Below are 144,179 nucleotides of genomic sequence, written 5' to 3'. Positions count from 1 at the left end.
GGTTAACGTCTCTTTTGGCTTATTCTTAAATTTTGGTAAATATTTATTTTTGCTAAAGGATAATTAATTGAGCCTACGTAATTTTATTAATTGGATAAGATTTAATAAGTGAAATTGTAGTTTTTATAACAGTTTGGAAGGTTTATTTAGGATCACATATTCTGATTATTTCAGAATTCGATCTTAAACTAATTATTTTAATTTTTTTTTATCTCTGTTTCCCTACATTATCACATATCTTGATTATTTTGAGATCTGGTTCTTTATAATTAAGGGGTCATATTAAGATCAAGTTGTTTAAGGGTGGTTAAAAGGCCTGGATTAATTTTGTTACCCTATTGTTGTTCATTTTGATTTGCTATGCAGACTCAATAAATTTATGAAACTTAAATTCTGTGTTTTGTTCGTCAATTGCTGAAATTGATGTCCGAATGAGATAGTCATTGATTACAAAAATGTAATGCTCACGGGTAGCTGTAATATATCGCTAACCTATAAAGCTTTACTGTAGCGCAGCAGCATTGTAAGATATTTAAAATTACGCAAAAATTTATAAACAAAGTCAATACCAGTCGGATCTTTGCAGAACTCCTGAATTCATTCAATTAAATAATCAAGATTTATTCAAGATAATAATATTAAATTTATTCAATAACACAACATATGTAATACTATAATTATAATTACACTCTCACACTCATTCATACCTTAATTACACATATAATTAATAAATTAAAAATCATTAAATAATGTATCACCAGAACCTTTATTTAAAATTAAAACCTCCCAAAAATATAAGGGTGGGCATATTCCTATAACTTACTTATCAATAAATCTCAAAAGAAAAATATTACTAAAGAAAATAATTTCCCAAAGATCGCCAAAAACAATTAAATAAATCTGCTTGTTCAAAATTAATTCTCAATCAAAAATACTTTAAAATCTTAATCAATTTCAATCAAATTAAAAATCTAAGAATTTCCGTAAAATTTACTAAATCAATAAAAATCACGGAAATAACAACTCGCAGTTAAATCACCGCATAGTTGATATTCCGATCATATAAATAAATAAAAATATTAATTCCTAAGTCAAATAAAAAATAAATTGGAACGACTTAACTACCAACTGCTCTCTAATAATCAAGGAGTCGGAAGTGATGAACAGACGATAAATCTCGATATTTATACCAATCAGCAAACGATCAAAACATTCAGCGGCAAAAATCAATAATTGATCATGTGATCAAAATAGTGATATGTGATATGATAACTTAAAAAAAGTCGCTTTTGGACTAGCGCCACCTAACGTGTGATATTGGAAATCACACTTCTTTATCGATAAATTTATAATTTCAACAACTTCCATTCACAATATACAACGTAACATAAAAATCAATCACAATCAAAACATTAAGTATAAAATATACCAAACAACTTTCAATCAATAGTTTTAACAATACACAATGTTAACTCAAGAATTAACATCATTTAATTATCAATACTCAAGCGTAAGTTTATCGACTATATAGACATCGAGCTAAACCGGAAGCGAGCAGACAGGGAAAACATGTAGCTGCTCATAAACATATACACGCAATTTTCCGGCCATATAACAAACGTAACATTATTTTACATAGATAAGACTTAGCAATAACATAGGGACAACTAAATAATATCATCCTTATCAACAATCAAGATGAAATAAAATGTAAAAACAAATTCGTGCACAGTCCGAATTTCCTCGACATTGTTTACACATGCTACCACTCGTATTCTAAACTTCTTTATTATATCATAACACAAAAATATTACGTAAAAACAAATTGCTTACATTTAACTATTTAGTATCAAGCTCTGGGTGTATGAATACTGTATCAACCCGCTCCAAATCACCACAATGTACAAAAACATATTACAGTCATTGACTCTATTTCATAGAAATATCAACCCGCTCCAAGCTCATACAAAATAGCGAAACATTACAGTCATTGACTCAGTATAGTTCATTGAACACTGTCATAGATGAAACAAAAAGTTAGACTGTGTCATCAAACGTTATTGTCATGAAATAAAAAGTAGAAGGGGGGGGGGTACATCATTACACTGTCCTCCTTTTAAAATGTTCATGTCCCCATGAACTTAACAATATATCTCCACCTTATATCTAAATAATATAAACACACTGACAACACATAAAGACACTACTGTACACTCACTCAAAAGACAAAGACAATATAAATAGACATCACATCATTCACAAAATGCTGAAAATAATTAATCACATCTATGCATCCATATATTCATCATAACAACTGAGAAAAATATTCATAAATTAGGAATAATGAATCAATACTATGACAACAAATATACTAACAGACTCTCAAAATAATATCACAGACAATACAAATAACTGGACAAAATATTGTCAAATAAAATCAATAACATTGGCCGACCCAACAACAAAAGTCTCGTCCGAGAGAAAATATAATATACATGCAATCCTGCTAACAAAAAATATCAAGTCAAATGAGGTTCTATACAAGGGTTAAAATATGGACAATATAACAGGATATATCTCATAACCAGAACCTTTCGGTGATTTACCGTCGTTAATTGCACCTATGCGGGGTCAGTCGTCACTGAAAACCCGACTTTATACTAATTTTATTACATAAGAAAAACTAGTAAAAACTCTTGACACAGAATTAAAATAAAAGTCTGTAAATCCTGATGTAACAATAAACGACCATAATTTAAACACACCAAATATCAGTGACAATAAGTAAGTTAAAACATTTCTCCACACTTCGTAATCAGTAAAATGTATGTAATTATACATGAGAAGGTTCTACCAAACAATAAACATGCCTACATCTAAACAGGGGAATAGTCATCAATATATACACAGAGGCAACAGCAGAAGCAATATATCATATTTCAAACAATACAGCAAAGATGACATACTTGAAGACACCTGGTTCAATCTTCATCTTAATGAAGATATATATAATATGCACAACATCTAAAGTCCTCCCCCCAACCCACAAAACTACACAAATATTTATACCTCTACGGTTTTGAAAATATGCCCCACTTTCTTACCAAAAGTTAAAATAAGGTTTTAGGGTATCAATCTTTAAAAACTCAACAAACAATAACTAAATACGGTATAGCAGCAAAAAAGGAAGTTGTAACAAAATAAGGTCTATATTGATGCAAATAACTGTTCTATATCATATCACATAGCACACAAAGCACAACACAAAATGACATGGCACATCATCACAATCACAGTCAATTATTGTAGGAAACACATGCACTCTTGGAACACAGCAGATGATCCCTTGTAGGCTTGAAGATGTGGCATTCTCTATCTGGTTAAGCTTTGAGGTCAGGAGGGAACACAATATTGAATCGTGTAGGTTGCATCTCATGTCTGTCTAGATTTTCTTGTCGATTGAGAAACTCTTTTACAGTTTACTTTTGAGTTTGATATGATGAGCACAGCAAATATCATTTTACAGCAAATATCATTTTATTCATAAGGGGAAACCTTTGCTTTTGGGTATCCTGTTACTGAGGTGTAGAATGGATCCCCATAACTCGTTAGTCCTCACATTATTACAGCTGGGGAATTCACTGACAGGTGTAAATCAGAAACTCAGGAATACTTCTTTCAAATTTGTGAAGTCCTCCTCTGCCACAAGATTGGGAAATCTTGCAATGTCCGTGATTAATGATGGTGGGAGATCGCCCCTGTTCCTTGGATTCAGTAGAGAAAGTCCGCACACAACTGATGGATCTCTAAAAGGATCTTGGCCAGCATCTTTGTAGTGACAGAGATGTAGAACTTCCGCAGAGACACGATAAATCACTTAAGTGCAAATGCTGCTGAACAATTGGAAATGATGTTGTCTTGGAGTTAGTTCTGGTTGTCTTCAAATGGCACAGAAGTGAGACTCTGGCTAGTTTGGATGACATTGGCCCGTACAAACTTCCGCAGGAATTTTGCAGCAACACATTCATCTCAGCAAGAGATGCACAATTGTTGACTCATCTGTCTGGAACATGGTGTTGAAAGTGTAAAGGGACTGCATGATGAACCTCAAGAAATGGAAGCAAAGCCTCATTATCACATGGTCCTTTAGGAAGGCATCACACTTCATTTGGCTGTATTTTTCACGTCGTTATGGGAGGTAAAGTAGGATCGAAGTGCTGTGATCAAGGAGGCGATTTACACACTTCTCCAAGCTCAGCTATCTCGTTGAGGAATGCTTGATGAACTTGCTGGGTTCTGTGTCGATAAAGTCTACTGATCTTGCAGGGTTCTTTGTCGGTATAGGTCAAGAAATACTTATGCTTCTTCTTCAGGTTCGAACTATGGTGAAAATGGAAGAAGAAGAAGACAACAAAATGGAAGGGATAGGGTCTTGATTCCAGCAATAACACACAGGTTTGCTAGTTTGCTAGGTGGCTGACACATACAAAGTCAAACACAGACAGCATCGTCTCCTTGATTCTGGACACAACGGAGTTGTGTTTCCTGTCGTGATGCTGCAGTTGTCAGACACGAATCCAACCAAATTTGACCAAGGAATGTTTGTTATTCTCAAAGAAAATTTTTTGGAGATGATCGAAGAACTCGATGCAATTCCAATGATGCAAATTTGCCTGGCCAGGTTTGCAGATGCTGTACCACGTCCTGGTACAAAAAATGTAATTATAAAGAGATGAGGCCTTCACAATCTGGATTGTCTTGGGCTTTCCACGAGAGATCTTGCTGTCCGGGAATACAAGTATAGACTTGCAGAGCTTGGTGAAGCAGTCGGCGACATGGAACGACAAACTGTTTTGTTCTTTATCAGATTTACAAAACCCTGGCACAGGTAGCGTACATGTAATTAAATCGAATCACATATCCCAATATATCTACACACGCGATACACACGATACAGGTAAACAGCCATGGCGGTCATAATCCCGCATTTGATTAGTTAGAGTAGACAAGCAGCGGGGGATTCAAGATGAAAATCGGAACTTCCTGTCGTAAAATGGTTTTTGTTTTTTTTAAAATGGGATTTCGGGGTATTTTGTCAATCCGGATCGCGATTTTTAACGATGTCAAATCAGAAGAATCCAGAAAAAATCGAGATTGTTGGCATGTATGCAAAATTATATTTTCAATGCATAATCAGGTCCAGTACAATCACTAAAATAAGCTACGTAGCTAAATTTACCTACTTAGGTATTTAAACTTACCGGTAGTAGCTTTATTCAACTACTTTGTAAACATCCGCCCGGGCTTTTCGATTTTTCGCGGAAAAACAGAGAGGCGCAATATGGTATGTAGGAAGACTTTGAATTTATACCTTCGCTTAATCAATAATGCTTAGACTTTGTTTCAAAAATGCTGCAAATTTGTAAGGTGATGAGTTTAATGTATGTATCATACGTACTTACCGTTGAAACTGCCATTATTTTGTTAAAGATATCTTAAACGCATGCATAGAATGGATAAACACTTAACTGACCAGAATTAACCCTCCATGCCAAGCATCCATGCAGGAAATTGATGTTTAAAACTACATGCCGGAGGCGGAGGAGGTGGGAATATCATCAATCGGGACAAAATCTATGGAAGCACAGAAAGATCTTTAATTTTAATTAGCACAGAAGTGTTATATCTATAGTTTGCGAGCTGAAATATTTAATAGTTTTATTTTAAATAAAAATAGAGCATTGCATTATATTTTGCCACTTTAAATTGGTTTTTTTTAATACATAATATTATTTAATTATAACATTTCTAAATTAAGGTGGGGGGGGGGGGGGGGGTGTTGCTTTTATAATTTTAAAAATAATTTATGCTTATTGGATAGGAAAGCAAAAACACTGTTTTGATGAAATAAAGCTGAACAGGGGGAAAACATCAAAGGACAACCAAAACGTGGAAAACCACGGAGCGGCCCAGTAAACATTAAGTATATTGAGGATTGGGAGAAGAGAAAGCAGGCCCTTTACCAAAGAAACAAGAATATAATTCCTGGGTCCCCCGCCGGTCAAGCAGTATACTAGTATCGAGTCTATCGACCAAGGCTGATTTAGGAACTTGACCAAGGTATTAGTGGTGCAAACATTTGGTATAAATTTAATGAAAATCCGTCAAAATGTGTAGGCATGAGAGCGCTTACAAAAAAGTGTGACGGACGGACGCACGCCCGGCATTTCTATGTCCCCGCTCCGCGTTGCGGCGGGGGACAAACAGACCATTTTTAACAAAGTTTGTATTTTCAAAATTCACTTTTTTATGTAAACCACGTATGTCACCTTCTTCATTTACTTCACTATCATCTTCATCAAGTTGCCGGCTCTGAATGTGCTCTCTAATGCTCAACAAGTCTTTGTAAAACTTGAGGAGAAGAGCCTTCTTCTCATTTTTTTTGTGGATATTTTATAAACAGTATTTTGTATATCCGAGTGTCTATCGTGTATTTTACAGCTGCATTTGTATGTTGTACGCATTTTTCTACAATAAAACAATTTTACTATAAGTTAAAATTGAAATATCTTGAATGGTGTTAGATACCTTCATTAATTCTATTGTCACCCATTCTGATTGAATTCTTACACCAAACGCGTGCCATACAATTCGGATCTCATCATTTTCATCCATTCCGCTTCATCATTTACTTACCGCAATCAACTTCCGCATTGCACTGCAGTCATCATTGGATCAAGGATTGCTGTCACACAAACTTGGTGTGTGGATTATTCTTTACAAGGCCAGTAGAAACCCGCAAACACACGAAAGGGGACTTCTTCGCACGGTAATCTTCATCAATATTGATGATTACAGCTAAACGCAGCACTTTTACAAGGGCTTTTTTGTTGTGATAAGCAATCACTTTCCCGCCACTATGACCGACACCTTTTTTTCGTGCGACTTTTTATATTTAGATTTTTATTTATTAAAATCATATCAGGTAGGTTAATAAAGCTACTACCGGTAGGTTTAAATACCTCAGTAGGTAAATTTAGCTACGTAGCTTATTAAAGTGATTGTACTGGACCTGATAATGTTCCTGAAGAAGTATATATGTTTAGTAAAATGTTCCTCAATATTTTATTACAACTAGTGACTCTCTTTCTTTACAGGAATAAATTTAATTTTGACAAATGTTATACAATATAACATAACACAACATCCTTACCAACAGGTGATCCAGATTTGAACGAGGCGAGAAAAGGCAGCCATATTGGAATTTTGTTTTTGGACACTGGTTAGAGACTTTACAGATTACTTTTCGAATGTAAACGTAAAGTTGTTAAAAGTAGAATTTGACATAAATCCAGAAGAGAGGAATGAGAAAATTGCGTGGACAGGGCTCTAGGAGCCGTGAATGCAGCACTTGATCGGGATTGGGAGCGGTGTGCGGAATGACCGAACAGTTTGTATAGTTTGCGGTTTTAAAGTAAGTCCACTTAAAGTGTCGCTCATTTGTTGTTTTTTAGCAGTCAAGCAATCTCTATTATAGGTCCTAAATGTAACAGAGGATTCGTTTTTATGTCCCGACTTGTGCATGATATGCCTTCGAAACCCGCATCATCCATGCCTTCGATCGCTGTTGCTCGCAAACAATGGGCTTTGTAAGATTTGCTGCTCTTTGCATTTTTGGAAATATCAGACAAGAAGTGGCTAAACTGATATTACCTAACTGGGACGTTACTGAACCATACATCCTCTTCTCCGGATGACGACATTGCTTTTTTACACAATGACTTCAAGGTATCACACCGGTATTTGTTCTCACTATATAACACTATGTACAGAGGGAAACAATTCTTAAAAAACAGTTTGTATTTCTCATGACAAAATATCTGGAGGAAATGTTGTTATTTATCTCATTAACTAACACCATAAAAAGGGCAAGCGATACGGCATTTCTCAAAATATCTAGCACCAAACATGCAGCAGATGTTTTCTGTTTGTATGTAAATAGACTGCACACTCCCCAGTAAGGTGCTGCATTTGTGCTGAAAGAATAGTCCCTGTGAAAAAATATCATCATCTAACAAAATACATGAAATATCCTTCTCAGTGGTACAACAATTTTTAAAACTGAGTAAAGAAAAACGTAAAAGGAAAAAAATAATTCTTAAGTATATACATGTATGGAACAACAATTGACTACTAAGTTCATTTTGATCGGTCGATTACCGGTGTGATACCTGAAGAGACTGATCGCATTAGGGTCCGTTTTCGAAAGAAACAGCTTAAGATGAATTGACTGAACATTTTTGGCCGAAATCAGGAATTGCGTACATTCGTTTTTCTTTTGGGTCATCAGATGTCTATTCCACCCTGCCTTCTTTTTGTGCTGTGGAAAATGTTGCATATTCATGACCATTCTCATCAGTTTTAAAGACAAAGGAGTTTGGATTAAGCTGCTCATAGAATTCCGAGGCCTTTTGAGATAAACTTAATCGACAAGAGAAACCATATTTTAAAACGCAATGCTTTTCATAAAAGTAAGTAGAGATTTTCTATAAATCTGCAGTGTTTATGATTTCTTAATGCTTTGTTGGTCTTGCAAGACCTTCTTGAAGATTTTTTTTCTTCAGTTTACCATCAAGAATGCCATTGGAACTTCTGAATTCTTTCCCTGAATTATATCAATATCCCTCCCTAGATCTTGCAGGTGTCGGTTAATTGCAGAGCGGATAGATTTGTAGGACTTTTGTGATACTCTGATGCTTGTTCAGACATCTGATCGACCCTTTTTCGCTTGGTTTTGGAGCTGCTTCAGCGTATTATTTTCCTAGCTTGCTAGCTAAGTTGGAAATCTGTTAGCTCACCAATGTTTCTTCGCTCCATTCTACAAAAAGGGAAATCTAAATATTAAAACCACACAAATATATCATCATAAACTTAGATAGATTAATAGTGAAGCGCTGTGAAAAGAAAGCTTTGGGTGCAATTATCATTCTCTCCTACACTGGTCTTGTTTTTAATGATTTTTTTCAAAAATACAAGTGCATTTTTTCATTCTTACATACCTTGAAAAATCCCCCCCCCCCCATTTTGTGCTGCTTTTTAAGGTAGAAATTGAATGTTTTCTGTCTTCATGTTGTTTCATTCCATTTCTGAGACATTTTTAAATCTTACTTCTCGAGTTTGGAAAGATAGGAGCCGAAAAATTGTGTTCTTTCCTATTTCAAAAAGCATTGTTAAGTTCCTGTGCTGCTTCATCTGTTGATGTGGAGACAGGCAAGTTCACTGTCAGGGATGAACATTTCCAATCAATTTCTTCTGTTTCTCCATGATTTTCCAAATGAGGAACAAAAGTATACATTAAATTAAAATCTTACATTTTTACTGTTTACAGAATAGCAGACACTTCATGCCTAATAACATCTATACACATACACCCATGTTATTGTTCTATGCATCATTTTTAATTCATTGTTTGAATTTATTTTTAAAAAAAATTAAACTTTTAAATTATATGATAGAAATTTATATTATTCAAATAAAAAGAAATAATAAATTTATTCATATACTATTTATTCACATTGGTTTACACATGTGCTTGTGCACATATATGATTTACATGTATAAAAAAAAAAAAAAAAAAAAAAGTATTTCCGGCTAAATGTTGTCAAAGGGGTGTGTCCACATACCAAGTTATGTAAAGTGTGTATCAGAAAATCAGGATGATAGAGAAATATATGAAGACAAATTTATTACTGTAGCACTAAAAACAAGTGTTTGGGGATCATACATAATGTGGTTCATGGTGTGGATATTTGCAGAATCCATGGAAGTACAAGCCTAAATATCTCCCTTACAGCGGGTACCTTTGTGATGAAAATTGAAAACTTGACTTATGTATTGCTGATGCTGATAATTTAAGCCATCTGGGCTAATCCTCAGGCTAATGAGAGGCTCAACAATGCTGTTTCCAGCAAGGCTCCAATTTCTACTCGGGATCAGAAGGCAGTGACTACATGTACCGAGTTGGAGCAGCTATTTGCACTAAAAAAACATTGGCTATGTGACTGGTGAAAGTTAAGTATAAAGATAAAATAAGTAAAATCAAAATAACAAGTCCTTTTAGATTCAGTTTTTAAGAAAGTTATTGATTTGTAAGGTCTTTATCATGGACATATATTTATTCCGGGTGAGAAACTGTGATGTTATCCTTTAGAAAATGAAAAAAAATATATTCAAAAGAATATGACCGAAAAAGGGAAAAGGCAGGAGTAAGAGAAAGCACGATATAGTGTAAAAAGAGAAGGGAAAAAGGAGCAGCAAAGTAATCACCAGAAAACGTGTGAAGTAAGAGAGGTATAATCGTATGAGACAGCAGTTGATATGAATATTAACATATGCTCTGATGTTATTTGTGAAATACCTCCACCGTAAACTGAACAAGCGTGCAAAGAATTGATACCTTGAGTGGAATATGCTTATCTGCCATTTTATCTTGAAATACAGGACTTGGCGTGTTTTAAAATAAGTTTTTTTTTATTATATCATAATTTTTTTTTATTATATAAAATATGTTATGTATTATATTATATAATGCTTAATATATTCATAGATTTCAATAAACAAAATTTTATTTTTTGGACTGTTTACTACAGGCAATTATTGTGAAACTACTCAGTTTGAAGCAGCCTACATAAATGACGAACAATAGGCCTTAACGGTCACCTGATAACCATAGCCCATACACAAAATTGTCAAGGAGTCTCTTAAATGCATTTAATCGAGTTTCATTATGAAGTAGAAGATTATAATATTAAAATGCCATCCACCTTCCTAGCTACCTGAAAACTTTCGAAAAGGACTCTTCATTCTATAGTTTAAGCAAAAGACATAGAGCTCGTGACAGAGTGTATGACATACTACAGAAAAGGTGCACAGATTCCATTCAAGTTCTTTATCCCAGGTATGTTAACTTCTAAAATAGGTTTCATGTTTACTACTTGATATTAAAATATAAACAAGTCTACTTGTTTATTTGAAAAAAAATAAAAAGCTGTTTTTGTTTGGAATGAACATATATACTTGCATAACTATTTTGATCATGCAACTTCTTAATCACATTATATTTTATGATTAATTACTAAATATGAACAAGAAAGATAACTCCATTATGAAGAAACAAGGGAAAATAACTCCATTAACTATTATAATCCTCCTCCCTGAACTTTTTTCAAATGCTTTCACAATATCTTATCGATAACGTTGATGGACAGCTTCATTATTTTTCTTTTCTAAACATATGAATTAACTCATTTCTTAAATTGAAATCCCTAAGCAGAATAATATAATGAGACAAATACATATCCCCCTCCCAGCCATAACCCTTGCCTAATATGTAGGTGACATGAAATATAATTAAAGATGACGGGTAATTTTTTTTTCTAAATATGCAGTTAGTTTTTATTCTGTGTTCTGTGTCTGTAGAGAAGAAGATTTTTAAACATTATATGCATTAACACTATATGGCCATATTGCCTCCCGCCCAACCCTTACGACCTGAACCCCTGGCCCAGGAACCATAAATTTTACAATTAAGGTAGAGAGGATTGACGACGTCATAATCATGCATTAAGTTTTTTCCCATATGTGTGGGAGTAAAGAAGATTTTCTACGATTTGATACATTTTCACTATATGGCTGAATTGGCCAAGCCCTAGGGCCTATAGCCCTGTCCCAGGGGTCATGAATTTCACAGTTTAAGTAGAGGAGTCCGTGGACATCATAACCATGCACTCAGTATTATTCAAATATATATGGAAGAAGGAAAGAAGATTTTCTAGGATTTAATACATTTTCACTATATGGCTAAATTGGCCCCGCCTAGGGCCTGAACCCCTGACCCAGGACCTATGAATTTCGCAATTTTGGTAGAGGAGTCCGTGGACATAAATCTATATCGGAGAAAAAAATGAAGATTTTTCTAAAATTTAATACATTTTCACTATATGCCTAAATTAGCCCCGCCCTAGGGCCCATGAATTTCCCAATTTTGTGGATATCATAACCATACTCAGTTTTATTCAAATATATATGGAAGAAGAAAAGATTTTCCTAAAATTTAATACATTTTCACACTATGGCCAAAGTGGCTCCACCCTAGAGCCTGGCCCAAGGGCCATGAATTTCACAATTTTGGCAGAGGGCTTCATGGAGATCATAACCATGCATTAAGTTTTTTCCTCACATGTGTGGGAGTAGAAAAGATTTTTGAAAATATGGATTTCTTGCATATTTCACAATTTAGACCCTTCTTACCATAGAGATGCCAAAGTGGTAACAATTGTAGAAGTTAAAAATGTAAAATTGTTAACGGACGAAGACCAATTGCATTAGGTCCCCTGAGTGAGCCAATATCTCATGCCTTCTAAAAGGACTTCAACCAGTTCGATTGCTCTGACTGGCCTTACTGTCGCTGGAAGCGTTATGTACAAGGAAGGTGAAAATGTTCCATCAATATACACATATGAAAGACTAAGCCACGTTTTACAGTGGCTGTCTTCAATTCATAAACCTGTAGTGTTAGTGGTTCATAGTTCTAGATTTGATTCTAACGCTTTTTGTCAGGCTTTGTTTGCAAATTACCTTAATGTTGAAGTATATTGATTCACTTTTTAGAAAACAAATGCCTGGACTTTGCTCATTCAACCAAACTGACTTAGTGTTTCTCAGATGACATTTTACTTTAGTGGCACAGTTTTTTATTTGAATCATACATTATCATGAAATGGTGCAAAACTCCCTACTTTGCTTAGTAAACAATAAAGTGATTTCCAAAGTGATAATGACACGCAAAGCTTAGTTAGGACTCCCTTTTGTCATTTATAGGGACTTTGAGAATCAAGAGTTACAAACAATGAAACAAGAGGCCCAGGGGCCACATTGCTAACCTGAGCAACAAAAGCGTTAACTGATCAAATTAGCATGACAGTCTTAAAATCAAAATATCTTGACAAGCAAGTACAGTAGATCTTGCTCAAAAACTAACAAACATCTGTCGGTTTTTACCCATCAAGTACCAGGCTACACTGTTTTTTCCTTGTAAGAGAAGATGGTCGGGGCATAATTGGCATCATCTGGGTCATCACTATATGCCATTCAAACTCAAAATGCTCTAAACAAATGCAGGAATACTCATTATGTGCAAAAAAAAAAAATTCTGTTGATTGCCCTAATGAAGGCACGACGCTTTCTAACATCTTTGGGAATCTGTAAAGATTGAAGGAATATAAACATGTTATACTGTTGCTATCCTTTTTCGTCCGGCGTCATACGTTAACGGTTTTACATTTTTAGTTCTTCTAAAAAACTACAAAACTGATTGTTACCATTTTTGGTGTGAGGCATCTCTATGGTAAGAGGAAACTAAATTGTGAAATTCATGGCTCTACCACCCCCGGGACGCCACATGTGGGACCAAATATGAAAAAAAACAAATTTTCAAAACTCTTCTCTACTCCCACACATGTGAGGAAAAAACTGGTTGCATAGTTATGATGTCTATGAAGCCCTCTACTAAAATTGTGAAATTCATGGCCCCTGGGTCAGGGGTTCTGGCTCTAGGGTGGGGTCAATCAATATGGCCATATAGTAAAAATGTATTAAAATTTAGAAAATCTTTTTCTCTAGTACCATATATATTTGTTAAAAACTAAATGCATGATTATGATGTTCATGAAGCCCTCTACCTAAATTGTGAAATTCATGACCCTTGGGTCAGGGGTTCAGGCTCTATGGTGGGGCCAATGTGGCCATATAGTTAAAATGAATTAAATCTTGGAAAATCTTCTTCTCTACTCCCATATATATTTGTTTAAAACTAAATGCACGATTGTGATGTCCATGAGGCCCTCTACCAAAATTGTGGAATTCATTACCCCTGTATCAGGGGTATAGGCTCTAGGAAGGGTACAAATATGGCCATATAGTTAAAATGTATTAAATCTTCTCTACTCCAATATACATGTGTTAAAAACTAAATGCCTGGTTATGATGACCATGAGACCTTCTATTAAAAGTATAAAATTCATGACCCCTGGGTCAGGGCTTCAGGCTCTAGGGTTGGGCCAATATGGCCATATAGTTAAAATGTATTAAATCTTCTCTTCTCCCATATACATATTTGTTAAAAACTAAATGCCTGGTTATAATGTCCATAGTGAAATTCATCACCCCTTTATTAGGGGTTCAGATTCTAGGGTGAGGCCAATATGGCCATATAGTAAAAATGTTTTAAATCTTGAAAAATCTTTTTCTCTACTCCCACACATGTGGGCAAAAAACTGAATACATGGTTATGATGTCCACTAACTCCTCTATCTAAATTGTGAAATTCATTGCCCCTGGGTCAGGGGTTCAGGACACGGGGGGTGGGGGCAATATAGTGTTAATGCATATAATGTTTCAAGAATTTTTTCTCTATTCTCACACATCTGTATAAAAAACTGACTTACAATTATGTTAACCAGGAAGTCCTCTACTGATATTTTAATTTTCATGTCCCCTAGAGTATGAGTTTTGACTGTAGGGCAGGGCCAAAATTGATGTACATAGGTGTTATTGCATATAATGTTAAAACATTATCTTCTTTACTCCCACACACCTGAAAGGAAAACTGAATTAATGATTTTGTAGAACCAGATCTTTAAATTTTTTTTTGCAAAATTATAGGTTTCACAGTTCTTTTTGAAAGATTTCAGCCGGTCGTCCTTATAAATTTATAATTTTCCTACTCCAGTATGAAACCTAATTAATTTAATGCATATATGAGACTCCTCGACAAGTTTGTGTATGGGTTAGATGCTACTCAGGTGACCGTTAAGGCCAATTGGCATCTTGTTACAAATAGCGCACATCAGTAGTTAGGGTTATAAGTTGTGCAAACAATGACTTGAAGAATCTTTTTTCTACATTTTTAAAACATGACAAACAATAAAATTCATTTGAAAAAAATGTAAACTCTGTTTAACGGGAATTTGCTCTTCAAATATTAAAATCATAGAGCAAACTTTTTTAATCTTTTTCTCAATGAATACAATAAGAAACATGGTTAGTCAAACTATGAAATTAAGTGTTCACGAAATTAAAGTGTTATGTAGTTGCCGTGATTTGATACTATATTTAAGTTGAACAGTCTAAAAAGTATGATCGAAGCTTTGGGAGTAAAAAAACCCCCATAATTATACCCCCGCTCCGAAGGAGAGGGGGTATACTGTTTTACCCTTGTGTGTCTGTCTGTCCGTCCGTCTGTCTGTCTGTCTGTCTGTCCGTCTGTCTGTCCGTCCGTAACAAAAATTTCTGTCGCATTTATCTCAGCAACTATTTATTACAGATGCTTGAAATTTTAACACAGTGTTTGTTAAGGCATGCCATATCGTGGGATATATTTTTGTACCAATCGGACGTCAACTTCCTGTTAAATGACGACTTTGCTTATTTTTTAACCAAAATTTTCAAACAAATTTTCGTCAAAGATTTCTCAGCAACTGTTTATCGCAGATGCTTGAAATTTTTACACAGTATTTGTATAGGCATGCTATATCGTGGGATGTATTTTTGTACCAATCAAACGTCAACTTCCTGTTAAATGACGACTTCGTTTATTTTTGCCAAAATTTTCAAACAAATTTCCGTCAAAGAATTCTCAGCAGCTATTTATCGCAGATGCTTGAAATTTTAATACACTATTTGTTTAGGCATGCCATATTGTGGAATATTTTTTTATCAATCGGACGTCAACTTCCTGTTAAATGACGACTTTGCTTATTTTTTAACCAAAATTTTCAAACAAATTTTCGTCAAAGATTTCTCAGCAACTGTTTATCGCAGATGCTTGAAATTTTAACACAGTGTTTGTTAAGGCATGCCATATCGTGGGATATATTTTTGTACCAATCGGACGTCAACTTCCTGTTAAATGACGACTTTGCTTATTTTTTAACCAAAATTTTCAAACAAATTTTCGTCAAAGATTTCTCAGCAACTGTTTATCGCAGATGCTTGAAATTTTTACACAGTATTTGTATAGGCATGCTATATCGTGGGATGTATTTTTGTACCAATCAAACGTCAACTTCCTGTTAAATGACGACTTCGTTTATTTTTAGCCAAAATTTTCAAACAAATTTTCGTCAAAGATTTCTCAGCAGCTAGTTTTCGCAGATGCTTGAAATTTTAACACAGTATTTGTTTTGGCATGCCATATCGTGGGATATATTTTTGTATCTATCAGACGTCAACATCCTGTTAAATAATGACTTTGTTTATTTTTTGCCAAAATTTTCAAACAAATTTTCGTCAAAGATTTCTCAGCAGCTATTTATCGGAGATGCTTGAAATTTTTACACAGTGTTTGTTAAGGCATGCCATATTGTGGGATATATTTTTGTACCAATCGGACGTCATCTTCCTGTTGAATGAGTACTTTGTTTATTTTAGCCAAAATTTTCAAACAAATTTTCGTCAAAGATTTCTCAGCAGCTGTTTATCGCAGATGCTTGAAATTTTAACACACTATTTGTTTAGGCATGCCATATTGTTGGATATATTTCTGTACCAATCGGATGCCAGCTTTCTGTTAAATGTCGACTTTGCTTATTTTGCATATTCACATCAGAGCGGGGGTATCACTAGTGAGCATTGGCTCACAGCTATCTTGTTTCTCTTAAAATAGCGAAATCAAAAGAAATTATAGCCAAAGACATATAGTAAGTCCCTGTTATGACTGGAATTGCCTATACATTGTAGGGTTCGCTTCGTCGGTCGTTTTAAAGAATATCAATGAAAAAATACCATAAACATACCTGAAAAAAATGGAGGCCTTTCTTCTTTTCTTTCGAGTCATCCCGATGTGTGCACTGAACAACACAACTAGCACGCACCATTACGATTGTTATGATTAAAGCGAAAGAAGAGCGGTTTCAGTAAAAAGAAAGCAACCCCGCAGTTATCGTGAAATGGATTTTATTTGGATCCATTCTGATAGTTACGACAAAATCGATCCCTCTAGCAGGAAATACGTTTTTAGTTTTTCTGGAGGAGGGCGTCTTCTATTTGACTGCGTCGACCTTCGTCTTTTTTTGAAACTCTGAGGTTTCAAAATGTAAAGGCATTTTTATTCTTTCCTTGTAGTCTTCGACGTAAGTCATATGAAAGTCATAATCAGAATCTGTAATGTTGATAATTCATAAAAGGCGGATCATGATTCAAATCACTTTAGTAATGATAACTTTGTTCACTATCTGTTTATTGTAAAATATAATTGAAACTATTATACTAAACAATGCATTGTATGACACTTTTTAATTTATTGGCTATCAAGATCACGCAGTGTATTTTTATTTTTATTTACAGTGAAACGTCTAAAACTTTCTTGGGAGTCAGTAACATGTAACAAGTAACAGTCGCATGTTATTAATTGCACTCTAGCCACGCAAATTCTTTAATGATCCAATTACAAGGTCCTAAATTCAATGCTTTAACAAAATTAAATTGCCACGCAGACCGTTAACTAATTTTACACTTACACTGCTCAAATAAAAATACGTCTGCTCTAATCGGCTGTAGAAGTGAGATTCCCCATAGAAAACCCACCCTCGGAATACATATAATCTCAGATCAACCGAGGCATCGGAGCCTCACCGGATAATCACCGGTCATTATAATAAAACAATAAATACATCTTTATTATTCATGTAAATAACTTAATACACAATATAGAATTCATCTTCAATGAATACACATCATATATACAAAGATAATTTAAATAGTAAAGTGTGACCTAAGGTCATATGAATACATTAAACATTACTTCTGGTGCAACAATGGCGACTTAGAAGTAGAGTTAGTACAACACATGTTTTATAAATATTAAACTTGATAAAACAACGTCTGAATTTGTCAATGTAAGTTAAACATTTTAAAGTAAAAGTACAATGTATATCACTAATAAATAATATGGATACAATCCATAAATAACAAATTCAACCCTGTAAATATATAAACAACAAACACGTGTGAGGTACAGGGGTCGTATCAACATTCAAAAATACCACTGATCAGCTGATTCATGGAGAAAGGAAAAAACAAAATAACAAATACATATTCAAAATACTGTAACAAACAATATTTCATCTCTATATAATACTTTGGCTCCATTTAAGTTTTTTATGTCCTCATGAAACAATAAATGCAATAAACAGACACAATGATATGCATTTTCTATTTCTTCAGACTAAATCATAAATCAATACACACAGAAATGCACATACGGTTACGTGGATATGAATATATTTAGCAAATCACCTTACCATATCATAAATATACTTTACATCTTCATTTATATTGACCTAAACACTAAATAATATCAATCTTTTTTTAAAACTTCATTTACTAGTATATTGACCTAAACACTAAATAATATCAATCTTTTAACATTTAGAAGAATGTTTACTGTATCAGAATACCTCCTGGGTGTTTTTTATTTGATTGGACATATAATGTGATATTTTTAGCTGGCCCAGTTAATGAACTGAACTGCTGAAACTGTTTTATATTAAATTTGTAGGTACTCTGCTAGTGTATTGGTTGATTTGACAGCACATGAAGAACCCAGTGGATCAGGAAATATGTCCAAAGAGACCCAAACCTTTTCACAGTCCTTAGTTTCTCAGACATGATTTTTTTCCGCTTTAAAGCGGAAATCCGCTATCCGGATTTATAATTTCCGCTCCAATTTTTCGATTCCGCTTTTTAATAGTAATCCGGATTTTTTTTCCGTAATTGATTTGAGTTTTACTATTATCTTAAAACTTCCTATATTTGTATGTGTTCTGTTTGTTCATTCGTTGAATAATTGTCTCCCAGTTGACTTTATCCAATCACGAGTCCGTTTACAGTGCCATACAGACTATTAAATATAGACTTAGTACCGATGGAAAAATCAGCTATTCAGTTTTTTCAGAAGATGGATTATATGCATGAAACTGTGGACAAAATGCGTTGCAAAAATATGTACAGTTCTAAGAAGGAATATAAAGCTGATCTAGATAAGAAAAAGGATGAAAAGCTTTTGAAACAGAGACAGATATTCGTGTTAAAAATAATCAATCTAAGAGAAAGGCAAAAGAATTGATTGTACATGCAGCCAAAAAAGCAAGACTGGGACATTGTCAAAACGTTAAAAAAAAGAACTTCAGTGTTTTTTGTTGTAATTTAGTTCTGCAAAGAAGGACTTTAAGTAGACATTTCCATGTTGATTTTATCCATTTAAAATTAAATTTGGTGCTTCTAAAATTCAGTTCTTCAGGGGTTTTTAATCCTTCGGCCCCCTGGATCAGGGGCGCTGCCCCTTGAAACCCCGCTGGGGGAGGACCCCCAGACCCCCCTTCAGCTTTTTTTGTTTTTCTTTGGAATCATGTCTGGTTTCTGTTGGAATAGATACCAACCTACCGTAGATAATGATTGAGTCCATTCAACATTCTAATGAGTTGATGATGTTTTACACAGGACTGACAGTAACACTTTTTTCGCAGTAGTTAATTCGCTAATGGAACAAGGAGCGGACAAGCTGTCAACAGAGGTTTTGGGAACAACGAATAACAGTAAATTAGGTCGTAAAAGAAAACTGAGAAGGGTAGATGAATTTTTGTTAGTGATGATGAGACTTAGATTAGGATTACTGTTGAAAGATCTTGAATTCCGTTTTAAACTGTCTTCAAGTGCTGTGTCAAAAATTTTCAATACCTGGATACTCTTTATGTATGAGTGCATGCAATCTCTAGTTTTTTTGCAGGAGCTTGACGTTTTGAAGCTACATGTTCCTAAATGTTTCACAAATTTTTCAGACACACGTGTAGTTTTAGACTGCACTGAGATTTTCATTCAAAGTCCATCTTCTTTAGAAAACAAGTCCCTGACTTTTTCTAATCACAAATCACACAACACATTCAAAGCATTGGATGGAGTTAGTATGACAGGGGTTGTTGTTTTTATTTCAAAACTCTGGCCAGGATCAGCGTCTGATGTTGAAATTACTAGAAATTCTGGTTTGATAAATTTTCTTCAGAAAGGAGATGCAGTCATGGTTGACAAAGGTTTTATTCATATATCTAATTATTTGAAATGTAAAGGTGTTAAACTTTACTGTCCGCCTTAGCTTTTAAATCAAAACTCCAGTTTAGTAGGGGTGAAGTAGAAACTACTCGTAGAATAGCTTCTGCAAGAATTCATGTAGAACGCAAGATGAAACAGATAAAGAATTTCAGAATTTTACAGGGTATTATGCCTTTAGCACTAAGTGACTTTGCTCACCAAATATTCTTTGTGTGTGCTGCTCTTACCAACCTTCTACCACCCCTGGTGTCTGAATAAATTACTGGAACTTTCTCTTTGAACAATGAACATGAACTGTTTTATGAAAAAATCAAATGAATTGTTTTACTTTGATTTTACTTCTTAATCTTACTTTAATATGATCAGTATCACGTGTATATTTTACATATGCCGGTACATGTACCCATTTACCTGGTGTATGATACATGTTAATTCATACATATACCAGTATGTTGTACATTTGTATAAAAATATTTTTTTTAATTTTTGATTGATCAACTAAAAGCTGAACACTACTCATAAAAGGCATTGTTTGCCATATTTTTCTCTTTCTCGTCACTATCCCTACAATTAACCCCTTGCATAAGTCCATACCTCTTTAAACAGTTTAGGGTTCTTTGCTGCGCATGTCTCACCTGTGTGGACAAACATTTTGCATTGCCATGTTATTCTATCAAGATGAAATAATCAAATTTTATGAACTTATTTTAAGCCAGGGGAAAAGTAATATTAAATATACAGGTTTTATAACACTGTGCTTGTATTTACTTATGAGTAGTGTTCAGCTTTAACAATTTTATACATTTAAAAGTATGGTATATATCTTAAGTATTAACTAATATTTACAGAAATACAATGAATAATGTATATGCATTTCATATCTGATGTAATACAGATCTTTAAACAATTTATACAAAGAAAACAAGTGCACTAAAACTGTAAACTCTCTCATCACCAGTTTTTAAAGTTTCACTCATGCTTTGTCATTAAGGATGAAAACATGGTTGACCAATGTCAATATTGTCAAATGACACATGATATTAAATACAGGAAATAAAACATTGGATACATGCATAGACTATGATTTATCATTTTACACAAAATGTTGCAATTCAAAGGCTCATAAAATTTGGTCTTAGTTTTTCAATTTTGGAAAGAGCTTTCCAATATAGAACTTCTTTAGCTTAATGCGTAATGATTCCCAAAAATAGTTATCAAATTGGATGGGAATGACAAAAGAGTCTTTGATTGTACAAATAACAAAGTCACACCTCTCCATTTGACATACACCCATTTGACCCTGTACCTGGGTATACTATTTATGACTTTTCTTTAACTGAATTGCATTGGTATCGCCAATATAACAACAAAATGTTTTATCTTTGCACGCTTCTAAAATAGTACACTGTCTCCATTTAAAAGGACACTTTACTTCCAAAATATATTTATGAGTTTCAAACTTTACTATGCCATCAGGGCTTGCACCTAAGTAAGAGCAATGTGGATACAAAACCAGCCCTATATCTTCAACAATGACATTCTGTTTTCTCTTCAATTTCATGTAAGCTTTGTACATTTTTTTAGCAATGGGTTTTGCTTAATCCCCCAATGCACAGCACTATTTTCTAAAGGTTTACCCTGACCCAAAATCTTGAAAAAGTTGATGTCTACAGTTGTGAAATATTCCTATTGAAAACAAGCATTCTGAGAGTATTGCATAAGCAATACACGTCCCCTATCGGTTTGTATTATTTTATGAAAGCTTCGACGCATACATCTATTTCAAAACTATTATAAACGAGATGTTATGCTTTAATCAGAGATAAATGAACAGAAATCAAACTACATAGTTGATATAGAAAATAAACAAAAAATGGCTTAAATAATACTCTTTATTTTATCTCCAGTAATTTCGCCAAGTCCATTAAGTATTTGCTGGTAGAAATTTGTGAAAACAATGCACTGTAATGCAGAATATCATTTCTTACCGTCTTCTGTTCCCTGAATCAACAGACTAACCCGATAGCGAACCCGATTGTAATAATACAAAAAAAAACCCCGTCGATTAAATTTACAACACAATGCTTGACACAATTTTACAGATTGAACTTATTTGTTTGTTAGAAACTATAAAAGGAATGGTACAAGTAAATCACGATATTATTACTGACTACATACTTTCCTCGTTTATTCAATACACACCAAACCCGATAACGAACCCGAACATTAAAAAAATGGCATATAAATATTAATTTTCTCGAAAATATGTCAACCAGACGTTAAAAAATTGTAAACTTGATCTGTAGTTTGACATTTTGAAGCTGTTCAGCAAATTTCATATTATTCCTCAAATGCATAAAGAAAAAAGTGTGGAAAACTGAAGTGGGACAGACAGACAGACGGACAGACAGACGGACGGACGCAGAGGAAAGCTATAGTCCCCTCCGGTGAAACCGGTAGGGGACTAATAACAATACATTTATTTTACTTTAAATCTGTCCTTAAGAATGTAAACAATAATCAAGTTAAATCATCTGAAATGATTCCTGGCTCTAATATTTTTGTCATATATTTTGCAAATAGTTCAAAATTATGTATATAATTACTTGTCTGTTCCAGTTGGAAGAACAATCCCTGTTGACTGAAAAATAAGCCTGACATGTTCCTCGTTCAACAGTCGTTCATGTTTCTGAGCATTTGTATGAGACGATTAACAGATGAGAATTTTACAGTGGACTGCTCTTTGGCGATTATAGTAACGATTTTAAGTTCACTTAAGTGGTTTCCACATATGAAAATTTCATTTAAATTATGAACATTCTCAAAATCCTGCAAAATGCATCCTAAATCTGAGAGATACACACTTAAAAGAGGTCTTGAAATTTCCTTGATGCTCAGAACAGTAGAACTACATGTACATGGACTTTTCACAAGGAATTTGGGAAAATGATTTGGCAGAAGACAGTTTGTTGACATTAATATTTGTTTACATTTTTAAACAATTAATTTAACATATTTATAGGTAGCTTCCCCGTCATGTTTTTTAAGTTTTGGTTAAAGAAAGAGTGAAATATTTTATTTCTGTATTTGCTTTAATTTGGGCATGCCGCATTTCTTCACAGCATTGCAGCCAAATCATCAATGTTTAACAAAAAATCAACTTTGGTCAGTGTTTCCTTGGCAACTAATGAGCAGTTGGGCTGGTCAACACAATGTTTTTTACAAGACCAACATGTTCTACATTTTACTACATTTTCATTAAAATTGGTGACTATGCGTGCCGAAAATGTTTAAATGCTTACAGAGAATGGCTCTTAAGTCTTTCCGAGACGTAACAATGTCTTGTTTAAGAGAATCTTAGCTAGTGCATTCAGAGAAAGACTCATCAGACTAAGAAAAAAATTGGCAAATCATAGGAAAATTACTATCCAAATGCAGAGAAATTAACTCATGAATTTTCAAATTTGTTTTCATGACAGTGTGTTTAATTTTGAGCTTTAAACAGTCTGAACGAATAGTTTTTACAATATTTTCAATATCTGGTTTGAATATCAACAGAATCTTGTGTTATTGGCAAAGATCCATTAGCAGAAAATCATTTTACCAATTTTAAAATAATTTTTAATAAAATTGGTTGGAAATTTATGTGTCTCTTCTGTGACAAGCATTTCCATTATCATGACAACTGATGAATTATGATATATCAAAACAAAAGAATGCCCTTGTGATATAAAAAATGCAAAGTTTTGATTAGATCAGAAGTGAAATTTTCCACCCTCGGCTGTGGCTAAGTAACATGCAGATTTATTGATTGTTAGCAATTGAAATTAGTATGAGGAGATTAAAATATCATTATACCTTCAGTATAAAATAATGAGAGTAGATGAACAATCAGTAAATAATTTGTCAATACAATTATCGTCAAACTTACAGGCTCAGTACCGAGCTTGTACACTGCAGATCACGAGTTTGAATCCGCCTGGGACTTTTGTTTATTATTTTCTAAATTTCATCCAAATGACATTTAATTTTATTTCCACCTACATATATATAGTTCAATATGCTATATTTCCGTATCAAGTATTGCTGATTGGATAATCTATTCGAAGATGTAAACTCTACTGAGCCACCTTAATTGTTTAAATATATAATTAAGTGTTAGATTAAGACAGACACATTTAATTTAATAAAGGGAAACATTTAAGTATTGAATCCTTATTTTTTGAAAGATATAGTCTCATAACTGCAACGGTGTGTGCATACAAATTGAATAACGCGCGTTACATTCTTGTCTTGTACGCAAATGCGAATTATACCTCAAAATTATTGTATTATCCTATGGGTAAGTTCAAATTAATGGAAGAGCCACAGTAACAGCCACAAGCGTGATCTTTGATTTTCGCTTGTGACGCTGTATTTAGCAGCGTTCAACGTTTGTGACGTCTCAATTAAAACTCGTGATTTAACCTTTTAGTACCCTGTCTGTGTTATGGTGCTATATCTGCGGTAGCTTTACATGCAAAATATACGTGGAATATAAATATTGAGTCTTGTTCAAGTTTATAATGGCAATATGCAATACCACCAAGCCAATTAGAGTTAGAACCAATAATTGTACAAAGATACTAGTCAAAATACTAGAAATAAAAAGGAAGTATAATTCAATTATTTGTGTCATACAAAGTAAGGTAAATGCAGTCACAAATTTTATCATGTACAAACAAAGAATTGGGTAAAAAATGATCGCAGTTGCAAAGGTTGCTGCACACACTGCGACATTTGCATTTCTTGCAATTGCAAACTTTGTAACTATCACCAATGCAAATGATTTTCTCCTTTATGTTATCAAAATCACTAGTCTTCATTCCATGCAGATAAAAAATTATCAGTACTAATAAACGGACATATGAGTTGAGTTTTATGATGTTTTTCATTTCTTCTGACATTTGGATACACTTCATTTGAACCCATAACATACTGCGTGTCAAACTTTGCCGTCCCTTGCACATCGTCCAACTTCTTGTCAGTAACTAAAACATGAAGTGGGCAGCCCCCATTCGTCTACAATATCATGGTGGTATAGGACACCTCCATATTATGACATTTTGTTGATCCAAATAAACAATAAAATGAAGTGTTATTATAAAAGTAGTTTCTTTCCCCATATTGTATCCTAACAGCATAGCGCAGTGGATTAGAGGGTGTACTACAAATCTGTAAGTCATGAGTTCGAATCCCGCTCGGGGTTTTAATTACAATTTTAACCTCTCCAAATACTTTTAAAAGCTATTATTAGTTAAATATTGTAAAATTTGAAAATTCTAAACCAGTGAAAGTTTTCAACAATAATGTACTTTAATTTTCATTAATATTGACAGATGCCCCATGCCACCTTAATCCTCATTCCAAAAGCAACTGTAGAAATTACATTTTCCCGAAGGCTTTAAAAATTCAGTAAATATTCTTTCTTTGCTCTCTTCGTCACAGTCAGCATTCGCATAATACATTTCTACTCTTCTGTTCTCCAGGTATGGTATTAATTCTATGCAAAAAAACCTGTCTTTAAGTGATGATATTAATCACAAGTACATGTTATAACGTGTTAATTGATCTAACTTTTTCGTTGACTGTGATTTCCCCTTTTTGTGTTCTAAAATCCAATTCAACTCTTCTTAAAATGTTTCTGTTGAATTCGTCATGTTCAAGAAAATATTTGGCCTATAAAGGAGGAGAAATTTTAAGCTTTGAATTATTATAACAATTTTACATTGTGATAAAATTAAAAAGAACAAGAGGCCCAGGGACCACATCGCTCACCTGAGCAACAATTGCCTTATTCTGATTAAATTAGCATTACGGTATCAAAATATCTTGACAACTAAGTACAGTAGATTTTGCTTTAAAAAAATTGAAAATCTGCCAATTTTTATCCACCTCTTTTTTTTTTGGTAAATACCAGCCCCTTTTGTTGTTGTACCTGTAAGAAGATTTTTCTCTATTCCTATATCCCCCCCCCCCTCCATTTCGTGGCCCCACTTTTCTCTAGGGAAACATGGTTTCATCAAACTTAAATCTGCATAACCTGTGCTTTCACACTAAGTACTGAGTTTTGGACCGAAAACTTTCCCAGAATATTTTTAAAGATTTTCTCCATATAATCCTATGTAAAAATTAAACCGCCATCACGGCCCCGCCTTACCACTAGGGACTGTGATTTTTTAAAGATTTTTAAAGATTTTCTCTATATATTTCTATGTAAAAATTCATCCCCCATTGTGGCCCCACCCTACCCCATACACTATGATTTGAACAAACTTGAATCTACACTACCCGAGGATGCTTCCATTTTAATTTGAACTTTTCTGGCCTAATAGTTTTTGAGAAGAAAATTTTTAAAGAATTTCTCTATATATTCCTATGTAAAACTTGATCCCCCTATTGTAGCCCCACCCTACCCACAGGGACCATGATTTGAACAAATTTGAATCTACTCTACCTGAGGATGCTTCCATTTTAATTTGATCTTTCCTGGCCTAATAGTTTTTTAGAAGAAGATTTTTAAAGATTTTCTCTATATATTCCTATGTAAAACTTGATCCTCCTCTTGTGGCCCCTCCCTACCCCCGGGGACCATGATTTGAACAAACTTGAATCTACACTACCTGAGGATGCCTCCATACAAGTTTAAGCTTTTCAAGCCGAATAGTTTTTGAGAAGAAGATTTTTGAAAAATACCAACAAATTTTCAATAATTCTCAATTATCTCCCCTTTAAAGAGGGCGTGGCCCTTTATTTGAACAAACTTGAATCCCCTTTACCTAGTGGTGCTTTGTGACAAATTTGGTTGAAATCTGCTCAGTGGTTCTTGAGAAGAAGATGAAAATGTGAAAAGTTTACAACGACGACGACGACAACGACAGACAATGGACAAATTGTGATCAGAAAAGCTCATTTGAACCTTTGGCCCAGGTGAGCTAAAAATGATACCTACCCGGCAGGACTGCAACAACTTTCGCGATGTCTGTTTCAAAGCCAAGGGTCATGTAAATATGCTCTTGGATATTTCTTGTTGCGGTTGCTGTAAGTACCAATGTACAGATATAGTCCAATCCACTTTGCAAAAGTTGTTCCTCTTTGCGGGGTCAACCCAAAGGTCAAAAGGGAAAAAACAACTTTTCCCTTCTTTATGCAACCAAATACTTTGGCGTCCTGTGAAGAAACCTCTTGGAATTCAATTTATACCTTCGATGTGTGGGTTACCCCATCTTGGGGCAATCAAAATTCACAGCGGCAACAGATTTCTAATGTCAAATGACGAAGTTACAACACTCTAAACTACAAAGGCTACTAGGCTACTGTGAGAAATACATGTATATGGGTTTCCCCGAACGATGGCGGCCAAGGGACATAACATTTGTAAAGTGTGGATTGGTCTATTGATAACAATCTTTAATCCTGCCATATTCTGATAAGCTGGTCTAAATTTTCTGAATTAATTATATATAATTGTATACATATACAATCACCTTTGACTTGAGTGGTGTCCGTAAGAGCAACAGAACTGACACCATGCTGTTCTAAAAAAATCAACCTGGTCTCTCATTAAGGCTTTTAATGGTGAAATAATAGGCGCTGTGTGGCTTAGTGCTCCGCCCTTCAACTAAAACAAATGAACAGTATATTAAAATGTAGTCTATTTATTATATAAATATATTATGTAACAAGGAACGTAGTATCCAATTATATATCCAGTCAGTTACATCCATCATAATATATAATTTTTCTAAATACAATATACAAATGCTTTTAAAACAAACAATGATGCGGTTGTGAATCACTCCCGCACTTGCACCATTACAGAGATCCTATGGAGTTGTAGCCCCCCCCCCCCCCCCCCCCAAAAAAAAAGAAAACAAAAAACAAACAAACAAAACAAAAAAAAAGAAGAAGAAAAGAAATCGGGAGAGGGCTACATTATTGGAGCTAAGACAAGCATAAAAAGAAACGTTTGCATTTAATATATAAGCCTCGTTCTGCGTGTATAGAATGCATCATACCTCGATGACAGATTTACAAGAACGAGACTATTTGAAATCCATACTACTGCCACTTGGGTTCTATTTAGTCCCTTGCCGGTTTCACCGTAGGGAACTATAACTTTCCTCTGCGTCCGTCGGTTCGAGTGTCCGTCTGTCTGTCCGTCCCACTTTTTTCTTTATGCGTTTGAGGAAAAATATGAAACTTGCTGAACAGCTTTAAAATGTCAACAACAGATCAAGTTTACAATTATTTTTTAAATTCCAAGTTTTTAATGATCGGGTTCGGTGTGTATTGAATAAACGAGGCCAGTATGTGGTCAATAATAATATCGTGCGTTACGTGTACCATTACTTTCTATCATTTCTAACAAACAAATAAGTTCTGTAAAATAGTGTCAAGTATGATGTTGTAAATTTAATCGGCAGTGGTTTTTTGGTATTACAATCGGGTAAAATGTATTACAATCGTGTTGTTACCGGGTTGGGCTGTTTAACTGTTTGGTTTGATTCGGGTACAGAAGACGGTAAGAAATGATATTGTGCATAACACTGCATTGTTTTCACAAATTACTACCAGCGAATACCTAATGGACTTGGCGAAAATACAGGAGATAAAATTAAGAGAATTATTTAACCCAATTTGTATTTAATTTCGATATCAACTATATAGTTTGAATTTCCTCTGTTTTTTTATCTCTTATTAAAACATAACATCTCGTTTATTATGATTTTAAAATAGTTGTATGTTTCGAAATTTACATAGAATAATACAAATCGGTAGGGGGTATGTATTACTTATGCAATACTCTCAGAATTCTTGTTTTCTTTTTACAACGGTCATTAAGTTTGTTCGAAAACTCTTAAAATTTATATAATTATGTCAATTTTTTAGTATTCAAATCTGAATACTTCTATGGTATGAGTCCTCTCTTTTTTTCTTTTAAAGCAATTGAAATGTTTTGTTTTCATTTTCTATTTTACAAAGTATAAACCTAAGAACACGAAATAAGTCCATTTCATGTGTGGCGTGTATGTTTAGTTCATAAATGTGTAATTGCAAACATCAAAGTTTTATGCCATAGCGAGCTCTTTCATTATTGGATGATGTAAAAGTTCTTGAATATTAAATCTGTTTGCATAAGTTGACTAAACATGTTCTCAGAGTCGAAACAAGTATTTATATGACAACTAAACGTACCCGTATGACTATTTCTTGCATGTTTTCTATCATAAACGCAATGGAAATGCTTCCACGTCGCATGCTGTCTATTCGATATTTTTTTTTCATCAGAGTTATCTTTCTTAGATCTCACATCTTTTGATGAAGTAAAGCACCGCTTTCAAATTGGACGACAAAATTGTAATTTTACTTTAACCAAGCCTGTTGTCCTTCCCGATGTAATTTATTTTAAACAAATGAAATAAACGAGATGAGTAAATATTCATACGTTTTGTTTGTCATAATAAATTTGATAAAAAGGAACACTATTTTTAAAAAAAATCACGAAAATTATTTACAGGTTTGTTATCAATATATTTTATTTTGAAGCTAAAATTTCAGTTTCAGATTAAAAAAAAAGAAAGAAAAGAAAGAAAACCACCGACATAGAAATTGCAGCTTACATACATATATGTTTGTACAGTGCTTTTAAAATGATGGATTGTGAGAAAAATGTGATTTTTTATATTGATAATTATCGTTCAAATCAATTTCATTACACAAATCTTCTTGTAATATTTGTAGCAGAGTTAATTTTTCATTTATCATCGTTATACAAAAAAAAACCCAAATGCGACTTTATAATTTCATTATCGTTACGATGCATTTTATTGAATTAAATGATATGATTTCTATTAAGACTGTTTTTTAAGATAAAATAATAATTATTGCAGTCAATCAAAACATAACGACGCATGTGATTTTTCCATAATTACATGTCCATCGTGATTTATAAAATATAAAATCTGAATTCAAATATCGGTGACAATGGCCGAATCGGGAGGGGGGGGGGGGGGGTTGTAAAAATATTTATATTTTTTTGTATTATTTTTGCGGTTGAAACTGACCGTCAAAATACAGGTACATGTACATGCAGTGCTTAATTATGCACTAAACGTTAAAATAAAACAAATGTAGATACTTTTTAAAACGCAATTATGGTATTTTTAACGGTGGTTTTAACAGTATTTCTACTCATAAATTGTACAAAGTGAAGAATCCATGTCATAAAAATTGTAATTTATTTTTTAAAGATTTTCTGAAGAACTCAGACTATTTCTTTTATTTTTTTATATCTTGATTAAAAACAAAAAAACAGTTATCCCCCTTATTTAAGTGCCGAAAGCAATTGTTTTTATTACTGTTTGTAAATAGATGAAATAAACTTGTATAATGGATGGTAAACATAAAAATATCAAGCATTCTAGTAGAAAAAGTGTTAATTCTCGAGGTATGTTAAGTGTCAGACAACTGTTTTGAATCGCTATCAGCTGTGAATTTGCATTTCTTCGATGGAGAGAAAACAAATTTTGCTAATTTTTATTACTAATTTCTAGCAGCGAAAAAAGTGAGAAAAGTTTCGCGGAATTTGAATAGTTAGAATTTCTCTCATTCTTCTCCTAAAGTACAGTCATTAGCGTTTCGGTTTAACGTTCTAAGACAGTTTATTTACTGAATACGTTGTATTTTCTCTTTTAAGATATTTGATCTGAAAATTCCACCTGATTTAAATTAAGGTGGCTGGTCACAGCTATATATTTTTTTTCACCATGATTTCATAAACAAGAGATTGATACCCATTTTCATTTATTTAATATGACTTTTTTTTGGTATTTTGAGAAATTGGAATTGTTTAATCATTCTCAGTAATTTTTAATGCCATTTATTCAATAGGCACCAAAACTAAGAAAAAAGTTCAATGTCATGCATGTTTCGCATGATCGTAATATTTATGAACATATACAATCATTAGCGGTGCCATTTTCGTAAACTATAAAGTATCTTCCGCTAGAGCTAAGTGGGAACAAAAAAGAACATTGTTAATAAAACTGAAGTTGCATCGTAAAACTGTACATGTAAATTGTATAACGAAGCCCTGTCGTTTCTTTTAGTCGCAGAAATAATAAGCTTCTTTTACCAAGAAATCCTATTCTATAGAAGATAATGAAGACGGTAGCATTTGACTCGGCTATTGTAATTTAGAAGTAATAAATCTTTAAAATCATACCTGGAGGACTTTTATTCTTTTATTTTGTCTCCAGCAGACGAGGCGAAGCACGATAAAGCAATTAGTATTCACTAATGGCCAAACAATTTGTAGAGAAGGAACTCGTTAATAAAGTAAAAAACTTGTCTCGTTATTTTATTGCAATACTATTTTTACCAATTATTGTGTATATTGAACAACGAATACAGCTTCAGATGAATATAGCTTCGGATGATGTTTTATTTTCTCTATCAACTGGTATAGTTTATCTATAATCCGGTTTTTTTCCCAGAAAGTATGAGATTGTGAATTTTAGAAAATAGATGGATCACGATTTATCGTTCGAATTTAGGTTTTTCCTGATTTTTTTTTTCATGTCTGACGTAACATCCTGTAAAGAGAACAAACATTTTAAACCTACCTAAGAATAAATGTATATAATATTTGATGATTTAAAAAAAAAAAAAATTAAAGAAACTATATTATATAAGCTGTGTATACTTTCTTCATCCTGAAAATTAGCTTAATAGGTTTCACGTGTTTTTTATTTTTGGTACAGGTGCAAATTCATATTGAAAATGCATCATGGAAAGCGTAATATTAAATAAAAATGTGTCTTTCCTTCCTAAATGGATTCTGAAAATACTCACAATAATTTATTTCTATCGAAGCAAGCTCACAGAAAACCACATGCTTTATTTTGTTATTTTTATAATGTTAAAGATTGTAAAGATAAGTTTTATTACAGGATACATGTATATTGCAGTTTCCTCAAATCTGGATTTTTGAAATAAATCAGCCAGAAAAGCAACACACATAAAATTGTTCTTCTTCTTTTTTTCTTCTTTTTTTTTTTTTACTAAATCCATTGATAAATTACCAAATTGCTTCTCTATATAGTTTTTTGCAGCTAAACCAACAGTCTTCTCGAGTTTTGCTGATTTATTGGTCTGAAGTATTTTGCTCCTGGCCGTGCGACTCAAGTATTCTTCCGCTGGACAGGATAGTTCCGATCAATTATCCTTAAATGGTCACTCAACTGTACTAAATGAGCTCTCGTGCAAAAGGATTCATGAAATCTGAACTTTTCTAGTACAGTGTTTGCTTTTCCCAATGATTCGATCTACATGTATAAGAGGTTTCATTTTCCAAAATAAACTTGTTCAAGAGAGGAGAAGAAGGTTGTATTATGATTTTATATATTTATCTATTTACACAGATGACACTTAATCGAAATGTACAATTATTCGAATTAATTGCACCGATAATAAACCTAACTTAAAGTTAGTTAATTCGACGAGATTCGTGCATCGGCATTAGCATTGACCACAGTTACTACATACACATATATCATTAAATAAGGAATAATTTTATCAAATTATTTTTAAAAGAAAAATAATAATCTAAGATTTTTAAGTTTAAGTTTACATTAACTTCAGGTTAATAAACTTTAAGAAAATCGCGTTATGTACTGATACAAAATGATTTTTGGACATGCAGTTATGCATGATTTTTTTTTTCTTTGATATATTCATAAATAGCAAAGTTATTGAAATCTACAGTAAGAAAAAAGGACAGTTTATAACAATTAGCAGAGCGTGCATGCGACTGATATTTTTTTGTCCTTTGAAGAATTAAATGCAATCGATACATGTCATTTCGAGCGTGCTTACAAAATAACCTGTGATTGACAACCTCAGAATTCCGGAAATTTCTAGTCCGCCCATATCCGCAGGGAATCTTCGAAAAATAAACACTTTTTAACAGGTATATTTACCTTGCAAGAATTAAGAATGTCCTCCCAGAGTGCGTTGAATCCTCTTGTGAGGGAAGAGAAAGGTTAAGACCTCTTTTTTTTGGTTAGAAGAATTTTCATGAATTGCTCGCAAAAAATATTAAGGAGGTTGAGCAAGTTAATGGAAATGAAAGTGTTGCGTATGAAAGATGGAGTTTTAATAACCGTTTGCCCCGATTCCAAAATCAAAATTCCTATTGCGAAAGTTCTGTTGTAAAATTAATACAGCATGTCTATTTCAGAGTTGCTCTTGTCCCAAAGCCGGTACAAAAATGTTTTTACAAGAACTATTTACGCTTTTTACGTAATATTTCAAACATGGGTAAAAATAGGAAAAACTTATAATTTTTTCTTGTGAATTTAGTGCCATTTTTACATGTCACATGAGCTCTAACATTCTTGAATCTTTGATAATATTGTTTTAGTTACACTTAAAAGTTTTCCAGAGATGTTTTCTTCTGGAATTCAAACTTTCGCGATGGAAATATTTATAAAATTCGGATAGAATTGTCAGTATTATAAAAACCCATTGGTATTTTATGAAAGAATGTAATTAAAACTTTCCTTTTTGTCAATTGAAAACAAGTACTTCCTGAATATACAGAAAACTAAGAAAAAATAATATACATTTAAATGTATGAAAGTCACTTGCAGAACGTCTATCAGCAGTTTTTTATAGGCATACGCTCAAAACTGGGATTTTTTGTTCTAATATAAAGATCATAGTTGGTTAGATATAGCTTGAGCATTTTGCAGACATACCATCAATATACATGTTTATTAAAAAAGGGACAAAGACAGGAATATGTTTTTGGGCTATAATTGAACACTATAATTATAACTATTACTATTATACTTTTATTGCTTCAGTTGTACTCGTATTTGTTGTCGAAATAATTTTTTTTTACCAAACTCTAAAATTACTTTAGAACAAAATTCTTTGAAGAATATTGCGGGTCATTTTTTTCCGTCTTTTCCATGTTTTTCAAATCTTCGGGGAAAATCCATACATAAATTCCAATCGGAAAAAGTTCATACCAAAATCACTTGTCGACGTATGAGTTGAATATATGTAAATATATTGGGTTTCCAAGATAGATGCGATTGGGACTTCTTGGTGTTTTTCGACATGCAATGCTCATATCAAATCACCAGACTAAAGAAATCAAATTCAAAATCACGCGGAGGGCGAACAGTGGGAAAACGAATGAAAATAGAACTGAAGTTCTTGAATGGCATTTGTATACAAGAAGCACTGAGAAGCCACACAATAGTCAATCCGCTTGGACACAGAAAACGAGGGGTGGCGAAGTTAGGTCAAGAGGGCTCGGGGATTTTCTAAATGAAAAAAAGAAATGCCAAAGCGAAATAGCTCAGACTAAATCAAAAGAAGGGCTCCATTAAGACGATTCGATTGGGTCTTGAAAGTGTGAAAAGTCCACTTGCCAATAGCCCTCGGCATATTTGTTTTGACACCTTCATTGGGAAAGTTTTAATGTTTCTGGATGGGACTTCTAATTGATCGGTATCCGATTTCACACCGACTACATTGATGCCCATGTAACGTATTTATCCGAGATAATCATGTCGAAAGGTGACAAAGGGGATAGCTCGGCGAAAGCCCATAAAAGAAGAGAAATCAAGTACATGGCTCGCAAAAGTAGTACATACCACGGAATGAAGAAAAATAATTAAGAATTCTTGAACTGAAGAAATCCAGCTCAGTTCAAATAAAGATTTAGAGAAAGAAACGAGAGGAAGGGATTGAAATCAAATAAAAAATTCCAAATTATCATAATTATATAACATATAACTTATATAATAATTAAAAAGTTTGAAACTTAATTTAAAAGGAATATATCAATATGAAATATGTTTATTCACCAATCAAGGGTCCTCGAGGGCATTTGCATTTAAAAAGAGTAATATAATGAATTAAAATCATTTAAAATAATATATGTGTAGTTTCTTTTAAGTAATCCTAAGGCCAAAAAAAGTACCTCCACCGAGATTCGATAGATAGAAAACATCTTTTAGCATCTATATTAAACTTTTTCTCAACCATAAAACATCATTTTTATGCAGGTATATAAAAGTTTTAAAAGTTGTGAAACATAAATGTCATGATCTGTGCAAAAGAGGCCAAAATATACGTGGAGTCTTTACAATAAATCAATGCTCCTAGCTGTCAAATTTGAAGCTTTCAAAGTAACATGGGATCTGATAATGATAAGTCTAGAGGAGTGCTTCAGATCACAATTTGACAGAACTCTCCGAAGGGTCATAACTGTCTCCCGAAATCGCGTTTATCTCTCGCGCAAACGAGATGTCATGATGATCTGTATCAAATCAGCGCGCACACAAAAAAATACAATTTATGAAGAAACGATGATATAAGTGGTAAGCAATACTCTTAATACCATGTTAAATACCGCCAACTCTCGCATGAAGAAAGGCTATGAAAATACACCGACTGCCCTTCAGTCTTCAGGCAAGCCGACGACTGTGAAAGTGACATTAAAGCTAAATGTTTATGAATTTATCTTCCTAGAAAAGGTCAGTGCGAAAATATTTTGTGATGTAATGAGGAAAAGAACACTTATAGTTTTCCTTTCTGATCGTGCTATCACATCGGTCTGTCGGAATCCCTTATGAAAGATTGGAGATATTCAGTGCAAAAGAATTACAACACAAGAAATCAAATGCTGTTCAAATGCCCTATATTTCTGTTCTTCATGATCGAGTTTGATTTATCAGGGGTTTTTTTTAAATAATGACACGCAAGCCAAGATTTTAAAATAGTTTTTAACGCCCCCTCTTTTACTACACGTTGCACCTTCTTCCTATATTAGTTCGAATTTTATGAAAATAGAGAGAAATTAAACATTCAAAATGCATATCGATCGACCATTTTTTTTAAAAATTTAACAACTATTTGCTTTTAATAAATATCTTTAGGCTAGAACATAGTGCTTTGTAGCATTTTGGGGGGGGCAAAAGGTTGGCTTAAAACACCAAAATTGTATCAATAAGATTTTGAAATCATCCAAACTTTGTAACATATTGTCAGACATTTATCTAATTTTTTGTTTGCAGAATGTTTTCAAGTAAACAGATCCTTCTGACTTTGTGTACAATAAAATTTAATTCAAGTAACAGTAGATACTGGTTTATTGGGGTTAAAACCAATTTCTGGGGTTCTAGTTCTCCGTCATGTATTTTGATGTCTTATTGAACGATCAACACAACCAAACTGGAAAGTTCACGCTTGCTTCATCTGCAAAAGAAAGTGGAGACCATTTTTTCTCGGTGGCAACAAGATGGCTGGCTGCACGACAAAACGCTTGATACTACAGATAGTGTCAACATAAAATAAAGACTTTCAATGGGCGAGATAGCAAAGAGAGAGAACTTAATGAAGTTTAAAACTGTAGTTGATCTTGGAGAAAAAAAAATTCTTGATGGTTTGCGCAATGTCGTCTCCAGAAACAGAATCGTCAATAATTATTTTAGATATGCGCAAATCATGATGACCTAAGATTCCGAAAAATGAAATAAATTCTGCTCTCAGACTGGTTACCACAACAAGCGTTGTTTTCATTCACATACGTTTCACAAAAAAATCATTTTAAATGTTTTAAATGTTTGTCAACTATCGCAAAAAAAAACCAATATTGCAAGCTGGTTCATATATTTTCATGATTATATTAACAATAAATTGTTGTACGAATAAAAGAGATGCAAAAATAGTGTCATGCATGCGTCTGTAATATGTTCACCATCTGCCCAGCAAATGTCGACTTATCTTGAAGCTAAGTGGTTGCCTAATGATCATTTGACTCAAAGTGACCCGGTCCAAAAGGGGCTAAATTTCTCAAATCGAATAGAAACGTAAAATTAATTGTATGATATAGATGTGAAATGAACGTGACTGAACTTCTTTCTGGGTAATAGAATACAGTTGAAGCTGAATAAAGTCGAGCCAGTACGTGTAATTACCTTGTCTCCGACGTCTGTGTACATGCTAATTTCTATACCGAGCCCGATGTATTTATTGCATCGAATGCGGGGGATCCCTATTGATAGATTTGATATCAAGCCTAATTTACACGAGACTAGTCAAAAGAGTTTGATTAAGGTCTTAAAGTAATTTTAGAGACTTTTCGTTTGACAGATTTGCAAGATCGCTAATTTGTGAACGATAAATTTTGAAATAGGTCGTGTTTAAACTTTTTAATCTTCCACGATTTAACTCATTGACATGCTATCACGATACAACATATGCACTCTCTATTTCATATCTATCTACTATATCCAAGTATGTAATGTATTATAATAATATATCCATGTATGTAATGCATTTTATGATATTTTTTCTGTTTAAACTTTTGATAAGTAATCACAGATGTTATTCACCTCAGGATTCTTGATTATTTTTCAGTCGTCTGCATGTTTGTCTGTCTGTTTCTCAGCCATGCGTAACGGCAAACACACATGCTCCTCTTGCAGTAGAGGAATGCCACAAAAATTCATCTGTCAGCAGTTCCAATATAACAACATTTAGAAAATTGATTCGCTTAAGTAGGTTACTGTGCCAAATGCAAAATATATAATATGCAACCTGCAAACATGAATAGCCGAATCGCGTATAAATTTTTATGCATTGGTTTGGATCTGATATGAATAATATGTGAAACAGATCAAGTACATTACCAGTGACGTCTGTGATATGGTTTATTGTTTTTTTAGACTACTGATATGTGTAATTACTCGAAATAAGATAAAATTCCTTTATTTTCCAAATTTCCCGAAAAATCATGGAACCACAAACTCTGATCTCAACCCTTTAACTCTGGTCGACATGTTAGCCTCGGACTAACAATTCGGGGTATAATCGCGTGGTGCATCCATCTTATGTTACCCAGAATGCCCTATAATGACAGGCCGTGTCACTCGGAATACCCTCTAATGATAGACCTCCGTTGACAACTTACAGATTTACTATACTTGATCTTAGCCTCTATATAGTAAACACGGCGTCACCTACCGGTGGGATTCAACCTTTAAAACGTAACACCTGCTAATTTCTAGTTTCACATGTGTCATATAAAATATGTATATACAGTCATGTATAATGATTGAAGATCATGTCTCATCATTTTTTGGTTTTTTAACATATCTTGTTTTTTGCCCATGCAGACAAATTATCACGGAGGCAATAAGGCAATGGTGATACATGTAGTTCATCACATAGGAATTATATCAACGTGTTTAGCATGCTGATTTTCTTTCAACATTTTTAAACACGCTTATGCATATGGTTTTCAGTGGTCTGCTCCTGACACTGGACAATGTACAAGCTTTGAACATGTCATGGATGAAAAAACAAAACAGAAAGAGCATGCGCAAATGCATTAAAGGATCAATTAATTTGTAAAAACAATGCACCAAACAAAAAATTACTTTCATACCAAAACTTCAAAAACGTGTGTCCTTTACAAATAATTGTCATGTACACATTTTGATTTCCGATTATATAACGTTTTGAAAACTTAGGGACACTTGCAAAGAAGTAATACCAATCTATATAGACACAAAAACTCAAAATATAAATCAGCTGAGAAGTAATACTCATCTATCTATATGTTTGTTTGTTTGCTTTAATACAAAACGGCGTTTATTGTTTTTACATGCACTCAAGATACAGTGTACCTATTCTCCCTTGACAGAGACGAGGCTTCGTCTGTGAACTTACGTTCATGACTGTATGAACGTTTGTAAGTGGAAGTCAACGGACAACCAGCAAATTAAAGGTTCGCACTAAAAAAAACGGACCCCTGGCGGGACGAATGATAGATCACATGTTTCTAATTCAAAGACTTTCGAAATCGTGGAAATGTCTACCATTATCTTACTTACACCCAGTGAAGACTTAATTGACAAACACTTTTGTAGCTTCGTACGAAACCTCCGTAAGTATCAGAGAATATTGTTTTACTCAGGGTAGGGTCGCTCGTTACGCTATTAAAACTCGTTCTCTTTCCTAGTTTTACTCACGATTTATTTTTAGGAATATGTCTTTATTTTGGGAAAATTCACGACTCCTCGGGATTGACATAATTTGCGTGTTTCTGCAATTATTTATCACAAAGAAAGATCTGAGGAATCCACTCTGGGCAGGTAAAGTGGTCTCAGAATATTGCCTTTTTCTTAAGTGCCTCTGTAGAGGTAATTTGTAAGAAAACACTTGCGAATTTTTGCATTTACTGCAGATACATTACGGGTTATTTACACCAAATAATTGACTTCTGTCGTGCATGCCGAAAACAAATTCTATGACAAAGAACACGTAGTAATGAATTTATAATTATATTAATATTTCATTTATATTAACAACTTACGATGGTCCCTTTTTTCTCTCGTATGCACATTTTAAAAAAAGAAATTATTAATAGAAAAATTGGCGATATCCTTAAGCGTTACCCTTGAAATACTTAATTCTATCTAAAGCTAACATTGTATTAGATGTAGTATCTTTTCGCAATATTTATTATAATAAAATACTGGTGTCAATATATGTTTAATACGAAAGCCAATTTGTTCAATAGATTTCTGTTGTTCAACTAAATATAACAAGGCTATGATTGATATAAAAAAATCATTCCTTTGTGTTTTTTTAATTTCTTTTTAATATTATTGTTGATTCTGTTTACATATATATATATATATATATTTACAAAGTAATTTTTTGATATTCAAATAAAATTAATTGCAACTTAAAATAAGTAAAAAATTGAAAGATCTATTTTTGGTAATGTGTCAATTCATAGATGAAGTTCTGCCGGAAATATGAAAACTCATTGTGAATGCTGTACTGTATTACATGTACATTTGTTCTTATGAGATTTATTTACAATATCATTAAATTAATTATATGACAGGAAAGGATTACCATATAGCCAAGTTATTCTTTTGAATTGGCGTGAATGAAGCATTACAGATCACGAAAATACACATTTAAATAGATCGATGCCATTTGCTCAGCCTACGCGAACAAAATCGGTCACATTATATAATTATATACCCGGAAATAACATGAAAAGATAATATTTGTCAGAACGATCTAAATATGACAAAAATATAGATAAAAATTAATAAGTATAGCGCCCCACACAAAGAATTAACTATGATATACACCATTAAGGATTAGTTTTATAAAGTTTTTTGTCCTCTTGAATAACAGAGGCCATCATCGAATCGCCATCTATAAGATTTTAACTTCCGGTCCGGACAAATAATATCAATATTGGAAGCCAGGAGGCAAAACCTTTCAGCCGTGTAACATATAAGCATTTGGAATTGGATTATTTTGACAGTTGTGTGAGTGTAATAAGGTAGAACTAATTATATTCCTTCATTTGAAGGATAGTTTTCAAGTTAGAACATCTTTGAAATCTAGAATACCCAAGAAGATGACATTCATCAAGAATTACTTAAAAGGAGATATATTCCATAATAGAGCATTTCATCTTGAAAGTGTTTTAAAATGCCATCAAGGAGAGGTATGCGATAGCATTTTTTATCCAAAGAGTCGTTTCCTTTCCTTTATTACAAAACTAAATTACGATAGAACCAAGTCTGTTGAACGTTTTCCCCATCTTTTAGACCGAATGCAATTTTCATTCTTAAATTTACTTTAATCCAAACCATTCATCTTGTGAGGTTTGAAGAAAAATAATTCCAGCTGCTAACTTAACTTAAAGGGATAGATTTTTGAACCCATACACATTTTGTAAACTTTAGAGTTAAAAAGTTTTGTAAATAATTGAAACAGTATTTAGAACCATTTTAACCAAAGCTTGGACTTTGGGTAGTTGTGTTAAACAGCATTATGACGTAGACCTGTCTATTTCATTGCTAGCCGCTCAGCCACGGTTCTCTGAAATCATCAAAATTTGTCTGGCGTTTGAGCTAAGACTACGCAATTGGTGCATATTTCGCTTGAAACCGCGTCATTTTTAACTTGTTTTGACGCAAGAAATAGACAGCAACGACCTACTGAAAGTCCAAGGTCTTGTTAAAATGGTTCTATGTATACAGTCATGTGCTTGAATATAATAAAAATGACGTCACGTCGTTTATTCAAACTGACGTGAAATAAAATCCTTCATCAATTTACCCATGCATAAGTTTTGTATACACATTTACTGATTTTCATTTTACTTAGTACCAAGTACGCATGGTTATAAAGAACACGTGTTTACATGTACGTACAATGCACAAATTAAAAAAAAGTATTTGAAGTGCATGTGTTTTCAAACAATATATGTACTTATATGTGTTTACAATGTATGTGCTGTATTATTATAGACGCTCAAAATACGGACATTGACTTGAAGTCCACAAATGTTAACTCATACAACTGTCATGTTGTAAATTTTGAATTTACAGGGTGGCAGTAAATACAAAATTTACAACATGACAAATTTGTTATGTTGTAAATTTTATAATTTACTGCCACCCGGTAAATTCAAAACTTTTAACATCACACAACTGTGGTTTTTCTCTAATATTCGTGGACTTAAATGCTCATGGATTTAATGAAAAGATACGTCACTTCGTGGACAATTATATATACCATAAATACTATGTGTTATTAGAACATTGGACTTCAACAAACATTTAGTTTCATGAATCTACTTAACAACGAAATCCATGAAAATCTAGAACTGACTCTCTCTCTCTCTCTCTCTCTCTCTCTCTCTCTCTCTCTCTCTCTCTCTCCTCTCTCTCTCTCCTCTCTCTCTCTCTCTCTCTAAAAGACCGCTTAATGGGTTTTTTCGCATTATACCAACTGTAAAGAGAGGCTTTGCAGATAAATCCGTTTAACGTGCAAGGCTACAAGAGTATTCGATTGTCAACACTTGCGTAATTGAGTTTTTTGTAGTGGCGGTATAGGCTAATTGCAGGCAAGTTATGAACAAATACTTCAGACAATCATTAGAGGCGTTGTTTATACATATAAATTTCCTATGCAAACGACTCGCCAACACTGCAAATCGAATGCATTTGAAATCCCCGAATCACTGCTAACTATTACACAAATGGTGAGAGTACATATCTCGTCGATGGTTAAGGGTTTTTTTTGTTCCAGGTAATTCGGTGGTTTGTTTTGAATCAATTTATAAATGAATCAGCTGAGTATTAATTGGAAAGGTTGCGTCTAGACCTGGTTGCGCAATGATATTCTATACCAAACCTGTTTGTTTGCAAAAAGTGCACCGAACTTTTTTTTCTTTTCTTTTTTTTTTTTTTGCATCAGACGATTGTCTAATAGACTGTCGGTTTGTGTCTTTCTGCTCGTTTACAGAGATAATCTAAAAGCTTTCGACGATATTTTCTTCTCTAGATGCCGGGATAAACCTTGCCAATTGCATTTATTTTACCATTCCTGACACTGTGACATTTAGCATTAGAACAAGGATGTAACAAGACATGGAAAAAGCGCCACAAAATGTGTCGGCTTGGATGTAAATTGAACACAAAGCAGAAATATACCACAGAACACATCACACACTTGTTTTGAATCAAAATGTCCTACTAATACGTCGCGTCCCAGTAGAAAGGGAGGGGTTGTCAAGTTAATGTTTAGTGACCTTCCGTTTATCCATTTACTGAGCATATGTGATCTTGTAAAAGAGAACAATATTGCTGCATATACGAGTAGAAGTCAACATAATTTTCCTGATTTAAAAAAAACGTGGATTTCTGGTTCTTCGAACGACCCTAAATCTTTTTTTATCTCCACGAGACTCGAAAAGTAATGGATTCGATTTTTACTTTTAAAATCTAAAGAAATTGATTCGAGTTTTACATTTAAAGATATATTACTTCCTATAACACGTTTAAGACTTAAGAGAACGCTAAGTTAAAACAAATCTTTTTTTCAGTGTACTCGGGAAGTTTCTTTAAAGGGGAGGGGGGTGGAAGGGGGGGGGGGGATGATTATGACTGGTCAGTTTTGAAAATATCAGTAATATATTTGAAATACCTACCGATTCAAAGGTTTTTCTTTGGTTTTATTTTTTTATTTTTTTTTGGGGGGGGGGGTATTGAAAAATATTTGAACATGTGAAGAAGATATTTCTGTAATTCAACATTAATGTAACATCCTGTTCAAGTTGTGAGATTACATTTACCATTTCGTCATATCCTTTTAATTTCAACAATTTATCAGTAGATATAGAGAACTGGACATTGGTTAAAAGGTAACAGTGTAAAATTAGAAACCCTCTCTATACTGATATTCGGCATTATCTTTGGGTACTAGTATTTACTATGATTTTATAATTGTTAATTTTGCAAAAATATCATAAAACGCGATCCTCAGTGTATGCTATGATTGTTATGAATTCGCATATCTTTAATATAATTGATAAAAACCTTGAAAGAGTCACTGGCAATTCATTTGCGTGTATTTTCCCGTTGAAGCAAGTAAAAGTCATTTATCCATACATCAGTACTTCATAAAAGTGTCTTTGATGACTTGGGGGGGGGGTGTTAAAATGGAACGTGCCCTGAGTTGAAGTGAACCAAGAAATCTCATATCAATATTATTTGATTTACTAGAAGTTTTCTCAAAGGCCATGTAAAATGAGGTTTCATAATCCATCTTTGCAAAATCCTATCATTAATGCAACGATTTCCTAGGTTGTTTTTTTTTTGGTGTTTCGATTTAATTTCAATCTATATCAATTTCTTGAATAATGACCTTATTCTTATGTATTTGTTTAATTTCATCGCAAGTAAACTTCAACTCTATTTCACCAAAGTTCATTGCGTTATAAAATCATTACATGTGTATGCTTCGTTGAGATCGGAAAAAATGACACAAAAAAATATTTCATTGATGAATAAAAAGCCCTAAACGTAAAAGTATTGATTATTTAATTGAAACTTGAGAGGATGCATAAATTATGTATTTTGTAACATGCATGAAACTTTCAAAGAACTCAAATTTCTAATTGTACGTGCTAATTTGAATTTAAAACATAAATATAATTCATAGCTAGATTTGTCTGGAAAAAAAATCATACATGAAGCTAAGCAATTATCACTTAATTGCAGGAGGTCTGTTCAGAAAGACCGTTAATGAGGATAACATCTAAAACAAACTTGATTGATAAAATATAGATCCTTATAATTTCAAGTATTAGAAACGTTGGAGCGATCCTAAACATATATCCATGTACATTTATTAGCATGTATAACATTTCTTAAGTAGTTTTCTGTTCTTCATATGTGCCGATGCTTTATCATATTCATTCGGAATATATTTGTTTAGAGAGAAAGTGTTCTAAATCAATATGGCACTAGTGTAGTTACATGATATTAGTATGGATCATCCAAGCCCTCATTTCTGTTATCTTTATATATCACGTTTTGTTTAGCGAACTGCTCTAATATTTTGCAGTTTTGTCTATACTTAACATCTTATTGTTTTGTTCTGAATTTTTTTGAAAAAAAAAACGTTTGCCATGATTGAAGAGAAACACAACACAGATGTGAAAGCAGGAGGCCAATACCCTTTGAATGAAGTGGAACGGGCATCATTATTCTGTCAATTGGTAACCGGTATTTATTGTCATATCATATAAATATATAGACTCTCTTCTCTGCAGAGAATACAAAGAATCTCAATCATTTATCTTACAGAAAGACTTTTTATCATCCATGAAACATATATACGTCAAGAATTCTAGATGAATATTTTTTTTTCAGAAGACTTTCATAAAGAGAGAGAGAGAGTTGTAAGAACAACAAGGCTGTTTGGAATCTGGCTTAAAATATTAAGTTACATTATTTTCCTAATTAAACGACTTCCAAAACGTTGTTATATTGAAACTGTCTGTATTATCGAGATCACTGAAAGCGCACCACTAAAATCAACAATTAACACCTATTATTCTTCAAGTATCAATATTACGGAATGGCTAATGACCCGAAAGTCCGGAATGAATTAGTCTGACACTCCCTATAAACCCTTACCCTCCGAAGTCATCTTAGATATATCTCCTCTTGCAAGAAAGGAGTAATTTATAACGACACGCATATGATATATATCTATCTCTGTTTACTGAACTTACTATCACTTTTTAAATGCATATAATTATGAATATGAATTTTCGAATAGTGATTTTATCAGCGTCAAAATATTTTTTAAGTGCTCATTGGGTTGAAAAGTTTCAATTTACAAAGACATTGTTGAATAAAATCTCGTACATCAAATTATTAAATACAATTTGTTATGTATTTGATACTTATCGGCGTATTCAGGTAGCTGGGGTGTCTGGCCACTTTATTTCATTTATATTATTTTTAAAGGTGGATTTTCTGAATATCCGATTACAATATCACATAAATTATGAAAAACGTCAACCGACCGAAGGCAAAAAGTCGGAAACAAGATTTTTATAAACGCCTGAAAACATGTTGGTTTTCTATTCAAAACATAATGTAACTGGATGGAAGTCATCTCCATGTAAAGTTGATAGTACAACGTGTGCTTTTTTATCGGTTATAATCTACAGAATTCCTAAAATAAAACGTTTTATGACGAACCTTTGAAAAAAAAAGACATAATAAGCTCAAGACCACATGGCATGTCACACGTTGTGAAGTATTTTACAAGTATGTAGGTGGATTATACTTCTAACAAACACTTGGTTAATATACCATGCCCTGAAAATATACAGTTTCCATTCATGATTTTTTGTTGTAGAGATAAATATGCAACTGTAGATCAAACGGGTGCGTTCCATGTGGTCGGTGATAAGAAGACCTGAAAGGCTATTCGAACGCACCCCAGGTGTCTTCCCTCGCAGTTTTATATGGACCTTACATCCATATTGTTAATCTTCTGAGTGTTGGAAATGTCTTGTTCAGTACATGCCAGTATTACAAGACCAAACGCAACGAAAATCAGAAAGATAAAATGTTTCATGCCTGTCAAAATCAGGTTATTTGTCCTTGTAACCAGATATCTTACGCATGCTTTTTTCTTAAAGAAGAAAATCGGTAATTCTAAAAATTCCATTTAGATATCAATATGATAAAACTTGAAACGTAGACTTTCTTGAAGTGTAAACCTCTTCAATTCCTAGAACTGAATCGAATTCGCTATTAGGTCGATAAAATCGTATGTTGTACTTTATTTTCACAATTGGAATCTCAGGAAGATAGATCAGCGCATTTCAGAATTTTGGGAGAAAGCATCAGACCGATCCTTTATTCATTTTTATGCATATAATGGGAAGTTTATCAGATGAAGTTACAAGTATCATAATTGTATTTTTGTTTTGTTTTTGTGTGATAACCGCATTATTAGCCATTTCCATGTTTAGACCGCAGTTTCAGCGTGAGTAACAACCTTCAAGAATAGAAAATCATTCATAACCACACAGGACTACCAGAACGATAACAATATTAAATGAAATTTATTTTGGTTCATGTGTTGAAGAATCATTCAAGAAATGACGGGTAGTAATAATAGCATCTTAATTAAAATACATTTAATTACAAGTAATGAAAACAATAATTACAACAGATAAGTAACGGATATAAATAAATACATCGGATGACGTCATTTGACCATTTTACTGACCACAAGGAGTATTTCATTTCATCTAAATTGCAGTTAAAATCTGCAACTCTGTCATGAAATAGACACCACAACATAATAATATTTACAACAAGCCTTGTTCCAGCACACTATTAATTTTTTTTCTTGATAATAATTGTAGTCATATTTCATGTTTAATGCAATTTCATCATCAATATTGCAGATGAAATATAAAGAGAACCACGTAAGAAAAAAAACTGGATTGTGCGTCATCTCGCTCTTTTGATAACAGATACCAAAAATGAAAATTCTTAGAAATCCTGCACAGAACATTCGGTATACCATCATTTGAAACATGTTTATCCATCGATAATTACCAGACACTGTAATAAAATATAAAAAAAACCAAAAAAACTGTACAACACGTGAAATTTAACGACTTTGGCAAAATATACAACTTTGATAAATCCACACAATGCATTCTGCTTGCAACCACCTCCTTTTATATAATAGGCCGTTCTCTGAGAGTCACCAATTTGGCGTGTCTCTAAGAAATAGTTCAGCCAATATATGAAAGAGATCCGATGCTGGGATTCACGTGAAATCAAAGGCAGATTTCAAAAATTTTCTGTCACTTTGATATTCAATTCACACAATATGTTTTTTCGCCAGATCTTACGTGAGTTCGCCAGATCTCGAACGATTTCGCCAGATCACGCGTAGCTTTCTTTAGGGGATGTTTTGTGTGTGTTTGGCATTGTCACGTATGCCAGACATCCTCTCAGAAAGATCACTGCATGTCTTTTTACTTAAATGCAATTGCCGATTAGTGGAAAGGATATTCAGTCTTATTGTCTCTTTGATTGCAACACCCAACCAAGTACTCTACTTTTGTTCAATAAAAAAATCTTTGGTTTGGTTTTATTTTTCTATTCACAACCATTTCGATGAAAATCATCGTGAAAAGTCACTATGTTCTTCTCCTTCGATCGGAACTATTACACTTTCCTCTTCTCTCTTTCCTCATGTATGATTTTATTTTCTTGTGCCACCGGTCGCGGTGCCTAATCACAACTGTACTGTTATCTGCAATATATCCGGGCTTTCTGTAGGTGCTGCGCAGACGACCGACAAGGAAATATCGTCTGCCTAGCCGCAGTTTCGGACATTTACATTTCACATGGCGTTTGGGAACCCAGAGGAATGTTTCACCCCGCTTCTGATGGGAACTGCGTTTGTATATACTGATGACGTTTATGGTATACTTCATCCACTCTCCCTCGGTCTTGCGGGACAAAATATTGGCCTGGATTGCTAAAATAGAAAATAAGAACCACTGAGATAACTTTATTAAAAACTTCTGAAGGTTTGCGTTTTGCCTACGGTAAAGTTCGTCCGATTTTTCTTCACTCCAGAATTTACCTCATAATGACACTGATGGATTGGTTTAAACAGATACAATTGAATTACTTGTCTCACATACCATAATCTCTTCGACAGAATTTTCGGAGATTTAGTCTTCGCTGCTTCTTTTTGCATTTTTGGGGTCTACATTCTGAAAAATCAAAGATCTTCGTGTACAAAATGTGCAAATTTCACATAAAAGTTTTGAAAAAATCAAAATACATGTATGAATTTTAAGGCATCACACATGTACATAGCATATTAGTTGTAATGATTAACTTAAGTAAAGTACGCAGTTCTTAATAGGGTCAGATCGTTAAAAATTGTAGGCGAATATGGGTCTTTGATGTTACATTGTATGGCTAAATATACGGTCAACTAGGTAAATCCGCACGTGTCGTTTTGCAATTTGTACTTCGATATAAATGATGCTGCAAGGCTTGCGGGTGATCGGAAGTCGTTTGCAGACGACACCGGATATTATGACTTCGTTTTTGTATCAGAAGACAGACATAAAACCCAATCAGGTGGACTTTAATATTCCGGGGGATGCACAAATCTCAAATTAAAAATACGCCACGAAGCCGATTTTCTTTTATGTGGATTTGCAATCAGCAAAAATCGTGTCATTGGTTTCGAAAATACAAACCGCATCTTGAAAATTTATTACATTTTAAAGGAGCTTTTGAAGGACCTGTTACGTAGATCGATTGTAGTCACTGCTTGTGAGGTTGAAGTGTAGATCTGAACATCATGTTCAAGCTATATTCTATCAAATTACAGAGAGTACATGAGACAGACTTCTCTCTGATTTCATAACCCTTTTCTGTTATAATGTCGTAAAATTAATCCCACCGCATCTGATGATATTGAATTTCAGTATCATAATTTTAAAATTAATACACCCGTTTAGCATAGTGTACCGGTTTGGTAAAAGAAAATTTGCCAAAATTCCATAGAAAAGCGTCGTAGCAAATCTTCTTTCCCATGTGATCGTTATCAGTGGTGTAGACATATTCATTAATTTAACGGTGTTACTAAGTTTAATAGAAAAGTGAAGCAACGAAAAAAAAATCATATATGATGCAAAACAAACATTTAAAATGATAGAAGACACGCTGTTAATAAATGCTGATAGGAAACTGTTTTTGGTTAATTGAAGAGCAGGTGGGTGTTTGGTCGGATGTGGGGACTAATTATGGATTTTTCAAAACAACCTATCCGATTTCCGGAATAACCAAGCATGCCATGGAATTCGTATAAATTCGAAAATAAAAACTTTAATAGCTGAAATAGTAGCGTAACGAAAGCACGTGATCAAACCACGATATCACACCAGAGTACATTGTAATGTTATTACATATCAATGTATAAATACATTTTATGTAAGGCCTCAAAGCAAGGTTACATTTTATGAAATATACATGTCATATTTTTTTTGCTTAAGGTACAGATAAAAATATGAAATATGATTAAAAATGTTAACTTACTTATGCCTGGCGGTGGTGTTGTTGGTCGTTCTGAAAAAATTAAAAAAAATCAAAAGCTGTTAATATTTGGTATATGTAATACTAGTCAACAGCATACAAACATGTTCATACAGCAAACACCATGGCGCTATAATGATTTTATAAAAGATATACCAAGTTAAATGTTCATATCTTCATGTATTTGGATTAATCATTTACACGTGAGTCGATAGATTATTGGCATTATCAAAGATTGGTCTTGAATCTAACTAAAATTTGTTGGTAAAATTCACGTTATCATCCCAAACACACTCAGAATTCTATGGAGTGTTAGTTGCTTCAGCTGTTAAAAACCTCTCCAAAACGAAATTAAACGTGTGGCAATTTGTTTTTCGAGTGTTGGGAGTAGGAAAAACGATTAGAGACCCTCAGTCGGGAAACGGATTTCCAATCTATCAACACATGGCACGAACTTTGGGAGAGAATTTGCATCCGAAATCGTACATTGTCTTTCTTCAAGAAAATATTTAAAAGTCATATTTGTAAAAAAAATTTCGAAATGCAATATTATACAAAAATGATATTTTTCTGTTACAAAACTCAAATAAATTATAACATTCTACAGAAAACAAATCGAATACGACATTGAACACCAAGAAGCACAGTAGCCAAGAAGCAAGCCGATTTTGCCGGATTTTTTTTCTTGCAATACATAGTATCGATAATGCACACAGATGAAAAAATATTTGATACACAAATTGCCATTACGCAGTGCAAAATACAAGTCCTATGTTGAATCTAAGACACTGGATGTTCGCTTACAAAGGAAGCAGTTCTTTTATTATATTTCAAAGAGAAAAAAGATTCAACCGGAAGTAACCCAAAGACAAAAGGGGGAAGAATCTACATGAGGACGAGCACCAATCAAAACAATTGTGAAATTGACATGCAGTGATTAATTTTGTTTCGTTGTGACAGGGAGAGAGAGAGAGAGGGGGGTTAATGATATTTTTCCTGTGTTGAAAATTTGCAAGAACATGCCGTGTTTAGCACTAACCACACCCGTTTGCTTCATACATAAAAAAACATCACATATCAGTGCCTCAGAGAACGTGCTGTTTATCCATCTCCAGAAAATGGAGCATACTAATGGATTCTGGTCATGCTTATGTAGTCTTGCCTTACGCCATTATACGATATTCTACAGACATATCTGCCTACTCATTAATTACCCATATCTTACTACTCTATTCATGCCAGATTGAGAATGAAAGAAGCCCCGACATATTATTTCCAGTGCGTATTTTACATTTTTGAAAGCAATTTATCGTGAGAAAAAGTATTTAGCCAGATGTCAAAAGAAGTGTCTTGACTACGCATGCGCAAAATGTCTGAATCACTAACTAGTTGGAGCGCCATCTGTGGTAGAATTTATAAATGGTGGTGCTGTCGTCGTGGCAACTGAAAACGAAAATAATATGATCGAGATTTCTTCTTTAGTCACTTTGAAACGATATACTGACAAATGATTGGTCTGTAAATAAAATTCGATCATGAGTTTTGGTATAAGATGTAAATACATGAAAAGTTAAATCACAACCACAGAGGTTACATACAAAGAAATTTAATTAGGAGCGTTCCTCAATGATTCCAAATTAATTAATATTTTTATAGTTAATGATGGTAGTTAATCCCAAATAAACAAGTCAAATATATTTTAAACCATGAAATAAAAAAAATACAAACAAAATATGTATAGTAATGACAGTAAACTTGAGGAGACTTGACAACTTTTTAGCATCAACATAAAAACTAAAGTACAAGTAAAATTTTCCATAACGTGAGGCGAAAGCCAAGATCAAACCATAGAAAGATTTACTAATGAGTGTAATATATAATATATAGAAAGTCTAGATGTCACAGACAAATTCCTCCTTTCACAGAATCAAAAAATCAGATCTAGAAAAACAACGGAGAGAAAATGATGGATGTAAATACTTACTAATGCAAGGCTGTATTAATGAAGCCGTTTGGTCGTAGTCACTATGGCAACGGTTGCAAGTTCTTCCAATGACGCCATCTTTGCAAGGGCATTGACCAGTTGTTTGGTTACAGATTCTTCCAAGAGCTCCGACGGGGTGGCATTTGCAGGCTGCAGAATACATGAAAAATACAAGATCTTTCATGAAATGCATTACAAGTAGTTTGAGACATTTCAAATGCATGTGTACATTTGTAATCAGTTAAAGAATCAATAGAATGAAATACATTAAAACAAGATTTTAACCAGAATTTCGATTATTGGTATCCGTCATAAATGTTCGTAAAATATTATTAGTAAATGGTACTTTCAGAAGGTTACTACAGTATACACCTATTATTAATGATAAATCAATAAGCAAGCAAAGAAATAATCTAAAATAAATTGTAAATACAATGTTACAGAGCATTATTTTTGAAAATTAAGCTGAACAATTTCCAGTCGTTAACAATGTTTGTATGTAGCTTGTCAGTGCAGTATAAAATGTATAACGAGGATTCCAGATCTGAAAATTGTCTTGTACTAAATAAATGCTTAACGTTATAGAATATATATCCATTTTGGTTTCCTTGGGTTTCTATTTTTGGACGATGAAAACAATTTGGAAGTAATCATCTCCATCTGAATATACCTGTCCCCCACATTCTGATAGTTGATTTGTGTGTAGATTACACTTTTCCGGAAACAGATTGTTCGGCGAGGCCGTTTTTCACCTAGAGGTGGTATAGAATTAACGACTGGAAATTACAATGTATCTCATTGAGCAGATCATGTACGCTTTCCCCTCATAGAACCAATTATACAATGAGTATATTTACTTTTCTTTGCTTTTCACTGAGCGAAGGAAGAGAAGAAAAAAAAAACCCTCTTCGAATTCGAAATGAAATGAAATTGGGGTATAATTTTACAAAGACGGTATTAATATATTAACAAATTAATCGAGAGGGTGAGAGGATTTTAAGTGCTTTATCCACAAATCTGCAGAAGAAAGCGAAATTGCTAAATATTCAAGTGTGGAGGGATAATGTGTAATGTGTATACCTTGTTGAAAAATTGCCAGGAGGAGAATAAAAAACCCTCTCCTTATTTTCTCATCGTTGTTTTACACAAACGTAAACTTTATTCAGATTTAAGGTTAAGGAATTCCATAGGCTCGACCAATTGCGAATTTTAGTGGCTTTAAATTATCATTATTAAAGACGGCTGACCGTACTCCAATGTACGTTGCCAGAATAGGACTCTGGAGGATGAAAGAAAAATCAAAATGGTGATGTCCTTATACCCAGGGACATTAAAGACGTTTTAAAGACCCTCTTTGTCGTAATGAGCTATTAATAAGAGGACCCAAATCCACGAATCACCTTGGGTAAAAAAAAAAAGGATTCAGTCTTCTTTCGGAAAAAACTCCATGAATAATGCAGAAACTGCTTCAATTGAACCTTAACTGCAATATTGAGGGCAAATTGAAAATCATTCAGAGTAACCTTCAGATAAATTTGAAAATAATTAGCAGCATTGTCAAGCATGTATCCACATTCTTTTTTTTTTATATAAATAAAACGATTTATAGACGTTGAAAAGATCTATTGAAAAGATCTATTGAAAAGATCTATTATATTGTTCATCGGTAAATCATCTGGACTATTCAAAGATAGCATAGCCATTACCCGAGAAAAAGAATTAATAATTGATTATTCTGAGAGTTTTAGTCAAATTGGGCATAAAAACACATTTGTCACGAATTGAAAAAAACCGTTAAACGGCGACATTTTTTATGCCTCAGGGGTAAGAAAAATAAATATAATTCCCTTTTGGTTCCGTTTGTAAAAGCATCCAATACTTAAAAATCGTCAGGGAAAATATTACAAATTCCTATACTAAGTAAAAGGGAAACCTTTTTCGCTTTGCAAAAAAAGAGATAATTGCGAACTGATTTCATTCACGTCAGGGCGGAACATATTCCCGGGAAGTTTTAAGAAACTTCCAGCAACGTGTAACTAATTACTCCAGGGATGAAAATCATATAATTCTTTAATATCTACTTTGTAAATTCATTATAACTAGTGATCTATGTCTATGGATCAGCATTAAACACCTGGCATTCGCCGCCCGCTAACCGATGCCTCTCTTTAACATGTGGAGGAACACGAAAATGGCGCATTAATATTACAGTGAAACGACGCTAGGCAATACAGAACCTAATCATGTACATCTGTCGTAAAATATCTCGAAACATTTCATGAACAACATGACTTTCAAAAAAAAAAACAAAAAAAAAAACTTTATAAATTTTTTGTTAAGATTTGAATTGATTCTTTGTTAGCAATATGGTAATATTTTCTGTTGACACGAACAACAACCTATGGTTTAGAGAGAAAAAACAAATTAGTACAACTAGTAAGGATGCATTCGCTTCGCATTACGCTTCTGGTATTATTAGTTTATTAACGATAGTATATTTGTATACTTGATAATTTGTTATTTATACATTATAAGTGAAATTAAAAATATACAACATGATGGGTATCATATTAATATGTTTATGTAAAAGCAGTAATTTAGCTATAGGCCCAGTGATGTGTTGAAGAAATATATGTCGTCTCGCATGCCCTCAAACATAAGAAAGTCTTTAGGATTAGATTATGTACACAGATCAAATTCCAACTTGCGTGCGAATTGGGTGTTACAGGTGTTTAACGATGTATCTGATATGTTACACGTTTTCAGGTCAAAATTGTTTTGAAAAATAAATGTAGAATGAACTGAGAAGATATCATGCAGTTATCAAGATGTGTTTGTTATGAAATAGATTTTTAAAAAGTGACAAACAGTGAACGATTACTATAAACTAAACTATGGAAAAGTGTATTTAACATTTCGTTGTTGTGTTGAAAACTTGTTGCATACCATGGGTGATTGACAAGTTGAAAGACAAGCAATTGCTCTATGAAACAAGTTTGTAACTCCATGACAAAAGCAGTACTTTTCTAACGAAATAAAATATATATCAAGAGAAGAAGCAATAACAGAAAAATAACAATACCGGCACCAATAGAAAAGACAGACAGAGAAAAATAGAGTGCAGAGAGGTTCAAACGTCATGTGTTCTCTCTGGAACGTGTTCGAAGTGAAATTCTCTTTTTCAATTTTTTTTTTTGGTTTGTTAGTCCGATTGAGCCTCTATATTAGGAAGAGTGCAGGTGCTGTTGGAGTGTTGTTTTACAGACTATGGTTGTGCGCTGGAGGAGTAGTAGTACCCCATACCTTTACATGCCCGCCGGTCAGTTAGAGTTTTGGTCGGGTCGCGGTAGAAGCCCTCCCGACAATAGTGACAAAATCGCCCGGCCGTGTTGTGTTTGCAACGGAGGCAAACTCCTCCACTCTTTTGGCCAGAGAGTAGGTACAACTCTCTGTTGAAGTGACATCGCCGTGCATGCAAATTACAATTACACGCTGCAAAATAAAAACATTACACAAAGGTTAGGATGGCTTGGCGCAGGGATATCTTACCTTTGCACGCGTTCAGGTGCGTCATCGGCTTGTCGAGGTCCCTGAAATAGCCTTGACGACAGTAATGGCAGTTTCGACCAGCCGTATTATCTCGGCATTTTATGCACACCCCGCCGCTGGTTTTTCCAGAGAGGGTGTACAGGCCCTCGTTAAAACGACAACGACGGGCGTGGAGATTACAATTACAGGCTGAAACACACAAAGAAAAACAGAAAAAATATTATAAAAGTTCATTAATTAATCGGTATATAAACCAAGAACATGCCCCATCTTCTTCAGTCGATTTTTTTTGGCCCTTTACCTAGACAAGCAATAAAAATTATCTAACCTTGAAGCTATGTAACGATGCACTCAAGAGTTGTTGCCCTTGCTTGAAATATGAATTATGTTTATAGTTTCGACAAAATCAATTTATCACAAGTCTGTAAAGTACAAAGTTATAAAAATTAGTGTAAACGTGTAAATTGTTGAAGTTGTAAATCATCTAATAAGATGTATATTCCAAGGAGGAACCAAATCTCGTGAGTGCATTCACACAAATTTAAAGTTAGTGATTTGAATGAAGAAGAATATATTAAATTCATGTTGACATGTGTCAAGCTTATTGCATAATAAATTAACATATTCTTAATACAAATAAAACTACATGTATTTAAATTTTAACAGAGATTTGTGTAGTTTCAAACCCAAATGTCTTTCCTCCAATTGAATCAGGTGACCGTGGTAAAGTTTTTTTTGTTTTTTTTTTGTTTTTTGTTTTTATCAAATTGGCTCTTGCATACAGAAACTTTAGAATATACTTGAAAATTTACAATCCCTACCAAAGATTACTTGCATTTAGCGATACATCTTTGGAACATGTGCAAAATCTCTGTTTTAAAATACATCTCTCTCTCTGTCTCTGTCTCTCTCTCTCTCTCTCGTTTAAATTGGGGGGGGGGGGGGGGGTTGAAGGATGAAAAAAATGTCAAAATCTAAACACGTTTGGGGGTATGCATTGATGTATTGCGCGTGACTCCAGATGGAAAATTGTAAAACCTCATCAAGGTTTGCTAAAAGATAGTTAACAGAATGAAACGGAGTGATTGAGCACAGACCGAGGTTGCATGGAATTTTCTTCACATCTTGAGCGTTTGGGGCGATGTTTTTACAATGACTAAACCACTGTGTAGATTTTGAATGTGTGATAAAATAACCTATTTATGTACACATGGTGAACCGGTATATTTTTTTCTTTAAGTTTTTTTTTTCTTCATTCACAAATCTCTGAACACACACCGAGTTTCTATAAATATGAACAGATTCTTACATAATTGTAAAAAAAAATATATGTATATTTATATAAAGCATATTTCAATTGAACCGACATGCTCGAGTATATGAATTATAAAAAATTTAAGATATTCAAATATTCGCCATTTAAATCGTTCTAAAAATGTAATGAGAGATTATCATGATCTTGCACACAAGCTCCGAATTTTCCTTATCAACACACGGGGGTTCTACGGACATTCGACAGGTAGCTCGCACATATCTCGTCGAGAGCCGGGGAAATAAGGTGAAAAGCCGTGAACTATATTATTTATGCCTCTTAATATCTTGATATCTGATACTTCAGTTCCACTTAATATGAAACAGGGTTATGATATACAGCTATCAAGTCCAAAGGCATGTAACTACCGAAGAAAACAAGGCACGGAAAGCTTTAGCGCTCGACATGCATCTACAGCTAGAGAGAATGTGAAGACACAAAAAAAAATCTCTCCAAAGAACATAGGGATAGTGAGATAAAATACAGGATTTGGCTAATTGAGGAAGGGGTCTTTGTACAATACACAGGATATTGGATTGGGTGGTCCATCTTACACACATGTCACTCATTTTTGCTAGGAAGTTGACTCGTCTCTTTTCTCGCGATTTACACGAAATTGAGTAATTCCAAACTGCGAGAATGTATATTTTTGTTGCGGATTTCTGCAAATCTGATCATCGTCATTTTCAAAGGGAATTTTTTGAGTTGATTTTAAACAGTATCCCTAAACATTACGTCAAAATGACGTAAGAAAGTTTCACGTTAATATAGAAAATACACCATTACTGTACCTTAATTTGAAGTCATCTTATACTGAAGATATAACACACCACTTTTTTATCTTGAAATAGGAAAAAAGTGTACATTTTGTGATTAACGGGTAAATGGAATCAGGGGGTAACAAGTTTAATACTTCTGGAGAAAATGAAGGTGTTTCCTTTATTTTTTTTGTACCTGATTTCGTTCATAACAAATTCGTTATTTAATTTGTCTAGACTCAAACGTAGAACCATCCTATCATCATGATTAATTATGTTTCCAAGAGTTTTGGAAAGAAGCTATCAGAATTTTCTCTTCGTTCCTTCTTCCTGCTTTGTACGACCTTAAAACCCGACAGAATCTGTAACACTGAGGGTAGTGGGTTTTTTTTCGTACTCTAAACTCCGTATCATATTGTAAAAGAAGAATTCTTAAAGTCAAGAACAATATATGTTTTTTTTTAAAATGTTCAAAGTTTTCTACAACCAAGTTCGTTTTGAAAAAAAAAAATTGGCAGCTTCTCTTTGAAAATGCAATTAAAAGGAGAAAAGAGGAGGAAATTTGAATTACAAAACGCACCCTGTGGTGCTATTCTCAAGTGCATCTGTCACAAAAAAAAAGAAAAGAGCAGAACAAAGACAATTTTTAAGGCATCAAACGACCCAGTTTCCAAGGTCAAGGTTTGGATCTTGACACAAATAGAGGGGCGGATTCAAAGAAATGTCAGCATTTTTTTTTAACATCGTTTTGATAGGTGATTAAACATGTATTCTTTTTTTCTTCCTCCAATGCTCATTTGCAGACATAAAGACATATTATGAGAAAATTGGATTTTTTTTTCATTTCTAACGATGAGTTTCAATAGAAAACCAACAACATATCCAAACGATCGAAAGACAAAAATACATTTCAGATTCTAACGCAAAACCTCAAGGCAGTTCTTATGACATATCTCAAAGTTTTTGCCTATAATCTGAAAGAAAAATCTTGCTCTGATATAACATAATAAATAATAAAGATGTTTACTTCTTAAAACTATCATAATCCAATTTTTCATCATCTGCGATGATAATTTTCATCATGGCTCAATTACTCGATATCCATGTACTTTATCTGCTATCAATGTTATCGTTTCGTACGTACCCCCACCCTTTATATTGTTATTCTAGATCACATTTCTCATAAATTATTTTCACTTGGTTTTAGTAAATTCTAAGTATTTTCATTCCGGTTTTTTGCGTGTTGAAGTGGAGAAATTATATTGTTTATTTTGCCACACGAGTAGAACACTGCGTCAAAACTAATTCGGTAGTCATGCAAAATAGGTGCAAGGTCGCGGAGACTTAGATCTTAAATGCAGAGTATAAGCTTCAGCTGGTATTTAGAATTCGAACTTTCCGGATTACAAAAGAAAATCCGGAAATTTAGATCACAAAAAGAAAAAAAAATGAAAGAAGAAAAAAAAGAAGAAGAAAAATTCCACTAACGTCTCAACTGTTGAAATTCGGTTCAACAGTGTCAGTTTCGTAATTTCCTTTCCACTTCCGCACAAAATGAAATACATGGATGGCTAGTGAATCGGTTTGAGTAAATAATTGATTAATAAAAAAAGTTAGAAAGCGTCCCTTAAATCGCATTACTGTTTCAAAGATGAAATGGATTCAACAGGGTTCCTATTTACCGGGCTCCTTTTTATTAATAAACTTTTCGTTAAAGCTTCAATACAATCAACAAAAGGAATGAATATGCTTAGGGAAATAAACGAATTACTTTTTTGAAATTTTAATACTTGAGTAAAACAAACAAAGCGTATTTCTGGTTCAAACCACTCGAAAAACGCGTTGAGAAGGTCGCAATTAAAGATTTTAGAAGCCGAAATCAATATAATTTGCTTAAAGTTAAATCAGAAAGTTTTACGACATAATATAGCATTATCATTGGGTGCAAAATATTCTACAAATGCAAGTACAAGTGTCAGAAAGAGAATAGTAACCACCAATTTCATATTTGGTTTGTTGACATACACAAGGTTTTGCTATTCTGAAGGGATTTGGCACAAGTTTTAAAACCGAACGTATACCTTCAATTCACTTAAGAAGGGTTCAGATCAGGAAATATAACTTATTGTAAACACTCTTTATAAACACTTCTTATACTAGAACTTTATCGAAAGTGTTTTATCGAATATTAAAAAGAAGAGAACCTATGGTACATGTAATATATCTGTTAAAGTTTTTCATCAATACGGAACCACATGTTAAAGAAAATGAAAATAAGTTGGTTTTTTTCTATGAAGAAATTTTAAAAAATTTTACATTTTGATTGACAGACATGGTCACTCACAGTAGCCATAAACATCTTGCTTTGCCTCAATGTGATATTCAAGTAAAATGGCTCGCAAGGTTCATTCCTGATTCAACGCATACAAAAATAATACATGCTTAATTCCAACATGATAATCCAATTACACGCGTTATTTTCACTTTATTTACATTCTGAAAAGAACTCGACGTCGACAATTGTGTCCATTTCATGACCAATCGTATGTAGCGTCATGATTTCCCGCGGATCGGACAATGGCGTCCCTACACGTGCTCTTTCTGGAGAACCGGACCATATAAAAGACTTGTCACAAATCCTGTAGCTCGTGATCAGAATCGTGTCAAAGAGAAAAAATTAATCATTTTATATTCCCGACATGCTCAGTGGTTTGTGTTTTCAGGCAATCTCACAGAAAGTGAATCTGAAATGATTTTCAGTCGGGTATGAAATGTGATACAAATGAAGACCCTTGGAGCTGGATTCTTCTCGTTAATTCTTTTTTTTTTTTGCGCCAGAGACCCACATTCTTGTTTTACGGTGATTTCAAAGGAGGTTCGTCATCTTTGCTGGGCGATATATTTGCACTCAACCTGATACCCCCAATTAAATAATATACTGAACCAGTGTCGTCTTGTGTTCCATTCTTCATTACTTAAATATACACGAGAATTTGAAATAAATCTCCACAAATCAAAAACAGCGTAACATTGTGTAAACTCTCATCATGTGTAATTAGGATCTTTACGCTAAACGGTTTCAACTTCTCGTATGAAAAAAGGAATCTAAGCAAACAGGTAGCTTTTTACGATAATAAGAGACGTTCCGATTTTTCTGGACTATGTGTCCTGCAACAGAAGTTAATCATATCACTGTCATGAAAGAGAAATATGCATTAAAACGGAAACGGAAGTACAATTAGTCTACTTCCTTTCTTATTTCACAATATCGCAAACCCCCCCCCCCACCCTCCCCCCCCCCCCTCTTCCCCACAGTCGGATGGACAGAAAAAAAGGAATTCTGCAAATGACCTCCTCATATTACCTCGGAATAGGACGAATTGGTCATAAATTGATCAGGAAACGTTTTAAAAAGCTGCAATTGGACAATATCTGCTAATCGTAGTGAAACATGGTTTATGTTAGGTAGATAAAGAGAGGAAAGCATAACGATAACCGTCTGATCAGTTGAACCCCGGAACTGATAAGAAAGACGTATTGAGTGGATTGGTAGCCATTTTGATGATTTTGCATCGCAGTCCCTGCGTTACAATAACCATAGAAATTCTCTATATAATTGGTTGATGTAATATTGAAACTATATTAATTTTTTTCCTGATTAAAACTTTAATGTAATACTTGAAGGGCAATTTTCACAAGCACTTTTGCAATCCATTATCTAAATATCTGCAAATATTTGATGCATGTTGCAATCATGAAAAACGTCAATGAAAAAAAAAGCAAAAATTAAGTGTTCATAATTAAGAAGATATATGTGTACAGTGTATATCGCGCGGTATAATTGAAAGTATTTTAAGATTAATCTTTCAATTTACGAAGATGGGAAAAAATCATAATCCTATTGAACACACTTTCTTCATTGGCATCGACCTGCCACGCCTAATACTGACGTTTTTACAATTCTTGTCTGGTGTCTGCAAAGATGACATATTAATGTTGTAGCAAATGTCAGCATGTACGCCAAGACATTGCATCCGTTTGAACGGAATCACGTTCAGTTTCTATCAGGCACAAAAAGGCGAATTAATGTCTCTGATAGCATCAAAATGGTTGAATGGGGAAAACTAATAGCACTTGTTGATAGTTTTTATCTAAATTGTGTATTGGCAAAAAAACCACAGAAACGTTTATTAAAACTGAGAGGCGCAATACCGCAGATTTTAAGTATTATATCATATCTATCAATTGTTTTAGGAAATTGAATTTTGAAGAATTGTAGAGTATTATTTTGGTAGTATTGCGATGGAGTTTATGAAAGATGGAAGAAGGGAAATATCTGACAATTGCTGTAAAGATAGGGCGCAGCTGCAACGATTTGCAATAATTGATGTAATCAATACACCATATTTGAAGCGAACCGGAAGGACCGCTGTGATTCCTGATTAATAAAAATTCACATCTAAAAAGCACAGAACGAAAAGAATACGTAAATAGAGTAAAATCGTCGACATTTCTTATCATGTTCTTTTTCCGTGTGGCCTTTGTTGCAGAGGCTATCCATTGCAGAATGGAAGACGTCTCCCCATCTTAAACATGCAGTTTTTATCGGAGTAACTTGAAAAAGTATTCTTCTTCAGAATACCATATTTCGTTTGATGATCAACAATTGTCTCATAACAAAAAGATAAGGGGGAAAAGAAGGTGCGCTTGGTGCAAATATTGCACGAGTATTGCCATCTTTTTTTTGTGAATGCCCATAAAAATAGAACACAATGTCATATGGGAAAAAGACTAATTCAATTTTATATTTGTTTATCTGATTGATATCTGAGAGTATGGACGAAGACGTTATAGAATGATTCATTACAGTTAATTCTCGGCCAAATAAGTACGCATCTATACTGCATAAAAGGATTTCAAAAGGACCGTTAAAGATATAAAGACATTAAATGTGTTCTAGCATAACCTTTGCTTGTTCCAAATATTTTAATTAGTACCCTTTCTGCCACAGGAATGTTATGGTTACATGTTCAAAAAGTATTTCGTAATTGTATAGTCCCACTTCTGACTTAAGGCCCCATGCATTTGATCCGCGTTTGCAAAATATCAACAAAATTCATGAGATTTGAATTGCAGAACTCCCATGGAGGGGTTTAATTGTTTCGGGCTCGGGTCGTCTCGGACGAGGAAACTTAACACATAAAAGTGCGGTGAATATTAAAATAAATTATCACTTCGTGTTGCTACTCGTTCTCAAATATTTTTTTAATTTCTTCATAAGATGCATTCTTTAAGGTGAATAACAGATGTATTGTTATCAATGATACAATCTTGCACGCGTTCCTGTTGCCTCGCTTGTGTACTACCTCTACCTTCAAACTCAATTGTTTTCGCTGAGAAAGAAGTCATCGAAACTAATAAGGATTGAGTTTAAACCTTAAATTTTGAAAAATTAAAATTGAAAAAAAAATGTCAATTTTTTTATCCTATTAGACCGCCAACATTGATAAAATGTGAGAACAGGGCAGGTTTTTGTTTATGAAGGTTGTCGAAAAAACCCTTTATAATTTAGATTTATACGAAGCAGTAAATAAGCGTCTGTGAGAAAAGGAAAGATCAGTTGAGCGTTTAACAGGATAATGGGTACTTTTTGCCTCGCCTCTCAAAACAGGCGTGAGCGGGGTTAAGTATTGTAGTATCGAGTTCAGTCACATAGCGCCCAATAAAAGGGTACAACTTAAACCTACCCGGCTAGAGGTGTGCATAAATTAACACGCGCTTTGATAGCGAAAATTTTAGCACTTTTTATAACTACCTATGTCTTAATCATGGTCTTTTCAACGTTTTATCTTTAACTTTTTTTTTCTTTCCTGAAATGCTAAATGGATTAGAAAATTAAGACCTAATACTATAACTCCAACTTGTTATTGGTTAACCTAAGTTGGGGTTTCTTTTTGATATCTATGTGGACATTATGCTGAATAAAATGTAAAGTCATGGATGGCTCACATTTACAAAACTTTGAATATATCACTGCATGAATTTTTAATGCGCTTCATGGGATCTCATACTGTTCCGGAAACGTCAAAAGGAGAATAAAAAAAAATTCAACAAGTCTTGAATTTATTACAATGTCAAGAAAGATATACGTACGTAGTAACCCGCGAAAATGATAAAAGAGCCGAAGAAAAACATCCCGAAGCCGATGGGGGCGAAGAGTTACCAAACTTTTGTATGAGCAATCTGCCTTAATCATGATAATTTTAGGATTGTCATTGAAGTGGATTAAGCGGCCACCACGAGAGTGGCACGGACAGTGTGAAAACGTTCATTAAAGACGCTCATTGTACGGGCCACACAATGCTCAGATCTAATGCAAAACAAATAGAGAAACGAAAGCACCTCGGGGGCGAGGAATGTATCCGCGCGCTGTATCGTGGGCCCGTTGTTTCGGGAAGTCCTTTCCTTCTCCGAGTTACCTTTAAGATACCTATTGTGTATGAGGAAACACGTTGAAAATGTATGGATTCGTCGTCTATCCAATAAAGCAGAGATATAGCCTTTGTGATGTCGAACTATAGAACATTTACATCACAACGAATGCGACACCCCAATGTTTGACCTTACGCCCCCTGATAATTAAAATGGCCGCGACGTGCTGAGTTAATTGCACGTTCCTCGTTTCAGATCTCAATTGAGAAACAATCGATGAAACATCGAAGATTTTTTTTTTAAATGAGATCATCCCCTTTTAAAAACATGTGTGTGTGACCACGACAGAGTTTTTAAATTTTTTCTCTACATTCTTCCGCATCTATTAATCAATCTGCATTCTTTCCGGATATCGGATAAAAACGAAAAAAAAAGAAGAAGACGCAACGTACGACTGCAATTTGCTTAGGGTTAAGGTGAAACCAGAGAGTCGTGTTTCGTAGTCAATGACACTAGGGAATGGAGTATGGTTATAACATTAGCTTGGTCCTCTTGCTTCTTGCACGACCTTTCACTATTCAGCGAATTCATTGTTGTGTTCCTGCATATTGAATGAATCCCTTCATAAAAAAAGCGTGTCAGGCAAAGTAAGGAATTAAAATAACAATACAGATATCATCTTGTATATAAAACAGACGAGCATTTTAGAACCCCCTTCATGTAAATGCTTTAAGCATCTGACTATTTTTCCGATTTTTTTTTTTTTGGTTGGGGATTTTTTTTACGGTGTTCACAAAATCTCCTTCAAATCTTTTTACGACTTTCTGAGAGCTGTATACAAGATTTTGAAGCCGCTAATTTATGTGTTGTATTGGTGTATTTCTATCGATAAAGCACGAAGGAAGTGAGTCCAAACCAAATAGCTTGAGACACCCCTCCTGACGGCTTATCAAGGGGAGAGATTCAACATCCAGTTCAAGATCAAATAGAGTACAGGTGTGAAAATATTCTGCCACGCTGCTCTTTGGGGAGAAAAGTAAACTCCTTTAAAGATTTCGATAGACAGACGCAAGCATGACAGGATCAGATGCGTGATTTTTTTTTCGCGAAAAAAGAAAGAAAAAAATCGAGACCAAATATCCTCTTCTTTTCGTTGTTAGAATTTGTTATGTAATATTATTATTGGACATGACACTCAGATGAAGTGTTTACAATTTAAGGGGAGAGAACTGAGTAGTAAAATAGTTATTGTGAAAAAAATTCTTACTTAAATGTCATCAAAAAAGTAGTTCTTACTTATAGTTAGCAAAGCTTGTTTTTTTTTTCTTTGTGAATATGAAATTCTATCAGTTTCGGAAACATATATATGTCGTAATCCGTATTCATATTTAATATAATATTTTTTTCTAAGAGGAGGGGTTCATTAAATCAAGTCTGTGCACAAACAGGTTGGAGGGATGGGAAAGTTCACTAAAACTTGTTCATAAAAAAAAACTATTCATAACAAAGCTGTTCAAACGAAATCATTATACCTCTGCGAAGCTTCTCTGTTCAATTTCTATTTGACTAAATTCAATTCGTCAATATTTGATTAAGCAGAAAGATAGATAAGATTTGATTCTAGCGCCTATTCCGTTTTCAGGGTGTGAATCTGGCAATTTTATTAACCGTCTACATGTATATCTACAGCGGGAGATTCAGTTTAAAGTGTTTCTTTTAAACTTAAACGCTTTCGTGATAATCCAAACTCTTTTTGCTGAGAACACCTGGCTATCTTTAGGCTAATGAAGAATTTCGTAGTGCATACTTTTGAAAGTTAAACTCCATTTGACTTTTCAAGAAAAAAAAAATAGAGATTGAAAAAAGGAGCAGTAGAAAAAAAAACTGCAGGGTTTTTTATTCTCTCTGTCTCTCGCTATTTTAACGGATCAACTTCTTGTCCAGATACTATCTTTCTTTGAAATTTAATAATAATTAATGGTATTTTGCGTACTTTTTAAGCCACGTAATTTGGCACTTGAGAGGGAAAAAGAAGATTTTTTTTATATAAGCGTTGCACCAAGAGTTTAGAAAAAAAGAATATCCGAATTTCTACGAGCTTGATAACACTTCCAGCATTATCACCAGCCTACAATTTCTCATTAAAGTTTGAATCAATCAGGAAATACACTTCTATAAATTTCTTCCATCTTTTTACCCCTAGCTTCTTTGAATTCGTCCTTTCTATCTTGCCTCTCACTAGAACTTGAGAATATATATAAATAACTCGAGGTAAAATAAGTAAGGGAAAAAATGGATTTCGTTGAATAATTTCCTAAGGGGAAAAATAGATGTTAGAACCTGTCCTTGTAATAATATTACGTCTCTCTTTCTTTTTTTGCTTTCCTTGCACGATGGAATTCTTATAATCATGCTTATACTGCTATAATTCGGTCCACTTGAGGCGCGTTACTTGTGACACCCCCATTGTTCGCGTTGGACGTAGAGAGTGATTTAGAAATGAAACAAACCAAAGAGGTATTCCTTGCCTCCAAATCAGATAATAGAGTTTCGAATTGAAATAAAATTAAAATGCTTTAAATCGGATCAGAAAAGGTGCTTCTAATAATCCCTATTTCAAACAGACTATTACAACCCGACACCTGTGTGGTTTTACTAGTGGCCCTATACTATAGTTGGCACTGAGTCAGAATGTGATTTTCACTAAAGAAGATATATATACAAAGTCCGAGGTGTTATAATTAATTGTGTGGGTTTTAATTATGTTTACAGGTTAATTCTTAACATTCCGTGTCCACTGCTTTTAATGGTTATGTCAGGACCTGGGCGATGAAGTAGTTAGTTAATCTCCCCATGACACCCGCGCTGGTCAAATATTTTCGGATTTTTAAGACATGACAATGAATGAATTTGAAAGTGCAAACTATAAATATTTAGATACCTGTGTGAAAAACTTAAGAAAGCTGAAACCTGTCGCATTCTTAGATGTTGCGACATTTTTTGACTCCTTTCTTTCTAGTGGTTTCTTATATGACTAGGTATTCGTAAGGGAAGGTGACTCAGCCAAATAAATGATATCAAACTCCCCGAATTGCTGCTTCTCATGCAATATAACAATAGGAGTGAAATTTGTAAAATTTAAAAATGTCGGAGGTTTCATGACTTAGATTTCGTAAAGAAAGGAGCAAAACGACACTCAAATTTTTTAAAAAGGGATTTTTAACGAAATATGAATAATCACATGTACTTTTGATTATAAAAAACAATCTTCATTTTTCAAAATATAAAAAAATTACCGTCTTTACTTGAAATTATCTTAATATAAAAACATATTCGTGAAACTTGCTTTCAAGTGCGGAGAGGGGATGTAAAAAGCATTTTCATTTCATAACTAAATAAAAACGACAAAACACGAAATATATTATAAAAAAAACATTTTTTTTTTAGATGGACAAGAACTCTGACTGAATATAAGCCAAAGTTTACGCGATTTTTTTTTTCGCGGTTGGAATACGAGCTCGCATGATTTCATGGCTTATCGAAGTTGTTCATCGCCAAAAGCACATGCTTTATCAGTGTATGATATTTGTTTGTTTAATGTTTGTTAACAGTCTTGCACGGCTCAACACCTTGCATTAGTTTTAACCACGTGTAGGAGAATCAGATTAAAAAACACACAGCTAATAAATTCCCACCGAAATTCCATTTTATCTCTTTTGAGTATCTCGCTAACTATCCCGTTCTAGCAAATGCCTCTTAACGGGTTATCATAAGTAAATTAGTTATAGGTTTAATCTATTAATTTTTTTTTTACATGAAGATATAAAAACGTAAGACAGGTTTTTTTTGTGTTTTTAATGCTTCTAATTATTTTAAAAGACGAACGCGCGGTGATTGGAGCCAGAAGAAAAGTTTTGTTGTTTTTTTTCTGTCTTTTTTTTTTGGAATAAAATATAAGGACGTTTTGTGTTTAGGAAGATTGCGACTGTGGTGTGAAAGAAATATATGTGAATCCCTATTAAGTTACATACTTAGGTGCATAAATCTTTAATGAAGTCAATGGCACAATGAACTATTGTGTAAGGGGTAGTATTTAAAAAGAACAGGTGTTTAAAAGGTTTTGGGTAATTGTCATTAAATGAAATTAAAACCCCCGCTGAATGGGACATTGGGGATTACCTCTAAATGACAGACCGCATGTTGTTTAACGAATCAGCTGATTAATAATGTTGGTTATTTATTATCTTGATTGACAGGCGTGACTTGTAAACAAACGACTTAATGAGATTAAGGTGACCAAATAATTATGCAAAAACATGAAGAAAAAAAATATATATGTATTTACACATTTCAATTAAGTAATTAAAAGATTAAGCTGAAAGAGAAAGTATTAACATTTACATGGATATGATCTGACATGCTTTATGAAAAAATGATGAATATCAATAAAGATCAGCAAAATCCCTAAAAACAACGATATTTCATAAAATATACAAAAAAAGAAAAAAAGATAGATAGATAGATAGATAGATAGATAGATAGATAGATAGATAGATAGATAGATAGATAGATAGATAGATAGATAGATAGATAGATATATTGACAGCAAATAATTAAAAATAAGATTTACACCTACCGACACATGCGTTAGCATCAGCGGAAGTAGCCCGAGCCCACGGTCGATCAAAATGGAAGGGTTTACACTTTTCGCAGTCATTTCCCGCCGTATTGTGCTTGCACTCGCAGACGTACTGTCCAGAGCGATTTTTGACGCACTTGGAAGCATGGCCGTTACATTTACATCGCCCCCCTACCGCCAGGTCGGACATGGCGTAGTAATAGCTCTCCCTCACCCCGTCATCGTCCTCGTTTTCGTCATTGTACGTGTTCAGTTTGTTAAAGACGATCATGATGTCTGTCGCTGTAACCCAGTCTTGGAGAATGGCGTTATTCTCAAAATCGTAAGCCGACGGACGACCCTCTAAAGTACTGAACGCCACCCTCGCCCCGTTCAGGGGTTCTATATTACTGTACTGTTCCGTGCATAACGCCTCTTGTTCGTTTGATCGCGACACAACACCTTTAGGGGACTTGGCGTACATTTTCTTACAATTGCTAGAGTAATATTGAAATGGAACCCACGATTTACCATAATCCGTGCTCTTGTATATTCCCATAGATTCTGGCCTGGAAGAGCAGAATTGTAAGCTGATGTAGGTAAGCTCGTACTTTTTGGACAAGGACAGCTTCAGGGTAACGTTCTGGGGGTACTGTACGAACGTGTTGGACATCCAACACGTCAGATCATTGGCATTGTTCAGGTCTGTAAGATAAGACGGGGGGTGCATTCGTTTGGGGTGCTTGGAGTCGCAGATGAAACAGTTCCTTACAACCCTATCCTTGTCTCTTGTCGACTGGCAGTATCTACTAGGTGGCGAGCCACAGGTGCTGGATGCCACTACCTCCTGACCGAAGGCAGCGTTCACGAAATCAGGAATGCACTGTTTGGGTCCCCCCTTCTCGTCGTAACACGGGTCGTCGGAAGGGTCCTGGGCAGCGAACATATTGTTAAACTGTGATGTAACATCAAGAAACATCAGCATCCACAGCAGGACGTAAACTAAATAATTCCGGAAAAGTGATTGTAAGGAATATTTGAATTTAAATTTCATCGTCACGGGATACATAAATACAGCTTCTCTTTGAAAAATAAGAAAGATAAATAATAAACTTATATCCAATATACACGGGAAAATAAATGAAAAAAAAGACGGGAACACACAAGGTTTCGATCAAATATACTACGAATGCATAACGATGATATCTCTAAAATTCATCTCGAGCAACTATCAGGTTCCGCATAGAATCTTGAACATCTTTTGGGCTTCTAACAACCGTTCAGTGACGTCGAAATCTCCTCAACTTCATTCTTCTTTAATTTCTCCTCCTGGAATTTTGGTTTTCAATGGTTGTGTTTATTTTAAATGGATGAATTTCTGATGACTATGCACCTCTTCACTGCCCTGCCGATGATCGGGGAACCGGGTTTCCTTTGGATAAATCTCGTCTATTTTTCCTCTCTATCGATACAATAACAAGTTAAGCTTGCAGTCGACGATTTCTAACATCCATTCGTCACACAAAATACAATGTACACACGGCGTAGTTACAATTATATATATACCTCAATAAAATATGAAAATCACATATATTTCCCCTCTTTTGCGCTTTATACAATGAGTATGCCTCTCTTAGACTCTTTCAATAATGATATGTGCCTATAAGAATTTTCAGCACCACTAAGCTCCGCCCCATTTCCCATCAATCAAAGCGGCTTAGCAACACCTATTTACAATAGTAAGGGTATTCTATTGCCACTCCGGCTTGCTTTAGATATACCCGCCTTCCAGAAGGTATAAACCCCCTCACGTCACGTTTGGGTATTAATTAATCAGCACTGGTCTACATTTTTTTGCGCTCGTAAAATCACCGTAGGTGCGAAGAAGATATGAGTTGATATGTCATTAAGCTTGTTAAAACAAAGTATCTCCCAATACCTATCACAGGGATCAATTTACTATCGAGCAAAAGAACATTTTTTTGGAACGGGGGATTTATCGGGGAATGTAGGTTAAGAAATGAAGGGATGTCTATTTTGAAAGGCTGGGTATCTGTATTTATTGGAATATTTTCTACGTGATGATTTCTACGTTTTAAAAAAAAAATACAGAAAAGAAAAAGGTGAAACAGGTTTATTTTATCTCTAGAACTCTCTTTTTTCTATTGATAAAATCGTTAAATGAAATCTATTAAATCATTTTTGAATTATGATATATGTCATCCTGATCTTTCCGCAGATTATCTTATTAAACTTTAGATATGTTAATATTTTAAGGGGTTAAAAAACGAAGGGAAGTATTAATTCATGACTATTAAAATTTGATTTTTTTTGTTCTGTTGTTATAAACCACCTCAGGTAAAAGTCATGATGACTGAACGATTAATAAACATTTTGTCGCATTTTTCTTTTAAAGTTGTATTTATTCCAAATAGAATCTGATAATGTCAAAAACAGAACCTTAAATATTACTGTTGAGGTACAAAGTAACAGTTTTATCGAAAACAACCTTTGGCCAAGTATCCACGGACTACAAATAAGCTCCCGATTGGAATGTCATCTATTCATGCAATTCGGATCAAGAATCGTCATCAAATTTACATAAATATTCAATGAAACAGCACAAGTGGAAGCTCTGATTTGAGTCGGGTATTAAAGAGGGGTCCTTCTCTTTGGCATATTTTTAAAAAATCAAATACATCCCGAATATCCTTGTATCAATACAAACTGTACACAAACCTTATATATGTGTACTTGGGTGCGATTTGCGCGATTACATTTAATACCGAGTTTTAAATCTTATGGAAATAATGAAAAAAAGATATCAGACCAGTTAGAAATCTCTATGATAGGAAAAGAACTCTGCCATATCTAAGAATTGCAATGGATTCTTGTTATTACTCAGACCCGTCCTCTTGAAAGTACTTGAAAAATTTCACTGACACCTGTTGGATTCGGGGGGAAATATAGTGCGAATTGACCCCCGTTGCATTTGTTTAAGTTACAAACGAAATGAGATAAAGCCATTGAAAACTCGAAAGACTATTGAAAGTTATAAACATGGAGGCATTTCCAAAGTCTGTAAGGATTAATACTTTTCCAAATAAATGTGAAGTAGCCTTTCTTTGATAAGCGATAAATCAATTGGATTGTTTTCATGACCTGCAGGTGTAAACTTGACTGATAGATTTATAACCCCTTTGGACACCTTTAAATAATGGGTTGACGCAACGATATCATCTATTTTTCTTTTCTGGAGCGATAAGAGAGGAAAAATTTAATTTGATGCTTATCCACAGAATGGAACATTTTTTTCTTTCACTTTTCTGTTTTGAAAAATAAACTGTCTGGTTGGTTGGCGTGCGTGCGTGTGTAAGCGATTGTCCATCTGTAAAGAATAGATCTTGATGAAAATTCTTTAATTTTGGGGGGAGTGCACGTCCTCTTAAACGCAAATTGTAGCTGAAACCATTTGCTCCCAAATTTACGCGTCCGTCATAATCATTGGCAATCAAGGCCTCTTTTTTTGTGTTGGACCTTATCTTGACTGCATATTTTTACTATCAGATCCGTGAAGTATTCTTTTGACCTCGGATAACTCCCTCGGTAAACGCAGGTTATACATACATTGTAGAATCATCCTTGACATTTATTTTAGACAGTGCATTTTAACGGTATACGCATACAAAACAACAGGACCTAATTATTTACACAATAGAAATTACTACAATTTTTTTGCAAATTGTATGAATGAATTAATTATCTGGGATTATCAGGATTAAGTTTATCGCGTGAGCCCCCAAGGCCCTCCCTTCACACTTGTGTTTTATCAGAGTTTCTAGAACTACTAACTGGGCTCACGGCGATGAGATTGATAAGTTAACACGTGTTATTTAAATAGGCATATCAACTAGAACTGGGAACGCTACAAATTACACATACCATCATGAATGACTTTAAAATACAAGGAAAAAAAATACCTTGATGTACAGTACGGCAATAGCTGGGAAAATTTTCTTATCTATCTATAGTGATCTGCATTTTTACATGTTTACATAATTTCCCGCTCTTTGAAATTTGATAATTAATAGAATGTCATAATCATAATTGATAGTGTCTTGATTAGGATTTGGACACCTGTACATCATATCATTTACCCCTCGATTTTTAATTTGACTTTTGTTTTAAGTATAAAAACATCAAAGGAATATTTCATGATTGATTTATTGATTATCCTAAATACAGGACCAAATATCTTATTGCTGTATTGAATGTCTCAAAGAATATGAAAGACAAGGAGAGATACAGTTATTATTCTGCTGAAGAAGAGAAGAAAAACAAGAATAACACAGTTGTCGTTCTTTTCTCTCAGTCACGCAGTTTTCTGAGAGAGAGAGAGAGAGAGAGAGAGAGAGAGAGAGAGAGAGAGAGAGAGAGAGAGAGAGAGAGGGGGGGGGGGTATTTTTTTATTCAGAACAACAAACAAACAGTAAATTATAACCAAACACATACATGTAACACATGTAAAGGGAAAAAATGCCACAAGAATCATGATAAATAAAAATATATTTTATTTGAAAAAACAACACAACTTTTCTCGCTTTGGTTGTTGTCTTTGACCAGATAAGCTCAGCCAACGACATCTGGAAATTAATTCAAAACATTATGATTATAATGCAAACAACAGGAAATATTTCACACATTGATTTTTTTCTTAATTCAGTTAACACTGGTCGGCCCATCTTATAGTCATGTATAACGGTAATACATGTGTAAAATACAATACTGCTATACTTAACACTTTAGTAGAATTATTTTGCAGAATATGATAGATTATATGGAAAAATCCAATCATAAAACACGTGAAAAATAAATGCTTGTTTTATTCAACATTTAATTTTTTTTACATGTAATTTCAAGCAATCAGATTACAAAAATGGAATTTTTCAACAACAAAAAAAATAATAAAATCAAGTTTCAAATTACATATTGACCATATCAAATTGAAATCTTCATATGGGTGAAGTGAGTTCTAGACTTAGAAAAGGTTTTTTGCCGCTATTTTGTTTTTGACAACACAGTTTAGATAACCTCACACCAGTCCCCCAAGGCGTTACGTGACGGATAGTGACAGAGTACCAGTATGCAGTAGCATTGATTTATCAATACGCAACGAACATGGTTTTTGGTGGGATTTTTTTTTTCAAAGTACACTTAACAAGAATGATAATTAATGCAATACATACATCTAGGAGAAACACATAAATGTTAAAACAAACTAAGGCGTTAGAAATTAAAACATTGGCGCTATAGATTTTAATGCTATTATTTGCTTTGAAAACGTGATTTACTTGAAAAACACTATTTTCACTGCCTTTTTTATTATTTAAAAAAACACCAAAAGTTGATATATCACTGCTTGACTAGAGTCATGACTTTAATGTAAGTTTATTGGCAGCTTTTAAACGAATGGCAAGAATTAATAGATACCATGATGTATTGTATGCAAATTCAGGTATAAACACGTAACAAACATTCAATAAAGTGTCTCTAGTGAAACCGTTGGTCGACCGATGTTTTTCTTTAATTTTAGATTTTGATTATTTTAAATTATTATTATTTTTTTAATTAAAAATCTATTTTAAAAGTTGCAAGGTTGTATAATCTAACAGAACCAACAATAGCGATTGTTTTGACAACATGTACATTTTCAAAATTAATTTTGAAAGTTATATTAGCTAAACTCACAGTTTATGATCTTAGGGCCAAATTCGATTATTTTTTTTTTGTAATAAGCTGCAAATCGGTAGCTCTACGACACGCATGTCAACCCGAGTTTTAGGAAATTGTTCTGGCTACTTACGGCGAACACATTGGCAGACGGCATTACTGTTCGTGGGACAGCTCCGTTTTTTACCATTCACCATCAGTAAACACTCGAATCCACTTTCACAGCCCCTAAAAACCCAATAAGTCCGATAACCTGATTATCAATAACAATTAGTAAATCAATATGAAAATCAGTATTGTAAATCAAATGTGAAATTTTGATGGAAAAATGTTGTTTGAAACCAACACTTATACTAGTATTCTATAGCACCAAAGTATATTCAATATTGGAATCAGAGAGTCGGAGAAAGTATTACTGACCAGAACTGGCAAGGAATGACCGAATCGGTTGTCAAGACGAGAGGAACTTCTGTAGCTGGCGGCAGCATAGAGTCGGGACTACCACTATCTTTTTCTTTAAAATGGAGAAAAGGAAAGCATGCGATTGAGCGGGTAAATTAATTGAGTACCAAACAAACACAACAAAAATTCCCGTATATATATGCACTGTTTTGTCTAGTTTCGACATTTGTACTATGTCTTCTTCCTCCGTTAGAATAATTTAGAATAATTGAAGTTATTTGAAAGGTACATTGTAAAAGAAATCGATTAAAAGTAAAAAAAAAATATTTATAACAATTTCAAATCTTATTCCTTTAAAATATGCAACCTATGGAGTTTATGTAGAAAATATGTTCATCTTACTTTTCATGCACTGGCATGTCTCTGCTATGTTTTGGCAAGACGCCAGTTTGCCTATTTTGATTGTCATGCAGGTATAAGGTTCTATGCAACCGCTGTAATATTCGTTTGAACATCAAATGGAAAATTGTCATGATTACGATTTTGTCAACGGAGAAATTATAATAGAATGTGTAGTTTAAAATTGTAAACAAACAATATAATACAAGTAGTTTGGATTCAGCTCTATCTGTTTGATTTGAAGGAGAGGAAAATCATTTTACAAACATTCACCGTAAAAACATCAATTACATTCATCACACAACAAAATTGTTGTAATTGCTATTTTAAGGTAGTGATGTGACTTGTCTTTCAAATAAGAGAAAAAAGGAGAGTAATTTTTTTCCAAACTTTGCACCGAATATGAAACACTGTGCCGGATAATTATGCCAGTGCCAAGGTGGCATTTTTGCACCCGCTTAAGATGCAGTTTCGGAAAAATCCATTTATACCAAATGATAAACCATTGCATGTCTAGAGAGTATAAAACCACTTTTGTTTTTAGTGTGTCACCTGACAGGTGAGATATTTACCTTTAGAAATTAATATCCCATCGGAAAATGATAATTCACATAAGAGAATTGATTCTCCTACAGGAAATATTGACAATCCTATAGGATTTTTTGAAAGTCCTATAGAAATTATATTTCCTATAGATAATGGTATTTTTCCTGTAGGAATTTGATTCAGACATGTAGTTTTCCTATAGGATAGTAAGTTTTCCTATCGGATTTTATCAAATCCTATCGGAATTGAAATTCCTATAGGAAGTTCTTGTATTCCGATAGGATATTTCAAATTACCTATAGGAATATTGTTTTTCCTCTGGGAAAAATTATTTTCCTATAGGAATTTATTTTTGAACGGTAAATATCTCACCTGACAGGTGAGATACAATGATAACAAAGGTGGTTGTTAACTCTTTAAGCAATGGTCTATCATATGGCATATTTGAATTTTTCGATATATGCAGCTTAAGCGGGTGCAAAAATGCCACCTTTGCACTGGCATAATTATCCGGCACAGTGTTATGAGTTACAGAAGAACATCGCTAAGAGAACATACGAATTTATGTAAATAACAATTTCATATTCTTGCTTACCCCATTTGACATGGAAATCCGGGCAATTTTTCTCCTCCGATTTCCATGTCATGCGGAACGGAAGATAACCCGTCGCTAGTTGTCACTTCCAGTTTAGGTACTTCCGGTACCGGTATGCTCGATCCGGGTACGGATATTGGAGGCCCGACCGCATTACCTTTACCTTTCTCTGTTTTTCGTAATTTTTTTTTGCAATAGAAGATAAGTGCAATTTTATAAATTAACTTGTGATGTTATGTGAAATGAACAACCACTGTGGAATTAAATCGCAATAGTTTTACGGTACTTTTACCCACTTTTCATGCACTGACAAAACTCCATTGAATTTTCACTGCAAACGATGGCACGGCCATTTTCGAATCTCATGCAACGGAAATCTCCAATGCAACCACTTAATGTTAAAAAAATCAGAAGCATAAATCATGAAATACCTTCACAACATGGAAGTCATTGTGCGATCAAATACATGTATGCTGCAGTATTTTTTATTAAACGGTTCAAACACTTACTACCGATATCGTTCATGCATATGTATGAATTGTTCATGCATATGTGTGATGATTACTTTGTCTAATGTTTGAAAAATGTGTGTCTTTGTTGCGGATGAAAAGCCGCCATATTCAGCTAAACAAACTAATGATTACAGGGGGAAATAGAAATCTAATAATTTTTTTGCAAATAGTGTCCAATGCTTGTTATACCAATTTGAAAATCAATCACCAAAATTTGAATAATCTAAATAAAAGAATGAAATTAATCTTACGCCCATTGACATGGCACCAAAAAACTCTCCCCTCCAAATTCATATTCCTCAGCTATCGCGTCCTCATTGTTTGTCGTCGCAGGGATGGGTGGAACAGCTGGTATTCCTCCACCAGTATGGCCGATGTCCTGAACAACTGGAATTGGGTTAACATAAGGATTTTGGGGCGGTGGCTGAACGTATGGTTTTGGTTTCTCTTCCATTGTCTGTGTCACTGGTTTTTGCTGCAAATATGGATTAGCAACGCCATTGGAAACTAACCCGGGTTGGCCGATCCGATTTTGATTGCTTACAAGTGGCGAAATTTGTCTTGTCTTAGTATACTTTGATCTCCAAGACTGCCTCGAGCCAAATTTTCGACGAACGCCATTTTGATCCGCAGTCTGTGGGCCTATGCCAGAATCTGGTCTTTCCACAGGTGTCTTTGTATCTGGTATCATTGGCACTGCTCCTCTGTTCTTTTCAACATCTTTTTCGCCAAAGGGATTGCTGAACAGATTTAATTTCAAGTTTTTCATAGAAGGATCGTCATTGGATGGAAATCCATTATTTAGAGATGCCAATTGTCCATTCGAAAAGAAGATGAAACAAATTGTGAAGCAAAGTACTAAAATATGGTGTTCACTCATTATGTCGCCGTCTTCCTTTACAACCTAACGCCACCAAGCTTTATGAACGCGTAAAGGGTCCTCACAAATTAGCTTTTTTCTTGATCGAAACTTCGATGCGGTGAATACGTTGAAGATGTTCGATTTTTACATTACGATGCCCAAAATGATGCATCGGAAATCAACTGTAACAGTTGTTGTTCATATTATCACGATGCCCTTAAAGTATATTTCATGTGTTCTCATGCAAAGACTACGCATGAACATATTGTATATTAGTATGGGCTTATTCTTCTTCCATTAAAGTTTATCCCTCAATTTACCGAGTATTGCTGAACTTCTGTACATACGGCGACAGAGGACTGTACACTTAAAGGGACATGGTCACGATTTTGGTCAAAAATTATTTTTTCGATTTTAATGTTTATTATAATGCTTCAGTAAGGCATTTTTAATAGGCAACCAAAATTTGAGTGTCATTTGTTGAGTTATAAGCGAGTTACAGAGCTTACAATTCCTCGCTATGTAAACAAAGCTTTTGTTTACATTTTGAATGTTGAAGTGAAAACTCCAGTTTTAGACCTAAAATGAATGTGTTAATCGTTAGGAACTGTTTATTTAATATGTTTAAAATGAATAAGAATATAGAAAAATCAGCTTGAAAAATATTTTACTGGTATATTAAAGCTATGTAAACAAAAACAGGGCACGAGCCTTGTTTACGTGACGAAGAATTATGAGCCCTGTATCTTGCTTAAAACTCATCGACGGGCACCCAAATTTCATTTGATCATTAGAAATGCATTCATAAATCATTTTAAATAATAAAAACAGAGAAATAAAATTTGACCAAAATCCTGGCCATGCCCCTTTAAAAGAGACGTATTTACAATTAAAATCCAAGTTAGTCTTTACTTGGCCATTAATTGGCGGATTGAACAGAAAACACAAAACTTCGTGCTTCTAGTTTCGAGGGCAATCGATATTCTTCAAATCAGAAAATTTTAATACAAATATTTTATTTTAAATTAATTATATTATATAACTTTTGATGGATCATTATTCATTGAATTAGAATTAAAAGAACAAAAAAAGTATATGAATTAAGTATACCACTCTTTCCCGTTAAAAAACGGTGATCTATGATTGTATGACTCTCTTTATAGATTAAATAAATGTTTACTAAGGTTTGAACACGTTCAACATTTATTCCAAAAATATACAATAATATTATCCATATGATTCTTCAACATCATAACTATATTTTTTTTTACAAATGCAAAATAATAAGAATCTTACAGTTTACATCGCGGACAAATGAGCAGAGTCTGACATAAATTCTAATGATTCCGCTATCAGTATTTTTGATATGTGTATCTTACACATTTTAATATAAGCTGCTCTTATGGTATATTTTTACTGAAATGAATATGTTGAATATTATTATCTTTCCCCATTTCTAAATATGATATAATTGAAAAAAAAACAACTACCGATCTTCATGAAAAACAGTATACAGTCATGTAAATATTATCATATTTGTGAATGGTCAACTAGGACATGCTAACATGTATGTTCAAGACCTGTTTCTTGACAGGAATAGCATGCAGTCGTTAAAACAATTCGTCTATTCATCCAACACTTTCAGATTTCATTGTCAAACATTTCTATACATATTTTTGATTTTGTTTCAAAAATGATTTACTCTACAGTTAATTGTGATATTATCCTAAAATTCTTCCGAGGAAATTTCTGACTATTCCTCCCAGGTCAATGACTCCAACTCGTCTTCGTCCATTTCTACGAACCGGTCGATCCATATGTCTATGAATCTCTCTATCCTGTCTATGAATCTCTCTATCCCTTCTCTTTGCTGCAAAGCAAGCTTTGGATTTTTTGCACTCAACCTACAAAAACAAAATCGCATATTTTTTTCAACAGTGATAATTTGTTCCTTCATCAGTTTTTTCCTCTCTAGATGGATGTATGAATACCACAATTCGCCAAAATAAGACCCTAATAATTGTACACACGCCATACCAAAACCTTCATCAAAGTTCATAAGTACATAACTCGCCAAATTAAAACTCTGAACATTTTACACATGCACGTACTATAGACTTCATCGAAGTTCTAGGAAATTACACGCTAGCTTAGGTAACTTTTCAAAGTAAATTCTTTCATACAAACGCTCTTCATTATGAAATACATGTATAAATATCTAAAGAATGACCGAAAACACTTTCTTTCATTGACAACAATCATTTGAATGTTTTATCAAACTCATTTTCTTTCATTCTTCTTGTAAGATATTAATATAAAAAATTAAAATCAGTTATTGGACTTATTGAGGACAAACTTACCCGACCATCGGGGAAGCACTTGCAGTAACTGCACCTCCCCTCGTACTTGAGGTAACCCTGGGGTATAAACTTCTGGTGATGGACACAGCCCGGGACACAGACACACCGGCCGCTGTAAGCCCGGGGGCACAGGGTCGCACTCTCCGTCACAATGGTTTTGGCGATCACACACTCCCGACCAATGGAACAGCCACTGAAATATACAAAATTAATTTCGGTTAGATTTTCCATTGCTAACGGAAAATAGCATCTTTTTCAAACCAAGTACTCAGTATGTGAAATTCAAGATTACGGTTAAATTTTCCACTGCTAACGGAAAATAGCATCACTTTCAAACCAAGCATATAACAGTGGATAAGCCATGGTCGCTCATTTTTTTTCATTAGTGGTAGTGGTTGACCACTGTTATAGAAGACTACGTTGTAAAATTCAGCTTCCGTCACAGGAACCTTAGATATTTTTAAGCTAGAAATTCAAAATCCCCTTGTGATGAGTAATAAACTATCAGTAAGGCTATGGATCTTAAAAAGTAAAAATGACCACACAGTGGTAGTGGTGGACCACTACATGTACGTAAATGAACCAGAAAATTTTAGCCCTATCTGTAAAGGCGACTATGTTTCCGAGCCCGATGTTTAACCGTTTCAAATAAGGGACTTTTTACTCATTTAAGAGGGCAATATTTTAAGATAATCACTGCATATAATATGAAATCGTTAATTCTCAAGTTTTATATGTGAAGATGTTTCTAAACTTAGTTTCGTGTATTTTGATCCTTCCTACATTAATATTAGACTTCAAATCTCTCAACTTTGAACGATATTGTAGTTAAGTGCCCGTTTAAATACGATAAAATATGTTCTGATTAGATTGTCTAGATAGAATTTCCGATTTTGTATCGATCTGGTCCGAATTCCCGATCCGCGCGACATTGATTCCCGATTTCGGTCGCGCATACCTGCATATACGTTCGGATACGTTACGATTCGTTCATCCCGATTCGATGTGCTCTGTTGCGAAGGGACATGATAATATTGACGATTCTTTTCACGATCAAGATGGACAATGATAACGATTTGAACAGCGATTCGATCCCGACGTTATATATCAATGTATAACGCAGGCATGCTGAAATGCTAGCTACCTTGATAACCCACATGATTTATTAAAGATATAGCATTTTATTGTTTAAATAGTCCGACTGACCATATCGACGCATCGCAACTGATCGCATCGAAGGGTGTTGTTTATTTCCTCTAGATGGGTCCAGATCATCACAATAAGGGAGGCAAGGTTACTAAGTGCGACATGCTGCGCCTAGTAACGATGCAAAAGTAATCCTTTCAATAATAGAAAACAACTGAGATTGTAAATAAAATTCTACGATTTCTACGATTGCCACGGCAGATCTCAAGATCTGGTGAGAACTGCTGCGATTACTCTACGATCAGAACTGCGATTTCAATCGCGCTGTGAATCGTGATAGAAAGCACGTAGCATAATAATCAACAGTGTATTTTCAGTAGAGCCCCTGAGTCAATAAAATTAAAATTTGATTAAATATGCATTAATTAATGACATGCATATGACATAGATGTTTCACTCCTAATTGTCACAGGTACTCAAATTCTTGTAAAAAGTAGTCAGTATTATTTGATAAAAGTAACAAAAATGTTCGGAGTTTAAATGTATTCAAAGTAACTTTTTGTGACACTAAATTACTTAGAATTTCAATCAAGTAAAAGATCCATCTTCCTTAATTTCCTTCAGGGATTAATCAGCGTTTATTATAACATGAACACATTAACATGATAAATTATATAGGCATCAATACACAAGAAGCTTGTTGGTGGCACGCCTTAAAATCGGTTGATAAATAAAATACATTTATACATCGTATAACATAATAAAAACATTTTAAACATAAAATTAACACGCAGTGTAGAAAATTGAGATACAACAGTTTAAAATTATCTTGCCATGCCCTTGGTGATTTTGTGTTCATTATAAAAAAGAACGTTAAGGATGTTGTTTACTCAGGGTTTGAGTTGTCAAATTTGGATTGTTATAAAGTAATTTTTCATTTTGAGGAGTAAAATTTGCCCTTAACACAAAACGTATTTTTGAAATGAATTATTGTTGACATAACATTCGATAAATTAACTTTATTATAGAATTAGGCTCAAACAAATATGGATTGATTGAAAAAGACCGGAAATTTTGATTAAATTTTTAAAATTTTGTTTTCCGCTTAAACATTTTTGGCAGTACTATAAATCAAAAGTTCAGATTCATTTGCATATTTTCTGTTGTTTTTACCACAGTTAATTATTAAGGTAATCGTACGACAGGCACTGCAAAAATATTGTAGATTGGCAAATAATCATGATGGTTTTAATTTCACTATGACTATGTAATCATTTCCCCGCGAAATTAAACCCATCCTAAATACTAACATAAGTTTTTTTTAAAAACGTGTTAATGCTTATACTTTAATTAACTGGGTTTCTTGGAGCGTGAAATTTAAGCTATCGCGATTGGTACTTTTTGAGAAATCGTGAAATATTAACATCGCGGAATTTAAACGACTGGATGTTAAAAAACAGAAACAAAAAAGCCACCGCATCTCAAATTTTGATCATTGGCCTGCCTCATATCAATTTTATGCCAGCAGAATAAGGTCAATACAAGTAGTTAAACACAATACATGTTTCAGTTTTATCATCATTCATTTGTTATGTGAATTTGAAATGAAAATGGTCAAGGATTTGAAAACTAATAGAGGAAATTCGGACTGGGTTATTTTTTTTTTAAAGATTGTCACTAAAAACTTAATGTTTTGTATCTATTTAGAACCATTTTGACAAGAGCTTAGACTTTGTGTGGTTGTGTCAAACAGCATTGTGTAATTTAAAAAAACCCAAAAAAACTATTCAATGGCCATAAACTCGAAAAGTATGTCATTGGCCTACTTTTTTGAAAGTGAAAAAGTAACACTAAGGTCTATCACATGTACATATATAGATCGTTTCTTATTATCGTCAGTGGGTGTTTTTTTTCATTCTGAGTAGAGATCGTCCTTAAGCTATTGTTAAGACTAAATTAAAGCTGCTAGTGTATATATATATATATATGATCTGTAATTACAAATTTTATGAATAAACTCACTGACCTAAACTGACATTCCGGCCCATTGAGCGGGGGTGGGGGAATCCTAGGTACTCCGTGTCCAATAGGCACCAAATCTCCAATCTTGTGACTGGGGCTATAAATATTAAAGGGATCCAGAGGAACATCATGATGATGGGGATCATGAGAACCCACGGGGACGTCATGATGGTGGGGATCACGAGAACCCACGGGGACGTCATGATGGTGGGGATCATGAGAACCCACGGGGACATCATGATGGTGGGGATTATGAGATCCCACAGGAACATCATGATGGTGGGGGTCAGGAGTCTTCACCGGTATGTCGTGGTGGTGGGGATTATGAGACCCTACAGGAACGTCATGATGGTGGGGGTCAGGAGTCTTCACCGGCACGTCATGATGGTGGGGATCATCATGCTTTGCTGGTATATCGTGATGATGAGGATCGTGATGATGAGAATGTCCTTGAGATGGCACTGGAACAAATATTACCTGTGGTCTATTCGGTGACCTTCCCAGTGAAGAAGGAAACTGGCTTGAGCTTCCTGGTAGGTTAGGAGTAAGAGGACTAAAAGGCGATCTCTCAAATAAAGGATTATGCCTATTAGAACTGAAAGGTAGATTTGGATTTTGGCCAGAACCTATTGGGAAACTGCCTCGCAGAGGATCAAAGTTGCTGGTTGGAAAGCCCTCAACCGTACCACTTCTAGGTACTATACCATTTACAGAACCAGTTCCCGACAGAAAACTACCACTTCCACCTGGCACTCCTCTAACACCCTGTCTACCACTCGCAGAACCAGTGCCCACTGGGAAGCCTGCGAAATTAACACTTCCACTCGGTATACCACTCGCAGAACCAGTGCCCACTGGGAAGCCTGCGAAATTAACACTTCCACTCGGTATACCACTCGCAGAACCAGTTCCCACTGGGAAGCCTGCGAAATTACCACCTGCACCCGGTATACCACTTGCAGAACCAGTTCCTATTGGGAAATTTCCAAAATTACCACTTAATGGTCCTTGACCAGAGGGAAAATTTCCAGCTCCTGATGAGGGTACGCCGGAAAACGGGCTTATCTGACCGAAACCTAACGGCTCGTCAAGACTCGACTTCAAAGTTGGTCTTTGGAATCCAGCAGGCAGAGACTGTTCGTTCTGGGGATCCTCAATAACTAAAGCGTGGACAAATGTTCCTAAAAACAATACTATGGTAAGTCTGACCTGCCCCATATTAAGTTAGTTACTAAATGAGGGACAACATAAAGTTTATTGAGAAGGAAACATTTGAGAATTTGACGTCAAACGCATTACACGCTCAAGTGCAAAAGATCTATCACGTCCAAAAAAAAAAAGAAAGACGGATTGTTGTATAAGAGGTAAGAGATGCCTAGTTCTGTGACCGAAGCTTGATGTTTCCTTTGATGATAAGGAAGTATTTATTTTCTTATGAAAGTATAATCGCGTGTACGATACTTGTATGGTGGAATCCTACTGCTTGCTGACAACTGTTTTGAATTTACATACATAACTGATTGTGACCTACATGTACAAAGATTGATAGATCTTTGTTAAATGCATATTTTTAAAAGTTATTTTCAGTTTTTCCCTTCTTGTTTCTTCATGCTAATCAAAAACATGCGGGTTCAACACATGATAAAAAAAGTTTTGATAGTGAACTATTTATGTTTAAACAATTTAACAAGTAAATATCGAGAAAAAAAGGTATAAACTCTTTTGTGAAGTCGTTTAATTTCATTTAAATAATAACTGTATCATTATAATAAATAAAATATGTAATACTAGTCATTCGCGGATCTAGAGGGGAGTGATGGGGGTGGGGTCGAAAAATTTTAATCTACATATTATTAAATTCACATAATACATTTACTAAATTTACTTAGGACCCCCCCCCCCCCTTTCCCGGGCAAACAAAACTGTATTCAAATCATAGTACATGAAAGATCCTTAGGTACAATAACTGCACAAAAGCCATCGCTAAGGAATATGTATATAATTGTATAGTTTGATAATATCAACATACTTTTCAAAATTTAAAAGCTTTGGAAACACCATAGCCATCAACACCATTAAAATTGTTCTACATGTGATAAAGTTAAATGAAAACTTTGTTTTTAAATTGCTCACACTAAAAGTTCAACCGCAAATCAATCAAAACAACGAAACACATAAGAGGCATCTCGATTGAGTTCGTTCGCTGATATTTTAATTGAATAGGTTGATGTACATTTTAATGAATGTCTTTACGTACATTTACGTGTACATTGATCAACGGAACAACAATTCATATACATGTATGAATCATCAATAACAACTTGTACATGCGAAGAAATGGTTTTGAGATCAGTTTCAACTCTTACATAGAAAAAATATTCAACAGACGGACATTCGACAACCCGCAGGCATGTTCACGAAACTTTCCTAAGATATGACCTAAGTATGTTCCTAAGAAAAGTTAGGAACATCGTAAGACGAACTTAGGACACGTCTTAAGATGTAGCTCGACGGTTACTTAGGAACATCTTAAGTTAGGATATCCTAACCTTCTACAACCATTCTTATTTTTCACAATTATTCATTCAAATCGAATTTGAGAGACTTGTGTAGGGATAAATCATTAAACATTTTGCCAGAGAAAATTGTACGTCTCGGTAGTTAACACAAAAGGCCTAAACCAGTAATTTTAATGTATGCATTTTAATAATTTTACATTTACCTAAATATATATCAGTTACCAATAACAATTTAGTTTGTTTTTCTTTAAATGAACACCCCCCCCCCAAAAAAAAATTAAAATAAAAAATTAAAATAACTGTTCTTTCTAAAAAAAGAAAGAAAATATTTATCAGGACAGGCCGATAATTATGTAAACAACACGTGTGTATTGTCATTTCATAATTAACATTTGAGAATCTTGTCATTCAAGTATATGTAATACATAAACACGCGATTTTCATAGAATTTGAAACGTTACATGAGGAAACACATGTACTCGTACAAACACAACCAATTTCCCTTTAATCTGCAATATATAGAATACACGAACATGTTTAATAAGAAATAAGTTGTAATATATATAAATACAGTTCATTCAACTTTACAAATTTTTTAAAGATTTTTTTTTCAGAATAAAGTGATAAAAATTAGGAATGTTCACGCATGGTATATGTAACCCGATGTAAATTTACTTTTTATAGCAAAGGACATTTAAATAATTGTTATCAAAAATTATAATAATCAAAACAATGAATGTAACTCATTTAGTGTACAATGTAGATAAAAAAATAAGTGAATAACTTTCATTCGTCCAACAGAGATAGTATTTGCGAAAAAAAAATCTTAATTTGTCAGCTCCAAGGCAGGCATGTAGCAACGGGGAATTGGTGAGAGTTTGGGATCCCCCTCCACATCATTTTGTTAAAATGAACATACATGATAGAATAATTAACTATGCCCTCCCCCCTCCCGGATTAGGAATTTGATGTTTGTCGAAAATGCTGGAACTGTGGAAAATATTGCCTTATTCTACCAGTCTTAAGAAAAGGCTTCACAACATCCCAGTATCCCTAAAAACGTGATTTTATAGCTTTAGGATGGTCTTAGGACAAGGTAGGTGATGTCTTAAAGTTAGGACAAAGTTATGGCGGTTCCTAAATTTAGGAGAGCTTAAGACTAAGACGTATCCTAAGATGTACTTAGGACACACCATAGTCCTAAGACAGCTTCGTGAACATGCCTGCTGGACTTTATCCCTTTTTAGGCAGAATAATATAAAAAAAAAACAAACTTTACGTTCAGAGTCTTTCAAAGTGGTTCTAAATGAGAAATTAAAATAAAAAGGTCAAAAATGGTGCCTTTCTTTTGTACTTTATCAATTGCAACTTCTCGAGCCGTTCCAAGAAGCGGAAAACAAACTTCTAATTATATGTTTTATTTACGTATATACGTGTATGCGTCCATGACATCCCCTTTCATTACCATCTATATAAAAGGGCAAAATGCATGCACAGGGTGTCCCAGAATATCTGATACCATTTACTCCTTGAATAACTTTTGAATAAATTTATTAAAAAAAATATCAAATGCATTTTCAGAAATGTACATGTATATGATGTAAATTTTCACTCAACAAATTTCACGAACATTTATAAGTTTTTGTTAAATTGAGTTTATAAAAACACAACAAATTTAATGAGAGTGCTCCAAATGACACTTTTTTTTAATGAATAACAACAATACGACGATGAGTAAAATTCTACTCAACAGCCACTGCACGGATCCTTTTCTTCAAAGTTCTCACTATACTGTGGAATCATTAAAATTCGTGGGGGCCAATTTTCGTGGATTGCTGAAATTTTATAGGTTTGTGGGAATGTTATTTCGTGTATTTCCTTATACCCTCCAAACGAAATATGACTTTATAACCCTAATTTATTAATTCTTGGAGGATGTTAATTCGTGGTTGAGAGGTAACCTAATCTAATGATTCCACAGAATTTAAAAATATGCCGTATGTTGGGAAGTTTTCCCCTAAAATATTCTTTTTTCATAATTCGTACAAATATTTCGTCTGTGTTGAATAATACAGTTTGACAACGGAAATGCCTACTGTCTTGTCCAATTCACCTCGATTAAATTCATTTCAACCACAGATTTATGTGGCAATTTTGTTTCATTATTATACAAAGAACAAAGTTTTTCTCCCCAACATTTTTGTGGAAAAAAAAATTAAACTATTTTACTTTTTATTTGAGTCACAATTGATTTCGGCCAAATATAATAAAAATGTAATTTATACGAATTTTAAATGGAATCAGATATATATTCTGGGACAGCCTGTACTCTGTTGAGATTAGATTTAAACGTTTTCAAATTCAATAATATAACTTAGGATGGGTATACAGGCGATACAGTCATGACTGTCTAACTTCTAATTGATGGAGAGCGACTCCATTTTGCATTTTAATATCCGTATATTACACCCGGGGTGTATTTCCAAGCTTTGCTGAAAATGGACGATAATCTGCGATCTGTACCTACAAGGTCGAGTGTCTGTGATTCAACCATGCCATTCTTTGCAGCGGGCAGTTTTGTTTTGGTTTTTTTTTTGGGGGGGGGGGGAGTAATATACGTAATTTCCTGTCGCTTAGGAACATGAAAATCGCTTGGACTTGATATTCATCCGCGTGACTCCGCACTGCTTCAGAGCCTGACTACTTCTCTTGTTGACCGGAGCGTCACACATGTGTGGCACCTTGACATTATCGTGCTCACGTATGAAGACTTCGTCTAACATGTCCTGGTGTATCATACATGACTGCCTCACTTTGGACTTCTTGATTTCTGCGTAGATGTGGAGAAATTTCTTGGCGATTATTTGGTCCTCTTGTCTAATATCATTCTACGTTATAAATATAAAGAAAATATATACATCTAAGCAACCCAACTTAACATGCATAAAACAGTCATTATTAATTTGAGCATTGTAAAGCAATGAATTAAATGACATTTATCCCCACGGCAAAAGAATATATATTACATTTTGTTATATTCAGTAGTATATTCTCACTATATAACTCTATATAGACGAATAGTCAATAATTGTAATATCAGCTCGTCCGAAAAATATTGACCGGTCAATATTTTTTAGATATTGACCGGCTAGGAATAATATCTAGAGAACATTCCCTCTATTTCAAATAATCCCCTCTGATTTGTTGATTCGTAAACGGTGACGTAAATAATTCTTCGCGACTCCAAAACAAGGTGACGTCATAATAGACAGTCAGTCAAGGCAAGTAAACAACGAACGCGCAATGCAACGGTTTGCTATCATAACGGATATAAGGTTTTGCGAATTACTGTGAAGTAAAATCAGGTAGAACACCTGTCTGATCATTCGTACGGTCGGCGGAATATCACAAGTGACCGTCTGATGCTGAGGATATTTTGGAAATGAACTTTGCACAAAATTGAATTCGTGAATTCTTTGTTGAGCTGAGAAAATTACGGCGATCTGTTTTCAATTAATTTCTTAAATTTTGGTTTGTTTCTTCATATAACAAAACAAATGTTGACTGTGTTTTCGGGCAACATTGATTATATTAGCCCCCTTGGGACGAAAATATTGCCCTCCGCTTCGCGTCGGGCAATATTTCGTCCCTCGGGGGCTAATATAATCAATGTTGCCCTCAACCCCAGTCAATATTTGTATAATGTATAAACGTAACCTAAAGGAAATATGGAAATAACCGTGATCTGCGGTGTACATTTATGTAAAACTTATTTATATCGCTGATTAGCTTTATAACCTTGTAAATTAATCACGATAAACTATCAGGGCCTGAAAAAAATTAATAACAAAAAATATGTATAGTTTATGTGTATTGAGTTTTAATGATTAACGTCCAATAGCGAGCCTTCATCCGAATTTATTAACAACTCTCGTATATATAAAATTATGATGTTCTTTTTATTTGAATTTAAAAATGTAAAAATTTCGTGCAAAACTTAGATTCAGCAAGTGCATATTAAAAACAGTCTCTGAAAAAGTCCTTACTTCTCTTCCGCAAAAATAAGCGCAATTATCTTGCCCTCTCTATTCAATCCATGCGCGGATCTAGAGGGGGGGGTCGGGGGGGTCGGGGGGGTCCCGACCCCCCTGGAAAATGAAAATTTATTAAATTTACATAGTAAAATTATCGCGAAAATATGCCTCGGACCCCCCCTGGCAAACACAATTATCCTTCGGACCCCCCCTGGAAAAATTTTCTGGATCCGCGCATGCAATCTATTATTCTTTTGTCTTCATTTAATTGTTTTTGTATATTAACAAATAAGGTAGCACGTGGACAATCACAGGCGAGGTAATTCAAAGCTTTAGTTTTTGGTAGAGTCAGTAATTCATTTTTCTAAATATCCCCGAAATACGATTGAATAAATTTGTATTATTTGTGTGAAAGTTATTACAGTAACTGATACTCCTTTATATAGTTATATTGAAGAAAGATGCATTATAATTTTCTTTATAAAAAGTATACCATTATATGCCTCTGGGGATTTTTTTTTTCTAGAGAAAAGTATATACTAAAATTTGATCTTTTTAGACCAAATATTGTTAAATTTAACGAGCACTTTTCCTCAAACAACGTGAGCTTATTAAGCAAGTTATGTAAATTTATAAATATTGTTAACGAGAAGGCTAAACCTCCTGGTTATTAATCTACATAAAAAATTGTACTTTAATACTTCATATATATATATATATATATATATATATATATATATATATATATATATATATATATATATATATATATATATATATATTGTAGAGAACCATTATAATTGTTTATTTTTTTTTTCTCTACTCACGCATAAAGTATATATTGTGTATATGTTTGTAATATTCTCTATGTTGTAAATTACAACCAAAGAGGTAAAATAAACTGTTCAACTGTTCAAATGTTATCCGTATAATTGTGTCATTAGAATGAAGGTGATCAACCTAATGAGGCGAAACTGTACATTGTATATTTAAATTGATATACTCGTAAACATTGAGAACTTATGTCAATTTTATTAATTATTCAAATTACAGATGCTATTTTTGAAAAGTCATAGTGTGAGATAATCACAGCTTATACTTACTAGGGTTTTGAGTACATACTGCAATTTCTGCTCTAGTGACATTCCAAAGGTCGGATCATTCGTAGTGTTTTTCTCACTTTCCACACATTCCGTGACGTCAGCAAGAGACCCTCGAGTGCACGAGAACTTCTTCCGCATTACAGCTGCGGGGATCACCTCGGATCCATCCGAAATCACGTCCCGAGAGCCTCGTCTTCGCATTGCATATTCGGTTATTTCTTCTAGCAAGTCACTGCTCGAGGCCCTCCGAAGAGGTTTCATCAGCCAAGAGTTCTTGATCGACTCTATGTCGTCCTTCGGTTGAAGTTTCAATTTTTTGGAGATCTCGATCAATGCGGACAAATGATCCTGGCTCATGATGGATCCACACACAACGTTAGCACACTTGTGGGGAGATTGTTACTCATATTTATGTTTACATGGGCGAGATTTTCTCGAGCTCGATCCGGAGTTTCCGGAGAGACAGGAAGAGTTTTAACGATGAATAGACAAGAGCCTTTATTATATACATAATGAACGTGTGTACTCTAAATGTACTTCACAAGATAGTCGTAAGTCGGACGTTGATAATCTTAAGTAGTCGCACTTTGTTTTATGGGGAAAGAAAATCAATTATGAGTCATCAATTAAGGAAAAATGTGTAACGGAATAATACAATTTCGGATACATATGTTATATGTATAACATGTATATTATTTGAACTAACCGCCCACTTGTCTATATTCCTGACTGTTTACAACTTCAAAGTAATCATTTTTAATTTCTATCAATTGAAAAAAAATTGTTACTTATATTGCAGCTACAATTAATTTCTCATAACTCCCTGTACATGTTGTTAAGAGAATACTAGCATAAGTACGTGTGTACTTGTATTTAGACTCATACATGGTCGAATAAGCACGAGGGGTGGGGGGGGGGGGCACTTTGCTGCTGTTCTTTCTTTTAGATATATCCTGTGCCTTTAAAAGAATATTCTTTAGCTTTTAAAATAGTTCATCATTCATAAAAGGACATTTTAATATTCGTAATTAATTTAATAGGTAACTGTTAAATTATTTATTCGTATAGTACAATAAACTGCAAATGTATATGCAATATTTGAAATGTCGTTTAAGCAATCTTTAATCACATTGACAGTTAGTCACGTTGGTTTGCATTTTTACAACGTTGTTCTTATCTGTCATAGCCGGTAACCTACGAGTGATTCACATCGCTCCTCTGTATTTTGCAGATTTAGAAATGTAGTTTGCACCAACGTCTGTACCTACATAGTGTAACTTCCGAATTCGAAAATCGAATCATTCAGAGGGGGGCTTCTCGAGAATAGATAACATCAGATCCTTTTTCGCAAATAGCGACTTTTAGTATATGCTCCAACAACCCTGCAAGTTGTGCAAATTTCTCCGGTTCTTGCATCGCGTCGTTCATCGTCTCAATGCCGAACAGGTTTTTTTTTGGATTGAAAAACGATGGAAGAAATCGTTTCTCTATGCTCAGTTTGTATCGTTTTACGATTCTTTCTGCCCATTCCCTTGTCGTTTGATCCTTGTTCTGTTCTTCCATTTTTTCCGGTCCGGATGATGTCTTGTAACAGCTGTACCACTCGTGAAGAAGACAGGTTTTCAGGTGATAGGTGGTGACGTATCTTTTGACAGCCCTGCCATTGTCATGGTCCACAATTTGCGGGAAATATCCCGATTCTATTAAGATTTTCAAAAGGATATATCCCTTTTTAATTGGATATGGGATACTTTTGACGATGCTCTGCTCCAGATACGCATATGAGATTCGATAAAACAGAGTAAAATCTTTCACATGAAATCGATCCGGTGTCTTCAGGATCGCTGAAAAATTACTTTGCGAGATGTTTTCACAGAAAACCTCGTCTAATTTTTGAAAGTTTTTCGGTAACCAATTGTCAAATTCAAGAGCAGGAACAATGTCTACCGATGTTTCAAACATTTTCGCTTCGTGTCCGAACACTAGAAATCTGAAACTCGAGATACTGCACCATATTTCTTTCAAAGATTGTAGAATTGCAACATGGTTGAAAGATTCCTGTTCCTTCAGAATCAAGAGCAACTCTTCATTCGCAGTTTTATAGAAATCAAGAAGAAACAATTGGCTGTCAAGAAAGCCGTCTTCCGTGATATATTTTGCATATGTAATTTTTTCTTCTTCTGATATCAGTTTCACCATCACAAAATTTTCTGGGTACTTTTCATTTTCAACAGGTTCGAATGATTTTGATAAATGTGACAAAATGAATAAATAATCAAACTCGTTTGGGATTTTAACTTTAGTTCCTTCGTGCATACTTCCCGCAAGCTTCAAATGACATGAAAATTGAGGATTTTTTGCACCCAATCTTTCGGCCAACAAACTGAATAATCGATGGAACAATTCTGGAATCCAATGATTGTCTTGTAGAGGATAGAACAATCCCATGTCGGTTAAAGTCAGGGCTTTTTGCCAACAAGTTTGAATGGAAGTTTTGTGCAAATTCAGATGATCGAGATACATTTCATGATGTAATATCTCATTTTCTTTTCTCATATATCTCAAGTGGGGACAGGCAATTAATGGATCAGCGCCACTGCATTCTAGATTAGGATACTGCAATTCAAGGCAATCCAGATCCTTAAATCGTTCTCCATCGATTAACCAAGAAAAATGCGAAAAATTTAACATTTCTGCAAACATTTCTGGAGTGTTACCAGACTTATCCTTTATAGTATAATCATAGCCAACTTGTAATAAGGTCTGCGCGGCAAATTTCTTCTTGAACCACACAGCCCAATGCAGGGCGGTGGATCCGTAGTCGTCCACTGCGTTTAAGTCATGGTTTCCGTCCAGATAAAAATGAATGGTAACATGTAGCATGTTGTAGTGTCTAGTTGCCCAATGAAGGGCTGTAGCACCAGTTTTAGTCCTCTGCATGACGTCAGCACCACAGTCGAGCAGGGCAACGAGAATGTCCAACTCGTTCGTCAAAGTGGCCATATGAAGAGGTGAAATCCCGTCTGTGCTTCGTTCATTCACACTGACGCCGGCTTTGACTAGGTACGTGATAACCTCTGCCCTACGTTCTAGTTCGGTTTGACTATATTCCATGTCCACTTGTTCAACGGCACAGAAAATTTCATTTTTCCCTCTCGCATCTTTGTTATTCACGACCACATTTCGTTTCAAGAGTTCTTCCACCGTTTCAACTGTTGTATGTTTCGAAATGACGGCGTGATGGATCACTGTTTTACCGGAATAATCTTTTCCGTTGATATCGAGTCCTTTTTCTATCAACATATCCATTATCTCTTGAACACCTACTAAATGTGCATTTTCTGCAAGGTAGTGAAATATCGACTCTCCCAATCTGTTTTTGACGTAGATGTCGGCTCCATTTTCGATAAGATATCTCATGGACTCAGCGTCTCCAACACCAGCCATGATGTGTAAAGGAGTGTCTCCATTGTTGTCCCTACTATTCACAGGTACACCCCTTTCTAGCAATTTTTTCATCAATGAACATCTATCCTTTTCTTGACACTTTGAAACCAAATGTAGAAAACTTCCTCCGGTAAGGAGATCTTTCTCCAAAATATTTAGCACTTTTTCTATCAATTGCACCAAAACAAGATTCGGGAGTACGCCTTTCGAGAAGAGATGAAGAAAGTCCGTTTGTCCGTTGATGTTCTTGTGATTGATCTCGGCTCCATTCTGGATAAGAAAGTGTACGATTTCTGTTGTGATTTCTGAGCTGCTTTTTCGTTCACCGAGAGCTTGTAACAGAACCGTTTGTTTGAAACAATCTGTGTGGTTAACGTCTGCTCCCGCTTTTGTTAGCAGACGAACGAGATTAACCGTAAGATTTGGAGAAATAATGACGTCATAAAGCCCTTGTCCAAGAACACGAGTCTTGTCTCCTTGAGTCATATCGTCGCGTACATCTAGTAATGATTGGATAAGGTGCATAATTTCCTTGGTATCGCCCGTAGAGATGGCTTCCTTGAAATTGTTTTTGAAATCCTCCATCGTAACTTTAAAAATTTCAGTTTAATGAATTACTACATAATTATATACAAGTAAAAGTACAATCTGCATATTTCATTATTTAACTTGCAAAGTTTTGTTGTATAGAAAACAGCAATAATGTGCATATGTTTTAGCCACAGTCATTAGAAACCTCATGAATTTTATCGTCTTTCCTCTTTACATTCTAAACCCAATATAGAACTGTACTCTTATGTACACTGTAATATAGACGTTTCAAAAAATGTAGACGTAAGTTAAAAATTTCAAGTATTAGGCCAAAATAAAATTATTGTTTGTGTGGAATTGCCTCCCTGCTCATTAAAATACCCCCGCTGATAATTTTTTTAGCAAAAAATAACAGAACTTTAAAAAAATTTATATATGGAGATTTCTATTTCTTACCAATTTTTTATTATTAATTAAACTTCGTTTGAAAAAAAAAATCCCTCCTGGGTCTAGAAAAAAAACCCTAGGCGGCAATTCCAAACCAACATATTTTAAATGATGGCCTTAGCCTACGATATGTATATTGCAGGGTTTTTCAAGTTCAGTGACATCGTACATACATATTTCATTTACCAATGAATAAAGTTCCGTGCCAATGATTTGAAATCAGGCTTTTAAACGACATCTATTTATAAATATGGATATTTTAAACACGCTTTACTGTTCAACGTACAATGTACATTTTGGTTTGCATCTGCAAGAATTGATTATCATCGAAACACTGAACAATTCCAAAAACCGACTGCGATTAAACAAACATATTTTACTTACCGTTTCACTTTGAAATGGAAAGTCTGTTAGAAATGAGTCATGGGTCTGTGGATACGGCAAACAAAGAAGAGTAAGACTCCAAGGAAGGACAACTCTTGAAGTCCTACTGAGAGAGAGAGAGAGAGAGAGAGAGAGAGAGAGAGAGAGAGAGAGAAAGAGAGAGAGAATGAGAGTATTTTACCTGTTTAACGCGTATAATTCAAAACGGAATCTCAAATTTTTTGTCCAGTTTTAGTAATATCTAATCTGGTTTTGTATCATAGTCACATGCGTTGTTTTCAAGATCCATCTCAACACGCTAAGCACATGTATATATACTGTCAAATCACGCGTACCATAATTAGTATTTGTTAAATTTAAAACAAGGGATGTAAACCGACAAGTACCACTTTAATCTTTATACTCATAGAGAGCATTTTTTTACTTATATGTTGTTGGTGTTTGTTTGGTTTTTTTTTTTTTTTTTGGGGGGGGGGGGGGGGTTACCATTTAACGCTTTCCTTATTTTCATTTATAACAAGATTTAATGCACAGGTTGATGAAGTTTGATGAACGGAATTTAAAAAGGAATTAATTAAAGTATTGTCTCAACCATGCCCTTTTTACCACCCTTTCTTTCAGAACGATTTTTACATTATGCTTATATAGGCAAAGATAAATAGAATAGAGAGTCCCCCTTCACTGGGTTAGAACCCCCCCCCCCCCCCCGATAATATTATCATATGGTTTAAAATGATTAATTTTGTTCTCAAAAGTAATGTTTGTGCGTATTTGGAGAATATTTTCACCTTCCTTTGACCACTTTTTCTCAAAGTTCAATTAATAAGACACGATTTTTACAAACTAAAATGGGACCCAAACACTGTTTATGGGTGTGACTACGCCACTGCAAATAGTATCATAGAAAACAATTGATACCATGTTTTGAATGCTTATTTTTTCATTTGCTTAGAATTGAATTTAAATGAAAAAATCTGGTTCCATGTGATGACTTTGGCTAGATCCCCACTGAGAATAGCTGATAACAAGAAGCACCATCACTTGACGATTTGCAGAGCGATAGACAACGCGTACTTTTCCAGTGTGCATAGAAGACGAGAATTACCGCTCCGCCAATTCATTAAAGGAGAGGTAATAAGAACTCTTACAATTTTATTTTGAAAAAGCCGCTTAGGGCTTTTCTGTCGCTAAGGACAGATCTAGAGCTTTAAGTTAATGCATGAAATTTTTTTAAAAAGCCGATGAGGGCCATAAGTTCTTTCTGTTGCTGAGGACAGAACTTAGAGTTAGTGTACTGAAATTTAAAAGCCGCTGAGGGCTTTTCTGTCGCTGAGGACAGAGCTTTAAGTTAATGCATGAAATTTTTTTAAAAAGCCGATGAGGGCCATAAGTTCTTTCTGTCGCTGAGGACAGAACTTAGAGTTAATGCATGGGAAATTTTTTTGGCTACACTCCCATGCAAGTAATTACACTCGCAAATGTGTCTACGTCACCTAGACGTTTGTCAATACTTTGCTCTACGACAGGGAGTCAAACGGCTTGCGTGAGTCTACTTTGCGTGACCTAGTCCAAAACGAGCAAATTGCTGGTGCACTATCTTATTATGACATTGTAGGAGTTCTTTGTGGGTTCTATATAAAAAAAATCTGTTGGTGGGCAGCAGATCTTTTTTGTGTGTGTGTGTAATTGAAGTTATACATTTCTTTATAACAATAAAGTGTTAATCCGCTCAATTTGCCGCTAAATGTATTTTGTATATAGCGTAGTGATTACAAAGATAAAATCGAAACAAAAAGAAGTCATTTCCCGATGAATCGTGAAAAGGGCGCTATTGGTTATTCTTAACACGTCTGTACTAAAATGCTATGCAAACAGTTTAAACCAGCGATGACAACATTACGTATTCCTACTTGCCTTTGTTGCGATATAAGCGCATGTAGTTTAGAATTACCTCCCTTAAACGCATGCATTTTTATCATGATTTATGTAATAAATGCTTTAAAAGAATATATTTTTTAACTTAAATGGTTCAAGTATTAGTTTTATACGTTTCGTTATAAAATGTTTATAAAAATGTTTGTTTATTTTAGCTTTTATAATATGTATAAATCAATATTTTGGAAAAACACTCGAAAGACGTCGTATATGTAATGGTATGTAAATCGATGTTGCTCCGTGCGCGTCATAGCATCTGAAATTCATGGACTAAAGATATTCATGGATACTGTAATATTTGCAACGTGTTCAGAGTAATCGACGGGTTACGACTGAACACGTAAAAATAGGAAAATTAAAGAGGCAGATTGCATAGGAATAATGTGTACGACAGGAATGATCTGGTATCTCTATTGGAAGGATGTGGGCACATGTCCCACTCTATTGGAAGGGTGTGGGCACATGTCCCACAGCTGTACGAAAATTAAGGGGAATATAATAAGTAATGGCTATTACACTTCTGTTTTGCGATTTGGAAAGCTTTCGTCGTCCAGCCAATTCAGTAGGCAATAAATCAAATGGTAAATTTATAGGATTGCTAAAATGCCATGAATAAATCCATCAAATTTAAAATTTATAGGATTGATATATGATGCCATGAATAAATCGATTTTCCTTGTTTGATATTTCATGTGAAAAAACACAGAGTTAGAAAAAATTTCTTTGGCCAAGTGTCACAATTCGATTGGCATAAATTTCCAAAGGAAGAGAAATTTGTAATTTTCGAGGGTCAATTTCTGGTGCTTTGGAAGAACATTGAGAACATAAGTGATTCAGTTCTACATAGATTAAGAAGAACTTGCGAATTTTCGCAAATAAAGTGCTGAAGTTTGTTAATTAAGTTGTGGACGATATGACTGATTCGTGTGTTTCCAAAGTTTGCATTCGTAGAGAATTGACAGGAGGACTATGGGCTGAAGAAGGTGGGACATTGTCATGGGATTAAAATATTTTGATTCTATAACAGATAATCCATAGGGTTTTTTGCTTTACTCTTGCTGAACGCTCCCGGGATCGTAGTTGATAGTTTGATTTTTGAATGAATATTTTTAATGCTTAAAAATACATGTGCACTCAGGTGCCAAAAGTATGTCAATATTTTTTTTCACTTTATATTTTATTGAAAACCAACATTTTTCGAAGAACGGTAAAAAGTATCCAATGGACCGATTTTTAAAAGACTTGAATTGATAAACTGAGCATTTCTCTAGCATTTCTTTTTTTTTTTGCATCATATTTAAATATTTTTCCAACCTCCGGTTTAGGCTTGCATAATGCAAGAGATATACAGCAGAGCTCTCAAAATATCTTTGTGTTGTATTTGAAATATTAAATTTTACAAATGAGTTGTCAAAAAACTGTTCGTTAAATGTTTGTTAAAAAATTCAAATGAATCTACTTTAATCAGATTAAATTTCTTCAAATCTGACAAAAAATTACAACAGAAAACCATTTTAAGATAAGTCTTGTTTTCAATGAAATATATAGGGGAAAAGAAAAAAAATTGACATACTTTTGGCACGCGAGTGTAGTTTTACAATTTTCCTCTCTAATAAATGTAAAGGAGTTTGGCCAAGATACACGTTTCGTATGAATTTGATATCCAGGTTATTGCTATTTGCAGGGAAAGTCAACACACAGGATTTCGGGGACGACTACAGTTATATCATTTAATTTAATTATTTATGAAAAATTCAATCTAAATGGCATTAAACTTCTGATTTTTTAATTAAGAAAATTTATATCTATACTTAATATTGCTTAAAAAAAAGGGAAACATGTGTTTCCCGATGAATCGGAATTCGGCGCTATCAATCATTCTTATCATGGTGTCTATACCCAAATGTTATGTGAACAGTTTAAACCTACCTTTGCGTAGTATACACATACGATTTAGAGTAACCTCCCTTGAACGTATGCGCTTTTATCATAATTTATGTAATAAATGCTCAATCAAATTATATTTTTTGTTTTAAATAATCCAAGAATTAGTTTTAAACGTTTTTGTTACAAAATAATTACAAATATTTAGTTTATTTAAGCTTGTTTAAAATGTTTAAGTGAATAGTTTATTAAAACACTTAAGAGACTTGATTTAAGTCTTAGTATATGAATCAATTTAACCCAATTCCTCCTCGCATTCGAAATCCATGCAAGTTTGGTTAATTTTGAAACGTGTTCTAGGAACCGACGGGTGACAACGAACACGTAAAATCAATGAAAATATTAGATGTTAGAAAATGTGACATAAAATACACACCGTATTGTAATGATCCTGCCTGTCATACTTATCGTCAATCACCCGATCCTTACCGTTATCATCTTTTCCTAAAAGAAATCTATCAAGTTTTTTCATCTTTTAGTAGGAGACAACGGAATTCCGTGGTTCCGTACAGATTGACAAGAGACTTTTAGTAAAAGAACTCTGTCTCCTTATATAGGCCTTATGCGAAGAGCAAGACTTGATAAAGCGCTGTTAGAAAAAGAATCCGTGACGGATTGAAAACAACTGTTAGAAGAAGACAACGTTCTACAAGCCGTAATTTATGGACGAACCCGATTTAAAAATAATTCAATATGTGCTTTTGTACAGAACAATGAAATGATTAAAAAAATTATTATTCATAAATAAACTTCTCTATAATACGGAATACAAACTGTACCGCAATCCATGGTACATAGGAAAACTTGATAGGCTAATATGTACAACATTTACGTTTTTCATAGAGTATATGATTTAAATGAAACTTTCTTAATGCAAATAAAATCATTAAAAATGTAAAAACATTTGACAAGTTGAATGATTAATTACAAATAAGACCCCCCTCCCGTTGTTAACATCTTGACTTTTCACTTTTAATATTCTCCCCGTACTCAGGTACTATGTCGGGATCGTCTTCCTCCATTTTGACCTTCGGATTCAGCAACGTTCCTAGAAAAGGTGATGCATAAAATAGTTGTTTTCATATATTTCCATGGATATAAAACATTTTTAACAAACTAATATCGTATATACATCTGTACCATATCGTTCACAAATTGTGGAGGTTTAACGTTAGCATTTCTGTTTCAAGGTGGTTCAAACACATTGTAAATAATCCCTCTTTTTGGGAAATGGATCTATTTGTACACATTGTAACCTACATGTCATTCATTTATCAGATGAGTGGAATCCACGAGGCTATATTGGGGCATTGACCGGATATAGCTTACCTTTATTCAGACAAACCGAGGGTGGCTGCAGAATACAAAAAATATTGTCCTGGGGGGGGGGGGGGGGTGCATGAAATACAGATGTGAACTGGTTTTTTTTAGCTCTCCTGAGCTTAAGGCTCAAATGAGCTTCTTTTTTTTTATCTGTTGTCTTTTGTCATCATCTTTGTTGTTGTTGTAAACTCTTCACATTTTCATCTTTTTCTCCAGAACCATGCACTGGGCCAATTTCAACTTATACTTCATTTGGTACAAGGAATAATTAGGTGAGGGGGTTTATTAAAATAAATGGTTACATCCTCTTTCAGGAGAAGAAAAATCAAGAATTTTTGACATTTTGGTATTAAAAAAGATTCTCTTCTCATGAACCATTGAGCCAGAAAAATGAAACTTGGTTGGAAGCATCTCCAGGTAGCGTAGATTCAAGTTTTTTGAAATCATGATCCTCAGGGGCTACAATGGAGGTTAATTTTTTCTACATAGAAATACTGTATAAAAATCTTTAAACATCATTTTCTTTAAAAACCAATAGGCCAAGAATGCTGTTACTTGTCGGGTAATGTAGATTCATGATTTCCAGGGCTGAGGTGCCTCAGTCAGGTGGGGCTACAATTTAGGAATGTATGGAGAAAAATCTTTAAACATTTTCTACTTTGAAACCAATAGGCCAGGAATGCTGTAGAACCATTTTAACAAGGCCTTGGACTTTCAGTAGGAAGTAACTATCTATTTCTTGCGTCAAAACAAGTTAAAAGTGACGTTGGCTTCAGGTGAAATATACACCGATTGAGTAGTCTTAGCTCAAAAGCCAGACAAATCGTGTTAATTTCAAAGAGCAATGGCTGAGTGGCCTACAATGAAATAGACAGGCCTACGTTACATTGTAGTTTGACGTTTGACACCAACTACCCAAAGTCCAAGCTCTTGTTAAAATGGTTCTAACTTGTGTTGAACCAGTCCCAGGTAGTGTAAATTTAAGTTTGTTCAAAATTCCTTGGGTAGGCTTGGGCCACAATGGGGTGAGGGTCAAATTTTTACATAGGAATATATAGAAAAAAGTCTTTAAAAATCTTCTTCAAAAACACCATTTGGCCAGGAATGCTGTAATTTGTGTGAAAGCATTCCAAGGTAGTGGTTATTCAAATTCCCCAGGTGTTGGTTGGGGCCACAATGAGGGCGTCCAATTTTTACATAGGAATATATGGAGAAAAAAATTCATTTAAAAAGTTCACTCCCAAAACCGAGAGACCAGGTATGATGTTCCTTCAACAGATAGTGATGATTCAGTGATCCCTGGGGGTGAAAGTGGGCCACTATGGAGAATCAAATTTTTATATAGGAATGAATATAAAAAATCTTTCATAATCTTTTTTAGCCAATATGATATGATTAAAAATCATCTTGTTACCATAGGGGCTTTATGTTTCACATATGAATATCTTAAGAAAAATTATAAAAATTTGTCGAAATACAAGCATCTTTCCTACTACATTGTCCAAAATTTTTGTATGACTCCATACAGCTGATTGTTGCTCAGGTGATCAATGTGGCCCATGGGCCTCTTGTTTTTTATTTTGATTTTATTCATTAGGATATTCAGTGTTTTGTGGTTGGATAGAAAGTTAGTTCATGAGTGAGATAGGATTTTTTAAGAATATTTTCACGAGTTCTTTGGGCACCAATGTGTAATTTTTCATGTATTTTTCATGTATTCCACATCAATCATTATAAAATGTATTTTATTGTTTATACCGTACATGAATTTACATATTAATAAATTTATCATAGAGAGTAAGTAAAATTACCTAAATTATTGTTGATACACGTCAGTGCGTTAAAGAAGAAATAACCAAATCGTCTTAAGGTAATGATCCATACCCCATTACATAAATAAAATGTGTACAGATTTTTTTCATATTTCTTGAACATGTATCACTATCAGATGATAGGTCCTTATAAAATTTTACCCAGTTCACTTGTCCTGACCTACTTGTCCATTAGTTTTATAAAAGCTAAGGCCATTGCTACATGGTGCTTTTTCATAGATTAAGTATATCAAGCCTTAGCCTGGAATTCGACTTTCAGAAAATCATTTTTTGACTGATATCCTATGTAAAATTAATGAATTTTTTTTTCTCAAAAGAAATGATTTCATCAGTTTAACTGTCTTATTTATTAATAAATAGATAATTTTGGTTACCATTGACCTAAAATTAAATAAATCAATCTGTTGATCATCTTGTACATGTATTATGTAAATCACATAAAATGGTTTCTGTGGATACAGGAAAGTATTATGGATCGAGATCAGTAGTTAGAAATTTATTAAGCAACATAATACTGATAACTCTATTTACCTCATATGCTTTCAAGAGAAAACCCTAGCTATTTACCAGGTAACTCTTGTTATTTTTTTTAAAGACTTCCAAAATTATAATGAAATATAATTCTAACAACAATATTTAGATAAAATATATTTATGTTCGTTTCTAAGCATATAATGTAGAATAAAAACAAAATAGCTTTAAGGCGGATCACTATACACCCTGAAATATTTTCTCAGATCAGCAGATAATTACTTGATTACGATAAATATCATAATGGATAACAGGATCAGAAGTGTTTGAGTCAAATAGGCAAAAGAAATGTGCGATTTTGGATGAAAAATTCCATTTTCAAAAATTTAATTCAGTTAACATGAACAAAAGCCCCAGGTGGATTCGAACTCATGATATGCGGCCCAGAAGCCCAATATTAATACTTTAACCACTGAGCTACGACGATATACAAACCACTCGAACGATATAAACAGATTTAGAAAAATTAAAACGCCATCTTATGATGTAGTGTCTGAAAAACTACAAGTGTAGGTGTAGTGGGATACCGTAACAAGTATGCCTAGATCAAATTATTTCCCTTTTTGTGTTTATCTCCCTTATTACACTGGAATTGATCACAGGCAGTATGGACCTCCAGTGATAAATGTTCAAAAATTTTAGAACAATCATTCAGGTTTTATTTAACCTTGCAACATATTGAACGCAATGATGTTTATACAGGAAAAAGTAAGCAATCTATATTTTCAAATAGATTATGCTATCAACGCAGCCCAGTCATCATTTAATGTTAATTAGGATATGTGATTGCAGAAGTAGTATTTTTAACAGATGTGTTCTAAATGAATTTCAGCTTGGTTTCTTTGTAATAAATATATTTTTAAGGTCTCAATTAAAACAGGAAGAGACATACCAGTAATAGCGTGTGAATTACGCCAGATGTTTCGTGCATATGGATGATTACTTTTACATTGGAATTTGAGGGTCATTTCTTGCAGTCCATGATTTTTCTTATGATTGAAAGGTTTAGACCATTCGATTTCAGTCCTGTCAGTTTTACAGAGTTATATGATTTACAATCAATTTTCATAAGAAATAGATGAAATTATACTTGGTGGATGTAAATATTATAGATTGATATTAACCAGATTAATTGATTTAATTATTTTAAGCAAAAATATATACTTCTAGTTAGTTTGACCTCTGCCATATCATAAAGGTAATATTTTAAAGCTTTAAACATGTCATGTTATGTTTTCTATAAGAGCACAATTGATCATAACAATTAACCTAAATATACACCATGGTCTCATTATTATACCATACATATAATATTAGAATTATTTTAACACACAAATTGTATTGGTATATCAGGAACTTTGAACAAACACATCATTTATCATATGTTAAAGAAGAAATCAATTAAAACATCTTAGTGACAGCATCATTTAAAGGTAACTCAGATGACCTATTGCAATCTGTGTTTGACCATTGAGGTCAAGGTTTCTAATCAATACACTGTATGTAATTGGTATGTAGTCCTTGTTCCCTGGAGGAGAGGGAGAGGGTAGCATGAATCAGAAGGTCTTTTACTTTTAAAATGTAAATGCTCTCAAATTTTTTAAATTGGTTTTATACGTTAGAGGAATCTTTTATCTGCTCACGTCAGTAAGTTGCGGGAAGGAAATGATGAAAATCCTTATTCTTAACCCATATTTTCTATTTTATATGTATTCAGATGGAGGGGCGATGGATAAAATTAGGACCAGCAGATATCAAGCAAAGACGAATGCAGGTTATGGGACATGCTGGCAGGGAGCTCAAAGTGGATCTTGATAGGAAGTTAGTTGTCCCCAACATCAATGAATTAACCTGTATACAAACAGACACAATACTAGAGTTCCAGCAGTCAAAGACATTGGTTGCAATATACTGACAGTGTCACTGTAAGAAAAATTGTGAGGAGACATATGAAACTGATAGACTCTGATGCTTGAGTATGCAGACTTGATGGCAGACTGCAAAGATGGTGCTCTTGGCTGTCTTTAATAGAGGTTGGTTGCAGAGGGTTCCCTGCACAATCTATGGGGAACTCCGAAGCTGCTCACAAAAACAATTGGGAAGAGCATGTAAAAAACTAATAAGAGGACTGGAAGAAACAGCAGAGAGGTCATCTTCCTGGTTTTGGCACCATCCAGATCTTTGCTGGATGTCAGGTCCATCAAGTGGTAGATTGGAGAATGTCATTGCCCGGCAGGGTCAAAACATTTTGAGATGGTTAGAGACAATATTTTGGCGATCTGAAACAAGCACATTAGAAGCGGAACATATTTATAGAGATTGGCATACATAAGAGTGCCAAGCTGACAGATAGATAAAAGAAATCCATCTTTTGTAAGTGTATACCATCTATCCCTTGTGGCTCAATCAAAACATATTTGAAGTCATTAATTGTATACATATTGATATGTTAATCAAATTGTACGAGGTAATTTTTTTCTTACAGATCCCAATGCCATAATTGATGATCATTCATCATAACTGCCTAAACAGCTACTAGAGATCCATTTGTTTTCAAGCAGAAAGAAATTCTTTGTTAATAGTATTTTGTGGAAAACAATACCAGTAAGTTGTTTGTCAATATAGATTTTATCCTAATGATAGGTAACAGTAAATATTGGTGGATTTTTTTTATATTGCAAATTGCAAAAAATTATGATGAATTTTACATTTATTAATAACTGATCTATAAGAGATTTACCTGTCATAGTAACAACAACACACTATTCATTTAAGGTGTGATGCCAATGTTCTAACTTTTTTGAAATCATAAGCGATAAACCATTTATTTGCGTATGAACCATAAATTTCTATAATTTTTTTTATTTAAGCCCCTCTATGCGGGCTTCTTATAGTGATCAGTCGGTCCATTCTTTGGTCTGCCTGTCCATCTAATATCTTCTATCCCCTTGTCCTAGTCTGGCTCATACTTCACTCACAGAGTGCCAATGGTCAAAGGATTAACAGGGACCTTGATTACAGTCCCTTAAACGTTCTACTTTCCCACGTGAACATTGAGTGTATGCTGAGCAATATTTTTAACAGTGAGCTCACGCTTAATGGAATTTGGTGAGTGCTTATGAATGGTTAATGATGAATGAATTAACGCAGAGTGGAAACAGAGTGCAAACTCAAGAGCAAAGTGAAGGGTAACGGTATGTGAACGCAAGATGAACGATTTATTTGGGGTGCCTTGGGAGTTATCCTTACAATGGGTATCAGGAATCAGGAAAAAATAGCAAAACAAACTACATGTATGTATTGTTATCAGCCTCAATATAATATATTCTGCCTGAGCGATAAGTGAACATAGAATGCAAGGCAAACGCTTTGTGAAAACATGGTGAGCTAACAGTGAGCGCTTTGTGCATGGTGAGTGCGAACGGAGCGAAGCAAAGAGCACAAGTGAGCGCACAGAAAATGAGAAAGTAGAATGTTTCAGAGACTGTAAACCTAGTTTCAAGCTCAAATGTGAAGGTCATAGCAGAATGATATGAATCCAGAATTGTCTGGTGCATATTTTCTCTCCTCTCCACATAAAGAGAGCTTTTAGGTTAATGGTGTGCAGTGACTGAACCAAATTAATGGGAAGGTCATAACTTATCTCATTATAATCAGTTGTTTAATCTTGCTCAGATTGAACAAAAATGCCTGTATGTATGGTAAGGGGTAATAACATTGAATTAAAAGTTTAATGCCAGCTGGAAAATTTATTAAGTAAGTTACAGTACAGGTCAAGTTTCAGCAAAATTCTCTGAAATATTAATTTTCATCCTATTGTCCATTATTTGAGCAGGGCCCTTTGGGATGGTCACCATTTCAATGATGTCTATAGTTAATACTGGTATATAGTTAACATACCGTATATCCGGTAATTTTGTCGATGATCTAATTTCACTTTTTTCGCGATGTCTTTTAAATTGCAAATTTTTGAAAACGCAGAAATTATATTCTTTAAGAAACTAGTTAAATCGCAAAAAATGACTGGCGCAAATTATAAATGCTCCACATTTTCCTCATTTTCGCAAATTTTGTGACACGCGAAAAAAAACGGATTTACGGTATACAGTAGTTCAGTATTGAGGTTATCTAAATTTATATCTGAACCTTATTCATTGATGGTTTAAAAAATATATTTCAGGTTGCAATGTTTCGTATGACATCTCCTAATATCCACAGCTTAGTAGGATCAACAGTAAGAGGAATGGTGAACGAACAAGCCAGTTTGGAACTCCCTTTCATCTCATTTCCAAGAAAAGTGGTTCAAGCGCACAGAAGATCATTTGGTGTCAAATAAAGTACATGAAATTTACCAATCTGCATACAGAGTCAATCATTAATCCACAGAAACAGCTCTCCTTAAGGTGCATCTTGAAGTCGTGTCATTGATTCCAACTCGTGTGCAGTACTCTTGGTGTTAGAATTCCCTGCAGACATTGACTTGATCGACCATTCTATCCTCATTGATTGCCTTAAATTTTTCTATGGCATATGTGGCGACACTTTTTGGGGGATAAAAATCTTACCTTAACAACAGATATCAAATACCTGTGGCTGCAGTTATCTTACCTGTGTCATCTGATTATGAGCCAATATTTGGAGTTCCACAAGGATTTGTTTAAGCTCCTAACTTCTACAATGTTCTCGAAAACTATGAGCAATGGCACTCTATCAAGACTTCAGAGAATATGGAATACTGCAGCTAGCTTAATAATGAGGACTATGAAGCAGGATCATAATACACCAACCCTGATTTCTCTGCACTGGTTGCCAGTAGAGTTCCAGTCCCAGTAAAACATTATTGTAACTGTATTCAAAGCCTCTATGGATGTCTCCTTTTTATTTTCAAGGCCTTGTCAATTTTTATATCCCAGCAAGATCATTGCGCTCTGAGAATTCCATGTTTAAAAGCTATCTAAAGACTCACTGCTTTTAGGATGGCCTTTTACTGTTAACAATATTAAGGGTTATATTTCTTTTGGGCTATATTTATGACTCCATTGTTTGAATTCTTTGTTATGCCAGTAGAAGCCTTAAAGTATTCAGAACTTTTACTATTACTATTTTTATTTTTCTATTTATAGATTAATCTTTAATTCTTATGTCAGTTAAATATCATTTATTTGTACATGCATTTTTATGTTAAAGCGCTTATGGGTATTTCCATTATATTTAGTGCTTTACAAATTTTATTATTATGATTTTAAAAAAGATCAGTTGCCATATTTTATGTTACAATCTTATATTACAGTCAACAATTTCATCATTTTTTGCCTTTTTATTCATGGTAGAAAAAAGCAATATGATACAATTTGATACAGTGTAAAAAAAATTTCAACTGATTTATTTTTAATAGTTGTAACATTTTACAGATATTGTTCACAGGCGCTCTCTGTCTTTATTTATGTATAAAAAAAATTATATGCATGGATCCAGAAATCTGGTGTGTTTCACTGTATATTTTAAACTTTGATGCTGTTTGAAATATTATCTTAAGAACATTCATAATGATTATGATAAAGTGTAACATTATTAGATTTAGTTACTTTATAATAAAATAAATATAAATACCATTGATTTTTTTTATCTGCATGCATTCCTGCACAATTATATTTTCATATATTTACACAATCATGTAATCATTATAAAATTAATCAGCATAACAACATGTTTATAATCTAAAAAAAACTTGAACCTAATATTAAATATGGTATAACATAATTCCAGGTTAATGGTCTAGTATGTCAAAAGTCTCTTACTGTAATATTGCAGTGGAATTACATGTCATACTGTGGTATCTTGCTTGTACATCATGAGGGAATGACAGCATGGTTGGAAAATCACAGTGATTGGACTTTTACACACACACACACACACACACTCTCTCTCTCTCTCTCTCTCTCTCTCTCTCTCTCTCTCTCTCTCTCTCTCTCTCTCTCTCTCTCTCTCTCTCTCTGTTTAGTATGCTTTATACCAGTTATATATACCAATGATAATACCAATTTTTCCATGATTTCACACCTTCATAAAATCAATCGTAAAGGAAGTGATCGCAAATTCAGAAATATAAAGATCAAGTATGCTTATTTTAGAGTACATGTGCAAAACTATGCACCTTTTGAAATACCAAATAGTCATTTGCTTTCTTTAAAAATTTAAAGCATCATTTGCATTCAACTTTGAAGTACAGAGCAATTTGTTGTAAAATATTCCATCGAATCAAAATTTTGTACACTCTGTAATATTCAGATTAAATTACAGAGGAGATCTATTTCATACTAGAATTTTACTCTGTAAGAACCTTTTACATCTAGAAAGATTGTGTAATTAGTCGTATATAACACTATTTGAGTCTTATGGGACACCTCCATATTATGACGTACTACCGATTGAAATAAACAATAAAATCGAGTAGGATTTTATAATTTTTTTCTTGGGTGAGAGGTGTACCAAGACTATGGAATTCATGAATTTGAATCCGCTTGGGCTTTTATAATTTTTGCATTTCCAAAAATTTTAAAAGACATACTTATAATGTTCTTTTATCTATATTATATCGGCAGGTGTCTCATATCACCTCGAAATAATCCACAGTAAACACACTCTGATAATACAGTCTCATTAATTGTATCTTTAAAGACAAAGCACCTTTTCAAACTCTTCAGGAATAAATACACAACATAACCAGTGCTAACTCCACTCCAAAAAGCAGCTTTAATTGGTCAAACTCTTAGTCAAAGCCCCCTTTTGTGACTATTTCGGAATAAATACAAAACCCTTATTCACCGAAGCAGGTGTCATTGGTTTCACCTTAATTAATGATTACTCATCATTTAATTACATTTTAATTACTCGTCAGAAATAAATATTTAACATTTACTCCACACAAAACTTGACCATAGTCAAAATTCAACCCTACGCCTATAACTTTAACCCCCCCCCCCCTTAGCCTTAACAGCCCCAATTCCTCCCACCTCAACCCTAACCCTGACATCAATCCTTACAGCACCCCTGAGCCTAACTTCAACCCTAACCCTAATTCAACCCTAACCCTAACTTCAACCCTCAGTTAACCCCAACCTTACACCAAACCCCATCTTCAACTCACCATAACCCTAACCCTCACTTCAACCCTAACCCTAACTTCAACCCTTACCATAACCCTAACCCTAACTTCAACCTACCATAACCCTAACTTCAACCCTTACCATAACCCTAACTTAACCCGTACCTTAAACCAAACCCCCAAAAATTCAGCCATAATCCTAACCTTAAATTCAACTCTCACCATAATCCTAACCCTCACTTCAACCCTAACCCCAACTTCAACTCACCATAACCCTAACCCTCATTTCAACCTTAACCCTAACTTCAACCTACCCTAACCCTCACTTCAACCCTAACCCTAACTTCAACCCTTACCATAACCCTAACCTTAACTTCAACCCTAACCCTAACTTCAACCTACCATAACCCTAACTTCAACCCCCACCTTAACCCTAACTTCAATACCAACCTTAACCATAAATCTAGCTTCAACCTCCCCCCCCCTTAACCCTAACTTTAATCTCCATCTCAACCCTATAGCTAAGCCTAACTTTAATCCCCCACGTACCTTACACCTAACCTAATTCCACCCCAACCTCCACCCTAACCCCTAATGGAGAGTGCACTACTGTTGAAACTTAGCTTAGCGAGAGACATTTCTGGTATTTTATATAAATTCATACGAAACGAAGTATTTCATATTAGACAGACGGCGGCACCCATAGTATCAGTTACTTAGAAATACTATCATATCATCAGTTTTAGTAAATGATTTACCAAATGAAACAGGAATTTAGGTGGAAGATGTAATTAGAAAAAAAAGGAATCTGTACTAACATAGGAGACGAATATCATTATTTTGCGTCCAGTTTTTATTGAAAATTTCAATGGTATATGTACCATTGAAATCTCTTAAATATATGTTCGTGTTTAACAATGTACATGTACATGTATCTATGGATACAATTGTTTTATTGAATTTGGAATGGGAAATGATATCGAAATAGTTTCGTAACATGTTATAATAATGACATGTACTTCGAAACCAAACAAAATAAAATGAGATTGTGTCAGCAACATGTAGTCATGTCGAAACATTTTGAAAATTTTGTATGTCCTAAAAATTAGCCCCTTTTATCTGTTCTGCTCTTCAGATTTCAATTTTCTATAAATTATAATTAAATTTTCTATACGCGATATAAACAACAACTGCATATATTAATACACATCGCGTACCATCTCTACTACGGTGTGAATAAGTAAAGTAAAATTAACAATAAAAAAAATGTTCAAGAATAACTGAATCGGAAAAATGAAAAACGTGCACGTATATTTCATTCAATGATAAACGTATTCAACACACAAAACACATTCATTCTGTTCTTGTATAGCGTTTCAATTGAAGCAAGTGACTTTTCCACTCTCACGCAAAATTGTTGTGATGTTTATGGGGAGTACGAAAATCATCACACTATCAATAACTTTATAGAATAAAAAGTGTTATCTACTTGTACAAAGTGACAAACAGAAACATTTGAAGACTATATAGACAAGAAGACACCAGTTAGCCCTAAAGTCACACGATAGTCTGTAAGTTGTTTTTATTTGTAGTTTAGACAAATATGAATAATATTTATTAATAAGGTCAACAATTAACACATACATAATCTCCGGGATAATGCAGTGACCGAACTTTGAACAAATGTACTTTATAACTAAATTTAGATGAATATTTGGTGTGTTTTAGTAAGGAGACAGTTACAGCTGACTTATTTTGCTATTCGAACACCACTCATTGACTCTTCCTCAAGTGTGTTAACATTTAAACGTTCGTATCGGTAAAAATTTGACTACTTAGCAATTTCCCATGCACATTTCGTTTGCCCTAAAAATAATCAGATATCCGGATTGTGAAAGGCTATAACCATTTGGATAATTCCCCCGAATAAACAAATTATTTTCTGCTAACCTCCGTATCCAGAAAAATTTTACTCAGTAATTGTTGTGCCGAAAACATTTTCAAGAACGAGTGAAAATGTCTTGAGATCAAGGCAGCATTTTGACAGCACTGCTCACTTGAATACTAACATTTATTACTATCGGGAATACTTCATTTAACTTACCGGTAAAATAAATGATAGGATATATTTCAGACATTAATAAATGTCCTCTTTAGGAAAAGTGTAGATGTAGAATGAAGTGCAATTGAAGATGCATCATACATACTTGCCAACCTCCAACATGTGAAAATCTGGTCATGACCAGATTTGGAAAGTAAAAAATCTGGTCATAGCGCGTAACGACATTCACGACATATTTATCATGCATTTCATATAGGTATATACAATAGAAATATGTGTTAAAACTTATGTGTAATACTTTATTGCAAAGAAGCATTTTAACTAACAGTTGCTGATTTTGAATTTTGTAAAGTGATCTGACACAGAAAATGGTAGGTTGTGTTCAGCTGAAAAAAAAGGCAAAAAGAGTTTCTGCTACATTAACCTTGCTTTTGAACTATGTAAATGATGGCATGAAAGTTGTAAATGACTTGGAAGACTTTTGTGTATTAAAAAGCATTCTATACATGACTTAACGTTTTTGAATGTTTAGTCAGATCATTTAGGGCACAAAATCCAAAATTCAAATGTGCGTTACATAGAACGCAAAAGCCTCGTTTTGTACTCGATTACATTGTTTTACCTATGGGAATTCATTTTTCCCAGATATGTTGATAGGTACAAAGATATTGAGTTTCCTTTTTGTTGGTTTTGATTCCGCTGGCCCCGATGAAGACCTTTTCTTATTGGAAGCCATCACACTTAATGATTTAAACCTACGCTTAGTCAAAACAACTCACGATAATAATTACACTTAATGTGTCTGTTATAGCCATCGGCATTGTTTACGCGTTACGTAAATCCAAGCTCAGCTTGGTTTCATAACTGGAAGTCAAACGCGCAACGTAATTTACGAACCAAATCCGGAAATCGGGAGATTTTCGGGTTGTTCGACAAAAATCGGGTGAAAAGCATGACCCGCCGGGTCATAAAAAATAATCGGGTGAAGGGTTGAAAAATCGGGTGTGACCCGACGAAATCGGGACAGTTGGCAAGTATGATCATAAATTACAAGAATGCATGCAATTTCCACATTGGCAATGCTCCCAAGGAAGAATTCCACATACATATCTTATTAATACAAACAAACACAGAACATCATTCTGATTAAATTCTTGCTGATTTATTAGTGTTTATGTAACATATTTCATAGTACTTATAAGCACAGTCTATGTAAACTAATTAATTCTTAAAATTAAGAAGTCATGTTAGGCCACACCAATATAATTTTTTGTTCGTTTGACCCACATGATCGTATTTAAATAAAAACTAATTTCAAAATAATATCATTATAATTTCCCGCATCCAGGAAATTCTGCACTGTTTTCTGTTCTAAATCTGCTTTATTTTTTTTTTATTTTAAATCATTTTTATTCATATATCAAGAACAAGAAGAAAAAATATAATCGCCAGCACAAATTTATTTATGTACTGCCCAAATATGTTGGCTACAAAAAATTATAATTTTATCAAGCAATCGCTCACCAGCATGTACCTCTTTTTATTGGATGTCTGATGAACAAGAAATTACCGGGTATATTGGTGTGGCCTTAGTAATACATACAAAACTTTCAATATTGGTTATAAATCTAAACCCAAAAGTTATAATAAATCAAAAAATAATTCCATTCAGCTTTGCTAATATAGTAACACACATAATAATAATACATGTAATTCATAACTTATCAATATAATGGTTTGCAAAAAAAAAAAGCACAGCAATACAGCCCATCAATATAAAAATCATATCTTTTTCTAGTGTTGTATAGTCCATGTAAAAGATCAGAATATAACACATTACATGAATGTAAAACAAGCAAGATGATTGTAAAATATGAAGAAATATAACAAAGGAGGACTTATCACTAACACATAAATTACATGCACAACTCCAAGATTCAATTATCAAAAAGGGTGAAATAGTAAATAAATACTTTTCTCTAAGTTACTCTGGATATTTTTTGTAAGTACAGTGTATAACAGATTTTTTAAGAAGCTGTGATACATAAAAGACAATTAAAAAAAGAGTTTTCCATAAACTCCTGTAAATGAAAATTATGATTTTTGTTTGTGAAATAGATGTATGATACATGATAAGAAGCTATATGTCAGATCTTCTTGAAATAAAAAGTACAAATGATCAGCATACCAAACAAAAATTCTCCCAAACATTGCTATTAAACATGTTAAAGATACCTTACATACAGTCCTTCATATTGAACTCAATAAGTAAAAGCATGCCATAAAAAATATAAACAGCACAGATATTGCATTAAGTTTATACATATTGTAAATGACATGTACATGTATTTTCACAAGAAAGAAATAATGCAGACCAATTGTATAGAGTTACAATCTACAAATCATATAGCAATACAATTATCAACCTGAACATGAAAAACAAGCATTCTGAGAGTATTGCATAAGCAATACAAGTCCCCTACCGGTTTGTGGAAATTGTGAAAACAATTAATATAATGCACTGTTATGCAGAATATCGAACCCGAACATTAAAAAATTTGAATATAAAAAATTACTATTCTCGAAAATATGTCAACCAGACACTACAAAAGTGTAAACTTGATCTGTAGTTTGACATTTTGAAGCTGTTCAGCAAATTTCATATTATTCCTCAAACGCATAAAGAAAAAAAGTGTGGAAAACTGAAGTGGGACAGACAGACGGATGGACGGACAGATGGACTGACGGACGCAGAGGAAAGCTATAGTCCCCTCCGGTGAAAACCGGTAGGGGACTAATAAAAACATTGCTTTCTACAACTGACTGTGTTGAATGCATATATGGAAAAGTCATTGCAGAATAAGTATATATATATACACTGTCAGGAGTTGAAATTAAAAAAAAAAAAAAAACCAAAAAACTTAAAATGCAGATCAAAGTATGCATTTACATCCACTTTTAAACCTTCTACTAAAGTTTGTTTATGCTAGATAATTAACTAATCAATATCTTTAAGAAAATATCAAATCTTGCATTTTACACTCTATTAATAATTGAGTAGTCTATAAATCCATTAGGATTTGTATTATACATCTTTCACAATCTGATGGACAATGAACTCTCATAAGAAATAGCATGATAATCTTAGTATGATTAACAACATTTATACTTATTCTTTATACATTGTATTATCTAAACACACACGACAGGTATACTCTTGCTTGGGAAGGTTCCTCAAATGTCAAGGATTAGCGTACCAAGAAGCTCATCCAAGTTGGATCGCTGTGATCGACAGTGGCTGTGTGTGAAAGGGTATCGTAGTCATTCACTTGGACATGTGGATTTTCTTCAGACTTTCCAGCCTCCTCCCGCATCATTGATGACCTTGCACTATCGACCCTGCCAACAAAAGTTACTGATATAAATTGTTATCACTTGTTTACAAATTATTGTAAAACAAATGAAGCTAGTTCATTTCATCTGATTGGCTCTTCATTCATCTAAAATGACTCCAATATATACTGTGTCCAAAGCAGAGATTGGAACAGGATCTTGTTCAAAAATATTAGTTCAATGATTAATTTTCTGGAAATCCTTCCGTTTTTATTTTTTTGTGCGGTTAGGTGCTGATTTATTTTTTTTATCATATTCTTCTCAAAGTTTTATTACCCAACTTTTCATTTTTCAAAATACATGTGCTTCCACGCTAAAATCATCTGATAATGCAGAGCAAGGTATGGCTCCTCTATTTACATATGACCCAAAGTATAGTACAGTTGAACTTTGATTTCTCAAACACTGATATCTCGAATACAATGGATATGTTGAAGTGATCTGTAAGATTTATTTGAGTATTTTCCCTCGATATCTCAAATACTAGGATATCTTGAAGTTTTTAACAGTCCCATCTATAGTTCAAGATAAAGAAGTTTGACTGTATATCACATCGTAGTAAGGAAGGGTATAAAATATTCCTTTACATGAAATATACCCGGTACATAATACAGTGATTAATCCTGAGGAAATGCCCAGAGAGGTACAAGGCCTAGCTAAGTATCTTCCTTTAAAGTTTGACAAAAACAATGCTTACTTGGACCTTTGGACACTGCAAAATGAGGCATGGCATCTTCTTTTGATGTGAAGCATGGCAGAATATCCTTATCCAGATCTAAAATATACCAGCAGACAATTGATGAATTCCAATGAAATTGAAGTAGAATTGAACAAAAGAACAAAACAATTTAATGCTAACTTGGACCATCTGATGTTGCATGATTCAAAAAGCTATTTTAGCTTACTAAAAACCCTGTCGCAATTGGCGCACTATACAACACTTTGTGATCAGAATGTTTTGGCTCTTGCATACGTTTCATGATGTCTCACATTCGTTGCATGCATTTTAGTAATTGCGTCCAGTCTCCTCAAATAAGTGGACATGCACACTTAATTCAGACACGACCAAACGCAATCCAAATTATCGTAATGCAATGCACAAACAGAAATACAAATGTCTTGCAGTGTTTTGTCTATTCACACTTGTTAACAGTCAAAAGAGAAATCGCAGCTGCCCATGCATATCTAAGTGTGTTTGCAACCATGCAACCATGTTGTTCAAATGATCACTGAAATCTCGGTGTGATTTTAAGGGTTTATTAAATAACAAAGATTCACCTTTGAAATTTTGAAAATGCCAAAAATTCATGATTTACCATACATATTTTGGGAAAATGATTTTTTCCTAATGTTTGTAAAGGGCAGACAACTTTATAAAAATAGTTTTAGAGCAAAAAGCTCATATAATTTACTGCATAATACATACTCCTGAGTTTGGTTAATGTTTTTAAAATTTGTATGTAACGTAGTTTAGATCTTTCTGGCGGCATAATCTTGTTATGTTATTCAGTTCACTTCCACAACTAAAAATATACTGCCAGAAATTAGTCAGGAATTTTCTTTTTCAATGATTAGATATGATTAAAGAATTATTTTTCATAATTACATATCAAATTGGTTATGTAAGTTTGAACGTTTCATTTGATCTTCCAATAACAAAAAAAATTTTAAAACCTGTGATGACAATACTTAATTTGTGTTCATGTGCTCTGACAAGGCTAAGTTTGTTTACAGAAAATTAAACGTAATGCTGGCTTCCAATGCAAACATAAGGGGAAATTACACTAAATGTGAATATTTGACCATGGATGCTGAAGCAACAATACCTCCTTGACATCACTAAATCTCCAAGCACAGCGTTGGAATTGAACAAGCGGTATACATACCCAATCTGACTCACATGAGCGTTCGTACATGTACCATGTAACACATCATCGCATAAACGCCGCACATCCAATCGCATTGGCACACATTTAAATGTCCAATTTCCTGATCAGTAGAGTGGTCCTACTGCATTATCTTACAAAACTTGCATGTTTTCATTGTACAACAGTTGCATATAGATATGTGATAGAACAGGTTGCAAGTTATTTTAATTATTGGTTGTTTGAATAAATTTATTATTGCTGCTGTATGTTTCCGTATTATACAGTTATATTCAAGTTATTTATTTGGTAAAGTCACTTATGGGTTTCCATACATATAAAGTAGAGAGATTGTTGTTCATGGTCTAGTAATTCTTGACTTTGGTTGGTTGGTTTTAAGGTTAAAGGTTTAATTCTTTGAAGGTAGAGTAATTTTGGGGTGTTTGATTTAATTTCTCCAGTGACTACTGTTGAGAGCGGTCTGATATATTAATATTATTATATTCAAGACAGACTTGGGACTAAGACCTAAAGTAAGAGAGTTTATTAACTTTATTAACTTGTGTGAAAGATAAATAAATTATTAATTAAAATAAAGGGTTAGAATGCTATTTATTAAAGTAATTATTTTATCAGTAATCAATTATTTATTTGGTTGATTTGTAGAGTCATTCCATAAGCAAGTAATTAATACAGCGATGTCAATGCATAAGTTCTGATACCATATATCTGGTAAGATCTATGTTTTGTGTGACTAACATATAAATGTATGTGGTGTCCAAATTGTCTAAACTTTGTCTATACTAATTTTGACCTTTATATCTAAAAGTCATAATTATGCATATATGTGATAAATTTACATATTGATTATTCTTAATAATAATGGTGAAATATGAACAATTGATTTGATTTTAATTTGATCTATTTTCCATTTCATTAAAGCAGTAAATGTGACTGAATTATGAAATGGAGCTATTGTACTTGATATATGTGTTTGTGTTGTCTTGTGATGTGTATGTTTATGTATGTTTGTGTATGTTTCAGAACTATATCTCATTTGATCATCACAATAAAACCTGTTACGATACATGTGTGTAGTATTTAAATCCCGTAACAGATACAATAAATATTGCAATATTTAATGTGTTTACCTCACATAACAGTCACTTCAGATAGTGCAAATTTGGTATGAATATTTCTTTTTCATATGTGATTATTTCAGCAACAGTTTACAATCAAAATCTAGATTTTATTTTATTGCTTCTGCTCATGCATCAATTGTGAAAGGGTCTTTACAACTCTTTGAATTTAGGGGAAAAAACATAATACAATATTTCATGTACTGTCTTACAAAAAGGACAAAGTCGTATGGTATCAAACAATATTACGGTAAATCATCCTTTTTTTCATTACCTGATAAACAACACCCACCTGTACCTCCTCATTCTGTAAAGCTGCATGGGCCCAACTTTTTCTTGTTTGTCACCAAGACCATTTTCTTTTTCTCAGCCATTGTTACACTGCAAATTTAAAATATTAATTTTTATAGGATTATCTTGCTAATTGGTGTAACACATCTAGGTGTTTTCCAAGTACATGTACAATATAAGTAAGGTTACTAACTCAATACTGTGTCAGTGTGAACACTTGTAGATGTTTTGTGCACATTTTCTGCTTCTAGGATTCCAACCCTGACCCCCTGAATCTCTTGTCAGATGCTCTATCAACTGAGCTATCAAGTGCCCGTATTCGAACCGGCATGACCGTCACATTTCTTGCACCTTAAATGATCTTCACCCTCCAAGATCACCCAAGGCTCTTCCCCTGGCAGAAGTTCACCTGTCAGTTCCAGGGGCTGGTCAAGCCACCAAAGGTAACGGGATGAGAGAAATAAAGGACCAGACCGGGCATCGAATTGTTCCCCCCGAATCTCTAGTCTGATGCTCTACAAAGGGTATTCGAACAGGTCTAACCATCAAAGATACAAACCACAAAATATTATTGAATTGTTGACCACCTTAAAGGGCCCTACTCAAGTAATAGACAATAGGATGGTTTGTATAGTCTCATGTATGGATTAAGTTGATATAATGAGACCATATGACATGTATGGACTGTAGGTTGTAATGGTCCTGAGTCTCGTACATGTAGTTGGTATAATGAGACAATGACACATATTTGGGTTGTAATGACCCATGATCTTCTTGTAGAAACTATGTTTTCAAAGCCTAAAAAATATTACCCAAATATTGGTTAAGTATGAGACAGATTGGGCAAAGGGGAGAGAAGATATATACTCCAGACAAGAGATCTTGGATACACAAATGGACGGAAAGATGGATGGACAGACAATATGGTGCCAGCAGAGCTTAATTGTCTCTAATAAGATGTCCCTTTTATAATGTACTATTCTGTACTGACAAACAGATCGTTAATCAATCACATAGTTTAACCATAGGATCCTGGACATGTTTTTTTAAAGGATTTTACAAACAAAAAGTTACCGTCCAACCAGGTTTGTTGATGATAAAGACACTGATATTTGCCTTGCATGGGTATAGTCCACCAATGCATTTTCCATAGGCGGTAATGTTAACGTTAGGGTTCATAGCTCAGGCAATATTTTTGTTCAGCAACGAGGGACCTCTTGAATGAAAGCTCATCAAATTGTCTCTTTCCTGTTAAAATTTCGTGGTTTGAAGTCGGATTCGTTTTCCGGCAAAATTCGCTGTATTGAAAAACTCTGAAAATGAAAGTCAAAGTATGAAATTTCTCAGTTTTGGAAAGGGTGTACATCAAACAATTTCAATTCTTTCCTTCAAATGATAATTCAATTTGACACATGTTTTTAAAATTGCAAATCCTATTTTCTGACATGTGTCAAGCATTCCGATTTAAAATGTCCCAATAAATGTATATACCGGTACACTCTGCAAGTATAGGGACTATTTTGCTTAAAGGCACTACTTTGATGTCCTACCGATTCTAAAAATAGTTTGAGGGATATACCCGCATGATACACCGATAGATGTCTTACCATATGGTTAACATTCATGGTGTCCAATATTAGGTTGTTATGTAGAGAACATGACGTGTGTTGGATGTTATAATAATGTCTTTATTGTGGCTGCTAGTAATAAGCCATGCATGACATGTATGTAGAATGCTACAGTATGGGTCTCATTTTATAACGAGACTTTGAACGGTCCATGGTCTCATGTATGAAGTTGTAATAATGAAACCATGTCGTGTATGTAGGTTATGTAATGGTCTGTTGTCTCATGTATTACGGGGTAGGTTGTTTTAATGGGACCATGATACGTTTATATGGTTGTAATAGTCTGCGGACATGTGGTTGTTCTGTGGTAGAGTCAGGTATATGGCATTCCTACTAGCTCTGGCTAGTGGGTTAACCCTTTAGCTCGATCGGAAGAGTGCTGGACTTGCATGCCAGAGGACCCGGGTTCAAAACCCCAGCAGAGGCAATAAGTGTATCTGTTACAATTGGCGCTCACGTTGGGACCTGGGTATTCTCTGGCGGGTGAAAGAGATTGTCTCTAGTATTTCGCCCCATAGGTGTTGGCACTCCAGGAGAGTAGGGATGCCTCTTTCCTTGGAGGGGGACAATGTGGTAGAGTCAGGTATATGGCATTCCTACTATCTCTGCCTAGTGGGTTTACCCTTTAGCTCGATTGGTAGAGTGCTGGACTGGCGTGCCAGAGGACCCGGGTTCAAAACCCCAGCAGAGGCAATAAGTGTCTCTGTTACAGTTATATGAGACCATCACATGTAAAGAGGTTGTCATGGTCCCTGGCCTCATGTATATAGTTGTATAATGAGACCATGACATGTTATACATGGTTGTTATGGTATGTGGTCGCATGTATGTGGTTCTTATAATAAAACCATGACATGTATACATAGTAATTTGTAATGGTCCGATGTCTATATGTAGAGACCATGTATTTTGTTATTATTTACAATTATTTTGAAACATTATTTATAGATATAAAAAAAGTCTAATTCACACTTTGCACAAATTGCTTTGCCTCAGGAAAAAGGTTAGCTTGAGGGGAACTGGAATCTTGCTGACTCCCTCAATGATATACTTTTACTGTTTTCCTATACAGTTACAAACAATCAAATTCAAATAATTATAATTCTTCGTGTATCCAACAAGTTATAACGTCAAAATAAATATAATTAAATTGCAAGCATGATGTACTGTGACAAAGAAAAGTTATGCTATATGAAAAGATGAAGACTTAGAGCCAATCAAAAAGGACATTGCAAATAGAATTAAAAGATATTGTTATGAATCATTATGTTTCAACTTTTGGTAAAGTTGGACCTCCAAATGCAGGAAGGATTTTTTATGTCTAGGCTAGCATGGACAGGGTCCATTTAAACATTATATTGACACATGCAATCAGCCTTAAAACACATAATAATATTTCCATTTTCGATATGCCTGATAAGTAAATGATATATCCATTCATTCAGCTTACCCATTCTTTTTCGATTTCATGCCATATTTCTGATTGTGACGTCACACGTGAGGCATTGTACCATGTACAGTACCAAGTATGGTTGAAATAGGCCCAGTGGTTCTGGAGAAGATGAAATGTGAAGAGTTTATATGACAACAACAACGAAAACAATGACTTAAGGCTTATGATCAGAAAAGATCATTTGCGCCTTTAGCTCAGGTGAGCTAAAAACAAATGTGTTTCCTGCACCCCCCCCCCCACCTGCCCCACCCCAAAAAAAGACACCATTTTTGAATCCTGCAACCACCCTCAGTTTGTCTGAGTAAAAGTAACCCATTAAACCAAAGCTATATCCGGTCAATGTCCCAATATAGCCTTGTGGATTCCAATCATCTGATAAATGAATGAAATGTACTGTTCAAAACCGATTGAAGGATTTTTTACAAATTAATGTACAATGTGTTTGAACCACCGTGAAACAAAAATGCCAACGTTAAATCTCCATAAATTTGTAAACAATATGATACAGGTGTATATAAATACCATATATTAGTTTGTTAATAAACGTTTTATAACTATTTTATACAACACCTTTTAACTGTTTAAGGAACGTTGCTGTATCCGAAGGTCAAAATGGAGGAAGACGATCCCGACTACTTTGTACGGGTAGAATATCAAAAGTGAAAACAACGGGGGGGGGGGGGGGGTCTTATTTTTAATTAATCATTCAACTTGTCAAATGTTTTTACATTTTTAATGATTTTATTTGCATAAAGAAAGTTTCATTTAAATCATGTACTCTATAAAAAACGTTAAAATTAATGTTGTACATATTAGCCTATCAAGTTTTCCTATGTACCATGGATTGCGGTACAGTTTGTATTCCGTATTATAGAGAAATTTATTTATGAATAATAATTTTTTTAATCATTTCATTGTTCTGTACAAAAGCACATATTGAATTATTTTTAAATCGGGTTCGTCCATAAATTACGGCTTGTAGAACGTTGTCTTCTTCTAACAGTGTTTTCAATCCGTCACGGATTCTTTTTCTAACAGCGCTTTATCAAGTCTTGCTCTTCGCATAAGGCCTATATAAGGAGACAAAGTTCTTTTACTAAAAGTCTCTTGTCAATCTGTACGGAACCACGGAATTCCGTTGTCTCCTACTAAAAGATGAAAAAACTTGATAGATTTCTTTTAGGAAAAGATGATAATGGTACGGATCGGGTGCGTCAATGTTGTCACTGGCTTTTTCTTAACGTTGCACTGTTGTTACTTGTTACACGTACTTGATTAAAAAAAAACGGGAATGTAGAAGACAACAAAGTAGAATTTTAGTATCACAAGTCGGAGATCTCTTGAAAATGAGAACGTTAACGTTGAAGGATATAAAACCTAAGAAAAGTTATCACGCCTGAAACTGCAAACTCGATGTCTGCATACCATAAATTAAATCGCAATATCTTATTTTGACCTGCTTGATTTGAGGTAAAATCCGAATATTGTGCAATTCTCACGAAGAGAAATATTAAAGCTCTATTATATATAAAGATCGAATGATAGAGATGCATTTTTTTTAAAAAATATGCATGTATGTAAATTAAATCGGTATACTATTAAACACACTGTGTAAGATTATAGTAACATATATATTACATGTAATGATCACAATTTTCTCTAACAAATATAATAAATTATATGTTAATAATACCTCGTTATTTTTAGATATGCTTGGTACGTGGTGGTAAAATTTATCGGTTTTCACACGTGTGTTATATACACGTAATCAGCTAATACGGTGTAAATGCACGTTTTCTTTCTTTAAAAAAATCAGGGGTAGTGTGCTGGAGTAGTTTCTTCGTTTTATATTTATATGAATTCTCTAGCTGGTCTCTGAGTACAGGGTGTAAATAAAAAAGGTAAGTCTTTCACCCCAGATGTCAAATACAGCTTGCCCACAACATTATAACAATGCAAGGCAATTAAGTTCTTAAGAATTCCCCGGGGGGGGGGGGGGAGGCGGCAGAATTTTCCTGGATAATGCAAAAACATAGGCACATAGGACGTGTCAAATCCGTCGCACCCAGGATGTTTATACGAAAAATGTACCTGTCAATCTTTATACGAAGGCATCCGTACACGTGAGATGAAGTACTGCTTTCTCGGACGAAACAACAACGGCACATAAATACATGTACTTACTTTTCTTTTTTGTTATAGCTAAAATTTTATTTTCTTATCAGTGCAAGTTTGTTTCAGTGCTAGCGATATTGGCATTACAGGCCATGAACACTATGTATTTGTGGTCTTTATTAGCATGATCATAATTTTCAGTTTTTCAAAATTATCCTTTTTTGTGTTAAGAATTAAAATTTTGTTAGTGTTTTCAAAAAAAGTGCAAGCGCAGAAATTAGATTGAACACGCCCATCATTTAAGCATGCAGTCATTCTCTTGCTCCTAAGGTTAACCACTCTGCTACAAAATACTCAAAATAATTCTTTGATGTAAATTTTCACAGGTCACTATATTTTGTGATAAAAAAAAATAAATATTTATTTGAATGCCTAATGCGGTTTTTGTATTCTCAAAAAATTGATGATCAGCATATTCATGATAGGAAGAAAACATCACACACTGTTCAGAAAAAAAGAACTATATTTTTATTTTCAGAGAATAACATGAAAAACATACCATATATAACATCAATAAATGGTATCACAATCAATAAAATGTAGGGAGGCGGTGCTTCTTATGTCATAATATTTCCTTTAATTTATTTAACGTTTATTTGTACGAGTTACCTCTCCTGAAAAACAAAGGTAGAGAAGTTATATTATGATATAAATGAATATATTTATTTTCTTTGTAAAACGAATATAAACACCATTTTGGCCATATTTTTCTAAATGCTTTTTCTAAATAATGACACCTGATAAAGATTTTTGGGCTGTATTTCCGGAAATTAGGTTGTTTGAAACAAGGATTATCAAGGTGCAAGTTTAAATTACATTATGTGACCTGCTGCAGCGCTTTACAGTCTTCAAGTGCATCGTATGTGGGATTTTGACGTTCAAAATACAAGAAACTTTACATCCTGATACTAGCTATCCGAAGAACGCTAAAATGTAACAAGATCCGCATTTATCTTTAATCTCTCTTATCGGAATATCTAACCTTAAAGATAGTGTGTCTACGTACAAGCCTTCCGTTTTCACGCTTAGTTACAAATACATCATGCACGCTCATCACGAGGAGCTTAACGTATAGGCTTATGCATTTTCGAAACAGTGAATATCTTTTGTTGGTTGTTAAAGAGTGTATAACAAGGATGTTAATTTATTGTGAAAACACTTATTTTGATTTATGCGTCTAGACTCCATTAATAAAAGGACTGAAAAAACTTCTATAACTAAACGCATTTTCGTATTAAGTCTAAAATGCTAAACCCATTTATACCTAAATTTTTCAAGTTAGCACGGCTATATGGTAACCTTAGTGTTGAAAATTTCGACTGCTAAATGACATCTATAACTTGTATATATAAATAACAAAAGTTCGTAATTTAAATTGGCCTCATTTAAACTTGTGTATATATATATATATATATATATATATATATATATATATATATATATATATATATATATATATATATATATATATATATATATATATACTAAGATTGCTTCCCTTAATTTCTAAGGGAAATTGATTTTAATTCATACATGCTTGCCTATAGTCTGTATCAAGATATTTGTGCAGCACATTTTCGTAAAAATTATTTGGTATTTATAAATATCTCAGGGTTCAAACAAAATTTATTCAATAGTAAGAACAAATCCAAAGATTTTCGTCTTTGAAACGCCCCCTCTAGCTAGTCAAGTTTCTAAACACGGCTAAAAATAAAAAAGTCTTTGGGGATTTTATTATAGCATTGAATGATTTATTTTTGACGTCGTCGTGTCAATAACTGCCGTCAGGTGAGCAGACAAATTGAATAACGCGCTTATTATGATAATTTGTCTGCTCACCTGACGGCAGTTATTGACACGACGACGTCAAAAATAAATCATTTAATGCTTATATTTACATTCTCTTACTGAAAAAATCAGTTGTTGACTTAAATAAATTGATATAAAGTGCAGATCACGGAGGGAGTGAATAAGTAACAGCAAGAACAGCTGTTTTGTAAAACCGGTTTAAACTGGTTTTCACATAGACTGTTGAGATGAGATCGACGTGCATGAAAATATAATCCATGATAAATAACTTTTGAAATGTTGCTTTTAACAATAAAGTCAACTTTCTTGTTGAATGATTATAAAACATGGTGTTTTGACAACATTCATGAAATACATTTAATAACCGTTAACATAGAAATCACTGTTTGAGAACTACTTATGTAAATTACTCGTAAATTCATACGCAGTAAATAGGTGTTGCATTTAGAGGCATTTAAACATCACGGAATTTAATGGAAAAACACAGTAGAATGTAAATATATTGCAATAGAAATGGAAGTATCCGTCTGATAGAATTGAAAACTTTTGCGAGGTATTCCGAGTGACTTTTGAATAGAGAAAAGATGTACAAATTTCCCATTTTAAATATCGGGAAGAAATCTGCCTTTGAATTTTCCGAGTGAAATTTAAAAAATAATGTGTAAGTGAAGATAAATTGGATTTTTCCCTTTTATTTTATCAATTTTCTATTAATTTAATTAATAAATAAGCTGCATAAATATTTTGGGAAAGAAAGTAGACAGAAATCTACGCGATCCATAATCAAGTTGTCTGTTTAGAAATTTCTGCAGTCTTTTAATTTCAACACCGTTGTAGATGCATTACTTAGCTTTTAAGATGTCAACTTAAATTCAAGCAGCTATAATTTATCATTCAACATCCTTCACCGAAGACTTCTGTATACCTTTGTAACATGTATAAGTACTCATTTCTTTCTTGATTGATCGAAACTAAGCTCAACGAAGGGCTATGATGAAGCTATCATCGGAGAAAAAAATGGGCTGCGTATTATTTTTCTGCAATGCAATGCTTATCTACCTTCATACCCACATGAAGCACAAAATAAACCATTTTATCGTGTAAATATCTAATTCAAACATGTGTATAGACCCTACAAGGATAAATAAGACTATCATTACTAGGTGTGGAATCGTTCGTCTGTATTTTCCATATAAACCAATTATAAGTTAGAAAAATTATAAACTTTCGCCTATTTAAATTATTTACACAAGCAGAATAGGTCTGCTTTCAAAGTTAGAAATATTTAAAGTAAATAAATATAATTTCTTAATGGGCATACAAAAAAAAACCCGTAATGCATCATTTGAAGGTTTAGGAAAAGGAACCGTTTGGTTTCGTCCCCCGAATGTTTGGATTTATTCAACCCGCATGTTATGCATCGATTGTCAAGAACACAACCTACAAATAGTATAGTGAAAAAATGTACACAAGTTTATATTTGATTTTCCAGAATATTATTCATATTGAGAGTATATGTTAAAAACCATGTCAAAGTCGTTATACAATCATCCGAGCCCCGACGTCAGGGGAATTTCAACGTGAGGCGAAGTAAGTCGTTTTTTTTGTAAAAAAAAAAATAAATAAATTGTAAATCATTTTTTTCATTAAAATATTGGCTTAATTGACCGGAAAAACTACTGCAATGTCTATTATTATACACATAATCAGCATAACCATCGTTTAAAAGCGTTCACAAAATTTGATATCAAATCATACGAAGCAGCTTTAAGTAATCAATGTTAAAGCAAGTTGCCTTTTCTGACGTTGCATATCTGTTAAAATTCAAATTGATATTTAATCCATTTTTGGAAAGTCCTTCGACATACCTCGACGATTCGTACTGAAGGCAATGGAATCAGCCGAGTTATATCGAACTTTTTTACAGTATGACGTCAGTTCGTGAAACCCGTGCAGTTTGTGCAGTCCTCACTCTAATGGTAGCTTATTATAAACAAGATGGAACACGAAGTAAGCAATTTAATATATACCCCTCAAATGTAATAAATCATAAAGTAAGACATAGTTTGAACAAATTTAACATTATTTACTGAGTATTTTAACATAAACATTATCACGTAAAAATAACATACTGCTAAAAATTGGTTTGAAGCAATACGTTTATCACAAAAACATTTACCATACTACAGTTACATGCATTCGTAAAATGTTTTAAAAACAATAAAATCTGACCGCATTTGTAATAAAGTTTAACACGTTAAAAGGATATGAAAAGAATGTTCTATAAATACCAGATCTTGCCAGTTTGTCAGTTGAGTCAAGAATTAAAGAATCTTTTTGTAAAAAGAAAAGAAAACACACACAAACAACTAGGTGAATTTTGTCTCTATAGAGACCTATAGGAGATCTTTTTATAAAATCTCGCTTACATTAGATACATTAAATTTGGACACCTGATGAGGCTTACATTACTGTCGTAACACTCTACAACTACCATTATAACTACATGAATTTCTTCAATATTATCATGATGCAACATTCAGGTGTGGTTTAGAGTGTCGGGTCCTAATAATTCAATATCAAGTCTGGTTGATTGATGTTGTTTATTTTAGACATATTTTCGTTTAAAAGATAAAATCCTAAAAATAAATTTGCCGTCTCTCATGATCTTAAAACTTGGTTTTCGTTTCATCAAAACTTTGTATGTTAATACATGTATTTGTTTTATATAAAAAGAATAGATAAAATGGAAAAAAAAATAAGGACAACAACATAAAAATAACTGCAAAGAGCAATATATTTGAAGTGACAAGATATGTAAGAAAAGTGACATGTAGTGATATTATCAAACGGTGGCGCCGTCTTTTGAAAATAGTGGGCAGTTTATTAAAAACCAGCACCTTGAATATATGGCTTGTTTCCAAGGATCTGTCTTAGATGGGGCTGAAGTAAATAATATAATACGGCAAGTATCTAAGTAATACACCAAAACAGCAAGATTAAAAACCCGTGAATGACATTTATCATCTCCATGCAGCTTATCATTATTAAGAAATGCGAATAGTTAAAAAACAAACATTGATGTAACTTTGCTTTCCATTTGGAAACACTAAAGAATTTGATATTGTTAATCAAACACGTATTTGAATATAAGTTAGACGTTACTTTCTAAAGGTTATGCAAACAGATAGGCAGTTTTCCAAGTTCCCCGAAGATCAAGTTGCTCAAAATAGACATCACAACAACAGTCAAAGGCAAAGATAAAATTGAAAACTGCCTTGTTGAGGTGAGTGTCAGCGGTTTGCCCCTGAATATGGTCGCTTTGTCCTGATTCTGTTAACGTGATATGGGGCACCTCTTGATATTGATGTGGAAAAAAGTACATTTTCAGCATTTTAGAATTTTTTAAAATTTACATTATTTGACCAAAATATATGTTTAAAAAATTTCTGGAGAGGTCAAATTTAGCAAAGCAACAACGTGTATTTCGAAATAATGACATACAAATTCGTAGTTACCGATCCAACCAATCGGTTGGGATTTCTTTTTAATATAGAGAATATACTTATTTTATTGTTTATTTCGATATATAGGAAATATGTCACACTATGGAAGTGTCCCATTCCATCTTAAAATTCACGCTATTCGCAGGGCTAAATATGACAAATACATGTATCACCCTGTTATATATTCTACCATGAAACGAAAGAATAATTTCTTTCAACGAGAGTTATCCGTTTTTCATAGGATCATTGCACCGCAAGTCACGATGACAAATGAAACAAATTAACCTGGTTCCAATTGTCGGTGGTACGAGGTAATAAGTCCGCTGGCTAAATACATATGTAGATGTCGCTGAACCGGAAGTTGATGTAGAATAAATGTTTCTATCACTTTAATAGCTATGAATCAAACAGCGATATCGATAATATTTGATAATCTGCATTGTCGTTGTATTATTACAAACTTGTATTGAACGTTATATAATATCTAATCATATTCGATATCTTTGTCACGAATTTGTCTAAACATTTTGTTTGTTCGTTGTACATGTCGAACAGCAAATGTTTTTTATGGCTGTAGTGGCACTCTTTAAATGACGTTGAACACGCAGTACCGCTATGAAATATATGAAAGGACTCAAAATAGAGTTTATTAACCAGGCAAACTGCGCAGCCACCAGAAGTTTCCCCTCCAAACTTCGTAAACTGTGCAATGACAAAATATAACACAGTAGAAACAGTATGGCCGAGGACATGTAGGAAAAGAGAATAACAGAGGTCACCAGAGACATTTTGATGATATTGTTTTCAACGTTACGTTTGTTAATAGATCGTTGTTCCAGTTTGCGGGTCTTCCGTACGTGGAAAGTCACAATCAGGAGGGTAGGGATGATAATAAGGTAGACTCTAAATGTTACGATCACGTAGATGGGTGACTGTATACCAGATTCATATCGAAGCAAGAAGTACAAGACAGCAAAACACGCACTCAGAATCCACAAAACTGATGATGCCCCAATTAAGTGTCGCATGGTGATCTTGTTAACCTTGATTGGCTCTGAAACCATGTAACTTCGGAGTCCGAACAGCAATACCACGTGGACTGCGCTCGAATGGGTGGCGCCATAAAAGACGATCAGAAATACCTTGCAGGGTAGATCTCCAAGCGTAAAGTGGGTGTCATCTATTCTTGCATGAATGAAATACAGACACAAGTTCACGAGATCCGTGAATATTATAGAGCCGATGACATAAAACACCGTGCGATGATATGCCTTGTCGAACACGATTTTAGAGAGCGTGAGCACATTTCCGACAATTCCAAAAATAGATATAACGAGGACCATCTGAATTTGAAGATCATTTTCGCTATGGAAATAAACTGGTATGTTTTCTGAAAGATCTACAAATCTCAAATCGGTTGAGGAAGAATTTGTCATGTTGTAGGTACTGTTGAAATCACTGAAAATAAAGCAGAAATTGATGACATTAATATTTTTAATGAATGTTCATTAGTAAAACAAAATAAATTTCTTTTATTTTATGGATGAAAGTTTTTTTTATCTGTTTTTCAATGTTTTGCAGGAGGTTACATAAAAATACCAAATAGTAACATTTCTGAGAATTATACATTGGAATTGTGAATTACAATTGAGACAAAAATGTGAACTATCTTAAAGAATTTACTACATGTAGGGGAAAATATTCTCAATATGATTTTTTTTTTTAAATTTTACATGTATATTAACTAACAAGAGTGGTTATATGGCTCTAAAAGTCACAGTTACATGCATATATCTATCCTATAGCACACGTGTAACGTTGACTTAATTTTTTACAATCATTTGGAAACTGCGCCTTACAAAAGTGAAATTATGTAGTACATTTTTAAGGTACTACCATTTGTGATTAAAAAAAAAAAAGCAATATGATATTAATCGTGATGATCATAACTTCTTAAAATCGTGAAACTCCTCCCCCAACTAAAAGTGGGGCCCGAAAGTGAGCCAAAGTTTATCATACAAATGTATAAAATAACCCAATCATGCTAAAAAGTGCAATAAAATCGGAATTAACCTTTTCATACACGCATATCTTACATTGTAAATATTATATCAAACTAGAGAAAAAAACCCAAGCATGTATATATTGGTATGAAAAGAAAATAGATATTCAATATCACCCATGCAACAACTTGTTTCCATACCTCGCTGAAGGTGCAGAGAAAACAAAGAGGGTATGTAAAATAAGTTTCGAGTTTTTCGCTTGTTCTGTTCTTTTCTACTTTTAACATATTAGCAGAGGTTTATAAAAAAGACCAGGGATAGAATACAAGAGAAAAAAATCTACTTACTTATATTGAAGCATGGTAAAGCTGGTATAATGTGTATCAGAACAAATTTCTACTTCACAAATCGTAACACTCTATGTCTGTGATGCATATAAACACTGGCAGCTGATGCAAAACGAGATATATCGTATAAGAAAAAAACCTTCTCTGACGTAATCGATTTTAATCTGACAGCGCATCATAGATTATTTTCCACGTTGTAGAATTCAATACCAGACTTCACATCGGAAAAACATCGATTATATTTTTTTTAAACTTACAATATAAATGTATGACATTTTGATTATCAGCTTATTGATTCTAAACTTAGATATACTACATAGATACCATATTAATTTTCTTGCCTATACATGTAAAACGAGTGCAAATAATGAAGAATAACAACTCAGAATTAAAATATACTGATTGTCATTACGTATTAAACCAGCAACATTTTTGTCCTGCAGCTCTTTTATGATATACATTTTTTCTCGCGTAAATAGTTATCAAGCAGTGTTCATTGGTTTCGCTGTATATAAATGAAAATGTCAGTTTGTTAATCTAAAGAGTTCAGATAGCGATAGTTGATTTGCAATTGAATAATAACACATTAATACGATGAAGGGCACCATGAAGTAAATGACTGTATTGCTTTTCATAAACTTGCCGAGAATTGGTGGATAATGCCATCAATATTATTTTCATTGGTCAGTCATTCAATTTTCCTTTTTTATATTAATTATTACGGCTGCAACATATTTACTGTAATAAACAAGAAAATGGAAAATAAGCTTCATGAACGAGTCTATCATACTTAATTAGAGAGGTCAAATGGCTGAAGCAATTTTTTTTAGACTATTTTAATCTCCTTAGAAAGAAAAGCTCTATACTTCGATGTATAAAATGTAAAAAATTATAACATAAAATATTCGAATATTTTCTTTACTAAAATTTTACTTACGGCCAAAATTAATCCTCCTTTTCCTTACCCTGGCACAATGATGTAACGGTTCATGTTACATAGAAACCGACAAGTATAGGACATGTACACTTGTGATGTCTGCATGTATTCTAAATGATTCATTTATAGGTCATATCGCAGATGTATGCAGCTTTATACAACACCATCTAGCAAATATATTAGTACAATGAACACATTTACACCACCAAAACGTGATTCGCGTCTTACTAGCTTATGCTAGTTGTCCAAAAATATATTAAGTTTGGTAATTCAGCGTTCAAAATTGAGATCAGAAAGATATTTTCACCAAGCCCTTTAAGGATATTGTACTTTGAGGGTAATATAAAATCGTCTTGGTAGTAAGTAAAGCACAGCACCAATTGTAAATTAATTCGTTAATTGATTGTTGAAAAAAACTTATCAAATTGAGTCTCGTTAAAGCTATGCATGCCCAGATGATTTATTAAGTTTGTTTACAGCTGTTGAATATTTGATAATTCTTTGTCACTAGTAATGTAAAGTAATGTAATTGTCTTGAATCCGGGACCAAATGGTTGATAAACATCTAGCATATGCATGCGTTCAGTGAAAATCAAATGGGAGTGAAAGCAAATCCTATGATACTTTCACCTGCAGGTTTATAGAAATTAAGAGAATATGCTAATTAAATTGATGGAACCGAAGACGCTAAAGATAATAAACATGAAATCAATGGAGAAGTACATCAAAGACATCTGTGAGTCACAGAACTAATCATTTATAGGGTAGCCGACATTCCCACCAACGTCCCAAAATGTCAGGTATATTAATGGCAAAAAAGGCGCAATGGAAATTATAAACCCTTTGAGTTCATACGAAGATGCCATTAAAGACCATCATTTAGAATCCCTTGAAAAAGAAACAAAAAAATTGTCATTCCCCAAGGAATTTGGAAGACCATTGGACAGATTACACTGCCAATGCCAGAAGTAGCCCGCTTAAAAATACCAAATGACAAGACGTAATGGCATACAATAGATAACGTTTTTTCTGTTAGCTTTGACGTCATTATATTCCAAGCAGTTTTGATTGCGAGGTGGGTGTACTTTGTTTTGTAAATCAAAAAACACAAAAACTGTTTAATTTGATTATTGTTGAGCCCAATGTTCTCGACAGACTTAATGCTGCCGATGACTATGTACTTATAAGATTCGCACAATGAAGTTAACTTTATCAATTTTTCCATGGAGAAGGTTTACTGCTTCATACTTGTGGGTTGTAGACGTCACAAATTGATATAAACTGTTTCAAGGATGAATCACATATAGAAGAATTTGGGGGCCCAATAAACAAAAAATCGTCCAAAATGTGTACCATCCGAGGTATCCCAAACTTTTTACAAGCAATCCACTCTAAAGCTGTGCTAAAGGATTCAAATTTGGAGCACGATATAGAACACCCCATTGGGAGACACTTGTCATAATAAAACCGGTCTTGAAACTGAATTCCTAGAAGTTCATCTGGATGAACGGGTAATATTCGAAATCCTGATGCAATATCCGTTTTTGCTAGCAAACATTCTCTTCCCATAGTTTTAATAATACTAATTGCATCATCCACAGTTGTATAGAACACTGAACATAAATCGTCTGGTATAAAATCATTTATAGAACTGCCCTCCGGATAAGACAAATGATGAATCAAACGAAATTCATTTACCCCTTTTTTAGGAACTAAACCAATTGGCGAACACTGAAGATTTTTGAAAGGAGGAACAACAAAGGGGCCTGCAATTCCGTTCATGGATATTTCTTTTTGTAGCTTCTCAAATGCAATGTCCGCATGTTGCCTAACTGACTGTAGATTAGAACAACACCGTGGAATTCTAGGCCCTTTGTACTCTAAATGAAAACCTTGTTCAAAACCTTCACACACAAAAGTTGCCAAATAACTATCATAACCTTCTAAAAACTGTTTCAAAATACTTACTCTGACAGGTGTAACTAACAAATTATTGTTGTGTGGGAAACTGCCCTGCTGGCTTTGATTGTGTATTTCCGAAACTACCAAGGGGCTGCTCCCCTTTTGAGCACTGAAAAACCGAGTGTGACTTTCCACATTGATAGCAACTGTGCTTAAATTGGCACTTCTGGGTTGTGCATCTACCTGATCTGTGAAATGCAAAACAGAACCCCCTTGGAAATTTTTTACTGATGTATGACCCCCCTTTGTTTTGAAATTGTGATTTGGCACGAAATTTCTGCACATTAGCTGATTGCTTAGATGTAGTGGCCAACACCCAATACTCATAGTGTAACTTTCCCCATGGTATGGCTCTTGCCTTAATTAAGAAATGAACTCAATGTCTACCCAAGTTATACTCGTATAACCTGGGTTGGGGCAATTTACGCTTTATAATCTGCGAAGCAGATTATAAAAAGGCGTAAATTGCTCCAACCCAGGTTATACTCGTATAACTTGGGTAGATATTGAGTTCATTCCTTATAATTTAATTTTCTGTAATTTGCTGTACAAATTGAGTCCGTTTTACTTTTAAAAATGATATTAATCTGTTCAAAATTAAAACGTAACGTCAAGCGGATGAGTACGTTTTTGACGTTGGTGCATTGTGACGTGTCTTGTGACATGCAAACCAGGTTATACAAATTTAACTTAATTTTTCTATCCAATCAAATGCCGCGTTACAACCAGAATTAAATTATTATCTTTTCTGACTTGTTTGTCATACAAATACCATGACATGCCAGTGCGCCTACTTGCGAGTTCCCAGACAATTTCCCCATGTTTAATTACAGCTGATACCAATTTTGGAAATATCTCTGAATATATAACTAAATATTTCAGAAAAGCTGAGGTCCATTGATCAATTGATTTTATGCTGTTCTTGTTTTTTGACTATAACCAATTTGAACTCTGATTCCTTGAGTTTGTAGGTGCACTGACATGTTCTCCAAACCTAACTCTTCCTTGGGCAATAGTTTTTCAAATTCTATGTTTTGCCATATCTTGTTTTTTATCTTTACATTAATCTGAGCCGCTATAGGAGTTGATAACAATTGCTGTTCATCGTCTGAATCTACCTCATCACTATCACTGGAATCTGAACTATCTAAGCCAGATTCACTTTCACCCGAGGAGGTACCTGATGAGACTGATCGTACACTGTCCCTTTTTCGCTTACGGCCTCTCTGGCGACTGCGACCCCGTTCCTCAGTGGGTGGCTCTTCATTTTTCTCCTCCTCATTTCTCCTCTCTTCTCTCAAAGCTTGCTGTACGTGCTCTGTTACTGCTGCCACCAGCTGGGGTTGAATCGTCTCCGCCTGATTTTGTGCTGCCTGTTCTGCGGATCCAACTGCAGCTTCCACGTTGTTCACTCTCCTTCCCCTCGGACGCATTCCGCCGGATGGGACACTCATCTAAAATGCATTATGTACACACTAGTATATTCGAATGCAATTAATAAAAAGCGATATACACCATGTGCCAGACACTTGAAGGAATCAGTATTTAGCGTATAACTTATTATATGTTGCCATAAATAAACAAATGCATAAACTATTAAAGTTTCTCAAATAATTGCATGTACTTCACCAAGTTCAAATAAAAATGTAATAAACATGCAAACATTAAACTGATTATTTGTATCAAAGAAATGCTATCCTATCAATTAGTATGGCATGGCATAACACAAATTTACTCTGATGTCTTATGAATTCCTGCTTATAGAGGAATTTGCCAGCGCAAACTATGTATTACGCAATATAAGAACTCTAACATGTATTTTAGAGTCTAAACATTAATTGATTTACAAATCTGGTTTGTTGCATGTTAATTTAACAGTTATGCCCCAACCATTTAGGGGACATTAATAGCCATGCCCCAACCATTTAGGGGACTTTAACAGTCATGCCCAAACCATTTTGGGGATTTTAACAGTCATGCCCCAACCATTTAGGGGACCTTAATTAACAGTAATGCCCAAACCATTCAGGGGACTTTAACAATCATGCCCCAACCATTTAGGGGACTTAAACAGTCATTCCCCAACCATTTAGGGGACTAACAGTCCTGGTTCAACCATTTAGGGAACCGAACCCATTTTGGTGACTTGTTATAGGACAATGTTAAAACATAAATATATATAGAAGGCCTAACAAATTTAACTGCTTCATTCATTCGTAAACAAACAAATCAGCAACATTATTTACTCTACATCTATAAGCCTCAGTCCATGTACATTACATAACCTAACTACCCACCATTGTCTATGGATTTTAGGCAAGACACAATACTGGCCCGCAAATTGTTATAATACTTTATGTTACCCTTGTCATTCAAATGGACCCCATCTGGGAGAAAAACCAGCTGCTGGCTCTCTTTAGACCAAAAACCAGTCAGACGAAAGAAAAATGTGCCATCTACATTCATAAGGTAGCTTGACATCGTTTGGTTTAATTCGTCCACCCTAGAATTGAACCATGTTGTGTCCACCTTGTAACGTACCGGAAAGGTAGGAGGTAGCCTATACCGCGTATGTAACACTTCCACTTTTTTTACAGATTTTCCATATCTCAGGGTAATTACAAAGTCTACCAGCTCCCTAAATATGTCATTCAGAGATTTATTCCCATCACATACCGGTAAGTCATTTGATACCCCTCGTATCAAAACAACACTGGTCTGTAGTTGAGTGACGTAATCTAGGCCAAGCGCGCGATTCTGCTGAAGGGATGCTCCTCTTTTACCCACGAAATGGACAGCAACTTCATCTGTGCTTAAATTAAAGTTATTAGATACACGATGGTCATCACTCCTCGCGATAAACTGTTCCAAACGGCAGACAAATGAATGTCCAAGAATTATAACACAATGCGGCATCTTGTAAACAGAATGCTGGCAGCGGTCTCTGCGGGGAGTAAAAGTTAAAGAGTTCCATCCGCTTGCGCTTTGTATTCAATGCGATTGCATAAATATACTTACATTAATTGAAGATTAAAGAGCGAAAAGTCAGTTTGTCTGTTGACAGTCACAACAAATAATCGACTGGACCGTACAATCAACCATTTTTCCTTAGTAAATTAAAGCATGCTTGTTTGAAATACTAAATGGCGAGTAGTAAACAACTAAATGTATGTTGCTCAAAATATTCCGGAAACTAAAAAGAAAACCGAATACTTAACAGTTAATGATAATCCGGACAAATAATCAAATAATTTTCTGCAATTATGAAGGCTGGGATAGAGTAAAATTTAGATAAAGTATCAGACAATTGCAAAAAAGCCGAATTAACATAGATTGTAACAAATAATTCAAACTCATAAATTTGGAAGCATATTCGAGGAAATCCAGGACAATTACAAATTCAAACTTTCAAGACCCCGTCTTTCAGTACTCTCAGTACTTTGATTATCGTAAGTGTTCAAGACCCATTTCTCGACGGAGTTACAAGAGTTAATTTAACGGTTACAAGAGCTAATTTAGCGGTTGCAGTCAGCAAATAAGGGGCCGATCCTGTCAGTGGAAATTATTCACGGTCGATGTAATTAAGATTAATTATTCAATGATAATTTACACCGATGGTAGCATGGTCTTGATATATGGTATCAACATCTAATGCTGGAATTCCCATGGGTACCAATTGCGTCCCATTTTAACAGATATTTTTTGTATTCATGTAAAGCAGAATTTGTTCAAAAACTTGTATGAAAAAAAAATAACTCACTTGCTTCTCCCTCATCATTTGATAAATATGATTAGAAAACGAGAACTGGATACTCAATTAAGTTACTGTCTTTCCACAAATTTGTTTAGAAATTAAATTTGTTGTTGTTTTTCGCTTCTATTTGATCACGTGTGCTACACTTATAATGGGGAAAATAGTTCTTGAATGACACTGTACTTTTATGAAATGATAGTGTTTCTGTATGTAGCCCATTACGATATTTATGTATGTTTGTTTCACTACACTATATAGAACATGTATAAATTTGTAAACTTGTATAAATTATTTTAAAGTATATTAATTATTTCCTTCTACTTTGGATTACAGCCACGACAGATAGGTCACTGATCTACGTCAGTAGAGCTGAAAAAGCAGACATAGTCACACCAAGCGAGTGTCATTCAAGAACTATTTTCCCCATTATAAGTGTAGCACACGTGATCAAATAGAAGCGAAAACAGACGTGTCATTACCTTATCGATAAAGAAGGAAACGGTGCAAAAATTCAATTTCGTGTTGAATAGATCCAAGAGGGTGAAAAAACCCCCACTAAATTCTTTTTCGGGACAAAAAAACATCATCAATCAAACAATGTGATAAATGAAATCGAAAGAGATAAAAAAGAAATTTGCTCTACCTCCTGTGATATTTCAGGGGAAATGTGCAAATTTTACAAAACGTTATACAATTCTAACTCGATACCCGGAAACGAAGTAAATTCATATCTCGGCGACTGTGAAATAAAAGCCTTAATTAACATGAAATGATAGAAAACTTGTGATAGTTTTCCAACACTTTGAGAATGTAAAGATGCAGTGATGCATTTAAAAACAAATGAATTCCCAGGTCTAGATGGAATACCAAATGAATTTTATCAATTGTTTTGGAAAGATTTTTCTACCATGTTCTATATAGTGTAGTGAAACAAACATACATAAATATCGTAATGGGCTACATACAGAAACACTATCATTTCATAAAAGTACAGACCAATAAGCTTAACAAATACGGACTATTAAAAATAGCATGTTATACAAAATATTGGATGAAAGTCAATCCTGACATTGGAAGACTGTTTGTCTCGGAAGAAAAAAAGTTCCACTTTTCGGAAAATGCTCTATAAAAATTACTCAAGCAATCCCTAAATTAATATATTTATACACAATTCTAGAACTACCGGCAGAAAACTTTATCAAAAATATGAAAAAAATTAATTTTTATCTTCATATGGAACAACCATTATAGGAAAAAAAGGAATACTGTGATAGGGGAAATAAAAGACGGATGCATAGGTTTAATAGATATTGAATCAAAATTAGGAGCTTTAAAAAAACAGCATGGGTACCTAAATGTAGATTATTAGAAACTAAACATGTTTTAAATTACTTAGTGGACAGTTTTTTCAAAGAATTAAATACATGTATAGACATTCGTTTCATCTCAATCACACCAGACACAACTATTTTAAAAATCGATAATGTTAAAAAAAGTGCCCACCTCTACAAGGCAGTCTTTTCGTGTTTTTTGTATGTGCAAAGCAAGGTCTTAATTTAAATCAACAGAATCTACTGAATAAATTGTTGATACAATTTGGTCTTATAGCTTTTTTACGTCCAAGGGCAAAACTGTTTGTTTTAAAACTAAAATTAAGTTTCAATAAAAGGGGTTACATGCAGTCCCTGTTCTCCCCTTCATACAGGATTGCATAAGTATTTCGGCTTGAAGATGATTCCATGAGTGACGAAATTCTGAAAGGACATAGTCGATAAGGTATTGGGGTGGCCATTTGAAACCGAGGCAATTTGACTGCGGTCAACTCACCTGCAATGACTTCTAGTTGACGAAATCGATTTACCCAAAAGGGATTGGTGGAAATTATAAAACCTTCACGTCCATAAGAAGATGCAATGTAAACACCTTCAATAAAAATCCCTTGTAAAAGACGCAAACATTTGTGCCGGTCATTGTTCAAAAAGTGAAGAATTGGAAAACCTTGGACGGATAACACTTCCTTTTGCCTTTATCTTTATAGGTTTATATTGTTATCAACTTTTCATAAAAATATGTTCACTTCTAAAGAGGGATTTTTTTTACCAATGCAACTGTATGTTACATATATATAAACTAGTGTGAATTACTCAATTAATACAAGAAGAATGTTTGTGTTGGATATCTACTGAGTCTTATGTCAAAATCAACACTCTGTGTTTTAACACAAGTTTAAGACACATTTCCTGACGAGTTGAAAGAGATGATTTAACGCTTTAACTTCCAGTCTGCAAATCACGTGATCCAGTGCAAATTCATCCGATGACCTTTCATGGTCGATGGAATTATTATTAAATTATCCAAATACAATTAACATTGATGGTACCATGGTCAAAATACCGTATGTTCGGTTATTTTTGCGATTATCTAATTTTCGCTTTTTTCCTGATATCTTTCAAATTGCAAATAATTCAATACGCAGTAACTGTATCCTTTATCATTTTTATAAGAAACTTTTTAAATTGCAAGAAATGAAAAATGCAAATTAAAAATGTTACAAATTTTACGTCATTTTCGCATCTTTTGTGTCTGATATAAAAAAAAACCTACCTGATAAACAGTATCCAATTCTATTCACGGGAATGTACTGTCAAGAGTATTATGCATGGTCAAATTAATGAAGACTCATGATCAATGTCTTAATCGATTCTGTATCCATTTAATATACTAGTATTCCACTGTATAACAATTTCGTATACTCTTGTACAAAATATATTTTCTAAACAGAGATTACATTGAAAACAATGAAAAAGAGAATTAAAACAGTACGTGTTAGTATCTGATATGCATGAAAATGTAGTAACTGTTAGCTCGTAAGTAATATTTGTATAGTACTATTTACATTAAAATCAAACTTTGCAAACAAGTGCTGGGTTTAAACCTTGATCTAGCTTATATAAAGGAGAGTTATCAGTAATAAAAAATATATAGAACGTTACTAGTATGCAGTAATTGGCAGAAGTTATTGATCATCACATTTTTTTTACTATCATGCATATGTGTACAACGTCACATTTCTACCAATATCAATTTCATAGGTCCCATATAGGGTTCACTCTGTTTATCAAGGAAGATAAATATATCAGCATTGTTCTACAAATACAAAACAACATATTTAAGGTTTTCTCAATATTAAAAAAAAAATACATTCTTTATTATATATTGATACATGTATATATAAAACGTTCTAACAAAAATAAAAATAGTAATAATCGACAGCAGCAAAAAAAAATTACATCTGCCTTATCGCGATGCGCAATATCTCGGGAGATTTCAAAATCATCTTCCCGTTTCACACCCATCAATTCAATTTGTTTTGTTATTCTTGTTGTGCAAAGAGATATTTTACATGTGAATTGCACACAATTTTAGTTTACACGCAGAGCTTTTGAAAGGAAACTTATTTTAACTCGTCCATTTACTTAGTATGTAGGATAGAGTAGTTATAAGAAATATGTATTGTACATTATATTATTTTTATTCATGCATATGTTACTGGTTATTATATCGTAAACGAATTTCAAGAAGTCATGAGACAAGTTCACAGATTACATACCGGTGCAGGAATAAATATAACAAAGAAACTCTTTGTTCCTTAATCACTTCATGAGTTTAGTTATGTCATAATGAAGAGTGGTTAATTATAGGTCCCCAATTTTGGATGCTAATGGTCATTAAATTGTTAGAGGAGTTTTAAGTTCCTTTAAGAAAATAAGATAAATATTATAAGTTTCTCTATTTCGTAATATGTAGTACCCGTTTTAGGGGTGAATTTGGACCCCTCCATATTGTGACGTAAATCCTAATGAAATAAACAAGAAAATCAAGCTTAAGTGTACTTTTTCAAATATTTTCTTTCCCAATATACTTTTTAATTAATAACGTGGCGCAATGGGTTGAAGCATTTACTACAAATCATGAAGTCGAATACCGCTGGGGCTTTTATAAATGTTACCTTTCATAACATTTTTTGAATATATACTTAAGTCAAATATTCTAAAAATTGAAAACTATAAACTGGTGAAGGTATCTTAATTATATGATGAACGTTTATACACATTAATATTGACATGATGTGACTTTTGAATTGATCTTTTCATATTGATAATTCTTTGTAAATCAAAGCTGAATTGAAATAGTTCAGGTTTCATAATTTATCTTGTATTGTTGTCTTGATGTATTTAAAACAGTTACAAGCGCGCAGTGCCGCAATGAAATATACAAAAGGGCTCAAAATACAGTTTATTAACCAGGCGAACTGTGCAGCTACCATAAAGTTTCTTTCCAAGTAACGTAAACTGTACAACGACAAAATATAACACAGCAGAAACAGAACGGCTGAGGACATGTAGGCAAAGAGAACGACAGTTGTCACCAGAGACATTTTGATCAGATTGGTTTCAACGTTGTGTCTGCTCATAGATCGCCTTTTGAGTCTATGCATCTTCCTTAGGTGGAAAGCCATAATCAGGAGGGTAGGGATGATAATAAGGTAGACCCTGAATGTTACGATTACGTAGGTCGAAGACTGTATGCCAGATTCATATCGAAGCAAGAAGTACATAACGGCAAAACATGCACTCAGAATCCACAACACTGCTGATGCACAAAATATGTTTCGAATGGTGATCTTGTTAAACTTGATTGGCTCTGAAACCATGTAACTTCTGAGTCCGAACAGCAATACCACGTGGGATGCGCTTGAATGAGTGGCGCCATAAAAGACGATCAGAAACACTTGACAGGGAAGCTCTCCTAGCTTAAAGTCCGCAATTTGTATTCTTGCATGAATGAAATAAAGACACAAGTTTACAAGATCCGTGAATATTATAGTGCCTATGACATAAAACACCGTGCAATGGTATTCTTTGTCCAACACAATTTTAGAGAGCGTGAGCACATTTCCGACTATTCCGAATATAGATATAACGACAACCAAAATTTGAAGATCATTTTCACCATTGAAATAAACTGGTATATTTTCTGAAATCAAACTCACTTCGATTGAGGAGGAATTTGTCTTGTTGTAGGTACTGTTGAGATCACTGCAAATAAAGCAGAAACAGATAACATCACTTTTTGATATAAGAAATTTTATAAAAAATGGTTCGGAGAAATTCTTTAATAACTTTATTATTTATGCATTGGTACTTCAAGCGCTAAACATAGCTAAGCTGGTTAGGGAATCAGTTTCAGGGGTTTACGCATATATTTGCAGGGGCTATTGTGAATATAAAATTCGGGCTATTGTGAATCTAAGGTGCAGGGCTTACGTACATCATTGCAGGGGTCGCCACGCAGTGATGAGGAAATATAATGCCTAAACAGAAGCTGGAATATAGAAAAATCAAATCGAGTGAAAAAATGAAAATTAAAATTCTGCATATTTTTCCTCTAACATCACCTATTGATATCTATTCCATAAGAATTAACAAGCTTTAGCGCTGAATTTTTGTATATAAAAAAGCACGAAGCTTTAATTACAACATAGTAGGGGTCAGCCGACATTCGTGATTTTGTAAAGTAAATCGAGGACCATCATTTCAAAGCCTCTGTTTACTGTCAGCCTAACCGAGTACAAACTTGTGAAAAAGACAAAATACGTATTATACATTTAGAAAACTGTGAAAATAAGAAGTTTGTACTACATTAGGCTGGTACCTAAAAAATGAAAAACGTATGAAAATTTCAAGATTTTTCCTATAGCAAGCGAAAGCTATTACC

General features: G+C 33.9%; 7 protein-coding genes and 2 long non-coding RNA genes across 13 annotated transcripts in view; 1 reads left to right on the top strand and 8 right to left on the bottom strand.

Annotated features, from left to right (window-relative positions):
* Positions 1–46,680: 46,680 nt before the first annotated feature.
* LOC128168270 (netrin-1-like) lies at positions 46,681–70,034 on the bottom strand. Of its 3 annotated transcripts, none has more exons than XM_052834468.1 (7): positions 68,387–70,034; positions 55,249–55,437; positions 51,700–51,849; positions 51,102–51,158; positions 49,719–49,748; positions 48,308–48,379; positions 46,681–48,138 (listed from the first exon to the last, which is right to left on the bottom strand). In XM_052834468.1, exons 1-7 carry the CDS (start codon positions 69,435–69,437, stop codon positions 47,795–47,797), a joined length of 1,893 nt encoding a protein of 630 aa, XP_052690428.1. In that variant the 5' UTR covers positions 69,438–70,034; the 3' UTR covers positions 46,681–47,794. The 3 variants fall into 3 exon arrangements, with proteins under 3 accessions (XP_052690428.1, XP_052690427.1, XP_052690429.1); XM_052834467.1 differs by lacking the exon at positions 55,249–55,437 and adding an exon at positions 55,003–55,191 and having other exon boundaries at positions 68,387–70,032; XM_052834469.1 differs by lacking the exons at positions 51,102–51,158; positions 55,249–55,437 and adding an exon at positions 55,003–55,191 and having other exon boundaries at positions 68,387–70,031.
* A 2,896-nt stretch (positions 70,035–72,930) lies between these two features.
* Positions 72,931–77,478, bottom strand: LOC128168275 (uncharacterized). The gene is made up of 7 exons (XM_052834475.1): positions 76,804–77,478; positions 76,337–76,431; positions 76,041–76,209; positions 74,903–74,994; positions 74,519–74,612; positions 74,232–74,326; positions 72,931–73,011 (listed from the first exon to the last, which is right to left on the bottom strand). Exons 1-7 carry the CDS (start codon positions 77,430–77,432, stop codon positions 72,998–73,000), a joined length of 1,188 nt encoding a protein of 395 aa, XP_052690435.1. The 5' UTR covers positions 77,433–77,478; the 3' UTR covers positions 72,931–72,997.
* Positions 77,479–78,604: 1,126 nt separating this feature from the next.
* On the bottom strand, positions 78,605–84,433 carry LOC128168273 (atrophin-1-like). Its single transcript, XM_052834473.1, has 3 exons — positions 82,947–84,433; positions 79,775–79,967; positions 78,605–79,318 (listed from the first exon to the last, which is right to left on the bottom strand). The coding sequence occupies exons 1-3, from the start codon at positions 84,158–84,160 to the stop codon at positions 79,136–79,138; spliced, it is 1,590 nt and encodes a 529-aa protein (XP_052690433.1). The 5' UTR covers positions 84,161–84,433; the 3' UTR covers positions 78,605–79,135.
* A 2,584-nt stretch (positions 84,434–87,017) lies between these two features.
* Positions 87,018–91,306, bottom strand: LOC128168281 (protein FAM167A-like). Its single transcript, XM_052834482.1, has 2 exons — positions 90,599–91,306; positions 87,018–88,349 (listed from the first exon to the last, which is right to left on the bottom strand). The coding sequence occupies exons 1-2, from the start codon at positions 90,953–90,955 to the stop codon at positions 88,095–88,097; spliced, it is 612 nt and encodes a 203-aa protein (XP_052690442.1). The 5' UTR covers positions 90,956–91,306; the 3' UTR covers positions 87,018–88,094.
* A 333-nt stretch (positions 91,307–91,639) lies between these two features.
* LOC128168267 (uncharacterized) lies at positions 91,640–94,633 on the bottom strand. Its single transcript, XM_052834464.1, has one exon. It carries the CDS (start codon positions 94,628–94,630, stop codon positions 91,901–91,903), a length of 2,730 nt encoding a protein of 909 aa, XP_052690424.1. The 5' UTR covers positions 94,631–94,633; the 3' UTR covers positions 91,640–91,900.
* A 5,611-nt stretch (positions 94,634–100,244) lies between these two features.
* On the top strand, positions 100,245–108,563 carry LOC128168284 (uncharacterized). 2 transcript variants are annotated; one of them, XR_008241316.1, is made up of 5 exons: positions 100,245–100,343; positions 100,826–100,881; positions 104,690–105,345; positions 105,458–105,576; positions 107,153–108,563. It is a non-coding gene; the product is annotated as an uncharacterized LOC128168284 (long non-coding RNA). The 2 variants fall into 2 exon arrangements; XR_008241317.1 differs by lacking the exon at positions 100,826–100,881.
* A 4,722-nt stretch (positions 108,564–113,285) lies between these two features.
* LOC128168285 (uncharacterized) lies at positions 113,286–122,527 on the bottom strand. Of its 2 annotated transcripts, XR_008241319.1 has the most exons (5): positions 122,479–122,527; positions 121,906–122,007; positions 119,902–120,140; positions 116,230–118,917; positions 113,286–115,538 (listed from the first exon to the last, which is right to left on the bottom strand). It is a non-coding gene; the product is annotated as an uncharacterized LOC128168285 (long non-coding RNA). The 2 variants fall into 2 exon arrangements; XR_008241318.1 differs by lacking the exon at positions 122,479–122,527 and having other exon boundaries at positions 121,906–122,096.
* A 7,389-nt stretch (positions 122,528–129,916) lies between these two features.
* On the bottom strand, positions 129,917–131,854 carry LOC128165958 (5-hydroxytryptamine receptor 1A-beta-like). The gene is made up of 2 exons (XM_052830888.1): positions 131,749–131,854; positions 129,917–130,856 (listed from the first exon to the last, which is right to left on the bottom strand). The coding sequence occupies exons 1-2, from the start codon at positions 131,760–131,762 to the stop codon at positions 129,917–129,919; spliced, it is 954 nt and encodes a 317-aa protein (XP_052686848.1). The 5' UTR covers positions 131,763–131,854.
* A 9,732-nt stretch (positions 131,855–141,586) lies between these two features.
* Positions 141,587–144,179, bottom strand: part of LOC128165957 (G-protein coupled receptor 183-like) — a 2,621-nt gene continuing 28 nt past the window's right edge. Inside the window, exons 1-2 of the mRNA XM_052830887.1 lie at position 144,179; positions 141,587–143,500 (exon numbers count right to left, since the gene is read on the bottom strand). The exon at position 144,179 is cut by the window's right edge and continues 28 nt beyond it. Coding sequence (XP_052686847.1) covers positions 142,603–143,500; position 144,179 — 899 coding nt within the window. The 3' untranslated portion in view covers positions 141,587–142,602. The remainder of the gene's footprint in view (positions 143,501–144,178) is intronic.

This window comes from Crassostrea angulata, chromosome 10, assembly GCF_025612915.1.
Source record: "Crassostrea angulata isolate pt1a10 chromosome 10, ASM2561291v2, whole genome shotgun sequence".
NCBI lineage: Eukaryota > Metazoa > Mollusca > Bivalvia > Ostreida > Ostreidae > Magallana > Magallana angulata.
Note: the sequence above shows the minus strand (reverse complement) of the source record. Positions and strands in the feature narration are given on the sequence as shown.

Excerpts from the sequence above, each read along its gene's own strand:
- LOC128168270 (XM_052834468.1), bottom strand. The coding sequence starts at position 69,437 with ATGTATCCCGTGACGATGAAATTTAAATTCAAATATTCCTTACAATCA. Across the intron at positions 55,438-68,386 it reads TGATGCTAACGCATGTGTCG|CCTGTAATTGTAATCTCCAC; the intron begins GTAGGTGTAAAT and ends TGTGTGTTTCAG. Across the intron at positions 49,749-51,101 it reads CACAGATGGCGCTCCAACTA|AACGACCAACAACACCACCG; the intron begins GTTAGTGATTCA and ends TAATTTTTTCAG.
- LOC128168281 (XM_052834482.1), bottom strand. The coding sequence starts at position 90,955 with ATGAGCCAGGATCATTTGTCCGCATTGATCGAGATCTCCAAAAAATTG. Across the intron at positions 88,350-90,598 it reads AGTATGTACTCAAAACCCTA|AATGATATTAGACAAGAGGA; the intron begins GTAAGTATAAGC and ends TTTATAACGTAG.
- LOC128168267 (XM_052834464.1), bottom strand. The coding sequence starts at position 94,630 with ATGGAGGATTTCAAAAACAATTTCAAGGAAGCCATCTCTACGGGCGAT.
- LOC128168273 (XM_052834473.1), bottom strand. The coding sequence starts at position 84,160 with ATGGGGCAGGTCAGACTTACCATAGTATTGTTTTTAGGAACATTTGTC. Across the intron at positions 79,968-82,946 it reads GGGCCGGAATGTCAGTTTAG|TGGCTGTTCCATTGGTCGGG; the intron begins GTCAGTGAGTTT and ends TGTATATTTCAG. Across the intron at positions 79,319-79,774 it reads AGTGCTTCCCCGATGGTCGG|GTTGAGTGCAAAAAATCCAA; the intron begins GTAAGTTTGTCC and ends TTGTTTTTGTAG.
- LOC128168275 (XM_052834475.1), bottom strand. The coding sequence starts at position 77,432 with ATGAGTGAACACCATATTTTAGTACTTTGCTTCACAATTTGTTTCATC. Across the intron at positions 76,432-76,803 it reads TTGGTGCCATGTCAATGGGC|TGGTTGCATTGGAGATTTCC; the intron begins GTAAGATTAATT and ends TTTAACATTAAG. Across the intron at positions 76,210-76,336 it reads GTTTTGTCAGTGCATGAAAA|AGAAAGGTAAAGGTAATGCG; the intron begins GTGGGTAAAAGT and ends TACGAAAAACAG.